At 43.0% G+C, this 103,137-nt stretch overlaps 1 protein-coding gene across 2 annotated transcripts; it reads left to right on the top strand.

Moving 5' to 3' along the window:
- The first annotated feature begins 22,854 nt into the window (after positions 1 to 22,854).
- Positions 22,855 to 73,979, top strand: ldb3b (LIM domain binding 3b). Of its 2 annotated transcripts, XM_034194194.1 has the most exons (10): positions 22,855 to 22,946; positions 23,169 to 23,468; positions 32,841 to 32,992; positions 46,037 to 46,112; positions 53,089 to 53,111; positions 55,367 to 55,564; positions 60,907 to 60,930; positions 69,018 to 69,187; positions 69,299 to 69,335; positions 73,569 to 73,979. In XM_034194194.1, the coding sequence occupies exons 2-10, from the start codon at positions 23,373 to 23,375 to the stop codon at positions 73,663 to 73,665; spliced, it is 873 nt and encodes a 290-aa protein (XP_034050085.1). In that variant the 5' UTR covers positions 22,855 to 22,946; positions 23,169 to 23,372; the 3' UTR covers positions 73,666 to 73,979. The 2 variants fall into 2 exon arrangements, with proteins under 2 accessions (XP_034050085.1, XP_034050086.1); XM_034194195.1 differs by lacking the exon at positions 60,907 to 60,930.
- Positions 73,980 to 103,137: the final 29,158 nt, after the last annotated feature.

Here is a 103,137-nt window from a genome sequence, read left to right as displayed (position 1 = left end):
CATTGAATGTGTCCACTTCAGCACTGTCTGTGTGAATCAGGGGCTACTTTTGCTTGACTTTTCTTTTCTTTTCTTTTCTTTTCTTTTTTTTGTGAGGGAGAGGGGGAAGCACTGTGTGCCGGATGTCACCATAATATTATTTTGCACATTCATGAACAATGAATTATTTCAAATGCAAATGTTTCATTTACCGTTTTAAGCAAGTCAAAACACTGAATCATTTTCCAAAGGAATTCGCAAATTTAGTGTTTCTAGTGTTTCAATTGCTTCTTCTTTTTATAAGTATTTAAATACAATGAATCATTTTCTGAACAAAAGAAACCTTCCTGACTATGTTAGCATTTGATGATATTTTAAATACTTTTTTTTTTTAATTAAGTTTTTAGAATCAGTTCAACTACTTTGTGTTTTGCACAAATAAAAACACTGAATCATTATCCAAAGCAGTGAATTGATTTAGTGTTTCACATTTTTAAAAAAAATAATGAATTAATTACTGATGCAAATTGGGGTATTGGTGTTATTTGTTTTGTTGTTGTTGCTGTTTTCCCCAAAACAATAAATAATTTTGGATAAAAAGATTACTATTGTTATATTGTTAGTATAGGGTTTTGAAACAGTGAGTTGTTTTCCAAATTGTGGCTTCATTCAGTGTTTTGAGCAATTTAAAATGCATTCTTTTGTCAAGCAACTGTTTCATTAAACAGTTAACAACTTTTTATCCAATTGTGAAGCAAATTCTGATTGATCTTTTAATTGTTTTCAGAATAGTAAACAGTTTTCTGACTAAAGAAAAAAAATGTTCATTTACACTACAGATTTCCAATTTAGTGTTTTGAGCATTTTTTTAACAATAAACCTTTTTGAGATATGGTTGTTTCATTTAGTGTTGTGAACTGTTAAATACAATGAATCACATTCGGAATAAAGGAAGCCATACCATTCACTAGATGTAGTGAATGGTAGTGTTTTGAGCGTTTCAAAAAAACATGCGTGATTTTTATGAACAATTGTTTTAGTTTGTGATTTGCACTACTAAAGACACAGAATTATTTTGTGAAATAATTGTTTTATTTAAAGTTTGAAATTTTTTTGTTTTTTTTTTAAATATTTCAAAACTGAATATTTAATGATGGCATTCCTGCTGTCCCTAGATATTACACTGTAGTGTTTTGAGTATTCTGAACCATGACTTGCTTTCCAACGTAATTGTTTCATTTTCCGTTTAGAGTATTTCAAAATTGTGAATCACTTTTTGACACTGTTTCATATAGTTTAAGCATTTCAAAACCATAAATCATATTGATTGAGAGAATCCCCACTGGCCACTTAGTGGTACCATTGTTGTGTTTTGAGCATTTTCAAAATAGTTGAGCATTTTTCAGAACAAATGTTTTTGCTTTGTGTTTTGAGCCATTTAAAACAATCGTTTTGCATAAATAGGTGTTTAATGGCGGGTGTTGAGCATTTCTACACATGCGATATCCCCTGAATCAGTGTTTCAGTGTTGTTACAGTTAATCACAATCTGAAGCAATCACTTCATTTGATTTTTTTATTGTGGCTCCAAAAATATTCAAAACAATGAGTCATTTTCAGGATCAGTGGCTTTTTTTTTTTTTTTGGAAGGGCCCGGGGGGGGGGGTTAAAAGTAATTGTTTCCAGAGGTTACACCTACTTCTAATGTGGACCTAAAACAGGTGATTTCACTGATTAGCTCATCTTTCTGAAAAACTGAACTAATTAGGACCAGCTGGATTAATGGGTAGATGGAACAAATATGTGGTAGGATTTTCAATCACTGAAGCCGGGATAACCCACCTGGTGACTGTTTCATTTAATGAATCAATCTTCACTGTTCACTCAATATTTCCACTGAAACTTTTTGAGCAAAAAGATGTAGTTATTTTTCAGAAGCTTTTGATTCATTTAGTGTTTTGAGTAACTGAAAATGTATCATTTTGTCAGAAGCTATTGTTTCATAACACAGAATCATTTTCTGAAGCAAATGCTTCAATCTGCGAATGTTTCGGTTTGAGCGCATTTGAAAACAGTGACTCATTTTATGAATGAAGGAAGTTCTGTTATCCACTACATGCTACTGTTGTAGTGTTTTGAACCAGTGACTCATTTTAAAAAGAAACTTGTTTCAGTTAGTGTTTGAGCCATTTAGAATGTTCTGAAACATTTGTTTCATTTCATGGTTAAAAGGTTTAAAAACGGCTAACCATTTTTTTAGCCAACAGATTCATTAGTTCAAGCATTTAGAAATAATTGTTTCATTTATTAATTTAATTGTTTCAAAGCAGCAATTCATTTCCAACAACTTGATGCTGAACCTTTTAATTGTGTTTTCTGTTTTGTGTGGAATATATGGCCACTTGAACTGTCATCACAGGTCACACTGCCAGTCCAACTCTCTGTCCCAAGCACAAAGCAAATCATAAACCAATGTATTGTTCTTTAAAATGTTCAAAATGTTTCCAAACTGGGTTTGATTACTGAGTTTCATGTTTGTACAACTGTGTGTTTCAACTGTTTTGTCTTGTGTGTTAAAGCTTCTTTGTACTTCTTTGTAGGTGGGAAAACTTGCAAAATTGACAGTGTATCAATTAATTATTTTCCCCAATGTATGTGAAATATATAATTGCAGTTCTGCTTTAATTAAGTGATGGGTCTATATTGATTTTATTTATTTTAAAATGTACTGTCTTGTTTTTATTTATTTTACAAATAAACTCCATGAGGTTGCTCTCTGTGTCTCCATCTCCATTTTCAAGTTATGTGATATTAGTGTTAAACTGACCTTTTATTAAAGGCATCATATCATATAACTTTGCAAAAAGCTAACACCGGTCAGCAAATGTCTTAAAAACAGATATTTAAAATTAAAGCCAATTCCTGATACATCACAAATTTCTAAAATAAGATGTTTCAGGGATCAAATTTATTATAAATCAGACAGTTTCTAAATGCAGTCATAAATTTGACATACTTGTACAATGTTTAACACCCAACATGGGGTGCAGAAGTGAGAGGTTTTCTGGCGAGAGCATGCAAAGTGTTAAAGGGCACACAGGTCATTTACAGGAGCACTGACATCCACCACAGTTCCCTGGGGTTTGTGCCTTTTCTACATTCACATGTAGAGTGTTTAGAGGGTGCAATAAACAAATAACGAGAACATAGAGCTAGCTCATAGAGTGCAAACCTCTGCCAACACTACAGTTTCCAATTCCACAAATTTTTACCTTGGAAAAAATTTTCAAGGTCAAAGTCCTGTTAGAAGTGGGTTTACATAAGCTAAAATATAATAGAACATATAGATCAAAAGAGCTCTTCAATGTTAAAAACAATCAAATATACACTAAATCCACAAAATTAATCAGATGCGGATCAAACTTTCAAACATCATTGTCAAAAATTAACCTGATTGAGGCACTTTTGACAGATATAATGCAAAATGTACATCAAATGGGCTTTTCAATATTAAATTCAAAGTCCACAAAATCCACAATCCGGATCAGATCTGGATCAAACTTTGTCAGGTGATAGTGAGTGCCAGTCTGCATCTCACTTTCAAATAGAGTGATTGAGGCACATTTGATTAAGATATAATGTAAAATATACATTAAATGGGGTTTTCAATGTTAAATTTAAATGGCCACAAAATCTGTAATCCGGATCAACCTTTGTCAGTCGATAAAGGATACCATCCTACATAAGTTTTTCAAATATGAAAGAGATTTGATGTTTTTTGACAGTTATGAATTTTTGAAAATTCGTTCATTGGTTTTTCCAATATTCCAAGATTTTTCCTGACTTTGCCTATGACCTTGAAATTTGAATCACTTCTTGCCTATCAGGATATGAATCTTCAGTAGAAAATTCATAACGATATATGATAATTTTAGTAAAACGTGATGCAAATTATTGTTTGACTTAATAGGGTTTTTAAAAAAGGAATAGATTGTACCATGTACTCATGCTTAGTTATCATGTTAAAAGGGTAGAATATGTCACATTTCACAGAATCCAATGGACGTCGATATTGCTGACCTTTACTTTGGACAGTAAACATTGAGCATGGTCAAAACTATTCCACTTATTAATCCTATTAGCTCAACCAATAATTTGCATTAATTTTTACCAAAATTGGAGCAATTTTAACTTTTGACCCCTGTACAAACTGAAATTGACCTTTGTCACCGTTCTTGCTGTTTTTCATCGATAACTCCATAATATGAGCAAAGCATCGCGCAGTGGCGCAAACCTCACTCAGTACAGGGCGTCCTAAACAGGAAGTGCCAAAATTCAAATCCAGTAAAACAGGAAATGTTCAAATGTCAAACACTTCCTGGATTGACAGACGAGATCCCAGAACTCAGTGGCAAGCTCACACTCAAACAGGAAGTGCCAAATTCTCAGTCACAGTGAAACACGAAATGTTGAACACTTCCTGGCATGGGTGGCGCTAGATCGGAGGCCGGGGTTTCACTGGACTCCCCTGAAATCTGATTGGACACAGATGATTGACATGTCACGGCACCACACGTCTGGTTGAAAGACCTGCATTTTCAAATCAGTCACATTGACTGCTGGGTTCATCCTGTCCAGTAGGTGGTGCTGTGTACCACAAAAAGTTCTAATCCACCTTAGTAGAAGAAGAAAAATTTCATTTCTCCTTTAATTCGGGTTGCCTTATATACACGTTTAAACTAACAGACAACAGCTGGTTCATGCTGTTGGCTTATTAGTGCAGCAGATAACTGAAACAATCCTTCAAATTAAATGGTGATACAAGCATCAAATTCAGCACAAATACAGCTGCAGCAAAATTAATGGAGCAACTTTTGACCCCTGTACAAACTGAAACTGACCTTTGTCACCATTCTTCTCATTTATCACTTATCATGTTTCCTTGTCTAAAGAAAACTGGCAATAAAACTGATTATTATTTACAGGTTGTATCAAGTTTTAGAGATTTGCTTTCAGGTTGAGTTTGAGGAAGATAATTTTAGAAATTTTTATTCTTAGTTTTTTGTTTTTCTTGTATTTAAAATGGCATAAACAAAATCAAATGTGTGAAATTCCAAGTGTTCCAATACCTTGGAGGGCACAATATCTTAACCTTATGATGAGTGCAAAATGAGTGTGGTATTATTACTGTTTTGTTTAAGAATGTTTAATTTTCAGTGTTGCTGCACTGTCAACTACCTGAACACTTTGAATATTAATTTACATCTACATCAAAAGAAATGCTTAAAGTGGCAGGGGGTTAAGAGGGCTGTAATTGGGGGGTCAGCTGAAAAGCAAAAAAGAAAAATGTTTAAAAAGTTGGGGAGTATGGGGGGGCAGAGCTCCTCCAGAAGCTGAATGGCAAAATAAGGAAAATGCTTAAAAAAGGCGGGGGGTCTGGATGGGGGGAACTAAATGACATGGTGAGATACTGACGAGCTTCGCTCATTCATGTCCGCGACATATACATATTATGAGCTCATGGTACACTGAGTCACAAACAGGAAGTGCCAAATTTTGAGTCCACAGTGAAGCAGGAAATGTCAAATGTTGAACACTTCCTGGATTGACAGTAGACAAGATCTCGTGGGAATTCAGTGGCAAGTTGAAACTGAAATAGGAAGTGCCAAATTTTGAGTCCACAGTGAAACAGAAAATGTCAAATGTGTTTAACTTTGGAAAGTGTTTTTCTTTATATAATTCCCCCATAGTTTTGATCTGTTTTTTAAAATAAATTAACCTGTTCTTTAGTATTTTGTTTTTGCTGTTGTATGTAATCCTCTGTAAGGTTTCTGTGTTACTTTTTCTTACTCTCATTAAATAATTTAAAAAAGTCAAATGTTGAGCACTTCCTGGTTTAACAATAAACAAGATCTCGTGGGATCTCAGGAATTCAGTGGCAAGTTGAGACTGAAACAGGAAGTGCAAAATTTTGAGTCCACAGTGAAACAGGAAAAGTCAAATGGTGAACAGTTCCCGGCATGGGTGTAGCTGGGTTGCACTGGACTCCCCTGAAATGTGATTGGACACCCCACATGCCACCTAGATGATTGACATGTCACAGCACCGCACAGCTGGTTGAAAAGAGCCATTTTGAAATCAGTGACACATATTGACTGCTAGGTCCCTCCTATGCAGTAGCTGGCGCTGAGTTCCACAAAAAAGTTCTAATCCACTTTAGTAGAAAAGAAAAATCTTTGAGCAAGTTTTGAACCTGAACACGTCATCTAAATCATGGACACCTAGTTATATTGGTGAGTAAACGACCTTATTTTATGCCAGAAATGAGGTCCAGGTTGTTAAACGTGGCATTTGTCCTTTAATTTGGGTTGCCTTATATATACGTGTTTCTCCTGTGATTTTAGAATAATAACATGAGCAGGCAGCAGCTGATTCATGCTCTGCTTGCTTATTTGAGATGTAAGATGCTGCCCAAGTGTTTTTCAGTTGACCTCAGAAGTCTTGGAACACTTGGTATTTCACACATTTTAATTTGTTGATGCCATTTCAAAAAAAAAAAAAAAAAAAAAAAAAATCTAAAATTATCTTCCTCAAACTCGAACTGATAGCAAATCTACAACTTAATATAAAAATATAAAATACAGGGTCCTGATGGAGAGGAGGATTTTCTTAAAAATAAGATCTGAAAATTCAGCTAATTTGACCAAATTGCGCAGCCCTACAGAAAGGTTTGAATATGAATTTACATGTACTTAAAAAAAATGCTTAAAGTGGCAGGAGTGTTGTGTGGCTGGGGGGGCCTGGCTGCCTTTTGTTTCTGTTTTCTGTCCTGTCTTTTGTTTTTCCTTCCAGGTGGTGCGCATTTGGGACTGAGTGGCTGTGTAGCTGAGTTTATCAGGACCTCACCCTGATCACCTGAGGCTGATCACCTGCGGACTCACAGCTGTGGTGCATCTACAATGGATTGGAACATGGTGGCATTTAAGACTGGAGTACACAGTGTGTATTTGCCAGAGACTCGACCTTGTGACCAGACGGGTGAGATCGTCGTCTCTAGAGCCATCTCCCATCAGTGGATGCAGAGAACGTCCAGGTTTGATGCATGGTCTGTGAAAGAGGAGGGGGTGAGGTCTCACGCTCGTCAGCACACTTCCTGAGTTACGTTTGGTTTTGTGACTAACATTTATACAGTCAGTAAATGTGGTGTCCCTCACACCTTATTATATTGGGCTGTATGTTGGTCGTTTAAATCAGCTTCCACTGCAGTGGAGTTTTGTGAACGGGGTGTTCTATGCCTGCAGGGTGGGAAGCTGATTTGCAATTAAGCCAGGAAGTGTTTGCTGTTTGTACACCTTTGAGCGGTCTCTCTGTGTGTTGAGTGTGGACTCACATAATGATTTCTTCTTTCACAGACTCGGTTTGTCGCGGCCACCTGGGGGGTGTCGGCGGGGTCCTTGGGTCCGAACAGGTTTCTGGCTCCGGACCGTTAGCGCTGCTGGGAGCCGCACCGCAATCCACCACGCCAGACCGCGCACTCTTTTGTTGTTTTCGTATCACTTCACTGTTATGTTTATTAAACTCTGTTATCCTTTGTACCGTGCTCTGCTTATTTCATACTGGGTCCTTCAAACGCTGGTCGGTTCTCCGGACTGCGTCCGACTCATAACAAGGAGGTTAAGAAGGGGATAGTTGGGGGGGTTTGAGGGTTACGCTCCCCCAGAAGCTGAACTTTTTTAGCCATGCTTATGCTCCCCAGAAGCATTTACTGAAAAAAAAGTTTTTAAGGACCTAAATTACATGGTGAGGACTGTTTTTCCAGGCATGTGAGATGCAAATAAAGAAAATGCTTAAAATGGCGGGGGTTAAGAGGGCCATAGTTGGGGGAGCTGGGGGTCAAAGCCTCCCAGAAGCCGAAGTTTTTTAAGCTATGCTTATGCTCCCCAGAAGCATTTACTGAAAAAAACGTTTGAAGGCCCTAAATTACATGGTGAAGACTCTTTTTCCAGGCATATGAGGGCCGTAGTTGGGGGAGTCTGGAGGCGTGACATATACATATTATTCAGTCATAGATAGTCCAAGCTATACCTTTTTGGAATCTTTATGATCAGACAAGTAATTTTCAATATGACTGGAGCATTTTTATACTTTGACCCCTGTGCAATTCTTCACTGACCCCTACCTGGCCGCCTATTGAAAATTCAAGTGGATCCTTTGCTTTTTCAAAAGACTAATGTCTATGGAGTATTTGTGCCAAATTTGGTGCTCGTATCACCATTTGACAGATTGTTTCAGGTATCTGCTGCACTAACAGGGCTATGCTGTTTTGCATCGGGTGGAGGTCAGGGCCCCAAGTCTCAAACCAGCTCCTGCTCTAACGCCAACACTCTGGTTCATGCTGCAGCTTTTAATCCATCATCCATCCATCAGTGACCCACCGTTAAACCATGAGATCAGGTTCCAGCTCTCGCTGGCGAAGATCCATCCAGCCGACAGCAGCTGGAACATCCTGATGTCAGTGAACAGGACCTTCTTCACTGTGGGCCTCACTGCAGACCTACACTGCCTCATAGTGGTGAGAAAGGGCACTAGATCTGAATCATGAGAAACAGGATGTGTGAGTGTGAGAGAGAGAGAGACTCATAACTGATTATCAAAAGTGCATCAGGACATGATCCAGAAGCAACAAATCTGTTACAATCTGCTGAAACTTGTCTGTGACCTTATTTAACCAGAAGTGATATAGATGGCTAATTAAATTGCTCAGCAACACACACACACACACACAGCATGTAGCTTGAAAAGTGCTCTCTTAATTTGATCTGCTATAAAAACAATGTGAGAGAGCAAAAACAGGCGATAATAAAAAACAGAAATGAGGATGTCTCCTAATTTGAGCTTCCCTCGAACTACAAGTTGAAAGCTAAAATACTGCAAAAGAATTCTTTTTTTCTTTTTTTTCTTTTTTTTTTTTGGCCACAGCACATCTGCTTGTTGATTTGGCAGTTTTACACAAATTGCCCTTTCTGACAGGAGGCCAGTAGTCAGCAGCGAGTCCATTTTATTGGCTGAGAGCTCTTTGCACTGAGCACTTCTGATTGGCTCACACAGACGTAAGCTATTTATAGCACTGCCTGGTCCCCGCCTCTGTGTTCATTTTTATGCATGTTTCTTTTTTGCCGCATAAAATTCTATTCATAAATAGGTTTCAGAGCAAGTAGTAAATGTTTTTGTTTGTTTATTTCCCCCACTAACACACAAAATTAAAGCAGAACAGCAATAAATAAATGTCTCCACTTCCTGTATGTGACGTCTCTAGGCAGATTTCAGCCTGGTTTTGCCACTATAGGGCACCGCAGTCTCATTTGAACCCTGCGTGATATCGCGGGATTTGACCACTCATGACAGCCGCTGCCATTGTGTAATATATACACAGCATAACTTCACACGGGAAAATGGTGTACTGTTTTGTTGTCGGCTGCAATCATCGAAGCAGTCGCACAAAGTGCAGTTTTTTCAGTTTGCAGTGGAGAAGGGAAGACGAGGCAAATGGGAGACGTTGTGTTGTTAAATGTTAGCCTAAACAGCTAGCCAGAGTAGCTGCGTTCTCTCGCCTGCAAAACCGCCTCAACATGTTTGAGCTCCAGTGTGGTAACACATCTGGGTATATCAATCTCCTCCGTCTGGTGCTGCCATTCTTCTCTGTGGAGGTCCTACCACATATGTATGGTCAGTCACCTGGGTAGGTGCACACACACCACCCCAATTTGGTGGGAGACTCATGTACAGTCTGGAACCACAAAGCCAATAGATGTCATCATACACCGGAGTACCATTTACAGGTGGTAGCAAAAACTTACTAACATAAGCACATGATTCATCCGTTCCCCATGGACAGGAGCCTGTATAATTACATCCCCGTCCAATGTGATGAAGATAAGTACCATCCACATATTATGTTTTGGTTAGGCTTAAATTATTTGATAAAACATACGTTTGGGTACACAGACGTTTCTTAATTTTACCTACATTTTTTATTCCCTGTCCCGTAAAAGCAAATTGGGAATGGCCGTTGTGATGACAATTTAACGTGATGATATTTTTGCATTTCCCTTCAGTCTAGTCAATGGAGCAGCACTTGGGCACGCTTGTACGTCCTCTGTTGAAATCCCTATCATATAAGTGGTTGCACTGAGGCAAGTGGTGTTACATCTTATCAGATTTGCTGAGAACTGCTGCCCCCGAAATACAGTTTGATTATGCATCCGTATGATAAGACATTCTGTCACCCTAGCAGGGTACGGTTTAGCCGTCAGAGCTGGGTGTGTTGAGGATATAGGTATCTGTGAACAAACATAACAATTAGTAACGTAATTCCATTCCACCAGGCCAGGAATCCGAGGAGCACGAAACACACTAAGATCACAACGCAACCGGCTGCCCTACCAACAGTCCGGCAGCGGCGGCGCTGAGCACGCCGCTCCGGGGTCTGCTGTAGTTCAGTCATGATTGCTAGGATACAGTGTTGTTAACCACCTCACCTAATAGTGCAAGGATCTCCCTGCTTCACTGGCATTGAGACAATCTATTGCTAATTAAATAGACTCCCTTTGTAGCCAGACTTCCCCTTCCACTGTGGAGGCCGCCAACACACGCTGTATCTTACAGTGATGTATCCACGTTGATCTCTCCGCTATCTTTACTGCAGTTGGTGTTGTTAACAGCACTTGGTATAGACCTTCCCAACGAGGACTGGACTCTGATGAACACCCAGTCTCCTGGCTAGACTACCGGAAGGCCGTCCTGTGGAAGATCAAAATTATTCGGCAGTAAATGTGTTTAAGTTATCTCTTTCTGTGTTAATGTCTTTTTCATAAAATTTGCTAATGTTTGTTCCTCATCTGCTGTTTTAGTATCCATGTCAAAATTGGTAGACGATATGGTCGTCCATAAAGTATCTCAAATGGTGTTAACCCTGATGGTGTTGGTGTTATTCTCATATACAATTTTACTAGGTCCAACATTCAATCCAGGTTTGTTTTGTCTCTTCTATACATTTCCTTAATCTTATTTTTATTGCGCCCTTTTATGTGCCCTTTGTCCTTTCCACTAATCCGGCACTGTGTGGTTGATAAGCACAATGATTTTTGAGATTGACCTGTAGCGCTTCTCCTACGTATTGCACTATTGTATTAACAAAATGCGCTCCATTATCTGAATAGACTGTTTCTGGTATTCCAAATCATGGAATGATGTCTTTGCACAATGCCTTAGCCACTGTAAGTGCACCTGCATGTTTTGTAGGGAACAATTCTACCCATTTTGAGAAGGCATCAATTATGACTAAACAAAATTCCTTCCCTTCATGTTTACTCAGCTGTATATAATCCATATGAATCACTTGAAAGGGATATTGTGGTGTTGGAAATTTGCCTCTTTGGGGTCTCAAATTGCCTTGTGAGTTGTGTTTTGCACATGTCATGCATGCTCTACAATGCTGTTTTGCATATGCATCGAACCCATAAAGACAAAAAATAGATTGCAATTGCGATATCATACCCCCTGATGAGACATGCGTCACGCCATGGCTCATAATAGCTGCCCATTTAAACATATTTTTTGGCAATATGGGTTTCTTTTGTGGTCATATCCGGAGGGGTGTCATATAGGAGAAAAATAGAAAGAGCTGTTGCCGCCTTTGCGGTTTTGTCAGCAACGTCATTTCCTTTTGAAACACTGTCAGAGCCATTGGTGTGAGCCGCACATTTGCATATAGCAATTTGTTGAGGCAACTTCACAGCTTGCAGTAGGGCAGTTAGGAGAGTGGCATGAGTCACTGGCTTTCCAGATGATGTCACCATTCCACGCTCCTCCCACAGTTTTGCAAACACATGCACTGTGCTGAAAGCGTACTGGCTGTCTGTATAAATTGATACAGCCGTACCTTTAAACAGATAGCAAGCTGCAGTTAAAGCAACTAATTCAGCTGCTTGTGCTGAAAATGACGATGGCAATGAAGCAGAATCCAATACTTCTGAATTTGTGACAACAGCATATCCAGATTGTGTTTGTCCATAAGCTTTGTCAGTGGAAGAACCATCCACATACACAATTGTACTGTTTGGGATGGGTGTGTCCTGGAGGTCTGGGCGTGCTTTCGTACAGACCGTAGCTACATCAAGACAATTGTGCGGCTCACCATCCTCAGGTAAGGGTATCAATGTGGATGGATTCAATGTCGTACAGCACTCTACCGTAAGGTGTGGTTGTGATAATAGCAAGGACATGCACGAAAGATGTCTTGCTGGGGACAAAAGGCTCATTTTTGTCTGCAACAGAAGTGCAGAAACTGCATGTGGAACTTCCAGTGTCAACTGATGGAATAGAACAACATTACTGCTACTTTGAACAGCCATAAAGGCTGCAACAACAGCCTGTACACATGGTGGTAGAGCACTTGCCACTGCATCCAATTTAGATGAGTAGTAGGCAACTGGCCTTAATTTTGAGCCATACACTTGAACCAAAACACTAGTCATGGACTCATTCTTACAATCAGCTGTTTGAATGAATGGTTTACTATAATCTGGTAGTGCCAAAACTGTGGATGACACTAATGTTTGTTTTACTTTTACAAAAGCTTCCTCAGCTTCTTTGTTCCATTCCAACACGGTTGACATTGAAATATCATCCTTGTACATCAAATCAGAAAGTGGACTAGTCAATTCTGCATAGCAGGGAATCCATGCCCTGCAGTAATTAGTCAGTCCAAGAAATGACATCATCTGCTTTTTGGTTTGTGGTTTTGGAGCGTGTAAAATTGCTTCCTTCCTGTCAGACAGGATCGTGCGCCCTGTGGCTGATAATTCATGTCCTAAATATTTTACTTTATCCCTACACAACTGAACTTTGTTTTTACTCACTTTGTGGCCATTATCAAATAAGAAACATAATAATGCTACTGTGTCAGTTATGCAGTTTTCTCGTGTGTCAGAGGCAATCAAAATGTCATCAACATACACTAATAGTTGGCTATCTGCCGGTGGAACGAAATTGGCTAAACATGCTGACATGACTTGAGAATAAATAGTTGGACTCTCTGCGTAACCCTGCGGTAATCTGGTAAATGTATATCGTTGTCCTTTAAAGGTAAAAGCAAACCAGAATTGACTATCTGGGTGTACTGGTACAGAAAAAAAAAAATGCATTACTGATATCTATTACAGAAAAACAACTAGAATTTAATCTCAATGAGCTTAACAGTGTGTGCGGATCTGGTACACATGGTGCTCTTTTAATCACAGCAGCATTTACTGCCTGCAGATCTTGAATCTATCTCCATCCCACTGAGGGCGGAGCCTTTTTTTACAGGAAATATGGGTGTGTTACATGGTGAATCTGGACATGGCACTATTACTCCTGCTGTTAATAAATTCTCTATTACCGGCCTGATTCCTTCAATTGCATCAGGTTTCAATGGATACTGTCTTACACATGGTCTGTATTCTGTTTTTGGTCTTATAACTACAGGTTGTGCATTTTTTATCAGTCCTACGTCTGAAGGACCTGTTGTCCACAATCCTGATGGTACAGAAGAGAGAAGATCATCCTCTTCAGGACTCAACTGAAACACTCAGGATTGTGAAGTGGACACATTAATGTGTGTTCCAGCTGTCAGCACCAATGAGACATTAACTGGCACTTTATACAATTTAGTTGATGGACTGAACTCCGTTCGTGGTCCAACTCTGCTCCAATCAGTGGCTGACAAAGCTGTTATGACTGTCAGTCCCAATTCTTGCCATTCTGTCAAATATGGTTTACAAAGTGACACATGTAATGGCATACCTGTGAATCTCAATTTAAAACATCTTCAGTGGCACCTGTTACTGTTATGACAGCTGTTGAGTTGCCATCATGAATCAAATCGGTCATTGTCAGCTTCACAGGTGAAACATTTTTCAATTTGTTTTCATACACTGGTGTTCCTGGCAATATGCCACTATGGACTCTAAATACACTCTCAAATCTGCATCTAAACTCTATCCATGGCTCTCCTTCTTTCTGAGTTGTCCTGGTAATTTCAGTATAATTTATCTTTGGTCCTAACACACCTTTTGCACGTGTAATCATAGCTTCCACTCTTGTTTTCAAGACTGGATCATCATGTGGCAATGGTACGCCATCCTGGTCTGCAGGATTCCAGTCTCCGCGTATCTGACTCCATTTTAGGGCCACATGCTTTCATCCACACCTGTTGGACTTCAGGTCCACTAAGGTGGTAAGAACTTCTAACGTTTTCTATATCCTGCATAAATCCCTCGATATCGACACGTGGCGATGGTATCATGTCGACTGCTGCTTTGATATTATCAGCATTCCATGTTCGATATACGAGCATGGTTGATCGCTGTCCTGCTGTTCCTGCACGAGGATTTGGTACTTCTATCATAGGATAGGCACCTCCCTGGTCACTGTGTTCCACCATGGGAGGGGCTGTGGGCACTTTCGCTTGACTGCGTGTTTGTGGTTTTTCTGGTTTTTCACTTTTTACCTTAGGTTTTACTGCCAAATCATACTGTGGTGGCGGTACATCGTCATCCTCTGGTAGAGGAGATAAAGGTGTTGTTGTCACCGACGATCCAGCCAGCGGTGATTGTTGAGGCTGTTCTGGTTCTCTGTGCTGAATTATCACATCTTCTTCTGCCTTACCTACAGCTTTCTTTTTCCTTGCTTTCTCTAATCGTCGCTTCTCTGCTCCCTTCTGTCTGTTCTCTGCTTCTTCCTCCCAAAATGCCACTAAATCTGCCCCTACTTTCTGCATCTTTTTCTCATCACCTTTATGTTGCTGTTCTAACTCCTTCTTTAGCTTCTGTATACTGATCAGGTTCAGTCGTCCGTCAAAGTCATGTTTATTAATCCAGGTCTCCAATTTTTTGTTGTTTTTGGATTCTTCTTGCTTCCATAAATTTCCAGTCGTCAGTTGATAAATTTTCCTTATTTATAGACGTCTTACCCCCCATTTTTATTATCCCTTGTTATAATTTGGACTTCAGACGGGGGCACACCTAGGGTGTTCTAAATCTGAAGTTTTCACACTTTCTTTGGACGTGACAATTAATTTGCCGTCGTGTGGTTGATTCCTTTCACCTCCCCGTAGGAAGCGGAATCACTTGCCTCTGCTTCCACACGCACGGTTGTCACTAACGTTGTCCAAAGTATTACACTTTCACACAGTTATTTACACTTACACAAAACACTATTTACACATAGAAACACTTTTAATAATCGTACGCGTATTCTTAGCCCAGGGGAGCTCGCCCTCCCGTGAAATTTAACTAATGTCCTGCATTAGGGGACTCCGCCGTCCCTGCCAGATTTAACTGCTTTTTTACAGTGCACGTATTTCTACCCGGGATTTCCTTTACGTATTAAAACAGAGGAGTCCGTATCCTCCTTACAGAGTTTAACTGTGTTTCATTAACAGACGATTCTGTATCATCGCTTGCGGAATTTAACTGTTTATGTGATCTGATCACCACTCACTCGGTACTGTTTACAAAGAAATTCTACTCACTGACTCGACTTCCTGTCTGTCTTCTTCGGGAAAATCTCGTCAACCAGACGATGCCAACGGTGGTCGACAATGGCAGACACGATCAATCGATCGGACCTTGGCCAAGGATTTACGTCTGGACTTGACGACCTCCGCTGGACACCTCCGGTATTGTTGAGATCCCGGACGAGCCCCCAGTCAATGTTGGGTATTTTCACCTCCAAACATTTTTAAAACCTTTAACAAGACAAACAGAGTCAAGAAACACCAGTGAGACAGAAAGTCAAATTTTACGCGCGGAGTGCGGCCAGGCTGTACACCAAGGCTACACTAAAGTCTGGCCTGCTTTTCCGCTCTTTTTATTAAGAGACGCCCTCATCACATAAACAAAAAACTTGTCCTAAGGGTGGGGATGATGACGCAAGACAAGTTTCTTCCCGTAACATAAACGCATACGTCAATATGTGCAGCTGTAAGGAAGGACACTTTCTTTTACACAGGTCAGCACATCTCGTTCGTCTGTTGCAGTTATCAGCTGTTCTGCATCTGCCTGAAGTGTCCTGTCCTTCACACTCCTTCACACTAAGCACCACATCACAACAGTCAAAACGTTCTCTTACTCCCAGTCGTTAGAGGCTGCGAAAACAAAGTTATATTATAATAATAAGTACATCCAGCCCTTCATTCCCAGCTCAGATTGACCCCCAGAGTGCTAAAACAAAATTGAATTCTCAGGCTTGGTTAAGACAGGTGCAAAACAGCACAACACCGTTCTCATGAGAAAGAAGACAAAGCTAAAACAAGGTTGAATAACACATACATTCTCAGGGTGAAGTGCAAACAGCACAACACCGTTTTCATAAGAAAGAAGACGAAGGTACAAATGTTTAACAGTGATAACATATATATATATATATATAAAATCCTTAACATCCAGCTCATAAACAAACCGCAACACATGTCCACTTTCCACCGCATCGCCACTTTGTCTTTGCATTTTCACTTTGTTTGCGTGTAATTTGCCCAAAAACTCAGAAAGTGTCATGTTTCTGTCCCCGGTCATACAGAAATTATGTCATATGCGCAGTGGTGAGCACAGTTCTGCTAATCCGCTAGCCGCTAATTATCAAAGATAATGTTTTCATTATCGGATTAGCTTTTCAGATAACTCTGAAAACCATTATCGGACTAATTATCTTCCAATAAGTTTTGGTCCGATAATTTTTCGACCGCTAATGTATTTTTGCAGATGTGGTAAACAAAGCTGAATAGTTACAAACATTTATGAAATCTAAAAACAGCTGAGTACCTATCTGTTAAATGTTTTAAAGTCGATGCGCAGTTCTATCCTCTGTAAGCAGAGGAGAGCTGGTTCTAGAAGAAACTGCTCTATCCTTTGAAGGCAAATGAGAACTAGTCACAAAAAAGAAAAAAGCTAATTTCTTTTGACCCCATACCGATACGCTGGCAATATTACCCAAGTCATCCAGAGGTATACGAGGTCTGTCAATAAAGTATAGGTCTTTTTTATTTTTTGTTCAAAAACTATATGGATTTCATTCATATGTTTTTACGTCAGAAATGCTTGAACCCTCGTGCGCATGCGTGAGTTTTTCCACGCCTGTCGGTGACGTCATTCGCCTATGGGAGGAGTCGTCCAGCCTCTCGTCGGAATTCCTTTGTCTGACAAGTTGCTGAGAGACTGGCGCTTTGTTTGATCAAAATTTTTTCTAAACCTGTGAGACACATCGAAGTGGACATGGTTCGAAAAATTAAGCTGGTTTTCGGTGAAAATTTTAACGGCTGATGAGAGATTTTGAGGTGATACTGTCGCTTTAAGGACTTCCCACAAAGCGAGACGTCGTGCAGCGCTCTCAGGCGCCGTCGTCAGCCTGTTCAAGCTGAAAACCTCCACATTTCAGGCTCTATTGATCCAGGACGTTGTGAGAGAACAGAGAAGTTTCAGAAGAAGTCAGTTTCAGCATTTTATCTGGATATTCCACTGTTAAAGGAGATTTTTTTAATGAAAGACGTGCGGACGGGTCCGCGCGTCGGGACCTCCGTGTTGATAACCATTTGTAAAATCCAGGAGGCTTTTGATGGCTTTCAGTGGAGTGAGTATATGAGAAATTGTTTAACATCTGGACATGTTCCAACTTGTCCTTAAGGCTTCCAACAGTGGTGTTTTTCCTGTGGCGGAGCGTCGCGGCGGCTGCGAGCTGACGCTGCAATCTGCCCGCACGTCTTTCATTAAAAAAAATCTCCTTTAACAGTGGAATATCCGGATAAAATGCTGAAACCGACTACTTCTGAAACTTCTCTGTTCTCTCACGACGTCCTGGATCAATAGAGCCTGAAATGTGGAGGTTTTCAGCTTGAAACAGGCTGTCGACGGCGCCTGGGACCACTGCGCGACGTCCCGTTCCATGGGAAGTCCTTAAAGCGACAGTATCACCTCAAAATCTCTCATCAGCCGTTAAAATTTTCACCGAAAACCAGCTTAATTTTTCGACCCGTGTCCACTTCGATGTGCCTCACAGGTTTAGAAAAAATTTTGATCAAACAAAGCGCCAGTCTCTGCGCAAAAGATGGGGTCCAATCTTCTCGCCCCCCCCCCCCCCCCCCCCCCCCCCGCACATGTGAAAGTGACGCAAATGCCCCAAACGGGGCGAGTTTTGGCAGATTAGTGAATGGAGTATTCTGAGGAAACATTTTAGCACATGTTTCTTAATACGTTGAAAACTTTATTTATTGGAGAGGCTGTGCCAGCGAGTCTCGAACTCACAACCCTTGTTTTTATGAGCCGTGTGCGTCATTCCTCCGCCACCATTCCTCCGCCACAGGTATCTGTTATATAGTCCCTCTGTGGAGCTGATTCTTTCATTATATAACATTAAAATACTGTGGACTCCAATGGAGGGGGACAACGTGGCACTGCAGCTGTTTCAAAATCACTTCTGTCATTTACAGAACTGTAACAGTTTTAAACATGGTAAAGAACCAAAGTACTTACACGGTTTGGCAGGTGATAATATTTTGTGGGCCAGCTGTGAAGCAGATAAATGCTTCCCACGTGCTAACAAGGCCTTCACACTGGCAGCCAGCTGTGGCCGTGGAGCAGACACTGTGGCTGCAGAGGTGGAGGCAGCTGCGGAGGTGGGCACTGGAGGAGCAGGTGGTGGAGCAGACACAGTGGCAGTGGGCACTGAAGCAGCAGCAGTGGGTGAAGTGGTGGTGTGGACGTGGGCTGCAGCTGATGCCGTCCTCTTCAGTACATAGGCCTTGAAGACGGCCATGTTGGTGTTGGGCCGGGCCTTTGCCTTCCTCAGGTAGGTGATGAGGGCCTGGGCCTCCTTGCTCGGGTCCTCAAACACTTCCTTCATAGACTTGCCCTTGAAGTCACCAAACTCCACCATGAGACATCCGCTGTTGCCGGTCCTCTGCGCCTCCTGCAGCATGGCCTGTTTTCTGACGTACACGTCCAGAGCCTCCCCTATCTCCCTGATCTGGGACGTGTACTGGAGAAACAGGTGCTTATTGGCCGACTGCGTACCCCAGTGAGTTCTCCAGCAGCCACCGGAACCTCTGACCCTGGTACTTCCCGAACTGGATCTTGCAGTGAGCCAGAACGAGGAAGTGGTCCCCAGGGTCTCCTCCACTCTGCCTCACAAAGGCGGTGGCCTCGGCCAGAACCTCCCCCTTAGGCCTGGCCCTGCCTGCCACCACAATCTCACTCCGGTTGGCCTCCTCGGTCGGCCCCATGAGGAGTTGACCCTGCGGAGTTGTTCGTAACACCGGGTACACATACATGTTCTGAAAGGAAACATAAACAGAACTTTACATGGACTGAGAATCTTGACAGGAACAAAATGATTAAATGCAGGATTCATACATTACTTCTTTGACTTTTCATACAGTCAACAATATCTGTGCTCTGTTCATTAATAACTGTAATATTGTAATATATGTAATAATCATATTTATAATAACTGTAATATTAAACACTCATATTTATGATAACTGTAATATAAAACACTCATATTTACAATAACTGTAATATTAGACACTCATATTTATAACTGTAATATTAAACACTCATAGTTATGATAACTGTAATATTAAACACTCATAGTTATAATAACTGTAATATTAGACACATATTTATAACTGTAATATTAGACACTCATATTTATGATAACTGTAATATTAGACACTCATATATATTTATAATAACTGTAATACTCATATGTAATACTCAACTGTAACACTCATATTTATAATAACTGTAATATTAGACACTCATATATATTATAATAACTGTAATACTCATATGTAATACTCAACTGTAACACTCATATTTATAATTGTAATATAAAACACTCATATTTATAATAACTGTAATATTAGACGCTCATATATTAAGTAAAATCTGTAATATCAGATACTCAGATGTTAAGTAATAACTGTAATATGAGATACTCGTATTTTAGAAAACTTGACAACTGAACAATCTTATTTTATTCTGTGTTTTACGTCAGGAATAAAGCGGGATTTAGCGCTGTCTTTGTTGTGGATCCGGTATTTATAATAGCAGCACAATAAAATAGACCAGGGCATATTAACGCGGGTAAAACACCCGCGATACAGGACGTGCTCATTGTGTAACACATCTATCTGTTAAAATATCAAGAGTTGGACACTCACCGCTCTCTAAAATCCTCCAGACTGACTGGTGTTAACGCGACGACGACGGCTCCGCACTTTCCTCCCGGACTTTGGGCTTACTTTGCCAGGAGACGCGCTGATTGGCCGACTGGGCTTACTTTGGCTCTACCATCAGGATGCATTAGGCGCAACTTCTCAGACAAAGGAATTCCGACAAGGGGCTGGACGACTCCTCCCACAAGGAGTGCTCACAGGCGAATGACGTCACCGACAGGCGTGGAAAAACTCACGCATGCGCACGAGGGTTCAAGCATGTCTGACGTAAAAACATATGAATGATATCCATATAGTTTTTGAAAAAAATTAAAAAGACCTATACTTTATTGACAGACCTCGTACAGTCTTAACTTATGGTTAAAATTTTAACCAAACTAATTTCAAACAAGTTATTTAAATTAACATCATGCCTGAAGTTTTATAAAGTGAAAATATCACATATGTTTTAGTCTTTTAGTAATGCACTAATTTTGAAGGTTTTAGTGTGAAGATGCTGTGCCAGGTGCATTATCTGTAATCTCAGTACATTCACATTTGAGATGCTCTGATCAGGCTCCACACAGACAACACCAGAATATCAAACAGGTTTGATTTTCATCCGACCATACGATTGCCGATCGGGAGGTGTTCATGAGAGGTTAAATGCAGCTTGTTACTCCATGTATACTACACGATGCAGGATACACAATTAAGCTGAAACTCGGCGCAATCCAAAAAATTCTCGCACGAGTGAAAAATTGGCTGAAAAAGGGCCAAAACACGTACAGTGTAAGCCCAGTTTAAGGACTGAGCGTCTGGGCACCAGTAGATGGCAGTGTTCTATTTATCTTCTTTTCTGATAAATTTTTGGGTAGTTTATTGGTTTAGCTTTATAAAAGATATGTGCAGTGCAGTGCCCACCACTGCATATGCGTCATATTTACCCCTTTAGCACCTGTCCTCAAAACGAGACTGTGGTGCCAATACCTGCCTTCTTTTCCACCTCTGCGGAGTTGGTGGGGACCAGCCAAATTAACCACTTGGACACCATGCTGCCTGAAAGCTAAAGCTACTATTATTAAAATATTATATATTATTAAATATATATAAAAACATTATTAGACACTAATTACTAGATGTTTTCTCACCTAACCATATTGATTTAAAGGGTAAGGCCTGATTCACATGGCAGGATAATTAGGCCGATATCGGACCTGATCTTCCCCTTCTGACAATCTTAAGGAAGCCCCGACAATCGTGATGATGCTAAAGATAATCTTATCAGATATTTCTGCTGTGTGTGGTGTGTTCAGAGCGCTCTGATCTGCTCAGAAGGATGTCAGGAGCGCTCCGAGCGCAAATCGGGGATATTCAACATGTTGGATTTTTTGGCCCGATATTGCAGCGTGTGTGGTGTCCTCCGACCACAAACGAGCATGTAGCCTGCTGAATGTGACGTGCAGCCAATCAGAAAGCAAGGTGACAGACGTACGGAGGGGAAAATAAAATCAAAACAGCTGTTGTGACTTGCCAGAAAGTCCGGTGGTCACGCTGTCTCCACTCCTTTAAAGAACGCCTTTTCTTTTTCTTTTTGTATTGTTTTTTCCTCTCTGTTTTAAATAGTCCACAAAGTATCTCTGTTTGTTTACTCTGAAGTCACGTTTAATCTAGAAAGATTTTGCGAGATTTTCTGTCTGAGCTGGGAATGTTCGTGTGTGAAATCTGTTCCTGTGTGGTGGTGTTGTCCTTACCGTGTGGCCATGGTCGTTGTGTGTAAATAGCAAAGTTGAGTTGGATACTCCTCAATGCTCCTGCAGTATGTGTCTTAGACCATGCTTAACAGATTGTCAAGATAGGGCCCTTAGTGTCCAACATATTTAGACAGCAGCAGCAGCTCCTTGCTTGTGTTTTGCTCTCTCGTAGAGTTACTTTATTTGTGGTGAGCAAATGAGAACATCTCTTTTAAACGTCCAAAATTGAGACAATTTTTTGACAGTCATATGACTGCACAGGGGACTACAAGGGCTGCCGTTAGACCCCTACTACAAACTGCTGGGTATGTGATCCAGAGTGTAGATCGGCTCAGTGGATCTCACTCTCACAGAGGAAGCAGGAATTCAGACCTGAACTTCGCTTCGGACAGTGTAATTCCTCCATGAAACATCATAGAGTTGAAGAACCTTTTTTGGTTTAACATGAAACCCCAACCACAGCTTTCTGGTCCAAAATAGATATAAAATGATTTTGCAAAATATGATGCCTTTAATAGGCTGTGTGTTCCATGCCAGATATTCTCACAGAGTGCTGTCACAAACAGTCCAACAGAGAAATAATAGCTGATTAACATCTTTGTTAAAAGTAAAAAGAGGAAACAAATAAGATACAAAATAAAAAGTATGGGTGGGTGGTGAGACAGGGACAGAGAGAGAGAGAGAGAGAGAGAGAGAGAGAGAGAGAGAGAGAGAGAGAGAGAGAGAGAGAATGTGTTGCAGTAAGAGGGGTCTATATTGGCCTTGTGAATCGGCAGTGAAGCATTCTGGGGCTTCGTGTTACTGGCCTTATAAGGGCCCGGGTCCCCGGGTCTCTGCTCGCCTCTGCTATTCTTAGTGCTGTGGGTCCCTCAGCCTCAGCAACCCTGCAGGCAAGAACTTCTTCTCCTGCTTAATAATATGCATAAAGTCATATTTTGAGATTTTGGACTTTCTCACATTCTGGTGGCTTTTTTGTTTTTGCAGACTAAGAGCTTGGCAAGTTTTTTCTCTCTCTTTTTTATAAGCTGTGTGATTTGGTTGATATGGAGTCTGCTTTTTCTATGCAAAGTGTGTGTGTGTGTGTGTGTGTGTGTGTGTGTGTGTGTGTGTGTGTGTGTGTGTGTGTGTGTGTGTGTGTGTGTGTGTGTGTGTGTGTGTGTGTGTGTGTGTGTGTGTGTGTGTCAGAGGTCCCACTGTACCTGACCCGTCATTACCTGTGGGTGTTTGTCCCGTGAGCAGGGAGCAGACAGGTCGCGGCCTGGGCTGACGGACGACAAGTGAGCGCCAAGAGAACAGGATAGCAGGAGAGGAGGGAGGACAAGGAAAGCAGCAGGAGAAGCTCACACAGCCGGGAGGAGTAGCAGGAGGAGTGCTGAGGTTCTGCAAAAGATGAGTGCCTACACAGTGACTCTGAATGGCCCCGCTCCGTGGGGCTTCAGACTACAGGGAGGAAAAGACTTCAACATGCCCCTCACCATCTCCAGGGTAAGGACAACATCACTCCAAACACAACGTGACATGGTGTCATCAACAATCTGACAACACACTGTCACATTACAGAACAGTGCACTGACAGATGCAACATTACATACAGATACAAAGCAAAGAAACAGCAGCGTGCACGGTGCATACACACACAGACACACACACAGCAAAACTCGCATGAAGTATGGATATTATTTAAGTTAAATTATTATGGAATAGCACTGGTCAAAAAAAAATAATCTTGCATGGACTTTGAGAACTGATCGAGGATAATTTTTGGGTGCTGAAATCTGATTTCCTCTATCACTTCACATTTTTTGCAGTCTGCATGTTCCATTTGATGGATTACGCAAAGGTTTCTCATTTACTCACAAGTTTGATGGCACTAATCATGCACAGAAGTTTCAGTGGGTGCCTTACCTGTAATGAGCATAATGCACCAGATTGAATTTTTTCAATATATTTCACTCATTAGTATTTGTATACTGTGATCAGTAATGCCCAAAAAGGGTGCAAGCATAAAAGTAGTTTTGGGAAATGCATTCTTAAGGGAGTTGCTGCCTTCCATTGCAAACATTATTACCATATACGGGTGCTTTAAACACAACATAATTTTTTTTTTATCTTTCGGCATGAAATACCAATTTTTTTTAAAGATTTGTTTTCATATCTCAAAAACGTAACACCAGATTCGGATTCCAGCGTCCGCAAAGTACCCAAAAAAATCCATTGACATGCAAGAAAAATGTTTTGACCAGTGTAATATATATGTTAAAGCAACTGTATACAGCATTTTTTTTGAATTAACAGAGTATCTTATATATTTAAATTATTTAATTATTTTATTGTTTAAGTAATATGCACGTGTTAATAATTAAAAACACAATACTTAAATAATTCAAATATATACATCTTCTAATAAATAAAATACACCAGATTTGAATAATTAAAATATGTTGTTTCTATAATAATTCCAACATGTAAAACTCCGCTTATCCGAGATCGGGTCGTGGGGGGATGGAGCTTATCCCAGCAGTCACAGGGCATGAGGCAGGGTACACCCTGGACAGGTCGCCAGTCTGTCACAGGGCCCAAATATATATCTACTATAATAATTTCAACAGCTAAAATTTTATTAAAATACATATGCCCTATAATATTTTAAATATGCAGCACTTGAAGAATTCAAATATGCATGTTATAATTAAATGCTTTGTATTAGAGTAACTCAAATAAATGTCTACTCTTGGATGGTTCCCTGTTTTCCCCTCCTGAGGTGCCTCACGGTCCACCAGAAGCACCTTGGTGTCGACCCAAGTCCTTCTCCATTGTTACACCGAACTCCTCCCACACCCGTTGCTTTGCCTACTCCACAACAGAGGCTGCCGCCCTTTTGGGCCTGTTGGAACCTTGCAACTGCCTCCGGAATCCTCCAAGATAATATATCGTGGAATGACTCCTTCAATCAGACGGTTTCCCTGACCCCTGGTGTCCACCACAGTGTTTGAGGGTTGCCACCCGTTGACACACCTAAGACCTGCAGGCCACAGCTCACTGCTGTGGCTTCAGCAATCGAAGCTTTGAACATTTCCCATTCTGATTCAATGCCCACAACCTCCACAGGGATGCCAGAAAAGTTCCACCGGAGATTTGAGTTGAAGATCTGTTTGACAGTGGGCTCCACCAGACGTTCCCTGTTCACCCGCACTATCCGTTTGGACTTACCAGGTCTGTCCAAAGTCCTCCTTCACTCTCTGTTCCAACTCACCACCAGATGGTGATCAGGTGATAGCTCTGCCCCTCTCTTCACCTGAGTGTTCAGAATACGTGGCCTCAGATCAGATGATACGATCACAAAATCGATAATCGACCTTCAGCCTAGAGTGCTCTGGTACCATGTACGCTTATGAGCATCCTTATGTTCAAACATGGTGTTCATTATGGACAGTCCGTGACTAGCACAGAGGTCCAGCAACAACCAACCACTCAGTTGGGGGCTTGTGCGTATCCCCACAACCACCCAGCGCCTCACACCCTGGGCAATTCCAGAGAAGAACAAGGTCCAGACTCCAGCCCCTATCAAGGAGAGTGGTTCCAGAGCCGAGGCTGTCTGTGGAGGCAGGACCAGATGTACATGGTAGCACTCCACCTCTCATGCAACCTCCAGCTCCTACCCTGACAGCCTCCAGAGCTAGCTTCTGCCAGCCGGGTTTGGTCCGTAGAGGCCCTCACCTTTCACTGCCACCCATGGGAGAGCACATCCGACCACAGCAGTTCCCCCTGTGGGTGGTGAGCCCGCAGGGTGGAGATGTTAAGTCCATGTTGTCTTTTTGGGCAGTGCCTGACCGGGCTCCATGGGAAACCCAGCCACCAGGTGCCCTCTGGTGGCCCTCCATCCAAGCGTGGCTCCAGACGGGTGCCCCAGGTTTCCTCTGAGCTGGGTCATGTCTCCTCGTCCTTGTTTTTTAACAGGTCGTTGTTAACCATTCTTTGTCTGGCTCTTCTCCTATGCTATATGGATTTTAAATTATGTCTACTATTTTCATATTTTTTAATTACTAATATTGTATATTTTAATTCATATATGTGTTGTTCATATTTTAATGATTTGAGAATTATATTATTTATAATACTGCACATTGTAATTAGAATGATGTGTGTTGTTCATATTTTTATTATTAGAGTATAATATTATTGTTGCTGTTATTTTTTTTATTTTTATTGTTGTTGTATATTTGTATTATTAATATTATTATGATTATTATAGCAATATTGTATATTTTAATTATTTAAGTGTTTATTTATTATTGTATATTTTAATTATTACACTATGTATTGTTCATATTTTAATTATTAAAGTATTATATTGTTGTTGCTGTTGTATATTTTAATTATATTATCACAGCAATATTGTATATTTTAATTAAGTGTTAGATTATTTATTATTATTGCTAATATTGTATATTTAATTTATTACACTATGTATTGTTCACATTTTAATTATTAAAAATTATTATTATTAAATTATTATCATTATTTTAAATATTGTAGAATACATACAACTTGGAGTTGCATCAGGAAGGACATCCAGTGTAAAGCATGAGAATGTTGATCTGTATTGGATCTGCTGTAGCAATCCTGAACAACTGGCGACAACTGAAAGACAAACATTATAGTGTGCATATGTTCAAATTACCAGAGTATGCATTTTTATTTTTATTTTTTTACTATAGGCACCATTATTTCCTTTGCATATTATTCACTCACTTCTGTTTTAATCCATCAGCTTTAATCCATTTCATCACAAATTCAGTGATATCTGCTGTCTTGGTAATTAAGTGTTGCAGTATATTGTATACACGTCAGCAAGCTTTTCCTATCTGATCCATATTTTGTCTTTTTTGGAATCAACAATCAACATTTAAATCCACCACCCCAGCTTCAGGAATATTTAACAACTGTTCCAGCAGGATGACTTAAGGAGTTTTAATTTAGGCATAATGTCTGCAGTAATCTAGTGACAAACTACTGCACCACTGTAAATTTAATTGGGGAAGATGGAGGAGGGGCATGCGCCCATCTCCACCTCGTGGCTACACCCCTGTTGCTGCAATTAAAACCTTTGACATTTGCATTACTGAGCTTCACATTTTTGCACGTCATGAAGTGGTGCATGTTCAAAGTGCAGTATGCTTATGTGTGCACGTGTGTCTATGCATGTAGTGTGTGTGCACTCTACCTGCGCACTCATGCAGGTTTGACTGTGTGCTAGCAGTATATGAAGTGGTTTGGTAATGTTATATATCTGATGGTGACACAGAGGCTTTTCTAAATGTCTGGATAAATTTGTCAGATAAATTCTGATTTTAGTCTAATTAGCTTCAATGGGAATTAGTGGTAATTTAACAAATATACTCAACAAAAATATAAATGCAACACTTTTGGTTTTGCTCCTATTTTGTATGAGATGAACTCAAAGATCTAAAACTTTTTCCACATACACAATATCACCATTTCCCTCAAATATTGTTCACAAACCAGTCTAAATCTGTGATAGTGAGCACTTCTCCTTTGCTGAGATAATCCATCCCACCTCACAGGTGTGCCATATCAAGATGCTGATTAGACACCATGATTAGTGCACAGGTGTGCCTTAGACTGTCCACAATAAAAGGCCACTCTGAAAGGTGCAGTTTTGTTTTATTGAGGGGGGATACCAGTCAGTATCTGGTGTGACCACCATTTGCCTCATGCAGTGCAACACATCTCCTTGGCATCATCTGTGAAGAGAACACCTCTCCAACGTGCCAAACGCCAGTGAATGTGAGCATTTACCCACTCAAGTCGGTTATGGCGATGAACTGGAGTCAGGTCGAGACCCCGATGAGGACGACGAGCATGCAGATGAGCTTCCCTGAGACAGTTTCTGACAGTTTGTGCAGAAATTCTTTGGTTATGCAAACCGACTGTTTCAGCAGCTGTCCGAGTGGCTGGTCTCAGATGATCTTGGAGGTGAACATGCTGGATGTGGAGGTCCTGGGCTGGTGAGGTTACACGTGGTCTGCGGTTGTGAGGCTGGTTGGATGTACTGCCAAATTCTCTGAAACGCCTTTGGAGACGGCTTATGGTAGAGAAATGAACATTCAATACACGAGCAACAGCTCTGGTTGACATTCCTGCTGTCAGCATGCCAATTGCACGCTCCCTCAAATCTTGTGACATCTATGGCATTGTGCTGTGTGATAAAACTGCACCTTCAGAGTGGCCTTTTATTGTGGGACAGTCTAAGGCACACTGTGCACTAATCATGGTGTCTAATCAGCATCTTGGTATGGCACACCTGTGAGGTGGGATGGATTATCTCAGCAAAGGAGAAGTGCTCACTATCACAGATTTAGACTGGTTTGTGAACAATATTTGAGGGAAATGGTGATATTGTGTATGTGGAAAAAGTTTTAGATCTTTGAGTTCATCTCATACAAAATGGGAGCAAAAACAAAAGTGTTGCGTTTATATTTTTGTTGAGTGTAGTACAAAAGACAATCTTTGGAGACTCACAAGATGACGATGCATTCATCGTTTATGAGTTGAATACATAATCTTCTATGTCTCCAAATTAAAAGTTTGCTTGCTTATGTAAAATTCTAAAGTCCTGTCTGCCTTCTGTTGATCATGGCTTTAGTTGTTGCAGGGAATAATGTTATCATCTTATGCATGATGGAGATTAGGAGCAGGTGTGGTTGCAGTTACATGTAGCTTGAAATAAGCTTGTTTGTTGATTTCTTCTGATTCAAAAACCTAGTTCTGGTGGCCACTGCTGCTCATTACTGATGTATTTATTATTATTATTTGTGGATTTTAGAGGTGAAAGTACTTATATACTGAAAAAAGTAAAACCGTGATAAGCTTTTTTTTTTTAATTACCGTAATTTTGTTACATATATATTCAGTAATTTTTTTTCTCAAAGTATATTTACAATATTGTTAAAACTTTAAATTGTAAATATACTTGTAGGTGTAATATATTAGTTTATTTATGTTATTCCTAGTTTCATTTTTTTCCAGAGTATATGTTTAGCTCATTATTTTTTAAAGTTTAGGCCATATTAAATGTGCCTAAAACTTGTATATGTGTTAATTTACTCAATTATTATTAATATTGATTTGATAAATCAAATTACAGGGGTCATAATATTCACATTGTGAACAGGTTGATGTAGGTTGTCAGGAGTCTTAAAAAATTCTGTTTTCTTACAAAAAAAGTTATACTTTCAAAAAAAGAGCAAGTAAAAAAAACAGCGTGTTTCTGTTCCTATTGCTTTACATGGAATGGAGCCACACCCACATTCACCAATGGAATGGATCATATATGTCACAGACATATCAAACGAAGTGTTTCAGCAGCAAACTTTCCTTTTGACACAGTAGTTTCTACATGTGCAAGTATAAAATGTGTTCAACTTTAAAAAGGTTTCTATAAAACTCCAACACTAACAACTGTTAAAAAAATATACAAAGTATGATTTTACACAACAAAACACCTGTAATGATAAAGATAAAGAATGATGATAAATGAGGGTTTTTTTTTTCCTTGAATGAATAAAAAGAGGATGATAAAAGGTCGTTTGTGAACTTTATGAACAGTTTAGACTCCTGCAGCTGACAGTGTCTGGTTGAGACGAGATGTGTATTTACAGCATTTCCTTTAAATAGAATGGAAGTCGAGGAGGAAACATGGCGATAGCTTGTGTTACTGTTACTAAGTTTTCTTTACTCCCTACAGTCAGTTTGTGTTTCAGCTCCTCATCAGCAGAAATTTGAAGTTATTGTTGATGGCTGGCTGCAGTTTGTCTGTGCTGGTGATCAGGTGGTATTGATCACATGTTTCCTGATGCTGGTCTCAGACTAACAGGGTTCTATGTGAGCTGGAACATGATGTGATCTATGATCATCTCATGCACACAAAACACAGCATCTTCAATTACAGTTTGATGTAATAAGCCTGCAGGCTGGATTCCTGTATCAATCTTTTTTATCTTTTATTTATTTATTTATTTATTTATTTATTTTTGCATATATTACAAAACTTACTGTGTCCTGCTTGCAACAGATTGAAGCAACAATCATTTTGTTATTCATTTCTGTCATTCTTGTTACAAACTAAAAACAAGCAGAATCACATTGTTAAAGGTCTAGTGCCACTGGGATTTTTACGATTTAACTCATCAAAGAATTTTCTTTGGCACCACTATAATTTTATTCCTTAGCAGTTACATAAGGGATTCATAATATGATATTGCCAATATGATCATAATTCATATTGTCTGGAAACAATTTATAATTTCAACCCCTCTGGGGGAGAAATTCAAGGGATCAGATGCTATGACCATCATTTGGTGAATTTGGAAGTGATTGACAAGACATCTTATGGATGTTAATGTAAGATGGGTCACAGGTAATCTCAAAACATCACATACAGTGAGGAAAATAAGTATTTGAACACCCTGCGATTTTGCAAGTTCTCCCACTTAGAAATCATGGAGGGGTCTGAAATTTTCATCTTAGGTGCATGTCCACTGTAAGAGACATAATCTAAAAAAAAAAAATCAGAAAATCACAATGTATGTATTTTTTTAATTTATTTGTATGTTATTACTGCAAATAAGTATTTGAACACCTGTGAAAATCAATGTTAATATTTGGTACAGTAGCCTTTGTTTGCAGTTACAGAGGTCAAACGTTTCCTGTAGTTTTTCACCAGGTTTGCACACACTGCAGCAGGGATTTTGGTCCACTCCTCCATACAGATCTTCTCCAAATCTTTCAGGTTTGCAGTTTCAGCTCCCTCCAAAGATTTTCTATTGAGTTCAGGTCTGGAGACTGACCAGGCCACTCCAGGACCTTGAAATGCTTCTCACGGAGCCCCTCCTTAGTTGGCTGTGTGTTTGGGGTCATTGTCATGCTGGAAGACCCAGCCATGACCCATCTTCAATGCTCTTACTGATGGAAGGAGGTTGTTTGCCAAAATCTCACAATACATGACCCCATCCATCCTCCCTTCAATACGGTGCAGTCGTCCTGTCCCCTTTGCAGAAGAGCACCCCCAGAGTACCTCCAACTACTAACATGGCTAAGACCAAAGAGCTGTCCAAAGACACCAGAGACAAAATTGTAGACCTCCACAAGGCTGGAAAGGACTACGGGGCAATTACCAAGCAGCTTGGTGAAAATAGATCAACTGTTGGAGCAATTATTAGAAAATTTAAGAAGCTAAACATGACTGTCAATCTCCCTCTGACTGGGGCTCCATGCAAGATCCCACCTCGTGGCGTATCAATGATCGTAAGAAAGGTGAGGAATCAGCCCAGAACTGCATGGGAGGAGCTGGTCAATGGCACCACTGTTTCCAAGGTTATTGTGGGTAATACACTAAGACGTTGTGGGTTAAAATCCTGCATGGCACGGAAGGTTCCCCTGCTTAAATCAGCACACGTCCAGGCCCATCTTAAGTTTGCCCCTGACCATTTGGATGATCAAGAGGAGTCATGGGAGAAAGTTATGTGGTCAGATGAGACCAAAATAGAACTTTCTGGTCTTAATTCTACTCACCGTGTTTGCAGGAAGAAGAATGCTGAGTACTAGCCCAAAAAACACCGTCCCTACTGTGATGCATGGGGGTGGAAGCATCATGGTTTGGGGGTGTTTTTCTGGACATGGGACAGGACAACTACACTGTATTAAGGAGAGGATGACCGGGGCCATGCATTGCGAGATTTGGGGGAACAACCTCCTTCCCTCAGTTAGAGCATTGAAGATGGGTCGTGGATGGGTCTTCCAACATGACAGTGACCCGAAGTACACAGCCAGGATAACCAAGGAGTGGCTCTGTAAGAAGCAAATCAAGGTTCTGGAGCGGCCTAGCCAGTCTCCAGACCTAAACTAAACTAAATAGAAAATCTTTAGAGGGAGCTCAAACTCTGTGTTTCTCAGCGACAGCCCAGTAACCTGGCTGATCTAGAGAAGATCTGTGTGGAGGAGTGGACCACAATCCCTGCTGCAGTGTGTGCAAACCTGGTGAAAAACTACAGGAAACGTTTGACCTCTGTAATTGCAAATAAAGGCTACTGTATCAAATATTAACATTGATTTTCACAGGTGTTGAAATACTTATTTACAGCAGTAACATACAAATAAATGATTAAAAAATCATACATTGTGATTTCCGTTTTTTTTTTTCTTTTTAAGATTATGTCTCTCACAGTGGACATGCACCTAAGATGAAAATTTTCAGACTCCTCCATGATTTCTAAGTGGGAGAACTTGCAAAATCGCAGGGTGTTCAAATACTTATTTTCCTCACTATATATATATATATATATATGAATAAATAAATTTGCAAAAAAAAAAAAAACTTTTTCATGTTGTCATTATGGGGTGTTGTGAGTAGAATTTTGAGGCGAAAAAATTAATTTACTCCATTTTGGAATAAGGTTGTAACATAACAAAATGTGGAAAAAGTGAAGTGCTGTGAATACTTTCTGGATACGCTGTAAATGAAATTGTCAAAGACATTTTCACTGATGTGTGCTGCTGGTAACTTAACTAACTGTACATAGAATATGAATCTTTTACATATAGTGGTAATGTCTAAAAATTCACTTAAAAACACATTCACAACATTAGTAACATTGTTAGCACTTTTGCAATGGTGCCTTTATTGGGTAGCTAACCATTGGATAACTAAATTTTTGCTGAGCTGTGATGCTGGTGTTCCTGTATGTGTGAATGTATGTATTCATGTGTGTATTATAGTGTCTTATGTGTGTTTTCAAAGGTCTCTGTGTCTGACGTACTCTGTTGGCTCCTCCACAGATAACTCCAGGCACCAAAGCAGCAGGCGGCACCCTGGCTCAGGGTGACATCATCTCCGCCATCGATGGGGTCAGCACTGAGGGGATGACACACCTGGAAGCACAGAATAAGATCAAGGCGGCCACCACGAGACTGTCACTCAACATGCAGAAGTAACCCCCCCCCACACACACACACACACACACACTAGGCAATAAAGATAGATGTCTTAAAAGGGTACTGACCGAGAAAGGTACTTATACTCGTACGAGGTCTGTTAGAAAAGTATCTGACCTTTTTATTTTTTTCAAAAACCTGATGGATTTGAATCACGTGTGCTTGCATGAGCCAACCTTGAACCTTCGTGCGCATGCGTGATTTTTTTTCACGCCTGTCTGTTGCGTCATTTGCTTGTAAGCAGCCTTTGTGTGAGAATGGGTGGAGTCTCTCTGTGTTTTTTCTTTGCAAGGAAATGGCGGAACGACTGGAGTAGCGCGACTGCATCAAATTTTGCCAGAATCTGGGCGACAGCCAGGTGGAAACCATTCGGATTATTCAGATGGCTTTCGGTGACGATCCTATGGGCATCACACAGATTAAGGAGCAGTACAACCAGTTTAAAGATGTCCGCACAACGGTGGAGAGCGCGCCACGCTCCGGTCAACTATCAACACGCTGAAATGACCGGATCATTTCCAAAGTGAACACTGTGGTGATGTGGGACCATCGTGTGATTATCCGAGAAATTGTGGAAGAGGTGGACATCAGCACTTTTTCGGAACATTCCACTGTGAAAGAAGATTTTGCCATGAATGATGATGGCGCAGCAACAGCGCCTCCGTGATGAAGCCTCACAGGACATGCCCTCACATGCCCCGCTCTTCCACCATTCGGAAGATTCAGACGGCTTTCGTTGGCTTTTCAGTCGTGTGACTATCCCAGAAATTGTGGATGAGCTGGACATGTCAGGGCATGTCCTGTGAGGCTTCATCACGGAGGCGCTTTTGCTGCGGCATCAGCGTTGTGCCGATGAATTTCGCTGCAACTCTTTTCATGGCAAAATCTTCTTTCACAGTGGGATGTACCGAAAAAGTGCTGATGTCCACCTCTTCCACAATTTCTCGGATAATCACAAGACGGTCCCACATCACCACAGCGTTCACTTTGGAATGATCCGGTCATTTCTCCATGTTGATGGCCGCTTGGAGCGTGGCTCGCTCTCCACCGTCGTGCGGACGTCTTTAAACCGGTTGTACCGCTCCTTAATCTGTGTGATGCCCATAGGATCGTCACCAAAAGCCATCTGAATAATCCAAATGGTTTCCACCTGGCTGTCGCCCAGTTTCTGGCAAAATTTGATACAGTCGCGCTGCTCCAGTCGTTCCGCCATTTCCTTGCAAAGAAAAAATGACGAGAGACTCCACCCATGCTCACACAAAGGCTGCTTACAAGCAAATGATGCAACCGACAGGCGTGAAAAAAATCACGCGTACGCACGGAGGTTCAAGGTTGGCTCATGCAAGCACATGTGATTCAAATCCATCAGGTTTTGAAAAAAATAAAAAGGTCGGATACTTTTCTAACAGACCTCGTAGAAGGTAGAAGTCACAAAGATTGGTGGGGATTATGTGTGGTTTTGGAGAAAGTGATGTACTCGAGTACTAGGCACCTCTGTCCATAAATGTGTCACGAAGAGGGAAAAAAAATACACAGTATAAGTCACATTAGTCTATAAGTCACATTTATTTTGAAACACGGCACTACAGCTTCATGCAACAAGAAGCAAAATAAATTTAACCTGTGCATTATTTATTTGTAATACAAAAACTGTGCTGCCAAGCAGAAGCAAATGCGCTAATTAATGGTACTGTATGAGAAACAAAAGAACGCAAGAATAAACTGGTTCTTTTAAGTACTGAAATGACAAAAGCATCCATGCAGAGATAAAACTGTGCATGTTTACCTCACTAAATGTAAATAAAATTTTTAAAACAATGATCTGGTTTTAAATTTTATAGCGTTAGCCTTACATTAGCCTCACTGTCCTTGCTATAGTTATGGCTGTCCCGCGAAGTGCAAGCAAGGGCAGTGCTAAGTATTATCACAGTTATTCCCTCTTTTTATTTAAGAGTGTGGTCTTTCAGTTTAAGAGCATGATTTATTAGTTTCAATTATTCTCTGACCCAGCTCATCCTCTTCCTTTCTTCTTTTGTGGCAGTTGGCATCCAGCAACAGTGCATGTCTGCTCTGGAGTGTGGATCACAGAGTACCTCACTCAGATCAGTATGCAGTGGCAGCTTGTCACACATGGTTGTAGATGACAGTGCAGTATATTCTTGACATATGTGTCTTTGAAATGTATGTCACATGTAGTGCATCCAGAAAGTAGTCACAGTGCTTCACTGTTTCCACATTTTATGTTACAGCCTTATTCCAAAATGGAGTAAATTCATTTTTCCCTGAAATTCTACTCACAACACCCCATAATGCAGATTTATTAAAATAATAAAAAAAACCCTAAGAATTCACATGTACATAAGAATTCACACCCTTTGCAGACACCCAAGGATATCACAGAGTTGCCCTGAAGCCACTCCTTTGATATCTTGGCTGTGGACTTAGCGTCCTTGTCCTGTTGAAAGATGAACCGTCACCCCAGTTTCAGGTCAAGAGGGCTCTGGAACAGGTTTTCATCCAGGATGTCACTGTACATTGCTGCATTCATCTTTCCCTCAATCCTGACTAGTCTCCCAGTGCCTGCTGCTGACAAACATCCCACAGCATGATGCTGCCACCAACATGCTTCACACACGGCTGTGGTGCCTGGTTTCTTCCCATCGTGATGTCTGGCATTCACGCCAAAGAGTTCAATCTTTATTTCATCAGACCAGAGAATTTTGTTTCTCATGGTCTGAGAGTCCCTCAGGTGGGCTGCCATGTGCTTTTTACAAGGAGTGGCTTCCGTCTAGCCATTTGACAGGCCTAATGATGGATTGCTGCAGAGATGATTGTCCTTCTGTAAGGTTCTCCTCTCTCCACAGAAGAATGCTGGAGCTCTGACAGAGTGACCATCCAGTTCTTGGTCACCTCCCTGAGTAAGGCCCTTCACACATAACACAGAATTGGGTGAAAGAAGCAGAAACTGTCTGCAAATCCGTGAACAAAAAACAAAATGGGGAAAACATTCCACCTACAGTCGGACAGTTGTGCATGATACCATGGTGACGGTTTCGTACATGCTCATGTGCGTGCACAAACACAGTGCGAGCACCTGGAACATGTGGCACTGCTGCTGTGCGGAAAAAAAAACACGTACACCAAAAAACAAAACAAAACAAAAAAAACCCACACACCGCAATTTCTAATATTTAATCCCTCTCATCGAGTGGACAAGTATGATCCTTCTGTTCCTCTGTGTATGACCCATGGTTATAGACATACAGTCATGAAATGACATGAATGAAGGAGTGCGCTCTTATCATGTTCACAGCCCACGTGGGTGATGTGACATTCAGATCGCCAGCTAAGTGTACACATGATCAGACAGTCCTTTTCACCTGGCACAGCCTGCTGATGTACGTGCTGACACGGTCACTCCAGCCCGTAGCAAAGGCAGTATATGTTTTTATGTATTTCCTCATGAGGACAGCACGCACATCCACGTGCCTCATGGTGGACAGTTGAAACATCATGTCTGTCATAACACAGTATGTGTTCGCCAGCTGTGATTTTGACAGTTCCCAAAAGCTGCTGCTGTTTGATCAGCACACAGAACCAATTGTCACTCTTTGTTTCCTCGTTCTGTGATTATTTTAGTGATTTGATATGTACGAGTACGTAATTATGTATGTAGCTATTGTAGTATTCATCTATATACTTGTCATGAATGTGTTCTCTGTGTTTTTAATTTAACACATGTGCACTGAACCGTCATTTCCAGCTCTCAGTGAGTGGCTGGCTGGTGATCAGCTAAGAGGCGCCTTGCCATGCTGTGTGCACTCAGACGTGGCTGGCCCCATGTGATCTTGTCTGTACATAATTATCAGCTTGTCACGCAAGTGTACTCCCCCCAGCTATGTAGAAAATTCAACATAGCTTGTTGCATTACGTCAGATGTCATTCTACCATTAAAATACAAACAATTGCAGGCATCATTTCATTGCGATGTAATTCTAGGATGCTACCTCGGTGAGTCGTAGTAATTTCTTTGTTGTGTTCAGTTTTTCCTTCATCTTTCAGAATCAGAATAGCCTTTGTTTCCAAGTATTTATAAGAATACAAGGAATTTAACTCCAGTTTGAGCTGCACTCTCTCTGTACGGACATTTATAAATACACAGTAAACACTGAATAATTCGCACTAAAAATGTGCAAATAAAAATGTGCAAATAAAATCAAATGTGCAATAAAAATGTGTGCAAAGGAGAAACAGACAAACAGATTGAAGTTGTACATGAGGTATATGAATTATTGAGTTTTTTGGCAAATCAGAATCAAATCAAATCAGTTTTAATTATATAGCGCCAAATCACAAGAAACAGTTGCCCAAGGCGCCTTATATTGTAAGGCAAGGCCATACAATAATTACGGAAAAACCCCAACGGTCAAAACGACCCCCTGTGAGCAAGCACTTGGCAACAGTCGGAAGGAAAAACTCCCTTTTAACAGGAAGAAACCTCCAGCAGAACCAGGCTCAGGGAGGGGCAGTCTTCTGCTGGGACTGGTTGGGGCTGAGGGAGAGAACCAGGAAAAAGACATGCTGTGGAGGGGAGCAGAGATCAATCACTAATGATTAAATGCAGAGTGGTGCATACAGAGCAAAAAGAGAAAGAAACACTCAGTGCATCATGGGAACCCCCCAGCAGTCTAAGTCTATAGCAGCATAACTAAGGGATGGTTCAGGGTCACCTGATCCAGCCCTAACTACAAGGTCTGTCCATAAAGTATAGGTCCTTTTTATTTTTTTCAAAAACTATATGGATTTCATTCATATGTTTTTACGTCAGACATGCTTGAACCCTCGTGCGCATGCGTGAGTTTTTCCACGCCTGTCGGTGACGTCATTCGCCTGTGAGCACTCCTTGTGGGAGGAGTCGTCCAGCCCCTCATCGGAATTCCTTTGTCTGAGAAGTTGCTGAGAGACTGGCGCTTTGTTTGATCAAAATTGTTTCTAAACCTGTGAGACACATCGAAGTGGACACGGTTCAAAAAATTAAGCTGGTTTTCAGTGAAAATTTTAACGGCTGATGAGAGATTTTGAGGTGATACTGTCGCTTTAAGGACTTCCCATGGTGCAAGACGTTGTGCAGCGCTCTCAGGCGCCGTCATCAGCCTGTTAAAAGCTGAAAACCTCCACATTTCAGGCTCTATTGATCCAGGACGTCGTGAGAGAACAGAGAAGTTTCAGAAGAAGTCGGTTTCAGCATTTTATCCGGATATTCCACTGTTAAAGGAGATTTTTTTAATGAAAGACGTGCGGACGGGTCCGCGCGTCGGGACGCAGCCGATGCGGTGCGGCGGCACAGGAAAAACACCTCCGTGTTGATAACCATTTGTAAAATCCAGGCAGCTTTTGATGGCTTTCAGTGGAGTGAGTATATGAGAAATTGTTTAACAGCTGGACATGTTCCAACTTGTCCTTAAGGCTTCCAACAGAGGTGTTTTTCCTGTGCCGCCGCACCGCGTCGGCTGCGTCCCGACGCGCGGACCCGTCCGCACGTCTTTCATTAAAAAAATCTCCTTTAACAGTGGAATATCCGGATAAAATGCTGAAACCGACTTCTTCTGAAACTTCTCTGTTCTCTCACGACGTCCTGGATCAATAGAGCCTGAAATGTGGAGGTTTTCAGCTTTTAACAGGCTGACGACGGCGCCTGAGAGCGCTGCACGACGTCTCGCTCCGTGGGAAGTCCTTAAAGCGACAGTATCACCTCAAAATCTCTCATCAGCCGTTAAAATTTTCACTGAAAACCAGCTTAATTTTTCGAACCGTGTCCACTTCGATGTGTCTCACAGGTTTAGAAAAAATTTTGATCAAACAAAGCGCCAGTCTCTCAGCAACTTCTCAGACAAAGGAATTCCGACGAGGGGCTGGACGACTCCTCCCACAAGGAGTGCTCACAGGCGAATGACGTCACCGACAGGCGTGGAAAAATTCACGCATGCGCACGAGGGTTCAAGCATATCTGACGTTAAAACATATGAGTGAAATCCATATAGTTTTTGAAAAAAATAAAAAGGACCTATACTTTATGGACAGCCCTCGTATAAGCTTTAGCAAAAAGGAAAGTTTTAAGCCTAATCTTAAAAGTAGAGAGGGTGTCTGTCTCCCTGATCCAAATTGGGAGCTGGTTCCAGAGGAGAGGAGCCTGAAAGCTGAAGGCTCTGCCTCCCATTCTACTCTTACAAACCCTAGGAACTACAAGTAAGCCTGCAGTCTGAGAGCGAAGCGCTCTATTGGGGTGATATGGTACTATGAGGTCCCTAAGATAAGATGGGACCTGATTATTCAAAACCTTATAAGTAAGAAGAAGAATTTTAAATTCTATTCTAGAATTAACAGGAAGCCAATGAAGAGAGGCCAATATGGGTGAGATATGCTCTCTCCTTCTAGTCCCTGTCAGTACTCTAGCTGCAGCATTTTGAATTAACTGAAGGCTTTTCAGGGAACTTTTAGGACAACCTGATGATAATGAATTACAATAGTCCAGCCTAGAGGAAATAAATGCATGAATTAGTTTTTCAGCATCACTCTGAGACAAGACCTTTCTAATTTTAGAGATATTGCGCAAATGCAAAAAAGCAGTCCTACATATTTGTTTAATATGCGCATTGAATGACATATCCTGATCAAAAATGACTCCAAGATTTCTCACAGTATTACTAGAGGTCAGGGTAATGCCATCCAGAGTAAGGATCTGGTTAGACACCATGTTTCTAAGATTTGTGGGGGCCAAGTACAATAACTTCAGTTTTATCTGAGTTTAAAAGCAGGAAATTAGAGGTCATCCATGTCTTTATGTCTGTAAGACAATCCTGCAGTTTAGCTAATTGGTGTGTGTCCTCTGGCTTCATGGATAGATAAAGCTGGGTATCATCTGCGTAACAATGAAAATTTAAGCAATGCCGTCTAATAATACTGCCTAAGGGAAACATGTATAAAGTGAATAAAATTGGTCCTAGCACAGAACCTTGTGGAACTCCATAATTAACCTTAGTCTGTGAAGAAGATTCACCATTTACATGAACAAATTGTAATCTATTAGATAAATATGATTCAAACCACCGCAGCGCAGTGCCTTTAATACCTATGGCATGCTCTAATCTCTGTAATAAAATTTTATGGTCAACAGTATCAAAAGCAGCACTGAGGTCTAACAGAACAAGCACAGAGATAACTCCACTGTCTGAGGCCATAAGAAGATCATTTGTAACCTTCACTAATGCTGTTTCTGTACTATGATGAATTCTAAAACCTGACTGAAACTCTTCAAATAGACCATTCCTCTGCAGATGATCAGTTAGCTGTTTTACAACTACCCTTTCAAGAATTTTTGAGAGAAAAAGGAAGGTTGGAGATTGGACTATAATTAGCTAAGATAGCTGGGTCAAGTGATGGCTTTTTAAGTAATGGTTTAATTACTGCCACCTTAAAAGCCTGTGGTACATAGCCAACTAATAAAGATAGATTGATCATATTTAAGATCGAAGCATTAATTAATGGTAGGGCTTCCTTGAGCAGCCTGGTAGGAATGGGGTCTAATAGACATGTTGATGGTTTGGAGGAAGTAACTAATGAAAATAACTCAGACAGAACAATCGGAGAGAAAGAGTCTAACCAATACCGGCATCACTGAAAGCAGCCAAAGATAACGATACGTCTTTGGGATGGTTATGAGTAATTTTTTCTCTAATAGTTAAAATTTTATTAGCAAAGAAAGTCATGAAGTCATTACTAGTTAAAGTTAAAGGAATACTCGGCTCAATAGAGCTCTGACTCTTTGTCAGCCTGGCTACAGTGCTGAAAAGAAACCTGGGGTTGTTCTTATTTTCTTCAATTAGTGATGAGTAGTAAGATATCCTAGCTTTACGGAGGGCTTTTTTATAGAGCAACAGACTCTTTTTCCAGGCTAAGTGAAGATCTTCTAAATTAGTGAGATGCCATTTCCTCTCCAACTTACGGGTTATCTGCTTTAAGCTGCGAGTTTGTGAGTTATACCACGGAGTCAGGCACTTCTGATTTAAAGCTCTCTTTTTCAGAGGAGCTACAGCATCCAAAGTTGTCTTCAATGAGGATGTAAAACTATTGACGAGATAATCTATCTCACTCACAGAGTTTAGGTAGCTATTCTGCACTGTGTTGGTATATGGCATTAGAGAACATAAAGAAGGAATCATATCCTTAAACCTAGTTACAGCACTTTCTGAAAGACTTCTAGTGTAATGAAACTTATTCCCCACTGCTGGGTAGTCCATCAGAGTAAATGTAAATGTTATTAAGAAATGATCAGACAGAAGGGAGTTTTCAGGGAATACTGTTAAGTCTTCAATTTCCATACCATAAGTCAGAACAAGATCTAAGATATGATTAAAGTGGTGGGTGGACTCATTTACATTTTGAGGCAAAGCCAATTGAGTCTAATAATAGATTAAATGCAGTGTTGAGGCTGTCATTCTCAGTATCTGTGTGGATGTTAAAATCGCCTACTATAATTATCTTATCTGAGCTAAGCACTAAGTCAGACAAAAGGTCTGAAAATTCACAGAGAAACTCACAGTAACGACCAGGTGGACGATAGATAACAACAAATAAAACTGGTTTTTGGGACTTCCAATTTGGATGGACAAGACTAAGAGTCAAGCTTTCAAATGAATTAAAGCTCTGTCTGGGTTTTTGATTAATTAATAAGCTGGAATGGAAGATTGCTGCTAATCCTCCGCCCCGGCCCGTGCTACGAGCATTCTGGCAGTAAGTGTGACTCGGGGGTGTTGACTCATTTAAACTAACATATTCATCCTGCTGTAATCAGGTTTCTGTAAGGCAGAATAAATCAATATGTTGATCAATTATTATATCATTTACTAACAGGGACTTAGAAGAGAGAGACCTAATGTTTAATAGACCACATTTAACTGTTTTAGTCTGTGGTGCAGTTGAAGGTGCTATATTATTTTTTCTTTTTGAATTTTTATGCTTAAATAGATTTTTGCTGGTTATTGGTGGTCTGGGAGCAGGCACTGTCTCTACGGGGATGGGGTAATGAGGGGATGGCAGGGGGAGAGAAGCTGCAGAGAGGTGTGTAAGACTACAACTCTGCTTCCTGGTCCCAACCCTGGATAGTCACGGTTTGGAGGATTTAAGAAAATTGGCCAGATTTCTAGAAATGAGAGCTGCTCCATCCAAAGTGGGATGGATGCCGTCTCTCCTAACAAGACCAGGTTTTCCCCAGAAGCTTTGCCAATTATCTATGAAGCCCACCTCATTTTTTGGACACCACTCAGACAGCCAGCAATTCAAGGAGAACATGCGGGTAAACATGTCACTCCCGGTCCAAGTTAAGTTGTTCATCAGTGTGATGGCCTGTGGAAAGAAACTGTTCCTGTGTCTGGTTGTTTTGACATATGAAGCTCTGTAACATCGACCAGAGGGGAGGAGTTTAAAAAGTGTGTGTCCAGGGTGTGAGGGGTCTGCAGAGATGTTACCAACTCACTTCCTGGACCACTTTAAGTCCTGGATGGAGGGCAGGCTGGCTCCAGTGTTTTGTTTTGTTTTTTTCTGCCGGCCTGGCAGTTCATTGAAGTCTGTGCCTGCCATGTTTGGTGGCAGAGGGAAACCAAACAGAGATGGAGATGCACAGGACAGACTGGATGGTGAATGTGTAAAAGATGATGAGCAGTTTCTGGGGCAGGTTGAACTTTCTGAGCTGTGTGAGGAAGTAAGTACATCCTCTGCTGTGCCTTTTTCCTGATGGTTTCTATGTGGGAGGTCCACTTCAGATCTCGGGAGATGGTGTATCCCACAAACTGGAAAGTGTCCACAGTAGTCACAGTGTTGTTGAGGATGGAGAAGGAAGGGGGGGCGGGGCGGGGTGGGAGTGATGGTGGGTTCCTCCTGAAGTCCACTGTCTTCTCCACGGTCTTGAGCGGGTTCAGCTCCAGGTTGTTCTGACCATGCCAGAGGACCAACTGTTCCACCTCCTGTCTGTATGCGGACTCATCACCATCCTGAATGATTCCAATGATGGTGGTATAGTCTACAAACTTCAGGAGTTTAACAGAGGGGTTCCGTGAGGTGCAGTCTTTCATGTAGAGGGAGAAGAGCAGTGGGGAGAGCACACACTCCTGAGGGGCGCCAGTGCTGATTGTCCGTATGCTGGATGTGATGCTCCCCAGCCTCACCTGCTGTATCCTGTAAGTCAGGAAGTTAGAGATCCACTGACAGGTGGCACTGACACAGAGAGGTTGGAGAGTTTCTTGTGGAGAATGTCGGGGATGATGGTGTTGTACACCGAGCTGAAGTCCACAAACAGGATCCTCACATATGTCTCTGCAGAGTCCAGTTGCTGTAGGATGTAATGCAGTCCCATACTGACTCCATCCTCAACTGACCAGTTTGCAGGGGGTCCAGCAGGGGTCCTGTGATGTCCTTCAGGTGGCTCAACACCAGCTGTTCAAAAGATTTCATGACTACAGATGTCTGAGCGACGGGCCTGTAGTCATTTAGTCCTGTTATGTAGAATTTATTTGGGAATGGAATAATAGTGGAGCATTTGAAGCAGGAGGGCACCTCACACAGCTCCAGAGATCTGTTGAAAAGCCGGGCGAAGATAGAAACCAGCTGATCAGCTCTCAGACATATCTGAGAGACACCATCAGGTCCTGGAACCTTTTTGAGCTTTCATTTGAGAAATTTCTGACAAACGTCCTTTTCACAGATCGTTAGTGTGGGTGGTGTTGCAGGGGTGATGGGGAAAGAGGTGTCCAGGGGAGCAGGTAGGCCAAATATGTTTGGAGTGGGTGAAGGGTGTGTGAGGGTCCCTTTCAAACCTGAATAAAACACATTCAGCTCCTCAGACAGTCGGGGTTCTCCACAGGTTGTGGGGTGGTTTCTTGTAGTTGGTGGCATGCTGAAGACCTGTCCACACTGTTGCAGGATCGTTGATTGGGAATTGTTTTTTTCAGCCTTTCAGAGTAGCTTCTCTTTGCTGCTCTGATCCCCTCTGTGAGTGTTTCTGGTCTGCTTGTACAGAAGCCTGTTTCCACTTCTGCAGGCCTCTTCCTTGGCTTGGCGGAGCTGCCTCAGTTTCCCAGTAAACCAGTTCGTCTGACTTCATTGCTAACCATAACAACTGCTTCTAAAGCCTGGGTCCCGCCGAATAATAATCCATGAGTAATGAGCCATGCATGGGTGTGTCAGTGATTATTCGAAGAATGACCCACGTTTTCATCTATCACGTATCTGCTATGAAGGTCCCTCTATGTGCCTTTCTGTACCTCACATGTGCCATGTAGCAGCCTCTAGTGAGCCACGACTGACCTGTCATTACAGCCTGGAATGGCTCGCATCAGCCACACTAAGCCATGTAGTGCCGTGATAGTGCCATGATAACACGACGGCGCACATTTAGGCACGGATTTGGTCCAAACCTCCAGCCCTCCCACACCTGGTCCGTTTAAAGTGTGGGTTTTCAATTCACAGATTCACAGCAGCATCTAAAGATGTCACATTTTTTTAAATGCAGTACAAAAATAGACACTCCAGTACAGACCTGCGGTTGTGCGCTGTGCGCCAGGCTGCTGTCCACCTGTAATGCATCAGACCAGCTAGAACTGAACCAAGAGTTCCTGGACAGCCACCACTGTGCTCCTTGCTGGCTCTGCGGCTCGCTGGCTTTATTTCTTCTGCGGATTTAAACACACACACCATGATCCCACTTTGAACTTTTTGTTTGTCCGTTTATTTCTGCAAAATCGCTCTTTTGCATGCGCTGCTGTTCTCCATTCATGGACAGCTGCCTCTGTGCTCCTTGTCACTGGCTTCCTTTCCATCTGTGGCTTGCTGGCTTTATTTTTCCCTGGTTTTAAACAGTCATTTTCACACCGTGATCCCACTTTTAACTGTTTGTCCGTTTATTTCTGCAAAATAGCGATTTTGCAGAAATGCAGTGCCATTCTGCATACAGAATGAGGTGGCCGCTTTAATTATATACACCTGTGGATTACTTTAAAAAAAAAAAAAATATATATATATATATATATATATATTTTTTTTTTTTCTTTGTTTCTTCTGCAGCTTACAAGTCACCGTGATACAACTTTTAACTTTGATGAAACAGTCCTCTGTGATTCCAGAAGCGATTAGAGGTGTTTTCAGCATCCAAGGTTTGGCAGAAAATGATTAATCCGCTATAAAATAATTATTTTATATACAGCGTCCAGCGCACAGAGCAGGTGGAATTGTGTGCGCAAGAGGGCAGCCGCTCCAAAAATAAGCTCTCGGGTCCCACATAGCTGCCATGCGCATGGATAATGGATGTTTAGCAGCCTCGTAAGCACCACTCGTAGTAACCCGTACACGAACTGCGCCATGCTGTTGTTGCTAAATTTTGAACATCTTGAAATTAACGCCACGCTCAGAAAGGAGCCTCGTTAACTGAAGATAATGCCTCTAAGAGCCACAAAACTCCCACGATAATTGAAGAAACCCTCTCGTAGCAAAGAAAACATGCTGCGTGGCTCATTATTCATCCTTCACTATTCGGTGGGACTCAGGCTTAATAACAATTACAGTCTTTATGCGTATGTATTGGTGCATTAATGTTCTACACTGTAAAGCACTGAAATGTCTGACATCAAAGCACTTTATAAATAAAGTTTGTATTTTTCCTAACGTTTAATATGACTCGGGTTGTTAAAAACGTGAACATATCATTTAACTATGTTGCATTATACAGCTTTTCAGCAAGCTAAGTGCATTAAAACCAGGTACTATGTTTTGTGGACATATGTCGTATTTGTCTTAAATGAGCTGTTTCACTTAAGCAGGATCATTTCCACGATGCACAGACACAGGATTGTGGAACTTTGTGGTTATTTAACTTAAAGCCACAATCGCATTTCAGTTAATAGCCAGTTTTGCAGTGTGACCCCCCCCCCCCAACCCCACCCCTTTAAATGCTGTATTTTTTTTTATTGTTGTTATTATTTATTTATTTTCAGGTCAAGGCGCCCTGCACCAGTTCCCACAGCAACACCAAGAATGGAGTCGCCCATGCCAATAATCCCCCACCAGAAGGTAGACATCACACAAATACACATCACAGCCAACAAACATAATCCAAGCAGACACAAAGATTTGTTCATGCTGCTATGTTTGTCTGTTTTACGAGTCGTGTGCCCTTTGTACATACAGTAACAGTTATATGACGATTACTTTCTTCACATTTCTTTAAATGCAGCAGATGGTGCCCTGCTGCCCCCTGGTACCAAATATGCACAGTACAACTGCTGGAATTCCCATGAGATAAGAATTTAAATTCTTTGACCTTCAAAGAATCTCTTTCTAGTCTTTAAAAAAAATAACTAGTTTTGCTAATAAACACACCTGATCTGTCAAAATATCATGCAATCAAACTGCAGGCTCATTTTCAGATCTTCAGCCCTGAGACACTTTTAAAGGTCAAATGACATCACCCCCACTGTAAAGTGTCAGCTGATTAAAAAAACAAGTGGTTCAGCTGAGGTACATGTGAAAGTTATCATTTGTTCGTTTAGAATTATGCTAATTTTCACTTTTAAAGGGCTCATATTCTAGGAAATTGTTGTGCCTCTACATTTTGCAGTAGGTCTTGCTAATAATGTTTTGCATAAAACTCCCAGATGTTAGAAACTCTGTGCTATTAAAAGGAAATGGTGGGTGTGGGGGGTGGGTGTAATGTGCTGTCCATGGAAATAGAGACTGGAATGGACGTCACGTGACTAGCGGCGTTACTAAGGGCGGAGAGAGACCTTGAGCCAGTTAAACAGAACCGAAATGAGGGAAAAAAGGCAGCCAGTGCTTCACCATCAACTGCACCAACTACAAAAACAAATTCTCCAATACTAAAATGAACTGTACAAGAGCCTTAGTGTAATTATGTAAAACAAATGTCTATTTTAAAGTCGTTATGTCACAACTTAATATCAATACTGAGACTATAACTCAACACCATAAGTTCTGTTCATTAAGCTGCGTTCACATGCATACAAATATGGAAACAAAAATGTTTAAATATATTTATGTATTTATTTATTTATTTATTAGTTTATTTGACAGGGACAATGTACATTAATGAACATTTCTGTAAATGCACCAGAATTAGCCTTAGCGGCTATTTTTCATCTGCAGTCCCTGGACAGGTGGTAGCAGTCACCCTAAAAATAAGTGTTAGTTAAAATACAAACATAAAACACTTCACATTATTATACAATTTAGTAAACATTATATATATATATATACACTCAACAAAAATATAAACGCAACACTTTTGGTTTTGCTCCCATTTTGTATGAGATGAACTCAAAGATCTAAAACTTTTTCTACATACACAATATCACCATTTCCCTCAGATATTGTTCACAAACCAGTCTAAATCTGTGATAGTGAAGACTTCTCCTTTGCTGAGATAATCCATCCCACCTCACAGGTGTGCCATATCAAGATGCTGATTACACACCATGATTAGTGCACAGGTGTGCCTTAGACTGTCCACAATAAAAGGCCACTCTGAAGGTGCAGTTTTGTTTATTGGGGGGGATACCAGTCAGTATCTGGTGTGACTACCATTTGCCTCATGCAGTGCAACACTCCTTCGCATAGAGTTGATCAGGTTGTCAATTGTGGCCTGTGGAATGTTGGTCCACTCCTCTTCAATGGCTGTGTGAAGTTGCTGGATATTGGCAGGAACTGGTACACGCTGTCGTATACGCCGGTCCAGAGGATCCCAAACATGCTCAATGGGTGACATGTCCGGTGAGTATGCCGGCCATGCAAGAACTGGGACATTTTCAGCTTCCAAGAATTGTGTACAGATCCTTGCAACATGGGGCCGTGCATTATCCTGCTGCAACATGAGGTGATGTTCTTGGATGTATGGCACAACAATGGGCCTCAGGATCTTGTCACGGTATCTCTGTGCATTCAAAATGCCATCAATAAAATGCACCTGTGTTCTTCGTCCATAACAGACGCCTGCCCATACCATAACCCCACCGCCACCATGGGCCACTCGATCCACAACATTGACATCAGAAAACCGCTCACCCACACGACGCCACACACGCTGTCTGCCATCTACCCTGAACAGTGTGAACCGGGATTCATCTGTGAAGAGAACACCTCTCCAATGTGCCAAATGCCAGTGAATGTGAGCATTTGCCCACTCAAGTCGGTTACGACGACGAACTGGAGTCAGGTCAAGACCCCGATGAGGACGACGAGCATGCAGATGAACTTCCCTGAGACGGTTTCTGACAGTTTGAGCAGAAATTCTTTGGTTATGCAAACCGATTGTTTCAGCAGCTGTCCGAGTGGCTGGTCTCAGACGATCTTGGAGGTCCTGGGCTGGTGTGGTTACACGTGGTCTGCGGTTGTGAGGCTGGTTGGATGTACTGCCAATTCTCTGAAACGCCTTTGGAGACGGCTTATGGTAGAGACATGAACATTCAATACACGAGCAACAGCTCTGGTTGACATTCCTGCTGTCAGCATGCCAATTGCACGCTCCCTCAAATCTTGCGACATCTGTGGCATTGTGCTGTGTGATAAAATTGCACCTTTCAGAGTGGCCTTTTATTGTGGGCAGTCTAAGGCACACCTGTGCACTAATCATGGTGTCTAATCAGCATCTTGGTATGGCACACCTGTGAGGTGGGATGGATTATCTCAGCAAAGGAGAAGTGCTCACTATCACAGATTTAGACTGGTTTGTGAACAATATTTGAGGGAAATGGTGATATTGTGTATGTGGAAAAAGTTTTAGATCTTTGAGTTCATCTCGTACAAAATGGGAGCAAAACCAAAAGTGTTGCGTTTATATTTTTGTTGAGTGTATATATATATATATATATATATATATATATATATATATATATATATATATATATATATATATATATATATATATAAAGAATTAAACATGCAGGTTAAATATATTTTCTAAGAATATTCCCGAGATTTGGTGCTGACATGTTTGACGGTCAACGAGCCACTTCCTCAGATTAACCTTAAAAGTGTTAAAGGTGGTCATTTCTCTAATGATCACATGTCTATATATATATATATATATATATATATATACTTGCAGTTGTTGTTTAATATAATATGTACACGGTGGTCACAGGCGGCATTTAAATTTTAACAGTGTGATTGGGGGGATGGAGGAGATACTTTTTGACTGAGGGTCAAAGTCATAAATTCTGAATGGCTTTATATCTACTTGTAATAAAATGTTAGTAAAAATCATATATATGTTGTTGTCATTAAAAGACTAACAATAATATTACAGTGGAAAAAGCAGCAAGGTAAATGAGCACAATGGCAAGGCATACATCAGATTTATATTTTAATACATAAGGATTTTTTTATCCAGGCATGTATGGGTTCATTAGAGCCTTTAATCAGCTTGAATACAACTTACAAGGCTTCATTTATAAAAATCCATCAAGAATTATGATGACAGGAAAAAAAAAAACATCACAGTAAATGAACAGAATGGCATATTTCCCCCAAATTTCCACACTTTACATAAAACCTTTTTTTCTACCCAGACATGTATGGGTTCATTAGAATGAACAATAAAAGTAGGCTTTAAAACAAGCCTACTTTTATTAAAATCCGTTAAGAAATAGCGACGCTAGTGCAAAAAAGCAGTCAGTTTATTATTGATGATCGGCACATCTCCACCCTTAATAATGGCGCCTTCCTGTCCTGAGCCACGCTAATAGATTGAGGCGCGCATGTCCATTCCAGTCTATATTTCCATGGCTGTCGCCATTAAAGTCTTTAAATCAACAACAAAACACTTGTGCATTGGCATTTTAAAAATAGATATCTTTCCATTTTCATGTTGTACTTTTTTGTAAGCACTGACTCAGACTGAATTTAGTCAATGTGGAGTCACTGAGGGGCTGAATTATTACGCCAAATTAATAAAATTTGGAATTCAAAATTAAGAATATTTTGGCCGTTTCATGAATTAGTTGTTACTGTTCACAATCACAGACTTCTATGTTGCTCTGATAGTGAGACATCAAGCTCTAATAACTAAAGTTGCTCTTCGAGAAAAACAGTTCTTGTATATCAATCAGAGTGTTCTGATTGGACACCTCTGAGAAATTTGGGCAGGATACATACCCTTATATGGTATTTTTGGGACATCATCAACAGAAATTCACTCCTATTTAATGCATATTTTAATTTACATGCAGGTGGAAATCAGGTGGCTTAAACATGTAATTTACACATTTATCTGTGCTTACTAGCGTTAGTTGAATGTGGCGTGGCACAATACTCACGTACAAATAAGCCTTTTAATTGACAGTGTGCTGCTTCACGTGATGCAAATGTAATCTGTCGCCCCTTCAGCATTCTGCTAACAACGAAAATAAAACCTATTAATGATCCACCCAGGCAAAATAAAAGTATGTTAAATTACACTGTAAACATCAGTAACATGGCATTAATTATGAGTGACTGAGGTTACAGAGGCGGGGTGATGACATAGTTTCACAAACGTTCTGTACGTTCACTGTCTTTGTGCTGACGTGACTGAACTTGACCCAACCAATTGGGTATCCACGCTCTAGTTTGCAAGGACATGCAGTCATTTTGACAGTTTCTCTGTCCTCCTCCTCTGTCAAAACTCACAGTAGATTCTGGACCAGTGCTGTGAATGTGAGAGCGATCAGTTGTTCTTCACTGCCGGACTCAGTACAGGATGTCACAGGCCGTCAATGACAAATGTAAAAAACACTTTAAGCAATCAATGTCAGGTTAAACTGATCTAAGTCATAATAATCCATACTGCTCTCTGCTGTAACCAAGATCCCACAATGCAGCGGGCGAGTCGAGACGTGCAAATCACTCTATGTAGTCTAGTTTCTTCATACACTTTAATAGTTCCAGTGCTTTAATGCTTGTCCAGTGGGTGGGAGAGGTTCGACCTTGGCCTTGTGAAGTGTGGTGATTTAGCGCTATATAAATAATTTGAGTTGAACTGAATTATTTTAATTCGGGTTGTAATGGTGGCACTTGGAAAACCAAATATTTTCTAAAGTGGTACTTACTGTCAAAAGGTTGAGAGCCACTGACCTATGTCACTTACCATATGTCAAAGTATATGTGAGCCAAGTTTGGCTCAATTCTGCGACACAAAAGTGTCTCTCCCCTTAACAACAACAACTACTACTACTAGGGGTGTAACAAAACACAAAAATCACGGTTCGATACGTACCTCTGTATTGAAGTCATGGTTCGGTTCATTTTCGGTACAGTATGGGAACAAAATGCAAAACCTAAATTTGCTTGTTGTTTAAACCAACAATTTATTGTAACATTATACAAACAAGAAAATAAAATAATTACAAAGTGCTGCCTGGTAATAAGTTAAAACCCCTTCTAAGCCTGTATATCCCATCGATGGGAAATTTCACTTTTTATTTGTGAAGAGTATCTTGTGACTGTGGTCCCAGCATCTTCAGGTCATTGACCAGGTCATCCCATGTAGTTCTGGGCTTTCTCAGAATCATCCTTAACACATGAGGTGAAATCTTGCATGGAGCCCCAGACTGAGAAAGATGGACAGTCATCATGTTTTTCTTCCATTTTCTAATAATTACACCAACAGTTGTTGTCTTCTTACCAAGCTGCTTGCCTGTTGTCCTGTAGTCCATCCCAGCCTTGTGCAGGTCTACAGTTTTCTCCCTGGTGTCCTTAGACAGCTCTTTGGTCTTGGCCATGTTGGACAGGTTGGAGTGTGATTGACTGAGAGTGTGGACAGGTGTCTTTTATACATGTAACGAGTTAAAACAGGTGTAATTAATACAGGTAAAGAGTGCAGAATAAGAGGGCTTTTTAAAGAAAAATTAACAGGTCTGTGAGAGACAGAATTCATGCTGATTGGTAGGTGATCAGAGGGGGCTGGAGCCTATCCCAGCAGTCATAGGGCGTGAGGCGGGGTACACCCTGGACAGGACGCCATTCTGTTGCAGAAAATGCTAATTATTTAAAAATCAACAATGTGATTTTTTTTTTTTTTTTTTAAAGATTCTGTCTCTCACAGTTGAAGTGTACCTACGATAAAAATGACAGACCTCTTCATTCTTTGTAGGTGGGAAAACTTGCAAAATTGACAGTGCATCAGATACGAGTATTTATTTGCCTCACTGTAGAGAAGACGACACTTAAGAAAAATGACTCACTGGATGAATTTTGTCCATGATTTCCATCCATAAATATTTCACGCAATGTAATTAAATTGAATAAAGCTGGGGCTACATATTTTTATTGGATGTAAATCTTAGCCAAAATTAAACTGAGTTCACCCAGTGAAGAGGTTTTTTTTGGGGGGGGGTACAACATGTTTTTTCCACTTGCGTGTCCAAATGAAAGTAGATTATGTTGCAAATGAAAATGTTTTCATGCAGTTTGAGTCCTGGAAAAGCTCTGAGGGTTAATTAAGGGAGCAGCAAGCTCTTGCCCCCTGACATATCCACGTATCCGTCTCCTCTAATGTGACCCCCCCACCCCCTTTGGAGTCCGGCCGCTTTACAGTCAGAAACCCTTCAGGACGACCTGCAGCAGCTGCTCTGCTCCGGTTACACACCTCCATCCTCATCCCGCTGGGTATCCAACCCAAGACCAGGCCCGTGTCCCCACAGAGAGGTGGCCCACGTGCACAGCGACCGTGGACACACCCGAGCACGTTCCGCCTTACAGCTGGTGGTTTTTGTTGTGTTTGTGTGTACATTCTGTACTATATGTGTCCTTGCACACACACCCCACACCGAGCATCATGTCACCGAGAGACTTCTGCTCCTGTCAGTCAGGCCTGAGTGATGCAATGGATTGTGGGAAATATCCCAGTGGTGACAAACGGCTGCTATTCTGACCTGTCGGTGGATTACAGCACAGCCCTCTGGTGTCCTGAACATTGTTGTCTCTAAAATACCTCGGCAGGATGTTTATCTCTGTCTCTTTGTCCTTCTGTCTCTGTCTCTCTGGTGTGTTTCAGGTTATCGCAAACACGGCTGCAAAGTCAGTACCGCCGCTGTATTTACTCCTGCATGCGCATTACAAGTATTTCCAGTATCTGGAAAACTTACACTGGTGGTCTGTTGTGAAATAACACACGGGCTAAAAACTAATATTTGTTATTAAAATTATTCCATCCCCAGAAATAGAAAGTAAACATATATTTAATCAGTATCAGCTGAATTTAAGAGGTTTTCTATTTTTGTTCCTTTGTATTTCTGATCTGTTTTGTCCATTAACAGCTACTACACTGTTAATGGTACCGTGCAAAAATCTTAACCATGATTATGAAAAAAAGTAAAATGATATACTGTGAAGTGAATGAAAAGCCTTTACATGTTACTCATGATCTAACTTTTAACATGATTGTCAACATTTTATTTCAATTATTGAGCTTTGATCCTGACAGATGAACTTTGTTCCTGGTCCATGAGTTTTGATCCTGAATGGGGCTTATGGTCATGAGTGTCACCATTAATTCTGATTACTGATCTTTTCACAATTCTTGAGCTTTGATCATGATACATGCACTTTGATCCTCATCAGTGTCCTTAGATCCTGAATATGGAGTTTGAACTTGAGCATTGGCCTTTGATCCTGATTACTGATCTTTGGTCCTGTGATCATGATTGCTGATCTTGGATCTTAATCACTATTTCATTCCAGTCACTGAGCTTTGATACCTGCCCATTCTCCCTGTAAAGTGGAGTTGCATCAGGAAGGGCATCTGGTGTAACATTTCTGCCAAATCAACATATAGATTTGTCTCAGATCTTTTTAAGCCAAAGGGGCTTACTTACTGAACTTTGATGAGAACTGTGACTTTGTCAGTATTTTATTTCAGTTACTGACCTTTAATCCTGAGTTGGACTTTGATCCCTATCCATGTACTTTGATCCTGAATCTGACCTACGATCATGGGCATCAACATTCAGTCCTGATTACTGATCTTTTTTTCCAAATTCCTGATCTGTGATTACGACAGCTGAACGTTGATCCTCATCTGATCTTCGATCCAGAATATGACCTTTGATATTGAGCATTGGCCTTTAATTCTGAATGATTACTTATCCTGACTGGATCCTAATAACTATTTGACTCCAGTCACTGACCTTTGAATGCTGTTTGCCTATGTTTGAGCCTAATAAATGACCTTTGATCCTGGTGTGATATTCTGATTAGAGATATCTGATCCTGTGCAGTGGCCTTTGATCCATATTACAGAAAGCCAGGGAGTACAAGGAGATGGATAAAAGTTGGAATGCATTTATCAGCATGGATCCACACCAACATTTTGTGTTCCTTGTCCCATGCCCCTCCCCTGCAACCAGTTTCATTAAAATTACTTCATTAGTTCATGCGTACTGCTGCTTTTTAGAAAAAGACGCTGCAATCACATAACATCCCTGCTGTAGGTCATTTAAAAAATGAGCAGGATCATGAAAATATTTTTAACATGAAACTATAATAATGATCAAATTCAGCTTTAATTACTCACTAATATTGTATGAAGCGTAAAATAACATATTTGCAATACTACACTTTACATTTAAAATGGAATAATTTTGGGTGAACTATCCCATGATTTTGCATCATGCTGATCAGTCTATTACTGTTAATAATTATCCTGTTTGTAACTTACTTTTTAATTTTTTGTATTTTCTGAAGATTTCTTTTTCATAACACAGACGTCAAGCTGTGCATGTGCACTGAAACTATTTTCTTAATGTCTCTTGTCATTACCCATAATGCAGCATATCGCTATGCAATGTTGCATGTGCTCAAAATCACTGGGCGAGTGATTTGTGTTATTTCCTTGAGCATTCAGTACCGTTGCACTTCTCCTGCATTGGTGATCCTCGTACAGCCATAATCTTGGATGATCTGAAATATTAACATTGGAAATGTGAATCTGTGTGGAGTGAAACACAAACTGTAACAGACAAAACATTAAATTGATGTTTGTGTGCAGTTTGTGAGTAAATTGTCATTGTTCAGTGTGTTTCATTTCATTTCATCTGCACTTATAGTCTTCTTGTAATATTTCAAATAAATCTGTTGGGCTTTATGGTGTATTAAGTGGTGCAACAGTGCCACCTCTCTGTCGGTTACATTACTACATGTTGACCTGCTTCCTGTTTTCTCTCTCTTTCTGAAATTTCCCATCGTTCCCCACCCATCACCACATCCTTTTTGTCTTCACATTTCTCACCCTTGCACCCCTACGCTGTCCCCGTTCCAACACCCCCCCCCAACAGTGTGGAGTATACACCCAGCTTCAACCCCATTGCTCTAAAAGATTCAGCCCTGTCTACCCACAAGCCCATTGAGGTGAGGGGCCCGGGTGGGAAGGCCACCATCGTCCACGCCCAGTATAACACACCAATCAGCATGTACTCACAGGATGCCATCATGGATGCCATTGCTGGGCAGTCACAGGCCAAAGGACACGACAGGTGAGGCTACGCAGCCTGACCCAAGTCACTTACATGCAAACACACACTACTGAAACACAGTCATCGCAATCAGATTTTTAACTTTAAGTGTGGGACCAGCGCGTTTTTTCACATTAAACTACTCATGAGTCCAGTAAAGCACTTAGTTTTGGTTTTATTTCCATCATTCTGTGTGATTTCTGCCACCACCCTAATACAGTGAATGCTGAAAGCATTCCAGTTCTTGTGCTCAGCTCTTTTTTAAAAATTACAATTTACAAAAAAAAAGAACAATAAGTAGGCAGTGATGCTAGCAAATGGCTTAGTAAGTGAAAGGGGTCGGTTGCTTCCTACAGGAGCTGCTAAAGCTGTTGTGTTGTCAGTGTCAAGTCCATCATTGCAGATTCATACTGTACGCAATTATCCAATGTCAGGATTAGTAAGGATAAGTTTAATTGATGCCCTGCATTCAATGCACTGGCTAATGTACGTGTACTTGGCAGCCATATTGTGAGGGACTCGTATGTGTCGTAAATAAAGGCACATGCTAGACAAAACATGCCCCGCATTGAAATAAGTTTGTTCGTACATATTACACAAGCATTACTGCCATATGTGCTAAAAGGAAGCAAGTGAGTAGTAGGAGGAGAATTCGGACATACTATGCCGCGACCATCTTGCCTGTCCTATGACTCGGGTGTTTACAGATGACGCATATGCGCATACCCATATATGCCATGAAAGCTTCTATTTTGCAAATGCTGGTTTTTAGATGATTCTTAATGTATATTTGTACAATGGCACATCGCTCCGGTGCTACAACTGTTTTCGTGTATGGTCCAGCTGTATCATAGGACAGCAGTGTAGCCCGTTTGTGTACTATGGAGGTACCACATCATCCAGGTACACTTCAACTATGACAGAAGAGTATAAAGAGTATTCGGACACTCTATGGATTGTACGTGCTGCTTTTTGCCTCCTACATATAACGCTGGTATGTGTATTCAGATGAAGCTATAGTGCATCTTGAATTACAACTAAATCTCCAAATGTACTTTATAAAGAATTATTGTTCAGTCAGAATGAACATGATTATGATACTAGACATGCCGTGGAGGGCAGATTTATAATACCTAAAGTGAAAACAAAGGAACAAGTGCAGTAATGTATAGAGCAATGTTTGGCTGGAACACTTTGCCAAGGGATATTATTAATGCAACCAGCAAACATCAGTTTAAAGTCCTTTTGAAAAGGCATCTTCTTAGAATTTAACATTTGGATTTATTGACCATTCTAGGAAATTATTTGTAGTCAATCATTTGACAAGAATGAATTGACTGAGTAACCATACTGAGCCAAAGGTTTCTCTATAACCTGGGTCCTGTCAATGTGTGTGCAGATGAGGGTGGGAAGGGGTAATTTCATTTTTATTATTTATATATGTATAGTGGTGTGGTGTTCTGAAGGCTGGTGGAAATACTGTTCTGGGAGCACCATGTTGGGTTGACTCCAGGAAGAGTAGCTGTACTTGTTACAGCTAATGGAGATCAAATTAATTAATTAATTAATTAATTAAGATGTGTTTTTTAAAAAATTCTCACCTAATTTTGATTCACTGCAGCCTAATTCTTACGTTTAAACTTGCCAATATTAGTCCAACCCAATCTCATCCCAGTATGTGATGACGTCACGAAAGTGATTTATCAATTAGTTTGTGATACCGTCACGATGGTATCACAAAAATATTTTGTGATGGTATCACGAAGTTGGGGTGGCACAGGGGGCCAATGGGGGTTATGGTTAAGGGTAGGGTTATGGTTAGGGTTAAAATAGTGAACTAAACTTGAGTGCATCGTGACAGTGTGACGCATTTCGTGACAATGTAACAGTTTATCTTCCCCCCTGGACAAACCCCCCCACCCAGGGGGGAGTTGTCCTAGGATATCTTACCCCCCACCCTGGATATTTAGAGTGCCTTGATTAGAGAGAGTGGCAACATGACGAGTCCAAAAAAATCGGTCACGTACCTCATGGTGCCATCTTGGGTTCAAAATAGTGTTCACTATTAATGTGTCTGCATGTAAATCCAGCTATTTTATTTATTTATTTGCTGAAAATTATGGGTTGTTGTGCATTTGGATGCACAAATAGACACAGCAAGGGCTTCAAGATGTACAGATTCCCTTCAGATCCGAACCAGAAGAAAAATTGGGAAAATAAAGTCAGTCGTGTGGGATGGAAGCAGCTTCATCGTCAAGGTTTGAAGAGGTAAATTTATTGTTCCGTTCCATGTACAGTAAACTCACCTAAACTGTTGTCGTTAAAACCAGATATTCGCAGTCACTGGACAAAAAAAAAGTCCCAAAGTTTTTGTATTGTTTTAAATGTAATAAACAATGGCTATAACTGATTTTGTACAGCGGATTTTTGGCTCACATCCTATAAAATGCCCCGTCCGATCGCCATGTATTTCCATTAAACCCCTCACATGTGGGACCGGAGACATTTACGTTATTAAAAGTCAGACATTTATTTTTTCCACACCGTGCTCAGACTCAGAGCCGCAGCCTGCAGCCTGGCGTGCACCTGTTAAATCCTAGGCCTAGGCTGTGATTTCACACTTCACTGTTTGCAATCCTTCGTTTCTCTTCATATTTTAATAGTTTTTACAGTGCGCACGCAGATAACATTTTGATAATGGATCAAATACTTTTGGCAGAAAAAAAAATTCAGAGGAAATTTTGACCCGGTCATTAATGAGGCGCGAGTCCCGATGCAGGATTCCCGTAGATGTTCGGCGCCTCCTGACTGTAATTAATCTATTACATACATCTTGCTTACATCGGATCAACGTCCCGTCCGATCACAATGTATTTCCATTAAAAACACCAAGCAGTCTGGATGTGCAGAGGTACAAATTAAAGTTCAGCACACAAACTCGCTGATTTGAGTAAAGTGAGACTGGAGTCATTTCTGTGATTAAAAGTTTATTTTTTCAAACAGTGTTCAGACTGGGATCTGAAGCCTGACACGCAGCTGTTACATCAAACACAGAAGGCTGTGATTTGACACGTTTCTGCTTTTAATCCTTCGTCTCCCATCATATTAGTGCGCTGATAAATGAGTCAGAAAAGTCCGCACATTTACAGCACGAAGTCGGTAAAAGCGAAAAATGTACAGCTTTGAATTGGAGGTGATGATTGTTGAAAGAAAAGCTTGTTGAGGGTCAAATTAGTCCAGAATAAAGCATAATCCAGAGACGGAGAGCTTTAAAACTGTCACACACGTCATTGCATGACACAGAACTGTGCAGATGCATAAATCAGGCTTTAAATTAATTAAGGAAATCATCAAATTCTAAATTTGTGTGAATTTGATAGCTTAAGTATTTTTATATTTATTTGATAGCATCTGTACCTGTACGTGTTGCTGTATGATTTAAAAAAAAAATGTTGAAAACATTAAAGGTCCATTCATTAGGTCAGCGCAGTTGAACCCAAAATGGCACCATGTTCTGAGATGATGCTACTCTCTCTAATCAAGGCACTCAATGGATATCCCCCATATATCCCCCCCCATATCATATGTATGTCAATATGTAGGTGGGGGGGTGGGGGGTGGGGGGGAGTGTGAGACTGGGCTGATTCATCACAGTTATAACTTTATACATATAAATGGGTCTTTTCTCAAGTTAAAATACATATAAATAAAGGAAGAGATTATTTGTGAAAATGAGCCACCAGTTATTGCTTTATTTCAGTGATACCCAACTGAACTGTGGATTAGTCAGGCAACATACATATGAAAAGTGTAACTTACAACTATACAGAATTCAGAGTTGAGGCATGGTTCATAATTCTTGTTTACACTATGTTAATTTTATATAGAGTGTGATGTCATGAGAGATAGAGACTGGGAGATAGCCGCATCAGTCACGGGAGCACATAGTTTTTCGCATAACTGTCACACAATATGCACACGTTTTCCTGTAGTCACTCCCTCACAAGATGGTAACGTTAATGTCACTTTGTTGGCGTGTCACCTCACATTTCTATAGAACTCTACAAATATATTAATAGAACTAGGCTAGCTAGCTCACTTCACTTTAAGGAAATGTATTTGTACTGTCTAGTCCAGGGGTGGCCAAGTTCGGTCCTCGAGAGCTACATTCCTGACACTCTTAGTTGTCTCCCTGCTCCAACACACCTGAATCCAATGAAAGGCTCATTAAAAGTCTGCTAACGAGTCCTTCATTGGATTCAGGTGTGTTGGAGCAGGGAGACAACTAAGAGTGTCAGGAATGTGGCTCTCGAGGACCGAACTTGGCCACCCCTGGTCTAGTCTTTTGTTAAAACGGCCGACAACCTGTACAAATCTGTTTTTAGAACACTTTATGTGACACGTAAGCAACGTTTGTAACAGGGCTAGTCCCCAGGGCACTGTTTTACTCCAATTGCCCATGATCCAAAAAAAATGCAATAGCGGGATGAAACGGCTTAATCCGGTTTGGCTCCTAACAGACTGGTTTTATGAAGTGCAGACCCGGCAACCCACTCGAAAATGAAGAGAACTGCGAAGTCAGCCAGACAACGCTTCAAACTTTGAACAAAAACTGCAATAAATACTGCTTTGGCTTCAAAGTTTTACCCAGATGGAGCACGATCAAGCAAGTTTCAAGCCGTAGTCACTACGAATACCCCGTGTAAAGAAATTTGAACATGATTCACGCCGTTAAGACTATAAATTCCCCAAAGTTCCCATGGGGTGGAACATTGGGATGAAATTTTTGAACACTTCAAAAATTGGATCCCAATTTCAAATCTGATACCGATGATGACCGTTTAACTACTACGTTTACCAACTTTATTCAAGATTGAGAGAGATGGATTAAGAAGTTACAACGATGCCTCAAAACATGCCCCGATTTGCTATTCGGGATTAAACGTGAAGGAACGGTGTTCTGTGGAATAGACCCATAAAACTGCTCACACTAATCTAATGTGATAATCAGCGCTATTTTAGTCATGACTTTAACAGGACACAAATTCATATAATGTTTTGCAGAATTGAACATGTGAGTATTTCAACTCTGGGAAAATCCATCTGGATTACAGGGAGTTACCTTAAAATTATGTGAAATCAGCAGGAAAAACCCATTCTGAACATGAAAACCCGCTATGTTTCAACTCTGAGGTAGGCCCAGGCTTATCTTCGTTGTCTGTGTCCATGCCCAAAGAGAATCCTCTTTGCTTTTCACCCACTTTCCCTCTGCTCATTCCATCCACAACCAACCAACCAACCAACCACACCTGTGCTGTCCTCCACACATCCCTCCCCATCCTTCCTTCTTGGTGTGATCTCAGTGAGGAGGCGGGCTCTCCTTTGGCGTAAGTACAGCAAAGCCCCCGTTCCATCCCGCCTCTCCGAATACCACCCGCCTGTCTCCTTTACAGCACCACGTCTCCTTCATCTCACAATGTCTTAACTGCTTGTGCATTGCTCCACGTCTCCAACTAACATTGCTGTGAAAATGTCCTGCAGCATCATTTTGGTGATTTTTACAGAGTCTGAAAGAGGTGCAGGTGATGTCACGTGTCAAGGGTGTTAACAGACAAACTCACTAACCAAACACCCGTCGAACTCGGTTACGTGCGGTTACATGTCTGGATGTACTTCAAGGTACTTTGGCCACAGTGTGAACTTGTGAGTCATATTTCAGGTTGTTGGAGTCGCAAATAGCGTCACAGCCTCAGGAACCTGATTGGATTTCATGGCATGGGAATGTTCGAGCGACCGATGTTCGATGATCACAGGACGTCTTCACGAGTCTACATTTTCCTAACACTCATGCAGAAAGAACTTGCAGTGTTTGTTTTTATTTTATTTTCTTTTTACAACCTTAGTCCTATTAAAACATACTTAGCAATCAAGCATCTGAGTTTTTAACTTGTCTTTGACAATCATGTCATGTGAAAGAAAGCTCTTTTCAGTCAATTACGAAAAAAGTAAATACTGTACATGGGTATCAATGGAGCGCTTGTAGTTTTTTTTTTTTTTTTGGAATTAAAAAATGGCATACTGCTGTTATTGTCAATTTCTTACTGTTTATAATTAATTACAATATACACAGGAAATTTTGGAGTTTATTTAACTCTGCATATGGTCCCTCTCGAAACTGTGTTAAATCAACTATCATGGTTTTAAATAACATGTATCAACTCGGATAGAGTTGATTTAATGGTATGGTAGAGTTGATTTATTCCAGTGTTGCCACAGTTACTATGAAAAGTTACATTATTAGTTACTTTTTACAGTTACTTTACACAGTTACTTCATTAACAGCTGCAAACAACTTGTCGGCAGCTGCTGAATGTAACTAATAAAGTAACTAGTAATCTAACTTGGTTATTTGTAAGATGGAGTACTCAGTACTCCATCTTAAGAGTAACCAAGTTAGATTACTAGTTACCTTATTAGTTACATTACTTATAAGTTACAAGTTACTAATAAGGTAAGATTGAGTAATCAGCAAAGTAACTAAAAGTTTCTTTGCTGATTTTTCAATCTTAAAAATAACCAAGTTAGATAACAACGTAGTTACTTTATTAGTTGCATTACTTATAAGTTACAAGTTGTCACCAGGTGCTAATAAAGTAACTGCATAAAGCTGCTAATGAAGTAACTGTATAAAGTAACTAAAAAAGTAATAAAGTAACTTTTCAAAGTAACTGTAGCAACACTGTTTAACACTATTTGGAGTGTCACTCAATGCACTGCAGAGACAATTCGACTGTAAAATTTAAAGTTAAAAGAAAAAAATTATATGTAAATTGGTTTGGCACATATTTAAATTGGGAAATATAAACAACCCAGGTTGGCACGGTTATTTATATTGCCCAATTTTGGTTTCATTATGTTGTTTGCTATATTGAATGTTGAAAATCTTACTGGTAAAGTTTTTCATTAAAAAAGGGAGGTTCTCAAGGCAAGATCCATTAACGCCATCTGCTGTAAACAAACTGACTTGAACTACGCAAGGATGATATAAAACATTAATTCATTTTCTGCCTCTTATCTGGGTTATGGTGGCAATAGAAGAAGCAGCTCATCCCACACTTCCCTATCGTCAGCCAGGTCCTCTAACTCTTGGGGGATCCCGAGGCATTCCCAAGCCAGCTGGGAAGTATAATCCCTCCAGCGTGTCCTGGGTCTTTCCCGGGAGCTTCCCCCAGTTGTTATAAAACAGCACATTAGGAAAAAAAATATACACAGTGTTAGCAATATTTCTTCAGATGTGGCTGTGCCACTAACAAGCCAAAGTATGTTTCCAGCTTTATTTCACTGCTCCTTTAAATTTACATCAGGCTGCTCCATTCACACTCATTCAATTACTTCCTGAAATACTTTTTCAAAACAGGATTTGTTACAAACAAAGGTATAAGTAGACCTCATGGAGGTTTGATTGCTTATGTTTTAATATGGGTGTGTAAAAAAAGTGAACTTACCCTTTAAGTCATGACTGGCACTTTTTATACAGAACTTTGAGACACCACAGAGAGTATGTGTAATGAACATGTATGTATAAATTAGCAAATATGTCACATACGATCATAATGTAGTAACTGCCCAACAAATGATGTAACAAATTATTCGTTTTACAGCTTTTGGTTTGTGATACATTGTGATATTTTGCCAAGTGACCTTAACATTCTTAAATACTTTCACTTTACATAGAAGTATAGAAACATCTTCAAACCGCCTCATTCTGGTTTATTCTAATGCACATTATTTTACTCTATGGTCATTTTTGACTAGGACTTTTAAAAGGCCCAATAAATGATACTGAACGATATGGGTACTCAATTGATGCTTCTCATCTGTGTGATACCAGTTCAACTTTTCCACTGCTGATTGTTGTGCCCCTCACTTGTAATAGCAACTCCTCCTGAAACTGCCGTCACATCATCTACAACACGGCTCACAGGAAAACAATGAAAAACATCCATCCATCCATTTTCTACCGCTTTATCTGAAGTCGGGTCGCGGGGGCAGCAGCTCAAGCAAAGCCGCCCAGACCTCCTGATCCACACACACCTCCTCCAGGGGAACCCCAAGGCGTTCCCAAGCCAGCCAAAAGACGTAGTCTCTCCAGCGTGTCCTGGGTCTTCCCCGGGGCCTCCTCCCAATGGGACGTGCCCGGAACACCTCTCCGGCGAGGCGTCCAGGGGGCATCTGGATAAGATGCCCGAGCCACCTCAACTGGCTCCTTTCGACGTGGAGGAGCAGCAGCTCGACTCCGAGCTCCTCACCCTATCTCTAAGGGAGCGCCCAGCCACCCTGCGGAGGAAACTCATCTCGGCCGCTTGTACTCGCGATCTCATTCTTTCGGTCATGAGCCAAATCTCATGACCATAAGTGAAGATCGGAACGTAGATCGATCGGTAAATCGAGAGCTTTGCCCCCCTACTCAGCTCTCTCTTCACCATGACGGTCCGATACAGCGACCGCATCACTGCAGACGCTGCACCGATCCGATCGATCTCACGCTCCAGCCGTCCCTCACTCGTGAACAAGCCCCCGAGATACTTAAACTCCTCCACTTGAGGTAAGGACACTCCACCAACCTGTAGAGGGCAAAGCACCTTTTTCCGGTCGAGAACCATGGCCTCGGATTTGGAGGTGCTGACTTTCATCCCGGACGCTTCACACTCGGTTGCAAACCGCCCCAGTGCACGCTGAAGGTCCTGATTTGACGAAGCCAACAGAACCACATCGTCCGCAAACAACAGAGATTAGATTCTGTGGTTCCCAAACCAGACCCTCTCTACACCCTGGCTGCGCCTAGAAATTCTGTCCATAAAGATAATGAACAGAACCGGTGACAAAGGGCAGCCCTGGCGGAGGCCAATGTGCACTGAAAACAGGTTTGACTTACTACCGGCAATGCGAACCAAGCTCCTGGTCCCGGTCATACAGGGACCGGATAGCCCTTAGCAAAGGACCCCGGACCCCGTACTCCTGGAGCACCCCCCACAGGGTGCCCAAGGGACATGGTCGAACGCCTTCTCCAGATCCACAAAGCACATGTGGACTGGTTGGGCGAACTCCCATGAACCCTCGAGCACCCGATGGAGCGTGTAGAGCTGGTCTAGTGTGCCACGACCAGGATGAACGCCACACTGCTCCTCCTGAATCCGAGGTTTGACTATCGGTCGAATTCTCCTCTCCAGTACTCTGGAATAGACCTTACCGGGGAGGCTGAGGAGTGTGATCCCCCTGTAGTTGGAACACTCCCTCCGGTCCCCCTTCTTAAACAGAGGGACCACCACACCGGTCTGCCAATCCAGAGGCACTGTCCCCGACCGCCACGTGATGTTGCAGAGGCGTGTCAACCAAGACAGTCCCACAACATCCAGAGACTTAAGGTATTCAGGACGGATTTCATCCACCCCAGGAGCCTTGCCACCGAGGAGCTTTCTAACCACCTCAGTGACTTCGGCCTGGGTAATGGATGAGTCTGCCTCTGATTCCCCAGTCTCTGCTTCCTCTTCGGAAGACGTGACGATGGGATTGAGGAGATCCTCAAAGTATTCCTTCCACTGCCCGACAACATCCCCAGTCAGGGTCAACAGCTCCCCACCCGCACCGTAGACAGTGCTGGTGCAGAGCTGCTTCCGCCTCCTGAGGCGTCGGACGGTTTGCCAGAATTTCTTCAAAGCCGACCGATAGTCCTCCTCCATGGTCTCCCCGAACTCCTCCCATACTCGAGTTTTTGTCTCTGTGACCGCACGGGCTGCACCACGCTTGGCCTGCCGGTACCTGTCAGCTGCCTCAGGGGTTAGGGTTAGGTTAGGGTTGAAGACTCCTTCTTCAGCTTGACGGCATCCCTTACTTCCAGCGTCCACCACCGGATTTGGTGATTGCAGCCGCTACAGGCACCAGAGACCTTGTGACCACAGCTACGAGCGGCCGCATCGACAATGGAGGTGGAGAACATGGTCCACTCGGACTCCATGTCTCCAACCTCCCCCGGGATCTGGGAGAAGCTCTCCCAGAGGTGGGAGTTGAAGACCTCGCTGACAGAGGGTTCCGCCAGTTGTTCCCAGCAGACCCTCACGATACGTTTGGGCCTGCCAGGTCTGACCGGCTTCCTCCCTTCCCAGCGGATCCAACTCATCACCAGGTTGTGATCGGTCGACAGCTCAGCCCCTATCTTCACTCGAGTGTCCGAGACACGTGGCCGAAGGTCAGATGATACAGCTACAAAGTTGATCATTGACCTCCGGCTCAGTGTGTCCTGGTGCCACATGCACTTATGGACACCCTTGTGCTCGAACATGGTGTTTGTGATGGACAAACTGTGACTAGCACAGAAGTCCAACAACTGAACACCACTCAGGTTCAGATCGGGGAGGCCATGCTTCCCGATCACCCCCCTCCAGGTCTCACTGTCGCCGCCCACGTGGGCATTGAAATCCCCCAGGAGAACAATGGAGTCCCCAGTCGGAGCGCTATCTAGTACCCCTCCCAGGGACTCCAAGAAAGTTGGATACTCTGCACTGCCGCTCGGCCCGTAGGCCGAGACAACAGTGAGGGACCTGTCCCAGACCCGAAGGCCTAGGGACGCGACCCTCTCGTTCACCTGAGTGAACTCCAACACATGGCGACTGAGCTGGGGAGCAATAAGCAATGCGACCCCAGATCTCCACCTCTCCCCGTGGGCAACGCCAGAAAAGTGGAGCGTCCACCCCCTCTCCAGGGGTTGGGTACCAGAGCCCAAGCTGTGCATGGAGGTGAGCCCGACTATCTCTAGTCGGTATCTCTCAACCTCCTGCACAAGCTCAGGCTCCTTCCCCCACCAGCGCGGTGACATTCCACGTCCCAACAGCCAGGGGCTGTGAGCGCGGACCGGGCCACCAGGCCACCCACCCTCGACCGCCACCCAATCTTCTCTGCACCCGACCCCCATGGCCCCCTCTGCAGGCGGTGAAACCACAGGAGGGCGGGCCCACGTCGCTCTTTCGGGCTGAGCCTGGCCAGGCCCCATGGGCTAAAGCCCGATCACCAGGCGCTTGCGCGTGAGTCCCAACCCCAGGCCTGGCTCCAGGGTGGGGCCCCGGCTCCGCCATACCGGCGCGTCTCAGTCCTTGATTTTTTTACTGGTCATGGGAGCTTCTGAACTGCCCTTAGTCTGACCCATCACCTAGGACCTGTTTGCCTTGCGAGACCCTACAAGGGGCACAAAGCCCCCGGCAACATAGCTCCTAGGATCATCCGGGTACGCAAACTCCCCCACCACGATAAGGTGGCAGCTAGAGGGGGAGATGGGAAAAAAAAGGGGGGAGAAAAAAAAAAGAAAAACATCACACACACAAATCTTAGATATCTAAGGTTCAGTACGGACGTTGTTCTGGATGTTTTTTTTTTTCTTGCACAATTGTAATAAATCCTACAAAGGTCCAGTAAATTCCTTGAAATTTGCCTGAATGTGTCATGTCATCATGTTCTGTCCAAAATATGTTCCAAATGGAATGATTTGTTGGCGAAATACACCTCCTGACCTGTTATATCATGGAAGAACATGACTTTTATGCAAAGCGACCAAGATAACTGAAGCATTGGGGAATGATTGTACACAGACTGAAGTTTAAGTCCAGCAAATTTTAAGGAATGCACCCTGTACCATGCAGTGACAAAGCTTCAACACATATCTCCGGCAAACGCCCAGGGTCCTTCGTTTATCCATCAGGATACGACCTTTCAATGGGAGGCATTTAAAAAATATTAATCAGGGAATGCTCATTTGTCATCTATACACTGATGTTAGATCCATGTTTCTAGGGTTATTTGTTGACAAACAGTCATTCAATGACTTTACATCACCCCCCCCACCCTCCTAAAAAAACAAAACAAAACAAAAAAACAAAAACCCATCAAACACATACAGTACATATCTTGACCGACTACACCCAGAATGTTGGCCATATGTGAAACAGACAGGACATCTCCAACAGTCTACACATACAGTACGCCTAATTTTATTTCCATTAAGATCTATGCATTATTTGAGAACCAGACAAAACTCTTACAAAACATTAACAGAGAAAGTCCATATTTCTTAGATCCTGACCTAAATCTAGATCAGCCTTGAAATATACATATTTTGCTCCCCTGTGCCTATGTTTGTAAAAAAATAAATAAATCATTAAAATGTTAAAAATGCTTAATTAAACCATGATCGAAGTCATGCCCATCCATTGCTCCTACTGGTGTCTGATCCACATATAGTCTATCAAGTGCCCCTCTGCAATTCAAAAATCTGCCATAAAAAATGCAAATATTCTTTTTTTAATGGCAATATAACATAATTTAACATTCATTCTCTCATTTTCTGCCACTTATCTGGATCTGGGTCACAGTGGCAATAGACCAAGCAGCTCATTCCACACTATCCTCTGCCAAGTCCTCTAACTCTTCCTGGGGGAATACGAGGTGTTCCCAAGCCATCTGAGAACTATAATCCATCCAGCCTGTCCTGGGACTTCCCAGGGACCTCCTACCTGTTGGACGTGCCTGCAACACCTGCCTAGGGAGATGACCAAGGGGCATCCTCACCCGACGACCGCACCACCTCAGATCTACTCCAAGTCCCTCCCAGATAGACAAGGTTTTCATTCTGTCCAGGAGTGTAAGCCCAGAAACCCGAAGGAGGAATCTTAATTTCGCTGCTTGTACCTTGTTCTTTTGGTCATTACCCAAAGTTCTTGACCATAGGTGAGGATAGGAGTGTAAATCAACTGATAAATGAAGAGCCTTGCCTTTTGGTTCAGCTCTTTCTTTACCACGATGGTCCATTACAGCATCCCTAAAACATCAGACGCTGTCTCAATCCGTCTATCGATCTCATGCTCCAACTTACCCCCAATTGTGAACAAGACCATGAGATACTTAAATTCCTCCACTTGGGGCAATAACTCTCCCCTGACCCAGAGGGGACAATCCCTCCTTGGACCACGGGTGCAGATTCTCATCCCAGTCACTTCACACTCAGCCTCAAACCTGCTATATAACATAAACCAACTCAACTCGGCACAGTGAGATGATGGCTGCCCTTTCCTATCAAAAAAAGTCATTGTGTTTAGCTGTGAAATCAGCACAAACTAAATTCTTCTTCTGACATGTCAGTGCGTCTCAACTCACATCATAAACTGACAGCACACAGAAATCAAAGCCTGAGTTTCTCAAACAAATTCTGTTGCATACGCTTTCAAAATGGCAATTACACTACTTAAATTCACCTTTGACTAAAAATTGGCAATTTAATATCACAATAAAAAATACAGATACATTGTGTTCAGATAAAGTTTTGAGCAGTTAAAGTTTCGGTATATGATGATAACTTATGATGGGCAGTTATTATATTCTGATTGATCATCACTCCACGCAGAGTTCTAATGGTCCTTCTATCCTGCAGTGGAGTCCTGCCTATTAAGGACCCTGTGGTAGACTGTGCGTCTCCGGTGTACCAGGCAGTGATCCGGCCAGGCGAAGCTAATCAGGATATGTCCGAATGGGCCCGCCGTGCAGCCAACCTGCAGTCTAAAAGTTTCAGGATCTTGGCCCACATCACTGGCACTGAATACCGTCAGTATACTGACTCACCTTCTTTCCCTACTGTGGCCTGACCTGCCTGACCATCCTCTGCTACATTCTGTCAGTCTTCACATGGCTGCTTGTCTGTTTTTGTCCTTGCAGTGCAAGACCCAGATGAAGAAGCACTGCAGAAGTCAAGGTAAACCACAAGTCACATTAATCCTACATTCTATTAGGACTGTTTGATTTACACCATTTAAGACAAGCTACACAGCTATTTCTATAAAGATGGTGAAGATAGCAGTAGCTACAACCACCTACATTTGAATTATCCAAACCATTTCATGGAGAGGGTATAGTTAACAGCTTTTAAAAATCAAAAAGTACTTTTTGTTTTTTTTAACCATAGACACACAGCCACGTCATCTTCGCAAAACCTACCCCAACCTCAAACCACTGAATATGCTAGTGGTTTGAGGTATGGACATGCCAGGTACTAATTATACCCAAATATCTGTTCCAAATTAACACAAATATCAGGTTATTGTACATACCAACAGACTGACATGTAAAAACAGATGTTACATATAAACAAAAGGTATGTGCTCTCACATCAGTAGAAATCACATTTATCACATCTGATAAAATTTGATATTACTGATTGACTGTCACAACCCCAATTCCAAAGAAGTTGGGATGTTGTGTGAAATGTAAATAAAAACAGAATACAATGATTTGCAAATCCTCTTCAACCTATATTCAATTGAATACACCCTAAAGACAAGATATTTAATGTTCAAACTGATGGACCTTTTTGTTTTTGTGCAAACATTTGCTCATTTTGAAATGGATGCCTGCAACACGTTTCAAAACGCTGGGACAGGGGCAACAAAAGACTGGGAAAGTTGATGAATGCTCAAAGAACATCTGTTTGGAACATTCCACAGGTGAACAGATTAATTGGAAACAAGTGAGTGTCATGATTGGGTATACAACCCCTGGTAAAAAATTATGGAATCACCGGCATCGGAGGATGTTCATTCAGTTGTTTAATTTTGTAGAAAAAAAAACAGATCACAGACATGACACAAAACTAAAGTCATTTCAAATGGCAACTTTCTTGCTTTAAGAAACACTATAAGAAATCAGGAAAAAAAATTGTGGCAGTCAGTAACGGTTACTTTTTTAGACCAAGCAGAGGGGAAAAAAATATGGAATCACTCAATTCTGAGGAAAAAATTATGGAGTCATGAAAAGCAAAAGAATGCTCCAACACATCACTAGTATTTTGTTGCACCACCTCTGGCATTTATAACAGCTTGCAGTCTCTGAGGCATGGACTTAGTGAGTGACAAACAGTACTCTTCATCAATCTGGCTCCAACTTTCTCTGATTGCTGTTGCCAGATCAGCTTTGCAGGTTGGAGCCTTGTCATGGACCATTTTCTTCAACTTCCACCAAAGATTTTCAATTGGATTAAGATCTGGACTATTTGCAGGCCATGACATTGACCCTATGTGTCTTTTTGCAAGGAATGTTTTCACAGTTTTTGCTCTATGGCAAGATGCATTATCATCTTGAAAAATGATTTCATCATCCCCAAACATCCTTTCAATTGATGGGATAAGAAAAGTGTCCAAAATATCAATGTAAACTTGTGCTTTTATTGATGATGTAATGACAGCCATCTCCCCAGTGCCTTTACCTGACATGCAGCCCCATATCATCAATGACTGTGGAAATTTACATGTTCTCTTCAGGCAGTCATCTTTATAAATCTCATTGGAACGGCACCAAACAAAAGTTCCAGCATCATCACCTTGCCCAATGCAGATTCGAGATTCATCACTGAATATGACGTTCATCCAGTCATCCACAGTCCACGATTGCTTTTCCTTAGCCCATTGTAACCTTGTTTTTTTCTGTTTAGGTGTTGATGGCTTTCATTTAGCTTTTCTGTATGTAAATCCCATTTCCTTTAGGCGGTTTCTTACAGTTCGGTCACAGACGTTGACTCCAGTTTCCTCCAATTCGTTCCTCATTTGTTTAGTTGTGCATTTTTGAGACATATTGTTTTAAGTTTTCTGTCTTGACGCTTTGATGTCTTCCTTGGTCTACCATTATGTTTGCCTTTAACAACCTTCCCATGTTGTTTGTATTTGGTCCAGAGTTTAGACACAGCTGACTGTGAACAACCAACATCTTTTGCAACATTGCGTGATGATTTACCCTCTTTTAAGAGTTTGATAATCCTCTCCTTTGTTTCAATTGACATCTCTCATGTTGGAGCCATGATTCATGTCAGTCCACTTGGTGCAACAGCTCTCCAAGGTGTGATCACTCCTTTTTAGATGCAGACTAATGAGCAGATCTGATTTGATGCAGGTGTTAGTTTTGGGGATGAAAATTTACAGGGTGATTCCATAACTTATTCCTTAGAATTGAGTGAGTCCATATTGTTTTCCCTCTGCTTGGTCTAAAAAAGTAACCGTTACTGACTGCCACAATTTTTTTTCCTGATTTCTTATAGTGTTTCTTAAAGCCAGAAAGTTGCCATTTGAAATGACTTTAGTTTTGTGTCATGTCTGTGATCTGCTTTTTTTTCTACAAAATTAAACAACTGAATGAACATCCTCCGAGGCCGGTGATTCCATAATTATTGCCAGGGGTTGTAAAAGGAGCATCCCCAAAAGTCTCAACCATTCACAAGTAGTAAAAGAGTGCGGGTACTAGACTGGCCTACCTGCAGTCCAGACCTGTCGCCCATTGAAAATGTGTGGCGCATTATGAAGCACAAAATACGACAATGGACTGTTGAACAACTGAAGTCGTACATCAAGCAAGAATGGAAAGAATTCCACCTACAAAGCTTTAACAGTTAGTGTCCTCAGTTCCCAAACTCTTATTGAGGGGTAAACATACCACTGTCCCAGCTTTTTTGAAACGTGTTGCAGGCATCCATTTCAAAATGAGCAAATATTTGCACGAAAACAATAAAGTTTATCAATTTTAACATTAAATACCTTGTGTCCCTCAGATGAATAATAAGTCTGCGGGTCATAAAGCTTTCGCTTATTGTGCCTTTGTTCTGTGGAATGATCTCCCTGTGGCAATAAAATAGTCAGATTCTGTGGAGACTTTCAAGTCCAGACTTAAGATGCACTTATTTTCCCTTTCGTATGGCTAGCATACTGACATAGTATAGTTCTACGCTTTTTACTCTTTTAATTCATTTTATTAGATAACGGAGCGTGCCACGGTCTCAACTTTACCGAAATTCTGGGTCTTTTAGTGAAGCTTAGGGCTAGTGGCCAGCGATCACCTGTTTTTCTTGTTCTTTAATGCTGACAAATTATATTGTATTTCTTGTCTTTCTGATGCCTGAACCTGTTTTTTCTCTCTGTTTAAGGTGCAGCTCCATCCAGAGATGGGTGTGGCATTTGTGATGGAGACCCTCCTGTCCTGTGCACCAACAGCATTTCCTGTATATTTGTTTTGTGAATTGTTCTGTAATTTATGTCTGTAGCATTGCCCAAGCAAGGGTCACCCCCTTTGAGTCTGGTCTGCTTGAGGTTTCTTCCTCAGAGGGAGTTTCTCCTTACCACCGCTGCTCTGGGAGTTAGTAAGGTTAGACCTTATTTGTGTGACACGCCTTGAGGCAACTCTGCTGTGATTTGGTGCTATATAAATGAAAATAAATTGAAATTGAAAAATTGTCTTTGTGGTGCATTCATCAACTTTTCCAGTCTTTTGTTGCCCCATCCCAACTTTTTTGAAATGTGTTGCAGGCATCCATTTCAAAATGAGCAAATATTTGCACAAAAACAAAAAAGCCTATCAGTTTGAACATTAAATATCTTGTCTTTATGGTGTATTCATTTGAATATAGGTTGAAGATGATTTGCAAATCATTGTACTGTTTTTATTTACATTTTACACAATGTCCCAACTTCATTGGAATTGGGGTCGTATATAGCAAGTGACTAGATTCGATCTGTGTGTCCATGTGGCAATCTGCATTGCAAGCAGTTCAACTAATTCACTCCTCCGCTGACTATTCACTCAAATAATGACTTTTTGGGCTGCAATAGGAAATTAAACCAGAAACAAGCCAGTTTCCCCTGCATCTTTTCATTCATCTGTTGCATAAGGAGGCATGTATGTTGAACATCATGAGACTGGTGTCAGAAACGAAACCAAGTCTGCAGACAACTGACTGTCAAGCTATTTTATCTGTGCGACTCATATTTAGCAGGAAATGGCTCCCCTCCATTTAACTAAACTAAATGTGATGGGGCTAGCTGTCATGAGGCTTGTTGGCGCTGGGCTAGCTGGTGATGACGCTTGTTGGCATGTGGGTAATTTGTTTGGGTCAGGTTGGCATGAACTACTTGCCAGTGTAACTTCTGGTTTTGTTGCCTTTTGTCATCAGAGAGAGGTTTGAGTCAGAGGTGAGAGGTCCCCGTTTTGCCAAGCTGAAGAACTGGCACCATGGACTGTCTGCACAGATTCTCAACGTCCAGGAGTAAAGAAGAGCAAGCCAGAGAGAAGGGGAGCACTAAAGGAAGACACTGACAGAAACACACGAGTACAGACAAGAGGGGATAAATAATGGAAAAATAGGAGGAGGAGGAGGAGGGAACTCCTCGGGAATGTTAGATAACGTTTGTAGCCTAGATTATTAGAATGTGAGATACGTGAGAATGCTACGCGTTCATAACCTTGTACCTGTCAAATGTGTGTCTGCTGCTATTTGCATTTTCTTTCTTTCTTTCCAGTTTGTTTGGTTTCTGTCTCTCTTAAATTAAAGAGAAACTGTACAAAAAAGGGATTCAAGTGAAAATGGAGAACTAGTGTTATTTCTTGCAACAACATAAACGTATGAACTTCAAGACTAAGCATGCTCGTGAAATGTCACATACAGACAAATCCACACAGATTTATCTACATGCACAGCATGTTTTAAAAAAAAATGCACTGATGTCAATGTGAATAAATGTTTTCTTTAAACCAAATGACTGTGGTACAAATTCAAATGAGTCTGAATAAATTTACTTTGGTGTCAAACGGAGAGAAGCAGCAGTGACCTTGGTGGCCACCAGTCCTAGACTATACAGGAGCCCAGAGAGACCCCTAATACAATTATAATACTGACAAAACAATATGACACTCAGCTATAAACTTGCAAATACACATATATTTTATTTACAATGTATTGGTTTATTTCTCAATGCTCACCCACCCCCCCACCCCCCTCGTAAAATGGTTCAGTCCACCTGCTGCTCCGTCAGACTGCTGCAAAACCTTTTCACACAGTGAGTGCAGGACCAGACAGCATGACAACTCAGCTCAAAAAGAAAAGGATAAAAGCTTAGACAGTAGGAGAAAGAAGGGAAGGGTTGCCAGAATATCACCCAGTTTTTTCATAGGTGAGGTGGGTCTGTGATGGAAAGTTCTGGAATGTTAGCCTGTTGTCTGTTCCTAACTTTGTCCATAAACTAGTTATCTTTTCTCCCCATGTTAGCTCATATTTCTGAAGAAAACTCTGGATTTATGCATCAGTGCAGGCAAACATTTAGCAAGCTTGCTCAAAAAAGGACTAATTTTCTGTACTGTTGTACATTAAGTAAACACCAAAACTAAGTACAGGACCTTAGCATGGGCTAAGCACTAATAAGATAAGATTCACACAAGGGATAGAGTAGTGAATTTCTGGGCAGTGACAGTAGAAGTTGCAAATGTCAAGATTAATGCACACGTAGTTAGACAAAAACAAACGATTACGACATTTCGTTCAGTAGAGCAGCACTTCGCAACGTCAAGTCATCAACAGCACAGGAAGTCCACTGAAGAAAATGATCCCGCAGGAATAGTGATGGAAAACTTCTTGACATATCAAAAAGCATTAAATCCAACATCTCAGACAAGTTAGCAGAAGGAATGTATGCTCACAATCCCAACCCAACAGGTGAAAAGTATGATGATGTGGCCCGAACTCTCATTAACAAACATCCTTGCCAACAGGCGGTATTGTTAGAAGTTCAGTTAAAAGTTCCAAAAAGGTAACTTCTACAGCAAGTGGCTGGATGCTCCAAAGGCACAGTCAGTGGTTTTTACCTCTGGACCAAGTAAAACTAAATAAGAGAGCCAGAAAACCAGAAGTGAACTTATGATTTTATGTGTATGCTATATTTGCAATATTTTCATCACCTCAACTTGCTGTGTGACCTCTGTGCTTTTCCATGCTGGTCCCTGTCTCTTTCTCCTAACTGGGTTCATGCTGACCAGCAAATCCTGCAGGTACAACACTGACTACATATGTACCGCATACAACCTCACGTCAAACAATGTGAATTACCTCTTCAAATGACCAAATGTAAAATCTCACGAGGAAAGTTTAAATGAAGAGTTAAAATCCAGTGTTACCACAGTTACTTTGAAAAAGTAATACGAATAGTTATTACTCCTTGAAAAAGTAACTTAGTTACTTTACGAATTACTCAATTTTAAAAGTAACTAAGTTAGATTATTAGGTACTTTCAGCAGCTGCCGACAGCAAACCCCCCCCCCCACCAGCTCAACATGAAAATGATAACCCACTTTGCCAATACTCACTTACTTTCTTGACTTAAATGAACATAAATATTTGTATTATAAAAATAAAATAAAGACATCTTTCTTGATCTCATATAAAACTTACCATTTCTATCATACATTGTTTATAAATGTAACTATTATTTTTTTTTCTAACATTTAAATTCTAAACATTTTAGTTGTTGAAATTATTATTATTATTATTATTATAAGTAGTATTAGTAGTAGTAATAGTTTGAAAAAATGTCTTCAAAAGTGGACCTTTAATCCTTGGCTGTTTTGGGAGCCCCCCCAACACCACCACCACCATCACCCATATCCCCTTTCTGCATTGGATTCGCCCCTGGTTTGCTATTTGAGCAGAAGAATGGATAGTGTTTATTTATGCAGAACACACGGCCAAACTGACAGGTAAAAAAGTTTTATCAGTATTTTTTATATCATGTCCTCCTCAGAAATGTGCATTTTGGTGGAAAAAAGTGTTAATATTTCTAAGTATTTATTTATAGTTTTAAAGAAAAAAAAACATAAAAATGTTTTTGTAAAACCATTGCTCTGAGTGTCACTGTGTTTCAGAGACAACAAATGTTTTTTCAACTCGGAGCTGCTGCACAGCGGAGGAAACGCTCGCAGCTTGCTGAAAGTGGGGAAGTGGGTTTTAATGCTGCGAATGACCCGCAATACAAAAATAATAGTAATGCACAGTGACTTGGAGAAGTCATTTTAATCTGATTACTGATTTGGAAAGATTAATGTGTTAGATTACTCATTACTGAAAAAAGCAGTCAGATTAGAGTAACGCGCATCACTGGGGGGCAGACAAAAACAAAGATGCCTGACCCAAAACTGTTGTCGAACCATTCAGTCATCGTCGCTTGTGGAGTTGTCTGGCAGATGACTGATTTCAAGCTCACAGTCTGAAAGAAGTCAAATAGTCATTGTAGAACATCACCTGTCAAGTGAGCTCTGTGTCAAACAAATCCCCTGGAAAACACGCATCATAATCTCTTTTCTCTGCTGCAGTGAATCACCGCCTTCAAGCACATCATCTGTTTCAGTGTTAAAGATCAGAAAATTTGACTCAACTAATGATGCAGGAAACTCAGTTGACTAAAACCTCACGATATTTATTTGATTCAACTGAAACAATTCAGATGTCTAAATTATGACTAAAACAAAGGAACATTATAGTCAGGACTCAAAATAAATCAAAATATGATGCCAAAATGAACATTTCTGATGTTTTTTTTTTTTTTTTTATCAATTTGTGAATGTTAAACATCATAGTGGGTCTTCAGAAGCAAATGCAGTGTGTGTGTGTGTGTGTATTTATTTCACTCTTAAATGTCACCATAATTGACCAAGAGCCACTAACCTGTACTTTGGAGTTTTCTTAAGATCCTCTCCAGACCCCTCCGTTGGTCTCTGATCTCCTGATTGAATCGTCTGAACCAGCTGTTGATTCTCTCAGGAGACATTCGGCTGCAGGCCAGCTCCTCTATCAGCTCCAACCTCAGACTCCAGCTGCAACAGACAAACAACACTTTTTTAAAGTCATTAAGAGATATTTCTAGAAAAGGCCTGATGGAGAAGATGTGTCCACGATGACGACACAGAAGATTCATGCATTTGAAGAACAGAAGAAGAGACTGATGATGTCAGATGGAGGCCAAATCAAAATCACCAAAAACAATCAGCAATAAAAAGAAAAACAAGCCACCATCTTCATCTGTCTCAACACCTTTGGGAGATTTTGAACCAACAATGTCAAACAGAACTCTTAAAGAACTCACTAAAAACACCAACAGTCTAGAAATGGTTAAAGTCTGAACCAAGGCAGAGAGAAGCAGGGACCTTGGCTTCTTAAGACATGTTGGGTCTGACGGTGCACCCTGCACAAAGACCAGCACAAGTGTCATTATTAGTTTGTGTTTCTGGACAGCACCCGCATCCTCTAATCCACAATATCAACATCACTAGCGGGGCATATTGGTCAAAAAGTGATATGTGGTTGGGTGCAGAACCAGCACGTTGATACTATCCATCACCAGAAAGTGTTTACCTCTCGAAGATGAATGGTTCCTCAGCATGACTTGGACAGACGTCCAGATGTTTGCTGATAGTCCCTTCTGGCACACGCAGGACAGACCACTGCAAAAGACACACAACAACAGATAATTACAAACACTACAAAAAAACAAAAAACAACATAAATCCTGCATAGTTATTATGTTTCAAATCGTATTTTAACTGAAGCCTGACCAGTCTCATCTGTCGATACATAAAAGCGCATATTTCTCAGTGACACTCACTGAAAAAGTGGCAAAAATGTTATATTTATAGAGAAATACATCTGTCTGGAAGCATATTCCACCATCTTGGATCACTTTGTTCATGCAACCAACCAGCGTACATCATACTACCATCACGTTGCCTCCACTCGGATTGGCCGTCAGCGTGTCGCATCACTCAGCATTTCCATAAAATAAACTTGTTTTGGCCACGCCAAGCTGGTAACATAGTAAACAATCTTCTCTTGTTGCTGTAAAACACTGACCCTAACTGAAAATTAACAGCAGCTGATCTCTTTGCATCTGTCTCTTATAACTGAGGTGATGAAAGGGTGATGGGGATCCCAGCCATGCTTGACAGGATGTGATGTGATGAATGATGATGTGTGACAGCTGTCAGCTCCGAGCACCTGGCGGACTCCTGTGGCGACTGCGCCCTCTGGTGCCTGAAACCCGACGACAGGCATTGCGCCCTCTGGTGTTGGGCCAGCAGTACCTCCTCTTCGGGCGGCCCACACAACAGGACCCCCCCCCCATCCCCCCAACGGGTGCCTCCTGGACTAGGCTTGTCGGGATGTTGCTGGTAGAAATCGGCCAGGGGGGCCGGATCCAGGATGAAGCTCCTCTTCACCCAGGAGTGCTCTTCGGGTCCGTACCCCTCCCAATGTACCAGATATTGGAAACCCCGACCCCTCCGGCGAACATCAAGGAGCCTGCGTACCGTCCAAGCAGGCTCGCCGTCGATGATGCGGGCAGGAGGTGGCGCTGGTCCGGGGGTGCAGAGGTCCGAGGTGTGATACGGCTTGACTTTGGACACATGGAACATGGGGTGGATCCGCAGTGAAGCTGGGAGTTTAAGCTTCACTGCGGCTGGATTGATTACTTTGGTGATGGTGAAGGGTCCAATGTATCTGTCTGTTAGTTTGGGTGAGTCCGTGTTCAGAGGAATGTTCTTGGTTGATAGCCAAACCTCCTGCCCGGGCTGGTAAGCGGGGGCCAGGGCACGTCGGCGGTCTGCATGGCTCTTCGCCCTCATCCGGGCTTTCAGAAGGGCAGAGCGGGCTGTTTGCCACACCCGACGGCACCTTCTGAGATGGGCCTGGACCGAGGGGACCTCGACCTCTCCCTCAACCGCTGGAAATAATGGGGTCTGGTACCCAAAACACACCTCGAACAGGGAGAGGCCGGTCGCCGATGATATTTGGCTATTGTGGGCATACTCGATCCAGGCCAGATGTTGACTCCAGGCCGTCAGGTGCGCGAAGGTCACACAACGTAAGGCCTGTTCCAGATCTTGATTAGCCCGCTCTGCTTGTCCATTCATCTGTGGGTGGTACCCGGACGACAGGCTGTCGGTGGCCCCCAGTTCCCTACAGAAACTCCTCCAGACTTGCGAGGAGAACTGGGGACCACGATCCGATCCGATGTTCGTCGGTATACCATGCAGACGCACGACGTGGTGGACCACGTGGACCAGATCTGCAGTCTCCTGGGCCGTCGGGAGAACCGGTCCACTGTTGTCAAGATGGTGGTCATTCCCTGGGACGCAGGGAGACCCGTGACAAAGTCCAGGCCGATGTGCGACCAGGGGCGTCGAGGCACCGGTAATGGCTGGAGGAGTCCTTTTTCCTTCTGGTGAACTGCCTTACCCCTAGGTGGTACAGGCCTGGACATACTCCTGGACATCAGCCTCCATTGACGCCCACCAGAACCGCTGCCGGATGACTGCCACGGTTCTCCACACCCCTGGATGACAGGAGAGCTTGGAACCGTCACAGAAGTCCAGAACTGCAGCCCTTGCGTCTGGTGGGACGTACAATCTGTTCTTCGGTCCTCCACCGGGGTCCGGGTGATGGGTCAGGGCCTCCCTGACTACGTTCTCCACGTCCCACGTGAGGGTGGTGACGATAGTGGACTCTGGTAAGATGGTGTCTGGTGGATCCGACAGCTCTGTTTTGACCTCCTCTCCATGCACCCAGGACAGTGCGTCAGACCTCTGGTTTTTAGTCCCAGGGCGGTAGGTAATCTGGAAGTCAAAACGTCCGAAAAACAGTGACCAACAGGCTTGCCTGGGGTTCCGACGCTTAGCGGTCCGGATGTACTCCAGGTTCCGATGGTCGGTGAAGACCGTGAATGGAACCACAGCTCCCTCCAACAGATGTCTCCACTCCTCCAGGGCCTCTTTCACCGCCAGGAGCTCCTGATTGCCAACGTCATAGTTCCGTTCTGCTGGGGTTAACCTGTGGGAAAAATAGGCACAAGGGTGGAGAACCTTGTCGGACTTCCTGCTCTGGGACAGCACGGCTCCTATCCCTGAGTCAGAGGCATCCACTTCAACAATAAACTGGCGGTTAGGATCGGGCTGCACCAGAACTGGTGCAGTCGAAAACCGGCGTTTCAACTCCCTAAACGCGGCTTTGCACCGATCCGACCAGGTGAAGGGGACTTTTGTGGAGGCCATGGCTGTAAGGGGACCAACTACCTGACTATAGCCCTTGATGAACCTCCTGTAGAAATTTGCGAAGCCGAGGAACTGTTGCAGCTTCCTACGGCTTACCGGTTGGGGCCAATCTCTCACCACCGCTACCTTGGCCGGATCAGGTGTGACGGAGTTGGAGGAGATAATGAATCCCAGGAAGGACAAAGAAGTACGGTGGAACTCGCACTTCTCGCCCTTCACAAACAGCCGGTTCTCCAACAACCGTTGCAGGACCTGATGTACATGCTTCACATGGGTCTCAGGGTCCGGGGAGAAGATGAGGATATCGTCTAGATACACGAAGACGAATTGATGCAGGAAGTCCCGCAAGACGTCATTTACCAACGCTTGGAACGTCGCGGGGGCGTTAGTGAGGCCGAACGGCATGACCAGGTACTCAAAGTGACCAAAGGGGGTGTTAAATGCCGTCTTCCATTCGTCTCCCTTCCGGATCCGAACCAGGTGATACGCATTTCTAAGATCCAATTTGGTGAATATTTTGGCTCCATGCAGGGGCGTGAACACTGAATCCAATAGAGTTAACGGGTATCGGTTGCGAACCGTGATCTCGTTCAGCCCTCTATAATCAATGCACGGACGGAGTCCGCCATCCTTCTTGCCCACAAAAAAGAAACCTGCATCCAACGGGGAGTGTTGTGAAAGTGTTGGAACACGGACCCACAACAGGGGGGCGCAATGAACGGACAATGGAGAAGGTAAATAACAAGATTTACTTCTGTGAAACAGGCACAATTAATATAACAAACACAATTTGGGGTTGAATCCGCTGGTGTCGTGTGGGCAGGCTCGAAGGTAGGAGACGTCCGTCTCAGTCGAACCGGAACCACCCAGATCTCCTCTGCCACCGAACCCTGGAAATACTGGAACCGCCAAGTCCCGAATCCCCAGGGGGCCACTGCCTCCGCTCGTCGGATCCGGTACTGCTGGCAGGAGAGAGCGACAACACACAGGCGTGGATGACCGCACCCAGTAACGGAGAGGGGAGAAGCCGCCTCCACCTCTTGTCAAAGAACAGCAGGAAGGTGAGTACTTATCCAAAACAGTGAAGCTATCTGTAGTCACCAGTCCTGAAAAGGTTTAATAGGTTTAGCTGGTTAATATATATAAATGCAGAGAATACTACCTTAGTCTTAGGCGATATCTCGGCACTGAGGTGGAGACGCCGTCCTCCTGATATACCTCTGTGCTGAGTGGAACAGCTGTGTCTGGTGATGGGTGACAGCTGTCACCCAGGCTACTCCCATGATGCGGCAGCGCCCTCTGGTGCCTGGAGCCCGCACTCCAGGCAGGGCGCCCTCTGGTGGTGGTGGGCCAGCAGTACCTCCTCTTCAGCGGCCCACACAACAGGACCCCCCCCTCAACGGGCGCCTCCTGGCGCACGACCGGGCTTGTCCGGATGGCGACGGTAGAAGTCGGCCAGGAGGGCCGGGTCCAGGATGAAGCCCTTCTTCACCCAGGAGCGCTCCTCGGATCCGTACCCCTCCCAGTCCACCAGAAACTGAAAACCCCGGCCCATCCGACGGACATCAAGGAGCCGGCGGACAGTCCAAGCCGGCGCCCCATCAATGATCCGGGCAGGAGGCGGCGCCGGACCCGGGGTGCAGAGGGGTGAGGTGTGAAGAGGCTTGATCCGGGAAACATGAAAAACTGGATGTATCCGCAGTGAGGCCGGAAGCTGGAGCCTCACTGCGGCGGGGTTGACGACTTTGAGGATCTTATACGGTCCGATGTACCGTTCCTGGAGTTTTGGTGAGTCGACCTGTAGAGGAATGTCCTTGGTGGACAACCAGACCTCCTGCCCAGGACGATACTTGGTGGCCGGGGCTCGCCGCCGGTCTGCATGTTTCTTCGCCCTCGTCTGGGCCTGCAACAAGGCAGAGCGGGCGGCACGCCACACCCGACGGCACTTCCGTAGGTGGGCCTGGACCGAGGGCACACCGACCTCTCCCTCAACCACCGGAAACAAGGGGGGCTGATACCCCAAGCACACCTCAAACGGGGAGAGGCCGGTGGCTGATGACACTTGGCTGTTGTGGGCGTACTCGATCCAGGCCAGGTGGGTACTCCAGGCCGTCGGGTGCGCGGCTGTCACACAGCGAAGTGTCTGCTCCAGTTCTTGATTCGCCCGCTCTGCCTGCCCGTTGGTCTGGGGGTGGTACCCAGACGAGAGGCTGACCGTGGCCCCCAGTTCCCGGCAGAAACTCCTCCAGACGTGTGAGGTGAACTGGGGACCGCGATCGGAGACGATGTCTGATGGTATGCCATGCAGACGGACGACGTGGTGGACCAGGAGGTCCGCTGTCTCCTGGGCCATTGGGAGCTTCGGGAGGGCCACGAAGTGGGCCGCCTTGGAGAAACGGTCCACTATCGTGAAGATGACGGTGTTTCCCTGGGACGGTGGGAGACCCGTGACGAAGTCCAGACCGATGTGGGACCAGGGGCGATGAGGCACGGGCAGTGGCTGTAGCTGCCCTGAGGTCTTCCTGTGGTCGGCCTTGCCCCTGGCGCAGGTGGTACAGGCCTGGACGTAGTCCCGGACGTCGGCCTCCAGGGATGCCCACCAGAAGCGTTGCCGGACGACTGCCACGGTCCTTCGCACCCCTGGGTGACAGGAGAGCTTAGAACCGTGACAGAAGTCCAGGACTGCAGCCCTAGCCTCTGGTGGGACGTATAGTCTGTTCTTTGGTCCGTTTCCGGGGTCCGGGACACGGGTCAGGGCCTCCCGGACGGTCTTCTCCACGTCCCAGGTGAGGGCGGCCACGATAGCGGACTCCGGGATGATGGGATCCGGGGGATCCGACGGTTCCGTTTTGACCTCATCTTCGTGCATTTGGGACAATGCATCCGATCTCTGATTCTTGGTCCCGGGACGGTAGGTAATCCGGAAGTCAAAACGGCCAAAGAACAGTGACCAGCGGGCTTGCCTGGGGTTCAGCCGCTTGGCGGTCCTGATATACTCCAGGTTCCGATGGTCAGTGAAAACCGTGAATGGCACGGCTGTTCCCTCCAACAGATGTCTCCACTCTTCGAGGGCCTCTTTCACAGCAAGGAGTTCCCGATTGCCGACGTCATAGTTCCGTTCAGCGGGGGTCAACCTGCGAGAAAAATAGGCACACGGGTGAAGGACCTTATCGGTCTTCCCGCTCTGGGAGAGCACCGCTCCTATCCCTGAGTCCGAGGCATCCACTTCAACCACTAACTGGCGGCTAGGATCGGGCTGCACCAGAACTGGTGCAGATGAGAAGCGCCGTTTCAACTCCTTGAACGCGGCCTCGCACCGATCCGACCAGGTGAAGGGAACTTTTGGAGAGGTCAGGGCTGTCAGGGGGCTGACTACCTGACTATAGCCCTTGATGAACCTCCTGTAGAAATTAGCAAAACCGAGGAACTGTTGCAGCTTCCTACGGCTTGTAGGTTGGGGCCAATCTCTCACCGCCGCAACCTTGGCCGGATCCGGGGCGACGGAGTTAGAGGCGATTATAAACCCCAGGAAGGACAAAGAAGTGCGGTGGAACTCACACTTCTCGCCCTTCACAAACAGGCGGTTCTCCAACAACCGCTGCAGAACCTGACGGACATGCCGGACATGAGTCTCAGGATCCGGGGAAAAGATGAGTATATCGTCCAGATACACGAAGACGAACCGGTGCAGGAAGTCCCGCAGGACATCGTTTACCAACGCTTGGAAGGTCGCGGGAGCATTAGTGAGACCGAACGGCATGACCAGGTACTCAAAATGGCCCAACGGGGTGTTAAATGCCGTCTTCCATTCGTCTCCCTTCCGGATCCGAACCAAATGATACGCATTCCTAAGATCAAGTTTGGTGAAGATATTGGCTCCATGCAAGGGGGTGAACACTGAATCCAACAGGGGCAACGGGTATCGATTGCGAACCGTGATTTCGTTCAACCCCCTATAATCAATGCATGGACGAAGCCCGCCATCCTTTTTACCCACAAAAAAGAAACCAGCACCCATCGGAGAGGTGGAATTCCGGATCAACCCGGCAGCTAATGAGTCCCGGATGTAGGTCTCCATTGATTCACGCTCCGGCCGTGAGAGGTTGTACAGCCTACTGGACGGAAACTCACTGCCTGGAACCAAATCAATGGCACAATCATACGGGCGGTGGGGAGGAAGCGTGAGAGCCAGATCCTTGCTGAACACGTCAGCGAGGTCATGGTACTCCGCCGGCACCGCCTTCAGATTGGGCGGGACTCGGACCTCCTCCTTAGCTTGGGAGCCGGGAGGAACCGAGGAACCTAGACACTCCCGATGGCAGGTTTCGCTCCACTGAACCACTATCCCGGACGGCCAATCGATCCGGGGATTGTGCTTTAGCATCCATGGAAACCCCAAAACCACACGGGAGGTGGCCTGAGTCACAAAGAACTCGATCACCTCCCGGTGGTTACCTGACACCACCAGAGTTACTGGAGGTGTCTTATGTGTGATTGGTGGGAGTAGGGAGCCATCTAGCGCCCGAACCTGCACAGGCGAGGTAAGAGCCACCAGAGGGAGCCCTATCTCCCTGGCCCATCTACTGTCAAGCAGATTCCCCTCAGAGCCCGTGTCCACCAGTGCTGGGGCCTTCAGGGTTGAATCCTCAAACAGGATCGTGACTGGGAGTCGTGTAGCAATGTGGGTGTGTCCCACGCGAATGTTTTGGCCCACCCCTGGCCCAGTCTCTAGGGGCGGGCGGTTGGCGTTTGACCGCTTAGGGCAGTCTCTCACATGGTGCTCCATTGAACCACAACCAAGACACGCTCCGTGGGTCCATCTCCTCTGTGCATCTGGTGCCCTAAATGTTGCCCTACTCGTGTCCCTAGCTTCGTCAGTAGGGGGAGCTGTGACCCCACGGAGCGCAGGAACAGAGGAGCGTGGGGAGGGCGGAGCTCGATCGGACCCGGAAGGGAGAGGGACGACGCGTGCCTGGCCACGCCCTTCGCCTCGTTCCCGACGGCGTTCTTCTAACCGGTTGTCGAGTCGTATGACTAGATCGATGAGCCCATCTAAATCCCGCGGTTCGTCCTTAGCCACCAGGTGCTCTTTTAGGACCAGTGACAGTCCGTTTACAAAGGCAGCGCGGAGGGCAGTGCTATTCCAGCCGGATCTCGCCGCCGCGATGCGGAAGGCGACTGCATAGGCAGCTGCGCTCCGACGCCCCTGTCTTATTGACAGTAGTGCGGTTGAAGCGGACTCTCCTCTGTTGGGATGATTGAACACCGTTCTGAGCTCCCGTACAAACCCATCGTATGTATGAAGGAGCCGCGAGTGCTGCTCCCAGAGCGCTGTAGCCCAAGCGCGTGCCTCCCCGCGAAGCAGATTTATCACATAAGCTACTTTGCTAGCATCAGTCGCGTACATCACGGGACGCTGTGCGAAGACGAGCGAACACTGCATCAGAAAGTCCGCGCACGTCTCCACACAGCCTCCGTACGGCTCTGGAGGGCTTATGTATGCTTCTGGGGACGGAGGAAGGGACCGTTGAACGACCAGTGGAACGTCACTTTCGCGCGCAGGGTCCTCGGGAGGGAAAGCCGCAGCGGCGCCCGAAGGGCGCGCCTCCACTTGTGCGGCGAGAGCCTCCACCCTGCGGTTTAGGAGAACGTACTGCTCGGTCATTAAATCGATCCGAGAGGTGAAAGCGGTGAGGATCCGCTGCAACTCACCGAGTACCCCTCCCGGAGCCTCCGCCGCGCCTTGGTCTTCCATTGGCCGTTCAACAGCCGGTTGACGCCCCTCGGGGTCCATGACGCTGGCCGAGATATCCTGTTGTGAAAGTGTTGGAACACGGACCCACAACAGGGGGCGCAATGAACGGACAATGGAGAAGGTAAATAACAAGATTTACTTCTGTGAAACAGGCACAATTAATATAACAAACACAATTTGGGGTCGAATCCGCTGGTGTCGTGTGGGCAGGCTCGAAGGTAGGAGACGTCCGTCTCAGTCGAACCGGAACCACCCAGATCTCCTCTGCCACCGAACCCTGGAAATACTGGAACCGCCAAGTCCCGAATCCCCAGGTGGCCACTGCCTCCGCTCGTCGGATCCGGTACTGCTGGCAGGAGAGAGCGACAACACACAGGCGTGGATGACCGCACCCAGTAACGGAGAGGGGAGAAGCCGCCTCCACCTCTTGTCAAAGAACAGCAGGAAGGTGAGTACTTATCCAAAACAGTGAAGCTATCTGTAGTCACCAGTCCTGAAAAGGTTTAATAGGTTTAGTTGGTTAATATATATAAATGCAGAGAATACTACCTTAGTCTTAGGCGATATCTCGGCACTGAGGTGGAGACGCCGTCCTCCTGATATACCTCTATGCTGAGTGGAACAGCTGTGTCTGGTGATGGGTGACAGCTGTCACCCAGGCTACTCCCATGATGCGGCAGCGCCCTCTGGTGCCTGGAGCCCGCACTCCAGGCAGGGCGCCCTCTGGTGGTGGTGGGCCAGCAGTACCTCCTCTTCAGCGGCCCACACAACAGGGAGGAAGAGTTCCGGATCAACCCGGCAGCTAAAGAGTCCCGGATGTAGGTCTCCATTGATTCGCGCTCAGGACGTGAGAGACTGTACAGCCTACTGGACGGATACTCAGGCACAATCATACGGTCGGTGCGGGGGAAGCGTGAGTGCCAGATCTTTGCTGAAAACGTCAGCAAGATCATGGTACTCAGCCGGCACCGCTGTAAGATTGGGGGGGACTCGGACCTCCTCTTTAGCAGTCGCACCGGGTGGGACCGAGGATCTTAAACACTCCCGGTGGCAGGTTTCGCTCCATTGAGCCACAACCCCAGTCGGCCAGTTGATCCGGGAATTGTACTTAATCATCCATGGATAACCCAAAATAATTCTGGAGGTAGAAGGTGTTACAAAAAACACAATCTCCTCCCTGTGATTTCCAGACACAACCAATGTTGAGGGCTGTGTCTGGTGTGTTATTAATGGAAGAAGAGTGCCATCTAGTGCCCGTACCTTCAATGGTGAATGAAGGGCCACTAGAGGGAGCCCCACTTCCTTACCCCATCTACTGTCCAGTAGATTCCCTTCTGACCCCGTGTCAATAAGTGCTGGGGCATGAAGGGTTAAATGCCCACAGAGGATTGTGACTGGGACTCGTGCAGATCTCCGTGTTTTTCCCTCGTGAGTATTATGGCCCACACTCAGCCCAGTCTCTAAGGGCGAGCGTTGACGTTTTGACCGTTTGGGGCAGTTTTTCTGCATGTGCTCATTTGAGCTGCAGTAAAAACGTCAGCAGGGGGAGCTGTTGTCACGCGGAGCGCTCTGGCTTTGGAGCGGGGGGGAGGACGGTGCTGCTTCAGACCCGGAAGGGAGAGGGGCGGCGCGTGCCTGGCCACACCCTTCGTCTCGCTCCCGCCGACGTGCTTCTAATTGGCTGTCTAACCGTATGACTAGGTTGATAAGCCCGTCTAAATCCCGCAGCTGATCCTTCACCACCAGGTGCTCCTTTAGGGCCGGAGAAAGCCCCCTTATAAAGGCGGCGCGGAGCGCTACCGAGTTCCAGCCGGCTCTCGCTGCCGCAACGCGGAAATCGACTGAATATTCAGCAGCGCTCCGGCGCCCCTGTCGGATTGACAGTAGCACATTTGAAGCGGACTCGCCTCTGTAAGGATGATCAAACACCTGTCGAAACTCCCTGATAAACTCAGTGTACGTCGACAGGAGCCATGCATTCTGCTCCCAGAGCGCCGTAGCCCAGAGCACCGTAGCCCAGGCGCGTGCCTTGCCTCAAAGCAAATTAACCACAAAAGCCACCCGGCTGTGGTCTGAAGCGTACATCACGGGCGTTATGAAAAAATGAGCGTGCACTGCATCAAGAAGTCTGCGCACGTTTTGACACAACCCCCATACGGTTCCGGGGGGCTAATGTAAGCTTCAGGACAAGGGGGGGAGACCTTTGAACCACCACTGGATCATCATTATCGAGCAACAGGCCCGCAGGAGGGGTGGTCGCTGCCGCGCCTGACGCGTGCGCCTCTACCTGAGCGGTGAGAGCCTCCATCCTGCGGGTGAGGTGTATTTCCTGCTCGGTTAACAAATCCAACCGAGCCATAAAGTTGGTGAGAATTTGCTGCAGCGCACCCAACTCACCTCCTGGAGGAGCCTGCGCACCTTGCATTTCCATTGGTGGTTCAAACGGTGGTAAACGCCCCTCGGAATCCATGACATGGCTGAGTTATCCTGTTGGGAAAGTGAAGTACACGGACCCACGACAGGGGGCGTAAATGAACGGCCAATAGGAAGTCTGAATAAATAACAATTTATTCTGCAAATGTGCACAACAACCAAATATGCTTTTAGTCTGTCAATCAATCTACACAAAAGATGACGTGTGGGCAGGCCCAAGGGTAGTAGATGCCTATCCAGAGAAGAGCCGGGACCCACAAGGTTCCACCGCCAACGGAGACCTGCAATCCACCGGAGCCACCAAGTGCTGAGTCCCCAGGTGGCCACCGCTTCCAGCTGTTGGATCTGGTACTGCTGGCAGGAAGAACAGACAGGTTAGAGGTGGGTGTGTGTACACCCAGCAAACAGTCAGCAAAAAGTTCAGTTCCTCTCCTGAGGGAAAAATCCACCACTCCCAGAAAACAGGAACACTGAAAACGTGCAGTACCAACAGTATACTTAGAGATAAGGAAAGTGAGGAGTGGAAACGCTAACTCCTTCCAACTTCCACAAACCCAGCTCCAAGCTGCGAGTATACCAGAGGTTCGACTGCAAAGGTTAGTAGCAATAAATGTGCGAACGGCACAAAGCGGCTGAGAAAGTTTTCCTGACGGGTAAGCTGATAACTCGGCGGAGTTATGATGTCTCTTCCAGGCTTTTATGGATGTGATGTGATGAATGATGATGTGTGACAGCTGTCAGCTCCGAGCACCTGGCGGACTCCTGTGGCAACTGCGCCCTCTGGTGCCTGACACCCGACGACAGGCAGGGCGCCCTCTGGTGTTGGGCCAGCAGTACCTCCTCTTCGGGCGGCCCACACAACAGCATTCCCAGAGAGAACATTGAATGTGATGTGGATGAGGCCATCTGGCCCATTCATCAAGACAGAAGAGACTGAGTATCAATCGTACTGTACTCTTATTGTACTCTATACTCCTATAGTATAGGCCTACTAAAGATTTTTGTTCTTTACTGTAAAAGATTGATTTTTTTTATTTTCCTAATTTCTTATAGGCCTACAGTAATGGATTGCACGTATTTTGATTTACATACTTTCTGTAGGAATATTTCAGTTGTCAGCCACAAAAAAGCCTGAAAAAAATAATGTAATTGAATCAATAAAATTTGCATCAAAGCATATCTGATTCTGGATCCATTTTTTGCAAGAAGGCAGCAAACAGCACTGGCATGTAACAGTTATGGACTACAATGTCAACCAATGGTGCACTGATTCACACTGAGTGCTGTATTTTGTTGTCCATTGTGTTATGATTGATTAAGTGCTCACTTGTGGGCAAGTTGTGCTGTTTGAAGGCAAAATTTGCTTTTGTTCCTTATTTTAAATGTTTTGGCACAGTTAGAGCCTTTTGCAAACAAAATGTGTCATTTTGACCATTGGGGGCACTGTTTAGGACTCTGTGTTAACTGTTTTGAAAATGTGGATTTTGAGTTGACTGTTGCATCAAAGCAATCAATAAAAAATGTAACCAAAACGGAAAAGGCAGGTCCCTTCAGGCAACACGAATCATCGCTGATGGGAAGGTGGTCCGTCCTGTCTTGTGAACTGGAAGGTTTACTTGTTTTCAAAATGTGAGCGCCGCTAATGAAAACATACGTGCTCTTAAACTTGAAGGTCACGCGTGACGTGAGTGTCGTCACCGTCTTCTTTTAGCCTTTTCCCACAATCACTGCAGGAGTTTGTTTTTTTCTCGAACTCTTTGCCACAGTTTTGGCAATGCATCGTGGCATGTTCATTTGTTTCTGTTCGTCTGGTGCCTGAGTACACGGTCTTCCGGTTAAAAGGAGAGGACGGACCTCCGTCCAATCAGCGACAATTCGTGTTGCCCGAAGGTACCTACCTTTTCTGTTTTCGTTAATGTTGTTGTCGTTTCTGTTTTGCTGTTGTGTTTTTTGATTTGCTGTTGTGCTGTGCGATTTGCTGTTGTGTTTTGCACTTCAGGGTCACCATAGAGAGATGATGAAAGAAATGTGCCTCCAGCAGCCTGCTTCATTTAATGAACCGAGACAGTGACTTTATATGATACAGGCTTCGTTCTGAATCCGCGACAAGCAAACACTTACCTGGAAGTTGAGCCCAAATTTGTTCTCAAGGCCTGAAACATTGAAATGAATAATGCTGTTACAACTGTTGAATTATTTCTATCGTCTTTAAAGCAAATCAGATGAAATATGATTTCATAAGAACTGTTGTTTCAGAACGATGCTGATCCTTACTTTTGCATGTGGCACACAGAACTTTGAACTACTTCATGCTGAGTTGAGGTCAGTGGTGGATTCAACTGGTCACGAGCCGCTGGACAACAATTCATGATATAAATATGAAGCTAACACTTGTGGGCCAACTCACTCAAAAATGGACATAAAAATATGCCATTTTAAGGAAATCAGTGAATTTATCACCTCTCCAAAAATTGATTCTGACACTCGTATAACCGTAATAAATATTATTATTGCACACACACACACACACACACACACACACAGTCTAATATTGAAAAACGTTAGAGTCCAGTACTTAGCACACAGACTGAATAAGAAGCAGTCAAAGTGTGTGTGCGTGTGTGTGTGTGTGTGGGGGGGGGGGCATTTTGTTTCATTTTAGTTTTTGTAGGACAAAACTGCACAAGATTCACTTCTTCTGCTTACATTTTTTAATTTGACATAAAACAGGTTCAGAGCTGAACACAACACATCAAGGCAACTATGAAAGTTGGAAATAAACTGAATCTAAAGGCTCCTTCAGCAAAATACAAAAACATTAAATAAAATTTCAGAGGGTTGTAGTTTCAGAATGCTTAGAGATAATATTTGTGATTTCTTCATACATTTATCATGAAAGCATCTGTGACTTTTTAAGGAAATCTGAACCCGGCTAAGCAGTTTGATACAGAATGGCCCACTGGTCCATATAGCAGTTGCGATTAAAATTCAATTAATTAGGCAGCAGTAGATGACTCAAATAATTTTTATAGTAATAATAATGATGAAAATAATTGTGCATGAAAATGAAATTCATACTTACTGTGCAACAAATTGGACACGCCACCATCCTGGACACCTGTGTTGCGATGCACGTTGCACAAACTGTAAAATTAAAGTACAAAAAACCCCATTGTTATATTTCAATAGTTAAATAATATACAATATAAAATATGCATACTCAAATTAGTTCTTGCGTGGAAAAAAACATTTTAGTTCAGCAACAACTTGCATTAAACAAAACATTTTTTAAAGGAATCTTGCACTGATTTGATGTTTAATTCATAAGAAAATGGTTTTGTTCGGTTCAGTCAAATGTAAAACTGCAGTTCTTGCACACTCACACATGGCACAGTGAAATATTTAAAGGCAACAAAAAGGCCTGCTACATCATAAAGCGCACTGTATTAATAAACATTTACACTCCTTCCACTTGTGCCAAATAGTAACACAATGACAGCAAAATCACTCCAGAAATCAGAAAATTACAAATTTAAAAAAGCGTTATCATTCCCAGAATGTACTGCTGTTGTGTAACAGGTGTGATACAAACTCCAGAACACATATTACACCAAAACTGCTCCAAAATTACAGCAACAGGAAAATCAAACCCGACTATTTGAGACTTACTTCTGAGAGCAGGACATCCTCTTTGGAATTCTGGTGAATTCTAAACAAAGAGGACTCTGGAACCGGTTGGAAACACCCTGTAGAGGAGAAATCCAGAGTCAGAAACTCTTCCTTGTGTGACAAACCATGAATATGGGACAGGTTGTTACACACCAACACTGACAGACACATTCCATTAGATGGTCAGATCACAACAGAGGTGCTACAAACAAAATGACCACTACATGGCAGTGGTATCTAATGAACTGCTGGATGAGGCTTCGAGTGATGAACCTTTTGGAAGCCACAAATAAAGGATAGACTGAACAATGAATTGACTGATTTGGCATTTAAAACAGAAAACCATACAATATTACTTATAATAAACAAAGAAAAATATTGGCACATGAGATAAAATGCCGAAGTTAACACAAGATAGTCAATTGACTTAAACTGTGGCCTTCAAAGGACTTTTAATTGTATATGAAAATTAAAATCTTTTCTCAGGCCTCCTGTTACTTCCATCAGTCTCTGGGTGAATTAATTCATTAAATAGCCACCTTTTATTTAAATCAGAGTGGCAGCCAAAATATTCAACCATTTCACATTTGGATGTACGAGGTCTGTTAGAAAAGTAACGGACCTTTTTATTTTTTGCAAAAACTATATGGATTTGAATTGTGTGATTGCATCAGCCAAGCTTGAACCTTCGTACGCATGCGTGAGTTTTTTCACGCCTGTCGGTTGCGTCATTCGCCTGTGAGCACGCCTTGTGGGAGGAGCGGTCCAGCCCCCTCATCGGATTTTCATTGTCAGGAAATTGGCTGATCGACTGCCGCTTTGCTTCATCAAAATTTTTTCAGGAAGTGTGAGAGACAGCCAGGTGGAAACCATTTGGAAAATTCAGATGGCTTTCGGTGAAGATCTTATGGGGATCACACAGATTAAGGACAATTACAACTGGATTACAGTTGTAATTGTAATTGTAATAGGCTGCCAGGAGCTCTTGCTTGCCTCTACTGGTGGTTGGCTCTCACTGCGGTATTGTATCACTTCCTGTTCCGGAGCACAGCGGTGTTTTTCTGTATCTGTTAGCTGTTTAATCTGCGCAGTTAGATTGATCTAGTTATCTAGATTACGATTTGTTTCCCATTGTAATCTTTACGTGCCTTAACTAAAGCACTCATTCTGCTGAATCACCTCTAAATTATTTACACATTATTCACTTTGCGTGTTTTTAGGAATCCGCTAGCTTAGCGTAGCTACTAGCTCTTAGCCGATTTAGCATGGCGGCTTCTCCTGTCTCTCCCGCACTTTTCTGCTCTGGGTGTGAAATGTTTAGTTATTCCTCGGCCTCCTTTAGCAGTAATGGTACTTGTAATAAGTGTAGCTTATTCGTAGCTTTGGAGGCCAGGCTGGGCGAATTGGAGACTCGGCTCCGCACCGTGGAAAATTCTACAGCTAGCCAGGCCCCTGTAGTCGGTGCGGACCAAGGTAGCTTAGCCGCCGTTAGTTCCCCTCTGGCAGATCCCGAGCAGCCGGGAAAGCAGGCTGACTGGGTGACTGTGAGGAGGAAGCGTAGCCCTAAACAGAAGCCCCGTGTACACCGCCAACCCGTTCACATTTCTAACCGTTTTTCCCCTCTCGACGACACACCCGCCGAGGATCAAACTCTGGTTATTGGCGACTCTGTTTTGAGAAATGTGAAGTTAGCGACACCAGCAACCATAGTCAATTGTCTTCCGGGGGCCAGAGCAGGCGACATTGAAGGAAATTTGAAACTGCTGGTTAAGGCTAAGCGTAAATTTGGTAAGATTGTAATTCACGTCGGCAGTAATGACACCCGGTTACGCCAATCGGAGGTCACTAAAATTAACATTAAATCGGTGTGTAACTTTGCAAAAACAATGTCGGACTCTGTAGTTTTCTCTGGGCCCCTCCCCAATCAGACCGGGAGTGACATGTTTAGCCGCATGTTCTCCTTGAATTGCTGGCTGTCTGAGTGGTGTCCAAAAAATGAGGTGGGCTTCATAGATAATTGGCAAAGCTTCTGGGGAAAACCTGGTCTTGTTAGGAGAGACGGCATCCATCCCACTTTGGATGGAGCAGCTCTCATTTCTAGAAATCTGGCTAATTTTCTTAAATCCTCCAAACCGTGACTATCCAGGGTTGGGACCAGGAAGCAGAGTTGTAGTCTTACACACCTCTCTGCAGCTTCTCTCCCCCTGCCATCCCCTCATTACCCCATCCCCGTAGAGACGGTGCCTGCTCCCAGACTACCAATAACCAGCAAAAATCTATTTAAGCATAAAAATTCAAAAAGAAAAAATAATATAGCACCTTCTACTGCACCACAGACTAAAACAGTTAAATGTGGTCTATTAAACATTAGGTCTCTCTCTTCTAAGTCCCTGTTGGTAAATGATATAATAATTGATCAACATATTGATTTATTCTGCCTAACAGAAACCTGGTTACAGCAGGATGAATATGTTAGTTTAAATGAGTCAACACCCCCGAGTCACACTAACTGTCAGAATGCTCGTAGCACGGGCCGGGGCGGTGGATTAGCAGCAATCTTCCATTCCAGCTTATTAATTAATCAAAAACCCAGACAGAGCTTTAATTCATTTGAAAGCTTGTCTCTTAGTCTTGTCCATCCAAATTGGAAGTCCCAAAAACCAGTTTTATTTGTTATTATCTATCGTCCACCTGGTCGTTACTGTGAGTTTCTCTGTGAATTTTCAGACCTTTTGTCTGACTTAGTGCTTAGCTCAGATAAGATCATTATAGTGGGCGATTTTAACATCCACACAGATGCTGAGAATGACAGCCTCAACACTGCATTTAATCTATTATTAGACTCTATTGGCTTTGCTCAAAAAGTAAATGAGTCCACCCACCACTTTAATCATATCTTAGATCTTGTTCTGACTTATGGTATGGAAATAGAAGACTTAACAGTATTCCCTGAAAACTCCCTTCTGTCTGATCATTTTTTAATAACATTTACATTTACTCTGATGGACTACCCAGCAGTAGGGAATAAGTTTCATTACACTAGAAGTCTTTCAGAAAGCGCTGTAACTAGGTTTAAGGATATGATTCCTTCTTTATGTTCTCTAATGCCATATAACAACACAGTGCAGAGTAGCTACCTAAACTCTGTAAGGGAGATAGAGTATCTCGTCAATAGTTTTACATCCTCATTGAAGACAACTTTGGATGCTGTAGCTCCTCTGGAAAAGAGAGCTTTAAATCAGAAGTGTCTGACTCCATGGTATAACTCTCAAACTCGTAGCTTAAAGCAGATAACCCGTAAGTTGGAGAGGAAATGGCGTCTCACTAATTTAGAAGATCTTCACTTAGCCTGGAAAAAGAGTCTGTTGCTCTATAAAAAAGCCCTCCGTAAAGCTAGGACATCTTTCTACTCATCACTAATTGAAGAAAATAAGAACAACCCCAGGTTTCTTTTCAGCACTGTAGCCAGGCTGACAAAGAGTCAGAGCTCTATTGAGCTGAGTATTCCATTATCTTTAACTAGTAATGAGTTCATGACTTTCTTTGCTAACAAAATTTTAACTATTAGAGAAAAAATTACTCATAACCATCCCAAAGACGTATCGTTATCTTTGGCTGCTTTCAGTGATGCCGGTATTTGGTTAGACTCTTTCTCTCCGATTGTTCTGTCTGAGTTATTTTCATTAGTTACTTCATCCAAACCATCAACATGTTTATTAGACCCCATTCCTACCAGGCTGCTCAAGGAAGCCCTACCATTATTTAATGCTTCGATCTTAAATATGATCAATCTATCTTTGTTAGTTGGCTATGTACCACAGGCTTTTAAGGTGGCAGTAATTAAACCATTACTTAAAAAGCCATCACTTGACCCAGCTATCTTAGCTAATTATAGGCCAATCTCCAACCTTCCTTTTCTCTCAAAAATTCTTGAAAGGGTAGTTGTAAAACAGCTAACTGATCATCTGCAGAGGAATGGTCTATTTGAAGAGTTTCAGTCAGGTTTTAGAATTCATCATAGTACAGAAACAGCATTAGTGAAGGTTACAAATGATCTTCTTATGGCCTCGGACAGTGGACTCATCTCTGTGCTTGTTCTGTTAGACCTCAGTGCTGCTTTTGATACTGTTGACCATAAAATTTTATTACAGAGATTAGAGCATGCCATAGGTATTAAAGGCACTGCGCTGCGGTGGTTTGAATCATATTTGTCTAATAGATTACAATTTGTTCATGTAAATGGGGAATCTTCTTCACAGACTAAAGTTAATTATGGAGTTCCACAAGGTTCTGTGCTAGGACCAATTTTATTCACTTTATATATGCTTCCCTTAGGCAGTATTATTAGACGGTATTGCTTAAATTTTCATTGTTACGCAGATGATACCCAGCTTTATCTATCCATGAAGCCAGAGGACACACACCAATTAGCTAAACTGCAGGATTGTCTTACAGACATAAAGACATGGATGACCTCTAATTTCCTGCTTTTAAACTCAGATAAAACTGAAGTTATTGTTCTTGGCCCCACAAATCTTAGAAACATGGTGTCTAACCAGATCCTTACTCTGGATGGCATTACCCTGACCTCTAGTAATACTGTGAGAAATCTTGGAGTCATTTTTGATCAGGATATGTCATTCAAAGCGCATATTAAACAAATATGTAGGACTGCTTTTTTGCATTTACGCAATATCTCTAAAATCAGAAAGGTCTTGTCTCAGAGTGATGCTGAAAAACTAATTCATGCATTTATTTCCTCTAGGCTGGACTATTGTAATTCATTATTATCAGGTTGTCCTAAAAGTTCCCTAAAAAGCCTTCAGTTAATTCAAAATGCTGCAGCTAGAGTGCTGACGGGGACTAGAAGGAGAGAGCATATCTCACCCATATTGGCCTCTCTTCATTGGCTTCCTGTTAATTCTAGAATAGAATTTAAAATTCTTCTTCTTACTTATAAGGTTTTGAATAATCAGGTCCCATCTTATCTTAGGGACCTCATAGTACCATATCACCCCAATAGAGCGCTTCGCTCTCAGACTGCAGGCTTACTTGTAGTTCCTAGGGTTTGTAAGAGTAGAATGGGAGGCAGAGCCTTCAGCTTTCAGGCTCCTCTCCTGTGGAACCAGCTCCCAATTCAGATCAGGGAGACAGACACCCTCTCTACTTTTAAGATTAGGCTTAAAACTTTCCTTTTTGCTAAAGCTTATAGTTAGGGCTGGATCAGGTGACCCTGAACCATCCCTTAGTTATGCTGCTATAGACGTAGACTGCTGGGGGGTTCCCATGATGCACTGTTTCTTTCTCTTTTTGCTCTGTATGCACCACTCTGCATTTAATCATTAGTGATCGATCTCTGCTCCCCTCCACAGCATGTCTTTTTCCTGGTTCTCTCCCTCAGCCCCAACCAGTCCCAGCAGAAGACTGCCCCTCCCTGAGCCTGGTTCTGCTGGAGGTTTCTTCCTGTTAAAAGGGAGTTTTTCCTTCCCACTGTAGCCAAGTGCTTGCTCACAGGGGGTCCTTTTGACCGTTGGGGTTTTACATCATTATTGTATGGCCTTGCCTTACAATATAAAGCGCCTTGGGGCAACTGTTTGTTGTGATTTGGCGCTATATAAAAAAAAAATTGATTGATTGATTGATTGATTGATTAAAGATGGCCCACAGCGGCTGAGGGTGCGCCGCGCACAGAGCGGCGATCGACAGGCTCAAACGACCAGATCATTTCCAAAGTGAACACTTTGTTGATCCGGGACGTCGTCTGACTACCAGAGAAATGGCAAGACAGCTGGACATAGCACTTTTTCGGCACATTCCACTGTTACAGGAGTTTTTGTAATGGAAAGAGGAGCGGAGAAATTCGCCACAGAGCCGCTCATGGCGCGGGACGAAAGCACCTCCGTGTTGGTCTCACAGGACAAGCCCTAACATGCCCAGCTCTTGCACCATTCGGAAGATTCAGACAGCTTTTGGTGGCTTTTCAGTCGTGTGACTATCCGAGAAATTGTGGACGAGCTGGACATGCCACTACATGTCCTGTGAGGCTTCATCACGGCGTTGCTTTTTGTTCTGTGCCCTGCGCCTCCGTCCCGACGCGCGAATTGGTCCACACGTCTTTTCTCTCACAAGGCGTGTTCACAGGCGAATGACGCAACCGACAGGCATGAAAAAACTCACGCATGCGCACGAAGGTTCATGCTTGGCTGATGCAATCACGCATGATTCAAATCCATATAGTTTTTGCAAAAAATAAAAAGGTCCGTTACTTTTCTAACAGACCTCGTATTACTCCGCGCCCTGACTGGTGTTCTGGTGAGATGTCATTCCTGTCGATTGTCATTCCTGTCCTCTGCACAACTGTGCATGCACACACATGCGCAATATTGTTGGGACGTGGAACTGTCGATTTATGTGACACACAATTTTATTTTTTCAATCTTTATTTATTTTCAGATTACAAAACTTTTGGCTTGATTTAGCTCCATACATGTACTGCTAGCTGTTAGCACTGTTAGCTGAGATCAAGAGAAAGTCACGTACCACCGCCGCAATAGGTGAATTTAAGCTACCATACGAAAGTATTGATGTGGATTCTGATACAGAATTACCGTTTCACATTTGATGGATTTGATGGATTTTCACGTTTGATGGATTACTTCATGCCCTGACCGCTGCTGGAGCAACGCTGCCTCGGCTCGACGGTAAGCCTCGCCGACCGAATTACCTACGGAAAAATAAACCATGCAAATGATGGAATTGAATTACAATTGGAATAACCCCCTTGTATCTTATGATTTACGGACATTCATGCTGTTATACGGTCGCCTATAACGCGTCGCTGTAAAACTCCTTTTTACTGGCTCCACGTAAAGCTCAATTTGCAATCGTGTAACCATCATGAACGTCCACAAATCATCAGACACAACAGGGTTATTCCCTAAATATCCACCATTAGTTAAATCAGAGTGGCAGCCAGCACAAAATCTGATCAAAATGCATTAAAAAATAAAAACGTGAAACTTATCTCAAAACTCACTTGGTAATCCTCTTCGAAATTATAGTCCATGTTGTTGAAAGATTTTGACTGATTTTAAAAGAGTTGTGAGAAAACAACAAAACAAATAAAAACACCAACCGTCCGTCTGCCAGCCACTCCAACCACTGACCAGAGCTTCGATGAGGTAGGAGTCAAAGTTACTAACGGTTACTAACGGTTTTTATTTTAATTCGCAGCATAAAGCTCCACTGATGTAATTCAAATAAAGTGACTTCCACTGGACTTCAAAGTTACACTTTTTTTAATTCTGCATGACATTTATTTATGTATTTATTCATTCATTCATTCATTGTATTTGATCACATTTTGGACACAATACAGAACATGTAATTTATAATTTCTTTATGTGAAAAGGTGCAAAAATTGTATGTTAAAGCACAGGTCATATGATCCATCAATGTCATTAAATAAACATTTAAAAACAATCATAGTTTTGCAATAATTGTCTTTTTTTTTTAAATAAATATTTATATCAGGGATTAATTCCCCCAGAAGTTCACGCAACTCTCTCGGATTGGCTGGGCCTCTACTGTCCAACATGATTCAGTCCTCTTCAGACAGAGGCCTTTTCTCCAGAGATGTGAATAGTGATTATATCATTTTTGCTTTAAAAAGGCAACAATCCTTCTGACTGTTTCACTATAGACTCTAAATAAAAATAAAATGTCTTCTTTTTCAGTATAATTCATATATTAATCATAACACTGGATTTTCTATGTGCATCACCTTACATTTAACTTCAGTACAATGATAAATCATTCACTTAACACATTATTAGTTCAGTGTAGATGTGTATTTGAACACATTGAAAAGTGATAATTTCAGCCATAGACATCCATACAGAGAACAATTACAACAATAAAACAAAAAGAAGGGAATAAACGACTAAAACAAACAACAGCAAACTGTACATGGGAGATTTAAACATAAATACACAATGTGCAGTTTAATCATTATTGTTACAAAGTATTTTCCCAAATATTTTCATGGTCTTAGAAGTTTTCATGTTTGTTGTTTTAGGAGAAGCGGAGTCAATGGGAGTTTGTAGTTCAGCCCAAAACAGATGGATATTAATTTGATCTGAAGCCCTGTGGCTTCAGGAAAGAATGTTCTGAAAAAGAATAAACATCCAGGGAGCAGCAGTTGTATCATGAAGACTCGGGAGACCAGAAACTGTTAAACATTTATTCCACAGAGATTATTTACACATGAAAATATGGTCTTTGGGGCTTGTCCTGATCCTGACAGCGTTGTGGTACGTTGAATTCAAATCCTGCCATCAGAAGAAGGCAGGGACCCCGGTCCTGATCAGCACACACTCAGAAACATTCTGAATAACTCATTTTTCGGAGCCGTGGCCTTTCCAGCCAGCTTTGAGCGCAATGGTGGGTTCACTGACCTCATTGCTGCACAAGGAAGCAACGACAGACACTTTGTCCTTATCATCATTTTGGTGCGTGGTTGCATCTGAGGAGCAACTACTATGACATAAATTCATATCTAAACTTTGCATTTAATTAAGAAAATTGGACTTGTCCAATTAGGGCAACATTATAGGGGATCTGTGTTGGATAACATTTTGTACTTGTCCCGGACAACTGGACAACTGTTAATATGGATGGCTGCAGGGGCGGTCCTGGAGGCGGGCCGACCGGGCAGCCGCCCGGGGCGGCATCGCGGGGGGGCGGCACAACCGTGCGGGGAAAAAAAAAAAAAAAAAACCCTGTCCAAAAAAAAAAAACAAAAAACGGGGGGGGGGTGTCGCGCTCAACTTTTGTTCAGAATCAGCTTCTTATCACTGGTAATGACGCGACTTTCCCCTCACTCATTCCCGCAGCTTCACAGTACTTTAAATGGTCCACAGAGTTCAATAGCGACACAAAGCATACAGCGAAACGAGACGAGTCAATGGATAAATGCTGGGCTTTGTCCCGCCCATCGGACGCTCAGCGTGTCTGGGGGTCTATGGGGCAGTGGGCTGGCCTCGGCTGGCCCGGACGCTCATCTTCTGCATGATGATTGGATGATCTGTCTGAGGTTGAATCCCTTTTTGATTGACAGCAAAATGAGCGAATCAGCGATCTTTTGGTGTAAACATCCGTGGGAGCATTTTTTAATTTTCATTCTGTTCTGAGTTGAACCGGAGACTTTCCTAATCCTCTTAGCGGCATTTTCTTTGTTAAAAACAACTAGCGACAAATCGAGCTTCTATTTCTGGTGTTTTTTTTTTGTAGCTGCTTGTGTTTGGAGACTGACTTCTATCACTCTTTCTGACTTCTATCACAGTTTCTGTCCCTACTGAGCAGCGGGTGCTGCTGAGCTCCTCCACCGTCACAAAGCACTCACAGGCGGACAAACTTCACACTAGCCTCGCGCCAGTCCCAGCTAGCGAGCTAGCTAGGTAGCAAGCTGCACATAATGGCAGACAATTTGAATGTTGTGGACCGGATTTTGGCGAAGCCATGTGATAGTCTTCCTTACGAAGAAGCCATGGCTGCTGTCATGGCTTCAGCTCTCAATGGTTTGCAGGCCAAAGTTAAAACAATAGCCCCCAGTGCAATGTTTGTGCATTGCTATGCACACAGACTGAATCTGGTTCTGTCTCAGGGGGCTAAATGCATATCTGAGTGCAGAATATTTTTTGCATCACTCTCTGGGTTTGCCACATTTTTCTCAAAATCTACAAAGAGGATGTCTTTTCTTGAGTCTGCAGGCTGCTCAGAGTTGCCCAGAAATGCTCCTACATGATGGAATTTCACATCATGGATAGTGAGCACTGTGGCAAACAATTATGATGCCCTCCTGCTAACTTTTGAGATGATCATTGCAGATAAGTTCATGGATGATGACACATTAGACTGTGCCAATTTCTTTGTGTTTGTTATTGCAGTAGTCATTAAAACTGGAAATTTGTTCTTGAAAATAGCTGTCTTGAGTTAATTTGTGGGATTGTGGGTGTTCTGAACGAAGTTAGTGTTTTCATGGGTGGTGGGGAGGAGGTGGTGGCCATGTTAGTGTGCGCGGGGGGGCACGCAGGGGGTTTCGCCCGGGGAGTAAATCACTCTAGGACTGCCACTGGATGGCTGTATGAAGACCCTTGGGTACCACTGGAATGACTTGGTGTCAAACAAATGGCACAAATCTGGGCAAGGGTACAGAAACATTTAGAGCTGGTCACCCGTCTAAACTGAGTGATCGGGGAGATGGGCCTTAGTCAGGGAGGTGCCCAAGAACCCAATGGTCACTCTGTCAGAGCTCCAGCATTTGTCTGAGAAGAGAGGAGACCCTTCCAGTAGGACAACCTCTCTGCAACAATCCACCAATCAGGCCTGTATGGTAGAGTGGCCAGATGGAAGCCACTCCTTAGTAAATGGCACATTGCAGCCTACCTGGAGTTTACCAAAAGGCGCTTGAAGGACTCTCAGACCATGAGAAACAAAATTCTGTAGTCTGATGAGACAAAGATTCAACTCCAGTGTGAATTCCAGGCATCATGTTTGGAGGAAACCAGGAACCATCCCTACAGTGAAGCATGGTGGTGGCAGCATCATTCTGCAGGGATGTTTTTCAGCAACAGGACCTAGAAGACTAGTCAGGATTGAGGGAAATGATTTCAGCAATGTACAAAGACATCCTGGATAAAAACCTGTTCCAGAGCGCTCTTGACCTCAGACAGGGACGATACTTCATCTTTCTGCAGGACAATGACCCTAAGCACACAGTCAATATATCAAAGTAGTG

This window comes from Thalassophryne amazonica, chromosome 18, assembly GCF_902500255.1.
Source record: "Thalassophryne amazonica chromosome 18, fThaAma1.1, whole genome shotgun sequence".
NCBI lineage: Eukaryota > Metazoa > Chordata > Actinopteri > Batrachoidiformes > Batrachoididae > Thalassophryne > Thalassophryne amazonica.
This window is presented reverse-complemented; position numbering and strand designations above follow the sequence as displayed.

Bases quoted from the DNA above. Each gene is read 5' to 3' on its own strand.
- ldb3b (XM_034194194.1), top strand. From the start codon at position 23,373: ATGAGTGCCTACACAGTGACTCTGAATGGCCCCGCTCCGTGGGGCTTC. The intron at 32,993-46,036 runs GTAACCCCCCCC...ATTTATTTTCAG, and splicing joins CTGTCACTCAACATGCAGAA to GTCAAGGCGCCCTGCACCAG. The intron at 60,931-69,017 runs GTAAGTACAGCA...TCTATCCTGCAG, and splicing joins GAGGCGGGCTCTCCTTTGGC to TGGAGTCCTGCCTATTAAGG.